This window comes from Oncorhynchus gorbuscha, linkage group LG26, assembly GCF_021184085.1.
Source record: "Oncorhynchus gorbuscha isolate QuinsamMale2020 ecotype Even-year linkage group LG26, OgorEven_v1.0, whole genome shotgun sequence".
In the NCBI taxonomy this organism is placed as follows: domain Eukaryota; kingdom Metazoa; phylum Chordata; class Actinopteri; order Salmoniformes; family Salmonidae; genus Oncorhynchus; species Oncorhynchus gorbuscha.
The window spans coordinates 18,228,458-18,358,056 of record NC_060198.1 but is presented as its reverse complement, the minus strand read 5'-3'; the positions used below and the strand labels follow the sequence as shown (position 1 = coordinate 18,358,056).

The 129,599-nt window shown below is 43.4% G+C and overlaps 3 protein-coding genes across 6 annotated transcripts; 1 reads left to right on the top strand and 2 right to left on the bottom strand.

The window, feature by feature from the left end:
* Nucleotides 1–55,469: 55,469 nt before the first annotated feature.
* LOC124015818 lies at nucleotides 55,470–59,037 on the bottom strand. 4 transcript variants are annotated; one of them, XM_046331306.1, is made up of 11 exons: nucleotides 58,660–59,037; nucleotides 57,717–57,787; nucleotides 57,453–57,629; nucleotides 57,301–57,362; nucleotides 57,129–57,218; nucleotides 57,000–57,041; nucleotides 56,758–56,931; nucleotides 56,643–56,678; nucleotides 55,991–56,544; nucleotides 55,598–55,709; nucleotides 55,470–55,503 (listed from the first exon to the last, which is right to left on the bottom strand). In XM_046331306.1, exons 1-8 carry the CDS (start codon nucleotides 58,815–58,817, stop codon nucleotides 56,643–56,645), a joined length of 810 nt encoding a protein of 269 aa, XP_046187262.1. In that variant the 5' UTR covers nucleotides 58,818–59,037; the 3' UTR covers nucleotides 55,470–55,503; nucleotides 55,598–55,709; nucleotides 55,991–56,544. The 4 variants fall into 4 exon arrangements, with proteins under 4 accessions (XP_046187262.1, XP_046187261.1, XP_046187260.1 ...); XM_046331305.1 differs by adding an exon at nucleotides 55,806–55,921 and having other exon boundaries at nucleotides 55,991–56,931; XM_046331304.1 differs by having other exon boundaries at nucleotides 56,643–56,931.
* A 3,605-nt stretch (nucleotides 59,038–62,642) lies between these two features.
* On the bottom strand, nucleotides 62,643–75,222 carry LOC124015778 (zinc finger protein 883-like). Its single transcript, XM_046331241.1, has 2 exons — nucleotides 74,652–75,222; nucleotides 62,643–64,747 (listed from the first exon to the last, which is right to left on the bottom strand). The coding sequence occupies exons 1-2, from the start codon at nucleotides 74,926–74,928 to the stop codon at nucleotides 63,366–63,368; spliced, it is 1,659 nt and encodes a 552-aa protein (XP_046187197.1). The 5' UTR covers nucleotides 74,929–75,222; the 3' UTR covers nucleotides 62,643–63,365.
* A 6,974-nt stretch (nucleotides 75,223–82,196) lies between these two features.
* Nucleotides 82,197–106,978, top strand: LOC124016473 (gastrula zinc finger protein XlCGF17.1-like). The gene is made up of 3 exons (XM_046332047.1): nucleotides 82,197–82,221; nucleotides 84,075–84,274; nucleotides 106,046–106,978. Exons 1-3 carry the CDS (start codon nucleotides 82,197–82,199, stop codon nucleotides 106,598–106,600), a joined length of 780 nt encoding a protein of 259 aa, XP_046188003.1. The 3' UTR covers nucleotides 106,601–106,978.
* The last annotated feature ends 22,621 nt before the right edge of the window (nucleotides 106,979–129,599 follow it).

Sequence of the window (129,599 nt, the reverse complement as noted above, 5' to 3'; positions counted from 1 at the left end):
ATGTTTTCTTGCTGGGGAATGTAACAACAAACAATGTAGTAAAAAACAAGCTGATATTTTGGGTTGGATGTTGCATCCAATTGTTCATATTTTAATCAATGGCATTTTCTTAGAATGTTCATTAGTCTTTCAGTTGTTAATCTTCTGTTTTTTATCCTCTTATGTTTGTTGTGGTAAATATTTGTTTATTTTCATTGTTTTTTCCTGTGAAGCCATTGTGTTGCATCCATGTCTGAAATGTGCTGTATAAATAAAGCTTGATTTGAACATATAGTAAAACAAATGAACCCAACGTCTGACCAATCAACAGACTCTTGTGAAACCAATGAACAAATATGTGCAAAAGCAAAACATATCTTGGTCCATCTTAGTATGAAAAACAGTATAAATTCAGTTTCTCTCCCACTATGTCAATTTAGTGCATGGTATGTAAGTTCAATATCACTTTTCAACCAACCCAGTTAATTTGTTGAAAATTAAAAATGTTGAAATCAACAATACGTCAAAGGATTCAACTACTGAAAACTGAAACACAAATGGATCAATCCCACTTTTCCAGCCTGCTGAAGGTGTGGTGGAGTGGTAAACACCAACCCCAGCTCTACCAGGAGCTTGAGGTGGTCTCCCACAGCTCTGATTATGTCATGTTCTGTGGCCTTGCTGTTCCATTTCTTGACTGGCCCTGCAACACAGAAAGAAACACATTTAGTCATACTATATACAACAATCAGGGCCGGTTTCCCAGCAAATCTTAAGCTTAGTCCCAGACTAAAATGCTTGTTTGAGCTGTCTTATCTCAAACGACTTGCACAGACTTCTCTTAAAATAGTGGTAGATTTAGCCTCTTCTGGACTCAACAAAGCCAATTGCAAGATGGAGGATTAGAGCTGCTGTAGGACTAAATTGAAGCTTAAATGAATCATTCAAAGAAGTAGGTTTAACTTCTGTATCGTGCAATTTGTGAGGGAGCCCGGACTATGTGGAATGTCTAAATGAAGATCAACATGCACTACAGAGGCCAGACCAGTACTTGTGGATAGGAGTCATCCATTACATTACTTTGAGACCGCTTTCCTATGTACAAAGATAATGCATTGGAGATAATATCCCTGCTTGAGCCTCGACTTTCCTCTCTGTCTCAAAGAGAAAAACATAGTAACATGGTCTACGAATAGCTACTGCATAGTAACATGGTCTACAAATAGCTACTACATAGTAACATGGTCTACTAATAGTTACTACATAGTAATATGGCCTACTAATAGTTACTACACAGTAATATGGTCTATTAATAGTTACTACATAGTAACATGGTCTACTAATAGTTACTACATAATAATATGGTCTATTAGTAGTTACTACATAGTAATATGGTCTACTAATAGTTACTACACAGTAATATGGTCTACTAATAGTTACTACATAGTAACATGGTCTACTAATAGTTACTACATAGTAACATGGTCTACTAATAGTTACTGCATAGTAACATGGTCTACAAATAGCTACTACATAGTAAGATGTTCTACTAATAGTTACTAAATAGTAACATGGTCTACTAATAGTTACTACATATTAACATGGTCTACTAATAGTTACTACATAGTAACATGGTCTACTAATAGTTACTACATAGTAACATGGCCTACTAATAGTTACTACATATTAACATGGTTTTCTAATAGTTACTACATAGTAAAATGGCCTACTAATAGTTACTACACAGTAATATGGTCTATTAATAGTTACTACATAGTAACATGGTCTACTAATAGTTACAAAATAGTAACATGGTTTACTAATAGTTACTACATAGTAACATGGTCTACTAATAGTTACTATATAGTAACATGGTCTACAAAATAGCTACTACATAGTAACATGGTCTACTAATAGTTACTACATAGTAATATGGCCTACTAATAGTTACTACACAGTAATATGGTCTATTAATAGTTACTACATAGTAACATGGTCTACTAATAGTTACAAAATAGTAACATGGTTTACTAATAGTTACTACATAGTAACATGGTCTACTAATAGTTACTATATAGTAACATGGTCTACTAAAAGGTACTACATAGTAACAGTGTCTACTGATAGTTAGTACATAGTAACAGTGTCTACTGATAGTTAGTACATAGTAACATGGTATACTAATAGTTACTACGTAGTAATATGGCCTATTAATAGTTACTACACAGTAATAATTGTAATCCTGATAATAATGCAGATTTTTTCACCTCTAGTTGTTGTTTCTTCTTGTAATCCTGATAATAATGCAGATATCTCACCTGAGGTTGTTGTACTCTTCTTGTGGTCACATGTCCATTGAATTCATAGCAAATTGCAGCCCAACCCACTTGTTCTACTGCTCAGTAGCAGCAGTGTGGTTTTACATTCAATAACTGGATGGTTTGACAACATTTGTTTTGGTAACGTTTTTTCATTCACACTAAAGTTTTTTTTAAACAAATTATTTTTGCCTCTGCCATTGTTTCGTCTCAAGATTCACACCAATGTGTTTTCGATTCCGGGTTTTTATGGGCACCATTAGACCAACAGCATGTGTTCATACTGAACCTAATCAGGATTAACATGATGTATTACAGTTTTCATGGGCACAGAAATCCTAAATAATTTCAGAGTTTGCTAAATCCAATGGTTCTAACCGAGAGTCACCTTAACTTTATTGACAACACCCAAATGGATACTGTCATTAATGTGGTTCTTCAATAATTACACATCATTCTTAATACTGTAGCTGTTTAGTTACAGTCACATGTTCAACTATCATCAGCTGATCCAGGAAATCATTTTCTGAATTCCAGTCAACTGACAAACAATCACGACATGCAACAACAACCAACGTGCTTCTTCATTCATTACTCTGGTAAAGACAGTTATGCCGTGCTCCACGTTGGATCCAACATCACTAACAAATGTTTATAATGTGTTATTGTCTGTTTGATTTACAGTAGGGTCCCGTTAGTCTGTTTGGACAAAGAGATAGCTCATAATGTGTAGAGAACTGTTCCTTGATGTATTGGCTATTGTACCACACACAGAGCTGTTTTCCTATATTTATTGTTTGGTAAAGTTATGGGTCCTACAGTAGGTCTATGTTGTTGTTAGGTGAAGTTATGGGTCCTACCGTAGGTCTATGTTGTTGTTAGGTGAAGTTATGGGTCCTACAGTAGGTCTATGTTGTTGTTAGGTGAAGTTATGGGTCCTACAGTAGGTCTATGTTGTTGTTAGGTGAAGTTATGGGTCCTACAGTAGGTCTATGTTGTTGTTAGGTGAAGTTATGGGTCCTACAGTGTTATTGTTATGGGTCCTAGAGTACACTATGTATGTCATGCAACAACAACCAAAGTGCCTCTTCGTTCATTACATAGGTATATTTGTTGTTAGGTGAAGTAATGGGCTGATTTGGCAAACAGTGTACAAAAACTCATTGCCAGGCTTGATAGTAAAACTAGCCAAAGAGCATTTTACTGGTTGAAGTGTTTTTTAAAATACAAAGCGGTGGATTTGCGATGATGACACAAACATTATATTAAGCAGGATGTTCAAACGAGCCTTACAATTATAATCCTAAATAGTGTGAAATGCACTCATAAGCAACCTGGACATGGAGGTTACTCCCCTGAGTTTTCCCCCAATCACATTAAGAATATATTGTGAAAAACTAAAACCTCTGCTCACCATTTCAGATATACTACATCCATAACTAGTAGTTTCCTCATTATTAGATATACTACATCCATAACTATCTGTTTCCTCATTAGCAGATATACTACATCCATAACTAGTGCTTTCCTCATTACCAGATATACTACATCCATAACTCGTGGTTACCTCATTACCAGATACACTACATCCATAACTAGTGGTTTCCTCATTACCAGATATACTACATCCATAACTAGTGGTTTCCTCATTACCAGATATACAACATCCATAACTAGTGGTTTCCTCATTAGCAGATATACTACATCCATAACTAGCGGTTTCCTCATTAGCAGGGAGGAGGTTCTGCAATCAAATTGTGTGCGCATCGCCCTTGTGCCACAATTTTATTAAACACAGAAAGGGGTCAATATTGGAGACCAAAAGTCGTCTGGCACAATGCTTAGAGTTTCAACAACATGAATAACTTATTTCTAGTATTTCTAGTCTACAATCTTGGATAATTTTAACATTCATTACAGGCGTCAATTGTTGTACAACATCATGGCTACGCTGTTGAAATCACCTTTTATGGTGGATTTCTGCTGTTGTGGGCCTTTAATCATCTGTTTGACTTTGTTGTTCACACAGGAGAGATACGGGACTATCGTGGGTCCTCTAGGGAGTCTCAACAACCTCATGATGTTGAAGATGCAGAGAAGAGTCTCTCCAGATCAGAACACCTCAATAAACACCTGTAGAGATCCACAGGGAAGATAATTCACTGCTGCTCTGACTGTGGGAAGAGACTCACCTCATCAGGCCTTAAAATTGATCAGAGAACACACACAGGAGAGAGACCCTATAGCTGTGGTCAATGTGGGAAGAGTTTTGGTGCATATAACACTCTAACTCTACACCAGAGAACACACACAGGAGATAAATATTTTAGCTGTGGTCAATGTGGGAAGAGTTTTGGTCGATTTTGCCATCTGACTCAACACCAGAGAACACACACATGAGAGAAACTTTACAGCTCTGATCAATGTGGGAAGAGTTTTACTCAGTCAACCAGCCTGATATCACACCAGAGAACACACACAGGAGATAAACCTTACAGCTGTGATCAATGTGGGAAGTGTTGTACTACATCTAACCATCTGACTCTTCACCAGAGAACACACCCAGGAGAGAAAACGTACAGCTGTGATCAATGTGGGAAGAGATGTACAACATCTAGCCATCTGACTCTTCACCAGAGAACACACACAGGAGAGAATTTTACAGCTCTGATCAATGTGGGAAGAGTTTTACTCAGTCAACCAGCCTGATATCACACCAGAGAACACACACAGGAGAAAATCCTTACAGCTGTGATCAATGTGGGAAGTGTTGTACTACATCTAACCATCTGACTCGTCACCAGAGAACACACTCAGGAGAGAAAACGTACAGCTGTGATCAATGTGGGAAGAGATGTACAACATCTAGCCATCTGACTCTTCACCAGATAACACACACAGGAGAGAAATCTTATAGCTGTGGTCAATGTGGGAAGAGTTTTGGTTGATTTTGCTATCTGACTCAACACCAGAGAACACACACAGGAGAGAAAACGCATAGCTGTGATCAATGTGACAAGATATACTCTGATAAAATATCTCTGATCAAACATCAGAAAATACATGGAGTTACTTCATGATATCAATTAATTAATGTCACAATGTAGAATGTTTTATTATTGTAGGAGTAATTTAATGATGTTATAATGTAGAAGCCTAAATGTTTGTCCTCTATTCTATTGATTTCAACATGAAATAAATCCAGGCTCTGAATAGAAAGAGTACTATTTATGTGATTTAACAAAAAGTTACTAACAAAAAAGGAGTTGTTACCCACTTGAATCAAAATGCAACACTTCAAAATGTAGCTAGCTGTTTTCTACAAATTGTCCTCTAACCAGTGACGTTTACATTATTCCCAGATTCCGTGTGGTTTTTGAGCTGTTTGTTTTAACAGGACCAGCAACCTCGCCTCCCCTCTCTCGCTCAATTGATGTCAACGTGATATTTATATGAGCGATGACAGGTGTTATTTTTCTTTGTTTAGTGACCCCTAAATTTAAATGCATCACTCAAAAATGTAGCTGACTGTCTTCTGCAGGTTGTCTAACCAGTGAGGTAAAATATATCTCCCATTTCCATGTGTTTTTTGTTTTGTGTTACTTTCAAGGGCAGGTTCAACCTGATTTCCTCCCAAATCGATATGCGTTGCCATTGATCTTAATTTATTTTGAGTTTTGTTTGCGCTCGTTCCAAGGGGACGAGAGTTCTAGAAGCTAGTGAGTTTTAGGATTCTATAGAAAGAAAAATGAGTCAAGATTTTTTCAAAATAATGTTGACAGCCAGTAGACACCATGTTTATATTGTAGAAGGTGAAGCATTGTAGTTGATTATAATGTGACATGGAAGTTGTTTTCTGTTGGTGGTGAGCAAACTTGTCCAACGAAAATATAGGATATATTTGTTGTCTTAAGGGGGAAGGTGTTACAGGCTTTGGTTTTTCCATTTATGTTTTGAGGTTGGACTTTGGCACGTATAGCTCGTTAGCACTTGTAGCTCGTTAGCATGTATAGCTCGTTAGCACGTTGGTGTCACCTCGTTAGTCAGTATGTGTTACACCTGTGCTGGCTTGTCCATCTCGTTAGTGGGAATGTGTCTGGAAGTGTCTGGCCCAGTGCTCCAGTTGTCTTGGTAGATGTGGAGTGAACACATTTAGTTGCTCCACTTTTTTGGTTTGCTTCCTGTTTGGTGTGGGCTTTTCTTTTGTTTTCCTCTTCTTGGGCAGATTTAGAGGGTACCATGGTAGGTGTCTTTTATGTTCCAGTTGTTGTTACTAGTCAACTTTCAGTGGACACCCCTGTAGTGTCTTTCAGAGCCCCTCCTAAAAAAACTAGCATGTATTTTACCATTTTAATCAATGGCATTTCCTTAGAATGCTCATTAGGCTTTAAGTTGATTTTTTTATCCTCTTATGTTTGTTGTGTACTAAATATTTCTGTTTATATTCATTGTTTTTTTGCTGTGAAGCTATTGTGTTGCATCCATGTCTGAAATGTGCTGTATAAATAAAGCTGGATTTGAACATATTGCAAGACAAATGAAACCAATGAATGACCAATCAACAGACTCTTGATCCTTCTTAGTAGATCTACTGTCTCTACTATATTATGACAGACAAGCTAGATCTGTCTCTATTATATTATTACAGACCAGCTAGATCTACTGTCTCTATTATATTATTACAGACCAGCTAGATTTACTGTCTCATCTATATTATGACATACCAGCTAGATCTACTGTACGTTATATAGTGTCACAGACCAGCTAGATCTACCGTCCCTATTATATTACGACAGACCAGCTAGGTCTACTGCCGCTACTATATTTTGACAAACCAGCTAGATATACTGTCTTTATATCTTGCGAGACCAGCTAGAGCTACCTTCTCTACTATTTTATTAAATACCAGCCAGATCTACCTTCTCTACTATATTATGAATGACCAGCTAGATCTACTATCTCTATTATATTATGACAGACCAGCTAGATCTACTGTCTCTATTATATCATGACAGACCAGCTAGATCTACTGTCTCTACTATATTATGACAGACAAGCTAGATCTACTGTCTCTACTATATTATGGCAGACAAGCTAGATCTACTGTCTCTATTATATTATGACAGACCAGCTAGATCTACTTTCTCTTCTATATTATGACAGACCAGCTAGATCTACTGTACATTCTATAGTATCACGGACCAGCTAGATCTACTGTCCCTATTATATTCTGACAGACCAGCTAGATCTACTGTCTTTATTATATTACAACAGACCAGTTAAATCTAATGTCGCTATTACATTATGACAGACCAGCTAAGTCTACTGTCGCTATTATATTATGACAGACCAGCTAGATCTACTGTCTTTATTATATTACGAAAGACCAGCTAGATCTATCGTCTCTATTATATGATGACATACCAGCTTGATAAACTGTCTCTATTATTTTATGGCAGACCAGCTAGATCTACTTTCTCTATTATATTATGACAGACCAGCTAAATCTACTTTATTATATTATGACAGACCAGCCAGATATTCTGTATCTATTATATTTTGACAGACCTGCTAGATCTGCCTTCTCTACTATATTATGACAGACCAGCTAGATCTACTGTCTCTATTATATTATGCCAGACCAGATAGATCTACTGTACGTTTTATATTCTGACAGACCAGCTAGATCTACTGTCTAATTCTGGTTGTTTTAGGGACTTCTGAAATAACCAGCAAACCAGGCTGTCATTTTGTGAAACAGTGGATGTATAGAATTTAGCTAGCTGAAGACTGTACTGCAATTTGAATGTACAATTTTGTAAACTTTCCTTGCTGATATTTGCCATGCAAATAGATGAAATAACGTAGCTAGCTATGTTCTTGCTTATTGTGCAGTGGATGATTAAAATCCCTGTATGCCCATGGATGTGTAGCTAGATATCTAGCCAATCTGTGTATGGACCCAAACGTTTGGTATACATATTAGTTCAGAACCTAGCTATGAACCTCAGCTATCATAGCCAGTTGTATCAACTTCAAAAGAGCCTGAATGACATTAATTGATTGAGTAGAATATGTTTTACCAAGGATGCAAGTTTTATGTACATGTTATTACCATGCTTGAGATCCCCACAATGTAGCCTGTACGTTTAATATATTCACTGATCATGTACTCTACCTTGGCAAATAAATGTGCAGTTTAGGTATGAATGTCTTTGAGATTATTTTTCAGTCATATCCAATACCAGGAGTATCAAATTCCAGTCTTTGAATGATGCTGTGTCTGCATGTATGTATTACAATTATACACTTCCACAGTGTTTACCAATCTTGGTCCTGGGACATCAATGGTTACACATTGTAACTAATAGACTAGAAACAGGTTTTAACTAGTTAATTCATATATACAGAAATATTTAAAAAACAATACACTACATTTCCTATGCATCATGTAAATACTCTAACACCGGTTCATCTCAGGGCGGCAGGGTAGCCTAGTCGTTAGAGCGTTGTCCTCGTAACCAAAAGGTTGCAAGTTCAAATCCCTGAGCTGACAAAGTACAAATCTGTCGTTCTGCCCCTGAACAAGCAGTTAACCCACTGTTCCTAGGCTGTCATTGAAAATAAGAATTTGTTCTTAACTGACTTGCCTAGTTAAATTAAGGTAATGACATTGATCTGATACACACAGGATAGGTGTAGTATTTAATCAAATTTGACTTCATTTCAACCAATTGAAAATGTGAAAAGCTCATTATCAAAGTGTTATAAATACAAGTTCAATCTGTACTTCAATGCACATTTGTTGTGCATTATAAAAATAGAGGAAGAAAGAGGAGGGGGAGAGAGATGGGAAAGAGGTAAACACATAGGAGCAGGGAAGGCAGCACATGATTAATGAATCACAGTGCTACCTACGTATTCTCTCAGTTCATCACAATTACATAGTGTCGACCCAAAGGTTATCATAAAAGCAGGTGAGGTGGTGATGATGGGACTGGTGGTTGGCATCCTCTCACATCAAAACATATCTGCAGACGAGAGACAGATGGAGAGAGAGAGCATGCCATGTGTTTTTATTTTTTATTCTAACATTGTTAGTCATCAATCAGGAGGTGAAATGCAAAACTGACCTGGGATCATTAACTACTGAATCTATCTGTATTTCAATGTAAAGCATCTCTTTAATAATACTTCCTGTATAATATAAACTGACCTGGGATCATTAACTCTGAGACTACTGCATCTACCTGTATTTCAATGTAAAGCATCTCTTTAATAATACTCCCATTTGACCTGACCATGTGACCTCTCACCTCTGATCATGCTGTGTCCTCTATGTAGCCAGTTCAGATGCAGGAGGGGTTCACCGACACAGCTGATATAACCTAGAGGATTTAGGGAGAAGGGGAGAGAGGAATGAAGTGAAGGAGAGAGACTGTTATTGAGACAGCTGATTTTCTCAATAACAGTCTCTCTCCTTCACTTCATTCCTCTCTCCCCTTCTCCCTAAATCCTCTAGGTTATATCAGCTGTGTCGGTGACAGTTAAAGCGACAGTGTTCAACAGGAATCTGTGTGTGTGGCCTCACCTGGTGTCCACACCACATTAAGTGTCTTACTATTCTCCATGGTTGGCCCTCTTGCCTATTCTTTGAAGGTGGAAGGAGCCACAGTTATACACCTTAACCTGCTTACTGCACAACACCATCAATCAATCAGATTGATACTTGAGTGTAGGTGTGGGTTATAGGGTGTCTAATTGTTCTACATTTTTTCAACATGGGTGATTTAAAATAGCCTGTTTTGTTGTTACCCAGACATCACACCCTTACCTAAACAGCACCCTCACATGAGAAGTAGAAATCAAAGGGAGAGAAACTGTGAATTAAATAACTGCTGTTGACATAGCGAAGTAAATGGAAGAATACTCTTACTGCAATGTGAATGGCTCTTAAAATAGCCTTTTGTTGTGCATAGTGTAGTCTATGGTGTTGCCAGGGAACAGCACTCTCTTTGAAGAAACAGGAGGTGAAGATCTCCTGCACACGGATTGCCTCTCTTGCTGCGTTGTTGAACCCCATCCGTGAAACATCCTGCAGAGCAGCAGACTCCACCTCTGGGACACGGTGGCAAGCTGCAGATCCCCTTCTGGTCCTCGTGTCCATCCTCATGAAGTTACGCAGGACACAGTGTCACGCCCTGGTCTTAGTATTTTGTGTTTTCTTTATTATTTTGGTCAGGCCAGGGTGTGACATGGGTTTATGGTGGTGTGTTTTGTCTTGGGGTTTTGTTAGGTATTGGGATTGTGGCTTAGTGGGGTTTTCTAGCATAGTCTATGGCTGTCTGGAGTGGTTCTCAATCAGAGGCAGTTGTTTATCGTTGTCTCTGATTGGGAACCATATTTAGGCAGCCATATTCTTTGAGTGTTTCGTGGGTGATTGTTCCTGTCTCTGTGTTTGTTTGCACCAGATAGGCTGTATAGGTTTTCACGGTACGTTTGTTGTTTTTGTATTGTTCATTTTTTAATTGTCATTAAACATGTATCAAGAATACCACACTGCATTTTGGTCCGACTCTCCTTCACCACAAGACAACCGTAACCCACAGGTAGCCTTCACACACCTGAATTCCTCTAGCAGGCAGTCCCAGATGACCCTGGTCACCCAACCTTGCAGTGCACTACACGGTAACTGTAGGCAATCGTTTTGAAGGAATCTCCAGTTTGCTTATTTACACTGCTCAAAAAAATAAAGGGAACACTTAAACAACGCAATGTAACTCCAAGTCTATCACACTTCTGTGAAATAAAACTATCCACTTAGGAAGCAACACTGATTGACAATAAATTGCACATGCTGTTGTGCAAATAGAATAGACAACAGTTGGAAATTATGGGCAATTAGCAAGACACCCCCAATAAAGGAGTGTTCTGCAGGTGATAACCACAGACCACTTCTCAGTTCCTATGCTTCCTGGCTGATGTTTTGGTCACTTTTGAATGCTAGCAGTGCTTTCACTCTAGTGGTAGCATGAGCCGGAGTCTACAAACCCACACAAGTGAGTCAGGTAGTGCAGCTCATCCATGATGGCACATCAATGCGAGCTGTGGCAAGATGGTTTGCTGTGTCTGTCAGCGTAGTGTCCAGAGCATGGAGGCGCTACCAGGAGACAGGCCAGTACATCAGGAGACGTAGAGGAGGCCGTAGGAGGGCAACAACCCAGCAGCAGGACCGCTACCTCTGCCTTTGTGCAAGGAGGAGCAGGAGGAGCACTGCCAGAGCCCTGCAAAATGACCTCCAGCAGGCCACAAATGTGCATGTGTCTGCTCAAACAGTGAGAAACAGACTCCATGAGGGTGGTATGAAGGCCCGACGTCCACAGGGAGGGGTTGGGCTTACAGCCCAACACCGTGCAGGACGTTTAGCATTTGCCAGAGAACACCAAGATTGGCAAATTCGCCACTGGCGCCCTGTGCTCTTCACAGATGAAAGCAGGTTCACACTGAGCATGTGACAGACGTGACAGTCTGGAGATGCCATGGAGAATGTTCTGTTGCCTGCAACATCCTCCAGCATGACCGGTTTGGCGGTGGGTCAGTCATGGTGTGGGGTGGCATTTCTTTGGGGAGCCGCACAGCCCTCCATGTGCTCGCCAGAGGTAGCCTGACTGCCATTAGATGGTACCGAGGTACCGAGATGAGATCCTCAGACCCCTTGTGAGACCATATGCTGGTGCGGTTAGCCCTGGGTTCCTCCTTATGCAAGACAATGCTATACCTCATGTGGCTGGAGTGTGTCAGCAGTTCCTGCAAGAGGAAGGCATTGATGCTATGAACTGGCCTGCCCGTTCCCCAGACCTGAATCCAATTGAGCACATCTGGGACATCATGTCTTGCTCCATCCATCAATGCCACGTTGCACCACAGACTGTCCAGTAGTTGGCGGATGCTTTAGTCCAGGTCTGGGAGGAGATCCCTCAGGAGAACATCCGCCACCTCATCAGGAGCATGCCCAGGCGTTGTACGGAGGTCATACGGGCACGTGGAGGCCACACACACTACTGAGCCTCATTTTGACTTGTTTTAAGGACATTACATCAAAGTTGGATCAGCCTGTAGTGTGGTTTTCCACTTGACACTTGACTCCAAAGAATATTTCATTCATTCAGATCTAGGATGTGTTATTTTAGTGTTCCCTTTATTTTTTTGAGCAGTGTATATTCAGTGGCCTGACTGTATCCAGACTGTCAAAGGTCCGTCCTGGTAGATCTGAACCTAATGCAGTTTGGAGTGATCAGATGACAGGAGTCATATTTAGGTGTCAGGTGTAACTGAGGCTGTAGATGCTCCATATCCACTACTTTGAGTGTTGTATATAAATCAAATAAAATATTATGTCACATACACATGGTTAGCAATGTTAATACGAGTGTAGCGAAATGCTTGTGCCTCTAGTTCCGACAATACAGTAATAACCAACGAGTAATCTAACCTAACAATTCCACAACTATTACCTTATACACACATGTGTAAAAGGATGAAGAATATGTACATAAAGATATGAATGAGTGTTGGTACAGAACGGCATAGGCAAGATGCAGTAGATGGTATCGAGTACAGTCTATACATATGAGATGAGTAATGTAGGGTATGTAAATGTAATGTATGTAAATGTAATGTAGGGTATGTAAACATATTAAGTGGCATTGTTAAAAGTGGCATTTTTTACATCAATTTCCATTATTAAAGTGGCTGGAGTTGTGTCTGTATGTTGGCAGCAGCCACTCAATATTAGTGGTGGCTGTTTAACAGTGATGGCCTTGAGATAGAAGCTGTTTTTCAGTCTCTTGGTCCCTGCTTTGATGCACCTGTACTGACCTCGCCTTCTGGATGATAGCGGGGTGAACAGGCAGTGGCTCGGGTGGTTGTTGTCCTTGATGATCTTTATGGCCTTCCTGTGACATCGGGTAGTGTAGGTGTCCTGGAGGGCAGGTAGTTCCAGGCGGTGATTGTGCATTTAATCTACGGAAATGCCATAGATTAAAATATTACTTGGATGCAATATCCAACCCAAAAATATAAGCATGTTTTTTAGGAGGGGTTCGACTGAAAATTGACTAGTAACAACTGGGACCTAAAAGAAACCCACCATGAGACCCACTAAATCTGTCCAAGAAGAGGCAAACAAAATAAAAACCCACACCAAACTTAAAGACAGGAAGCTAACCAAAAAGGTGTTGACTCTCCACATCTATCAAGACAACTGGAGCACTGGGCCAGACACTCTTAAATAGAACCTGGACCAGCTCAGGTGAAACACCTTCCCACTAACGAGATGGACAAGCCAGCACAGGTGTAACACATACTGACTAACAAGGTAACACCAATCTGTGCGCCCAGCGTGCTACACGTGCCAAAGTCCAACCTCAAAACATAAATGGAAAAACCAAAGCCTGTAACACCTTCCCCCTTAAGACAACAAATATATCCTAGATTTTTGTTGGACAAGTTTGCTCACCACCAACAGAAAACAACTTCCATTTCACATTATAATAAACTACAATGCTTCACCTTCTACAATATAAACATGGTGTCTACTGGCTGTCAACATTTAAAAACAAGAAAAAAACACATATGTTGTCCCCTTGGAACGAGCGCAAACAAAACTAATCTACAATAAGGAAAAATGTGCAGTCAAAATAAATTAAGATCCATGGCAACGCATATCAATTTGGGAGGAAATCAGGTTGAACCTGCTCTTGAAAGTAAAACAAAACAAAAAACACATGGAAATGGGAGATATATTTTATCTCACTGGTTTGACAACCTGCAGAAGACTGTCAGCTAACACGTATTTGTCATCACTCATAAATATCACGTTGACATCAATTGAGCGAGAGAGGAGAGATGAGGTTGCAGGTCCTGTTAAAACGAATAGCTCGGGGGGCGGAGCTAGCATGTTGGAGTGAACGGCTGTGCGTGAGAGGCTCCTGCAACTTTTTTTGCTAAATAATCTAATTTAACCTACTTTATGGCACTTTTTTACAACAAACGTTTCTTTCTAATACAAGATTGTAACTTTTTATATGAAAATGCCGAGTAATAAGCGACCAAAGGACAATAAATCCACAGCGGAGGCCTATTCCCCACTAAGCAACGAGACAGACATGGCGGGAGGCACATGCAACAACGTGACACTTACAGAACTTACCCGGGCTTTGGGGGAGCTACGTGTTGCTATAGCTGAGGATCTTAAGGCCACTATTGCTGAACTGGACACCAAAATCGAGAGCATCATTTGAACGGTCGCTTCGCATGGCCAGAGTATTGTGGACCTTGAGAAAGCTTCTGAATTCAACGCTGGTGGGATCGACGAGTTAGAGAAGCTATGCACGTCATTGCAGGATAGTGTGCAGAGGCTTTCTGTGAAAGTAGTGGACCTGGAGGACCGATACAGACGTAATAACTTTCGCGTTGTTGGTCTGGCAGAGGGGGTAGAGGCGGGTTCTCGCCCCACCGACTTCTTCGCCAAGCTATTGAAGGATGCAATGGGATCGGATGTTTCGGATTCGGATACCCAGCTGGACCGTGCACATCGCTCCCTTGTCCCAGTGCCTGGACCGGGCCAACGTCCTCGCCCAGTAATCATCTGTTGTCACAGTTTCAAGACCAAGGATCTTATCCTGCGTGAAGCTCGAATGAGGGCCAACCTGTCACATAAAGGGCACCCATTCCGTGTCTATGAGGATTATTCGCCCGATGTGGCAAAGCATCGCGCCGACTACAGAGATGTCATGACCAAACTCTACAAACTCCATCTTCGCCCAGCCTTGCTCTTCCCTGCAAGACTAAGAATTACCCCGCCTTCTGGTGAGAAGATTTGGCTCTCCTCGGTTCTGGACGCAGAGAAGTTTATCCGGGGACATACACCAATCCCCCGTACAGGTTAGAGTGCCTTGTCGTTGTGTGTTAGGGTCTGCTCATGGACTCGAATCCATACTATACCATAATGGGTGAAACCATATTAAACGAGCTCAACAAGGGCTACCGAACATGTAAGACGCGGAGCCGACCAATGGATGGCGGTCAGAGCTCTCATTTAACGTTAAATTCACTTTCATCCCGGCTATGCTCAGAGCGATGCATATTTTTACTTCCAGGTTTGATCACTGACACCTTCGGATGGATATACTTACATTCCCCCATTTTTGTTTTGTTTCGTTATTTATTTTACAATCCTTACATTATTCTTGCTACCATACCATTTATTTATTGCTTGCAGGGGAATGGGGGTGATGGTTGGGAAGGGGCAGACACCTGGTTAGCAAGTTGATGTTTTGTGCCGTTCTGTCTTTGTCTAACCGTGGGCTGCTCTCCCGACTTGAGTCCCACCAGCCCTCTGTAGTGCTTATGGCTGTGTAGGTGTGCGTACATATAATTACTATTTGTACTTTATTACTATTTTCTCTTAGCATTTTAGTATTATGCATGTGTATATTTTATATCAGTGTAGATTGTTATTCTGGGGTATGAATGTTTGTATGTGTATATGTGCATATGGATGTATATACATTTTTTAAATATTTTTTTTTTAATGATTTTTTTGTGTGGGTATGTATGTATATGTTTGTATGTATGTGTGTGTATTTATGTGTAGGCATATATATATATATATATATATAAAATTGTTTTTTTATTTTTTTTTTTTATTATTGGGGGGAACGTTTAATTTAGCAAATCCTTGTTCCGATCTCCTGACCCACAGTATGTAAAGGTACGGCTGACTAGGTTGGTTGCGGATGGTTTATTTTTTGACCGGCAGTGCTTAGCAATATAATCTTGAGGTTATATCTTGCTTATTTCTGGGATTGACCCAGGATGACGCTTAAATGCGCAATATGTTTAAGTTGCAACTTATTCTGTTTAGGGTTATTAGATGCTAACTGAACACTTTATTCGCGGGAGCCTCCTCAGTTCATATGTTAGTAGAAGTTCTAGGATAGTGAGAGGTGAACGTATAGTTGGGATTTTATTTTTGTTTTACCTCCTGTTCGAGGTCGCGCCGTGCTTTTTTGGCATCGGCCAGACAATGTGTTTATTATTTTTATTTTTCCTTTTTTTCTCTCTCCTGTTTGTGCATGTCTGTTAAATGTGGGTTGATGGGGGGAGGTAAGTGTTGGGGAAATTAGGGGTACAGGGTGGGAAGTAATGGTGCTTGCAGAGGGGAAGGGGTGGGTTGGATACTGCTCGGGTGTAGGTGCTACATATGCTGATTGTGGTGGTTTGGTGCGCTTTCTTACCTTTTTATCAAGTTACATGTTATGCAGGCCATCATAGGAACTACAAACGAGAGAAGTGCGGGGCTTACATTCACTTCCTGGAATGTCAAGGGTTTAAACGAACCAATTAAGAGAGGCAAGGTCCTAGCCCACTTGAAAGCACTCTTGTCTGATATTATATTTTTGCAAAAAACCCATCTGAAAAAAAACTCTCATAGCAGACTTAAGTGTAGGTGGGTGGGGCAAGTGTATCACTAACTTCTCTGCCAAAACGAGAGGCACAGCGATTCTGGTACGGAAAGGAATTCCCTTTCTACATAAAACCACTATTGCGGATAAAGAGGGTCGGTATGTGATCGTAATAGGAGAAATCCACTCTACCTCAGTAACTCTACTAAATATCTATGGGACAAAAATTGATAACCCCTCTTTTTTCAAAAGAGTCCTTGCCATGATTCCAGATATCTCCCATACTAACCTGGTCATTGGAGGGGACCTTAACTGTGTGCTAGACCAATATTTGGATAGATCCTCCACCCGGCGAACCCCTACCTCCTATTCATGTGAATTCTTGAATACCTACATAGAATTTTTTAACTTATTTGATATATGGAGGATCGCTAACCCTACGGGTAGGGAATACTCCTTTTACTCTCATGTTCACAATGTTTACACTCGAATTGACTACATTTTGTTGGATGCTAGACTACTCCCCTATACCTGTAATGTGAGGTATCATGATATTATAATCTCGGACCACAGTCCACTCACCTTCTCCCTGAGATTAGGTGACATTGTACCAAACAAGAGGGTCTGGAGGTTGAATCCTCAGCTCCTCACAGAACCAACATTCTGTGAATATCTTAAAGACCAAATAAAAAAAATATTTGATACCAACGACAACACAGACTTCCCCAGCATTATTGTGGGAAACACTGAAGGCTTATCTGAGAGGCTGTATCATCTCCTTTCAGGCTGCCAGGAGTAGGCAAAACAGAGGAAAACTGGAAGAACTGGAGGGACAAATTCACTTACTGAATAGGGAGAATGCTAGCCATCCATCTATGGTGAAACATAAAAAAATTACCTCTTTAAAATTGGAATATAATCAGATTTTCTCAGCTAAAATTGCTAAATCTTTTCTCTATGCCAAGCAAACATATTTTGAGTTTGGTGACAAACCACAGAAATTACTCGCCAGACAACTTCAAAAAAATGTGAGTGACCGAATGATTCACAAAGTTAATTCTGCATCTGGGGAATTACTCTCTTCCCCCAAAGACATCAATGACAGATTCCGGCAGTTTTATGAGACTCTATATACATCTAAAGCGGATCCTAACCCCTTAATTATGCAAACATTTTTGGAGGACTGTAATCTTCCTGCCCTGAACCAGGAATATTCTAACTTCCTGAATAAGGAAATATCTCTTGATGAAATTTAAGAAACAATTAAATCTCTAAAGAGTGGCAAGACCCCGGGCCCAGATGGATACCCTGGTGAATTCTATAAAACATTCAGCAACATGCTCTCTCCCTACCTGCACAAAATGTTGGTTCAGGCCAATGAGGATGGAGCTCTCCCTTCTACTTTGGACGAAGCGTTCATTACAGTTATACATAAGAAGGGTAAATATCCAGAAGAGGTAGGGTCATACAGACCAATATCTCTCCTTAATACAGACCAAAAGATTTTAGCAAAAACTCTGGCTAACAGGCTTAGCACTTTAATTGGCAAATTGGTCCATTCGGATCAGACCGGCTTTCTCCCTAACAGAAACTCATTCTTCAATCTCAGGCGCCTCTTCAATATTATGTATTCTCAGAGGTTACCCAATGTGGACCTTGCCGTCATATCTCTTGATGCCGAAAAGGCCTTTGACCAAGTTGAGTGGTCCTATCTATTCAAGGTCCTACAGAAATGTAATATTGGAGATGGATTCATAAATTGGATCCAGCTTTTATATAGGAACCCCTGTGCCAGAATACTCACTAACCAATCATTGTCGCCCCGATTTAACCTTTACAGGGGGACAAGGCGGGGTTGTTTGCTGTCGCCTATGCTCTTCGCCCTAATTAACGAACCGCTCTCTCAGACGATTAGATCTCATGCAGCAATACACGGCTATAATACTAAAGATACTCTAAATAAGATTTCCCTATACGCAGATGACATCCTCCTCTATGTAACCGAACCCCAGGCTAGTATCCCAGCTATTCTTGATGTGATCAATTTGTTTGGTACCTTCTCGGGATACAGAATAAATTGGAACAAGAGTGAATTAATGCCCAACCTCCTGGCTAGAACATCTCCCATTTAAGTTATCTTCAGAAAAAATGTACCTACCTAGGAATTGTAGTTACCAAACAATAACCCTTACTATTTAAAGAGAATTTCTCCTCTCTGATACAAAAACTCGTACTCTGCGGATGTTGTAGAGCATGAACCTACAGGAACGGGCCACCGCCTTGATGTTAGTTGAGAACGACAGGGTGTTGTCCAGGATCACGCCAAGGTTCTTAGCGCTCTGGGAGGAGGACACAATGGAGTTGTCAACCGTGATGGCGAGATCATGGAACGGGCAGTCCTTCCCCGGGAGGAAGAGCAGCTCCATCTTGCCAAAGTTCAGCTTGAGGTGGTGATCCGTCATCCACACTGATATGTCTGCCAGACATGCAGAGATGCGATTCGCCACCTGGTCATCAGAAGGGGGAAAGGAGAAGATTAATTGTGTGTCGTCTGCATAGCAATGATAGGAGAGACCATGTGAGGTTATGACAGAGCCAAGTGACTTGGTGTATAGCGAGAATAGGAGAGGGCCTAGAACAGAGCCCTGGGGGACACCAGTGGTGAGAGCGCGTGGTGAGGAGACAGATTCTCGCCACGCCACCTGGTAGGAGCGACCTGTCAGGTAGGACGCAATCCAAGCGTGGGCCGCGCCAGAGATGCCCAACTCGGAGAGGGTGGAGAGGAGGATCTGATGGTTCACAGTATTGAAGGCAGCCGATAGGTCTAGAAGGATGAGCGCAGAGGAGAGAGAGTTAGCTTTAGCGGTGCGGAGCGCCTCCGTGATACAGAGAAGAGCAGTCTCAGTTGAATGACTAGTCTTGAAACCTGACTGATTTGGATCAAGAAGGTCATTCTGAGAGAGATAGCGGGAGAGCTGACCAAGGACGGCACGTTCAAGAGTTTTGGAGAGAAAAGAAAGAAGGGATACTGGTCTGTAGTTGTTAACATCGGAGGGATCGAGTGTAGGTTTTTTCAGAAGGGGTGCAACTCTCGCTCTCTTGAAGACGGAAGGGACGTAGCCAGCGGTCAGGGATAAGTTGATGAGCGAGGTGAGGTAAGGGAGAAGATCTCCGGAAATGGTCTGGAGAAGAGAGGAGGGGATAGGGTCGAGCGGGCAGGTTGTTGGGCGGCCGGCCGTCACAAGACGCGAGATTTCATCTGGAGAGAGAGGGGAGAAAGAGGTCAGAGCACAGGGTAGGGCAGTGTGAGCAGAACCAGCAGTGTCGTTTGACTTAGCAAACGAGGATCGGATGTCGTCGACCTTCTTTTCAAAATGGTTGACGAAGTCATCTGCAGAGAGAGGAGGAGGGGGGATTCAGGAGGGAGGAGAAGGTGGCAAAGAGCTTCCTAGGGTTAGAGGCAGATGCTTGAAATTTAGAGTGGTAGAAAGTGGTTTTAGCAGCAGAGACAGAGGAGGAAAATGTAGAGAGGAGGGAGCGAAAGGATGCCAGGTCCGCAGGGAGGCGAGTTTTCCTCCATTTCCGCTCGGCTGCCCGGAGCCCTGTTCTGTGAGCTCGCAATGAGTCGTCAAGCCACGGAGCAGGAGGGGAGGACCGAGCCAGCCTGGAAGATAGGGGACATAGAGAGTCAAAGGATGCAGAAAGGGAGGAGAGGAGGGTTGAGGAGGCAGAATCAGGAGATAGGTTGGAGAAGGTTTGAGCAGAGGGAAGAGATGATAGGATGGAAGAGGAGAGAGTAGCGGGGGAGAGAGAGCGAAGGTTGGGACGTTTATCTCCTGTGTGTGTTCTCTGATGAATTTTAAGGCCTGATGAGGTGAATCTCTTCCCACAGGCAGAGCAGCAGTGAGTTCTCTTCCCTGTGGATCTCTGCAGGTGTTTATTGAGGTGTTCTGATCTGGAGAGACTCTTTGCCTCTTCAGCATCACGAGGTTGTTGAGGCTCCCCAGAGGATCCACGATAGCCCCGTATCTCTCCTGTGTGAACAACAAAGTCAGACAGATGATTAAAGGCCCATAACAGCGGTAATCCACGGTAAATGGTGATGCCAACTCCGTAGTCATGATGTTGTACAACAATTGATGTCTGTAATTAATGTTAAAATTATCTAAGATTGTAGACTAGTTGCTCATGTTGTTGAAACTCTAAGCAGTGTGCCAGAGGACTTTTGGTATCCAATATAGGCTCCTTTCTGTGTTTGCTAAAATTGCGGCACCAGGGCGATGCGCACACAATTTGTTTGTAGAAACTCCTCCCTGCTAATGAGGAAACCGATAGTTATGGATGTAGTATATCTGGTAATGAGGAAACCACTAGTTATGGATGTAGTATATATGGTAATGAGGAAACCACTAGTTATGGATGTAGTATATCTGGTAATGAGGAAACCACTAGTTATGGATGTAGTATATCTGGTAATGAGGAAACCACTAGTTATGGATGTAGTATATCTGGTAATGAGGAAACTGATAGTTATGGATGTAGTATATCTGGTAATGAAGAAACCACTAGTTATGGATGTAGTATATCTGGAAATGAGGAAACCACTAGTTATGGATGTAGTATTTCCGAAATGGTGAGCAGAGGTTTTAGTTTTTCACAATGTATTCTGAATGTGTTCCGGGGAAAACTTAGGGGAGTAACCTCCATGTCCAGGTTGCTTATGAGTGCATTTCACACTACTTAGGATTATAATTGTAAGGCTCGTTTGAACATCCTGCTTAATATAATGTTTCATCGCAAATCAACCGCTTTGTATTTAAAAAAACACTTCAACCAGTAACATGCTCTTTGGCTAGTTTTTCTATCAGCCTGGCAATGAGGGTTTGTACACTGTTTCCCAAATCGGCCCATAACTTCACCTAACAACAAATATGCCTATCTAATGAAGGAAGAAGCACTTTGGTTGTTGTTGCATGACATACATAGTGTACTCTAGGACCCATAACAACAACATAGACCTACTGTAGGACCCATAACTTCCCCTAACAACAACATAGACCTACTGTAGGACCCACAACTTCACCTAACAACAAATATAGGAAAATAGCTCTGTCTGTGGTACAATAGCCTATACATCAAGGAACAGTTCTCTACACATTATGAGCTTTGTCCAAACAGACTAACGGGACCCTACTGTAAATCAAGCAGACAATAACACATTATAAACATGCATTTGTTAGGGATGTTGGATCCAACGTGGAGCACAGCTTAACTGTCTTTACCAGAGTAAGGAAAGAAGAAGCACTTTGGTTGTTGTTGCATGTTGTGATGTTTGTCATTTGACTGGAATTCAGAAAATGATTTCCTGGATCAGCTGATGATAGTTGAACAAGTGACTGTAACTAAACAGCTACAGTATTAAGAATTATGTGTAATTATTGAAGAACCACATTATTGACAGTATCCATTTGGGTGTTGTCAATAAAGTTAAGGTGACTCTTGGTTAGAACCATTGGATTTAGCAAACTCTGAAATTATTTAGAATTTCTGTGCCCATGAAAACTGTTTTCCCATTGTAATATATGGAGACACTAAATGTTACGTAGGTAGAGTGCATTTCAGAGATCTGATTACAAAAAAACTGAACTAACAGGACAATAACCTAAACCACAAGGCCAAATCTACATTGGAGGGGCTTACCAAGATGACATTGAATGCTCCTGAGTGACCAAGTTACAGTTTGGACTTAAATCGTCTTGAAAGTCTATAGCAAGGCTTTAAAATGGCTTTCTAGCAATGATCAACAACCAACTTGACAGAACATGAAGGATTTTAAAAAGAATAATGAATATTCACATGAGGATCAGTCGCCTATTGGATGACGTAACGACTTCCCATCAAGCCAACTCATTGAAGGACTTACTGTGACATCACTCACTCATTCTAGTTTCCAGTTGTCTAAAAAAACACTATTTTGCTCAAAACATTTAGTTGTTTCCCTTTAGTGTGTTTATACTTTACTGTATTTATATATTACTTTTCAACAAGAAAAGTTTAAAAATCACTGGAGGACGTCATGAACAATTATAATATTTTAAAGCAGTTTAGGGAAACGTTTTTTCCTCTCCATTTGATAAGAATATTATATCAACACGTACAAAGAGCAAGAAGCGTTGTTTGATTAGTTCAGATTTTTGAATGAGAATTTTAAACAAACTCTATATCTACTCCACATCTGTAATTCTGATTCAGTCAAAATAACTAGATATCAAAACAAGCACCTAGTTATTGATACCCTTGATAAAGATGAGCAAAAATGTATGTATAAAATAAATAAACATTACTTTACCCACTACCAGGATATTTTAGCCCAAAACCTGGTTACCTCTCTGCTATGAGGCTGAAACTTGGCCATAAGTGGATCTTCCAGCAAGACACATCAACACCCACAAGAAAGTGTTAATTGGGCACAAAATCAACATTTCCAACGGCCATCTGAGTCGTCAGACTTGAACTCCATTGAAAACCTGTGGTTTGAATTGAACAGGGCAGTCCATAAGCGCAGACAAAATAAATCAAGGACATGGAGAGATTCTGTATGGAGGAATGGTCTAAGATCCCACCCAATGTGTTCTCTAATCTCATAAAACATGTAAGTGTCATTATCCTCCCAAGGGGAGGGTGCTAGTGTATTGAAAACAAGGGTAGCAATAATTCAGACCCCTACCTTTTGAGAATTACATGTTAAACTAAATCTCTTTTTCTGAGCAATTGTATCAGTATAAAACAATATAATTTCCCTTTATTTGTTGGTGTAACAATACATCATTTAGATGTATATAATGAACAGACGAGGTCTATACTGCTCCTACATGGTGTAACAATACATCATGTAGATGTATATAATGAACAGACTAGGTCTATACTGCTCCTACATGGTGTAACAATACATCATGTAGATGTACACTTACCGTCCAAAAGTGTGGGGTCACTGAGAAATGGCCTTGTTTTTGAAAGAAAATTACATTTTTTATTTATCATTTATAAAAACCTGTTTTGCTTTGTCATTATGGGGTATTGTGATGTCATTATGGGGTATTGTGATGTCATTGTGGGGTATTGTGTGAACATTGATGGGGGGGTGATGTAATCCATGTCAGAATAAGTCTGTAAAGTAACAAAATGTGGAAAAAGTGAAGGGGTCTGAATACTTTCTGAATGCACTGTATATATAGGGGCAGTACTCAGTCACATCACTTCATGAAACAGGAGGTACAAATATATAACATTGGGAACCTATGTCAACATTCAATGTATCAAAATATATGACCAAGCTGGAAGTGGAAATGCCAGCCCAGCCACAATCCCTAGAGGTTCACTGATGATCAACCTCCTCCTTCACATCAGACTCCTGATGATCAACCTCCTCCTTCACATCTGACTCGTGATGATCAACCTCCTCCTTCACATCTGACTCCTGATGATCAACCTCCTCCTTCACATCTGACTCCTGATGATCAACCTCCTCCTTCAAATCTGACTCCTGATGATCAACCTCCTCCTTCACATCTGACTCCTGATGATCAACCTCCTCCTTCACATCTGACTCCTGATGATCAACCTCCTCCTTCACATCTGACTCCTCATGATCAACCTCCTCCTTCACATCTGACTCCTCATGATCAACCTCCTCCACATCAGCATTAGCAACATGTCCTGTCTAATAACTTGTTTAATTTAATGGATTTACATTGACAGGTGCACAGGGAGAAAACCCATTAATAAAACTTAGTCAATCTCAAACTGCAGAAACACTGTTGGAAGTCCTTATCAAAGTCTGTGGCCTGTGATGTTGGGACAAATGATAGTCCCTTATTAAACAAGAGACCACATTCTACAGCACAACGACAGTAATGTCTTCAGTGTAAAATTAACAATGACTCAATAATCCTTCTGGGAATGTTATGATGTCATAAAGTTATGGGCGGAGTTAGAAAGTTGGCTGTCAGAAGTACAGTTATACAATGTAAAATTACTTTTAATCTGTCTGTCTGCATATTTCAAAACATGGCATTTGAGTATTTAGTGAGATACCCGATGGTTGGATGATACTATTCTCATCAATCATCTTAAATATTGTACTTAATTAAAACCTGGAAATCAACCAATCCTCTGTTGTTAAGTCAATAGAATGGTAAAATGCGTTATTATCTAAAAGTTGAAAGTGACGGAGAGAAATACAATAGTGCTGATGCAGGTGTGATGTAGTTAATGGAGATGGGGGTGTGTTCTAGTGGGTTTGGGCAGGTGTGATGTAGTGAGTGGAGATGGGGTGGTGTTATAGTGGGCCTGGGCAGGTGTGATGTAGTAATGGAGATGGGGGTGTGTTCTAGTGGGTTTGGGCAGGTGTGATGTAGTGAGTGGAGATGGAGTGGTGTTATAGTGGGCCTGGGCAGGTGTGATGTAGTTAATGGAGATGGAGGTGTGTTCTAGTGGGTCTGGGCAGGTGTGATGTAGTTAATGGAGATGGAGCTGGGTTCTACTGGGTCTGGGCAGGTGTGATGTATTTAAATGTATTTCACCTTTATTTAACCAGGTAAGCTAGTTGAGAACAAGTTGTCATTTGCAACTGCGACCTGGCCAAGATAAAGCATAGCAGTTCGACACATACAACAACACAGTGGAAGGAACAAAACATACAGTCAATAATACAGTAGAAAAAAAGAAAACAAAGTCTATAAACAGTTAGTGCAAATTAGGTCAAATAAGGGAGTTAAGGCAATAAATAGGCCATGGTGGCGAAGTAATTACAATATGGCAATTAAACACTGGAATGGTAGATGTGCAAAAAATGGATGTGCAAGTAGAGATACTGTGGTGCAAAAGGAGCAAAATAAATAAATACAGTATGGGGATGAGGTAGATACAGTGGGGCAAAAAAAAGTATTTAGTCAGCCATCAATTGTGCAAGTTCTCCCACTTAAAAAGATGAGAGAGGCCTGTAATTTTCATCATAGGTACACTTCAATTATAACAGACAAAATTAGGAAAAAAATCCAGAAAATCACATTGTAAGATTTTTAATGAATTTATTTGCAAATTATGGTGGAAAATAAGTATTTGGTCAATAACAAAAGTTAATCTCAATACTTTGTTATATACCCTTTGTTGGCAATTACAGAGGTCAAACGTTTTCTGTAAGTCTTCACAAGGTTTTCACACACTGTTGCTGGTATTTTGGCCCATTCCTGTCATGCAGGTGAAAGAGGACCCAAAAGCGACTTAACAGAAACAGAGTTTATTTAAGTCCAAACAGGGAATAACAGAAATCCTCTAGTCTGTAGAGGGGAATAACTGGAGAAGCGGCCACAGACTGCAGGTCGCTTCGGGTAGGCGCAGGCCGTGGTAGACAGAGACACCTGCTCACACGCAGCATCTGATGAAGGCAAAAAACACGACAGGACAGGGCGATACACAATCACAGCAAAAACACGACAGGACAGGGCGAAACGCAATCACAGCATGGTGAATACTAAACAAGGAACCGACGGGACAGGAACGGAACACAAAGGAATAAATAGGGACTCTAATCAGGGGAAAGGATCGGGAACAGGTGTGGGAAGACTAAATGATGATTAGGGGAATAGGAACAGCTGGGAGCAGGAACGGAACGATAGAGAGAAGAGAGAGCGAGAGAGTGAGAGGGGGGGGGAGAGAGAGGGATAGAAAGAGGGAAAGAACCCAATAAGACCAGCAGAGGGAAACGAACAGAATGGGGAGCACAGGGACAAGACATGATAATAAATGACAAACATGACAGTACCCCCCACTCACCGAGCGCCTCCTGGCGCACTCGAGGAGGAATCCTGGCGGCAACGGAGGAAATCATCGATGAGTGAACGGTCCAGCACGTCCCGAGACGGAACCCAACTCCTCTCCTCAGGACCGTAACCCTCCCAATCCACTAAGTATTGGTGACCCCGTCCCCGAGAACGCATGTCCATGATCTTATGTACCTTGTAAATAGGTGCGCTCTCGACAAGGACGGGAGGGGGAGGGAAGACGAACGGGGGTGCGAAGAAAGGGCTTAACACAGGAGACATGGAAGACAGGATGGACGCGACGAAGATGTCGCGGAAGAAGCAGTCGCACAGCGACAGGATTGACGACCTGGGAGACACGGAACGGACCAATGAACCGCGGAGTCAACTTACGAGAAGCTGTCGTAAGAGGAAGGTTGCGAGTGGAAAGCCACACTCTCTGGCCGCAACAATACCTTGGACTCTTAATCCTGCGTTTATTGGCGGCTCTCACCGTCTGTGCCCTGTAACGGCAAAGTGCAGACCTCACCCTCCTCCAGGTGCGCTCACAACGTTGGACAAACGCTTGAGCGGAGGGAACGCTGGACTCGGCAAGCTGGGATGAGAACAGAGGAGGCTGGTAACCCAGACTACTCTGAAACGGAGATAACCCGGTAGCAGACGAAGGAAGCGAATTGTGAGCGTATTCTGCCCAGGGAGCTGTTCTGCCCAAGACGCAGGGTTTCTGAAAGAAAGGCTGCGTAGTATGCGACCAATCGTCTGATTGGCCCTCTCTGCTTGACCGTTAGACTGGGGATGAAACCCGGAAGAGAGACTGACGGACGCACCAATCAAACGACAGAACTCCCTCCAAAACTGTGACGTGAATTGCGGGCCTCTGTCTGAAACGGCGTCTAACGGGAGGCCATGAATTCTGAATACATTCTCAATAATGATTTGTGCCGTCTCCTTAGCGGAAGGAAGTTTAGCGAGGGAATGAAATGTGCCGCCTTAGAGAACCTATCGACAACCGTCAGAATCACAGTCTTCCCCGCAGACAAAGGCAGACCGGTAATGAAGTCTAAGGCAATGTGAGACCATGGTCGAGAAGGAATGGGGAGCGGTCTGAGACGACCGGCAGGAGGAGAGTTACCCGACTTAGTCTGCGCGCAGTCCGAACAAGCAGCCACGAAACGGCGCGTGTCACGCTCCTGAGTCGGCCACCAAAAGCGCTGGCGAATAGACGCAAGAGTGCCTCGAACACCGGGATGACCAGCTAACTTGGCAGAGTGAGCCCACTGAAGAACAGCCAGACGAGTGGAAACAGGAACGAAAAGGAGGTTACTAGGACAAGCGCGCGGCGACGCAGTGTGCGTGAGTGCTTGCTTAACCTGTCTTTCAATTCCCCAGACTGTTAACCCGACAACACGCCCATAAGGAAGAATCCCCTCGGGATCAGTAGAAGCCACAGAAGAACTAAACAGACGGGATAAGGCATCAGGCTTGGTGTTCTTGCTACCCGGACGGTAAGAAATCACAAACTCGAAACGAGCGAAAAACAACGCCCAACGAGCTTGACGGGCATTAAGTCGTTTGGCAGAACGGATGTACTCAAGGTTCTTATGGTCTGTCCAAACGACAAAAGGAACGGTCGCCCCCTCCAACCACTGTCGCCATTCGCCTAGGGCTAAGCGGATGGCGAGCAGTTCACGGTTACCCACATCATAGTTGCGCTCAGATGGCGACAGGCGATGAGAAAAATAAGCGCAAGGATGAACCTTATCGTCAGACTGGAAGCGCTGGGATAGAATGGCTCCCACGCCTACCTCTGAAGCGTCAACCTCGACAATGAATTGTCTAGTGACGTCAGGAGTAACGAGGATAGGAGCGGACGTAAAACGTTCTTTTAGAAGATCAAAAGCTCCCTGGGCGGAACCGGACCACTTAAAACACGTCTTGACAGAAGTAAGAGCTGTGAGAGGGGCAGCAACTTGACCGAAATTACGAATGAAACGCCGATAGAAATTAGCGAAACCTAAAAAGCGCTGCAACTCGACACGTGACCTTGGAACGGGCCAATCACTGACAGCTTGGACCTTAGCGGAATCCATCTGAATGCCTTCAGCGGAAATAACGGAACCGAGAAAAGTAACGGAGGAGACATGAAAAGAGCACTTCTCAGCCTTTACGTAGAGACAATCCTCTAAAAGGCGCTGTAGAACACGTCGAACGTGCTGAACATGAATCTCGAGTGACGGAGAAAAAATCAGGATATCGTCAAGATAGACAAAAACAAAAATGTTCAGCATGTCTCTCAGAACATCATTAACTAATGCCTGAAAAACAGCTGGCGCATTGGCGAGACCGAACGGCAGAACCCGGTACTCAAAATGCCCTAACGGAGTGTTAAACGCCGTTTTCCACCTGTCCCCCTCTCTGATGCGCACGAGATGGTAAGCGTTACGAAGGTCCAACTTAGTAAAGCACCTGGCTCCCTGCAGAATCTCGAAGGCTGATGACATAAGGGGAAGCGGATAACGATTCTTAACCGTTATGTCATTCAGCCCTCGATAATCCACGCAGGGGCGCAGAGTACCGTCCTTCTTCTTAACAAAAAAGAACCCCGCCCCGGCCGGAGAAGAAGAAGGCACTATGGTACCGGCGTCAAGAGACACAGACAAATAATCCTCGAGAGCCTTACGTTCGGGAGCCGACAGAGAGTATAGTCTACCTCGAGGAGGAGTGGTCCCCGGAAGGAGATCAATACTACAATCATACGACCGGTGAGGAGGAAGGGAGTTGGCTCGGGACCGACTGAAGACCGTGCGCAGATCATGATATTCCTCCGGCACTCCTGTCAAATCGCCAGGTTCCTCCTGAGAAGTAGGGACAGAAGAAACGGGAGGGATGGCAGACATTAAACACTTCACATGACAAGAAACGTTCCAGGATAGGATAGAATTACTAGACCAATTAATAGAAGGATTATGACATACTAGCCAGGGATGACCCAAAACAACAGGTGTAAACGGTGAACGGAAAATCAAAAAAGAAATAGTCTCACTGTGGTTACCAGATACTGTGAGGGTTAAAGGTAGTGTCTCAAATCTGATACTGGGAAGATGACTACCATCTAAGGCGAACATGGGCGTAGGCTTCTCTAACTCTCTGAAAGGAATGTCATGTTTCCGAACCCATGCTTCGTCCATGAAACAACCCTCAGCCCCAGAGTCTATCAAGGCACTACATGTAGCACCCGAACCGGTCCAGCGTAGGTGGACCGACAAAGTAGTACAGGACTTTGATGGAGAGACTTGAGTAGTTGCGCTCACCTGTAGCCCTCCGCTTACAGATGAGCTCTGGCTTTTACTGGACATGAATTAACAAAATGTCCAGCAACTCCGCAATAGAGGCACAGGCGGTTGGTGATCCTCCGTTCCCTCTCCTTATTCGAGATGCGAATCCCTCCCAGCTGCATGGGCTCAGTCTCAAAGCCAGAGGAGGGAGATGGTTGCGATGCGGAGCAGGGAAACACCGTTGATGCGAGCTCTCTTCCACGAGCCCGGTGACGAAGATCTACCCGTCGTTCTATGCGGATGGCGAGAGCAATCAAAGAGTCCACATCTGAAGGAACCTCCCGGGAGAGAATCTCATCCTTAACCACTGCGTGGAGTCCCTCCAGAAAACGAGCGAGCAGCGCCGGCTCGTTCCACTCACTAGAGGCAGCAAGAGTGCGAAACTCAATAGAATAATCCGTTATGGACCGTTCACCTTGGCATAAGGAAGCCAGGGCCCTAGAAGCCTCCCCACCAAAAACTGAACGGTCAAAAACCCGAATCATCTCCTCTTTAAAGTTCTGGAATTTGTTAGAGCAATCAGCCCTTGCCTCCCAGATAGCTGTGCCCCATTCTCGAGCCCGGCCAGTAAGGAGTGAAATGACGTAAGCAACCCGAGCTCTCTCTCTAGAGTATGTGTTGGGTTGGAGAGAGAACACAATCTCACACTGCGTGAGAAAGGAGCGGCACTCAGTGGGCTGCCCGGAGTAGCAAGGTGGGTTATTAACCCTAGGTTCTGGAGGCTCGGCAGGCCAGGAAGTAACAGGTGGCACGAGACGTAGACTCTGGAACTGTCCAGAGAGGTCGGAAACCTGAGCGGCCAGGTTCTCCACGGCATGGCGAGCAGCAGACAATTCCTGCTCGTGTCTGCCGAGCATGGCTCCTTGGATCTCGACGGCAGTGTAACGAGCGTCTGAAGTCGCTGGGTCCATTCCTTGGTCGGTTCCTTCTGTCATGCAGGTGAAAGAGGACCCAAAAGCGACTTAACAGAAACAGAGTTTATTTAAGTCCAAACAGGGAATAACAGAAATCCTCTAGTCTGTAGAGGGGAATAACTGGAGAAGCGGCCACAGACTGCAGGTCGCCGGGTAGGCGCAGGCCGTGGTAGACAGAGACACCTGCTCACACGCAGCATCTGATGAAGGCAAAAAACACGACAGGACAGGGCGATACACAATCACAGCAAAAACACGACAGGACAGGGCGAAACGCAATCACAGCATGGTGAATACTAAACAAGGAACCGACGGGACAGGAACGGAACACAAAGGAATAAATAGGGACTCTAATCAGGGGAAAGGATCGGGAACAGGTGTGGGAAGACTAAATGATGATTAGGGGAATAGGAACAGCTGGGAGCAGGAACGGAACGATAGAGAGAAGAGAGAGCGAGAGAGTGAGAGGGGGAGGGGGAGAGAGAGGGATAGAAAGAGGGAAAGAACCCAATAAGACCAGCAGAGGGAAACGAACAGAATGGGGAGCACAGGGACAAGACATGATAATAAATGACAAACATGACAATTCCTCCATGCAGATCTCCTCTAGAGCAGTGATGTTTTGGGGCTGTTGCTGGGCAACACGGACTTTCAACTCCCTCCAAAGATTTTCTATGGGGTTGAGATCTAGAGACTGGCTAGGCCACTCCAGGACCTTGAAATGCTTCTTACGAAGCCACTCCTTCATTGCCCGGGCGGTGTGTTTGGGATCATTGTCATGCTGAAAGACCCAGCCACGTTTCATCTTCAATGCTCTTGCTGATGGAAGGAGGTTTTCACTCAAAATCTCACGATACATGGCCCCATTCATTCTTTCCTTTACACGGATCAGTCGTCCTGGTCCCTTTGCAGAAAAACAGCCCCAAAGCATGATGTTTCCACCCCCATGCTTCACAGTAGGTATGGTGTTCTTTGGATGCAACTCAGCATTCTTTGTCCTCCAAACACGACGAGTTGAGTTTTTACCAAAAAGTTCAATTTGATTACATTTTATGACCATATGACATTCTCCCCATCTTCTTCTGGATCATCCAAATGCTCTCCAGCAAACTTCAGATGGGCCTGGACATGTACTGGCTTAAGCAGGGGGACACGTCTGGCACTGCAGGATTTGAGTCTCTGGCGGCGTAGTGTGTTACTGATGGTAGGCTTTGTTACTTTGGTCCCAGCTCTCTGCAGGTCATTACGTAGAATGTATGCACACATGACTATAATTCGCTTTGGATAAAAGTGTCTGCTAAATGGCATATATTATTATTATTATATTATTAACTAGGTCCCCCCCCCCCCCCCGTGAGGTTCTGGGATTTATGCTCACCGTGATCATTTTGACCCCACGGTGTGAGATCTTGCTTGGAGCCCCAGATCGAGGGAGATTATCAGTGGTCTTGTATGTCTTCCATTTCCTAATAATTACTCCCACAGTTGATTTCTTCAAACCAAGCTGCTTACCTATTGCAGATTCAGTCTTCCCAGCCTGGTGCAGGTCTTCAATTTTGTTTCTGGTGTCCTTTGACAGCTCTTTGGTCTTGGCCATAGTGGAGTTTGGAGTGTGACTGTTTGAGGTTGTGGACAGGTGTCTTTTATACTGATAACAAGTTCAAGCCACCCCTGAAACGACGACGACGTTTCAGTGAAAGAAGAGGAGGGGGAGGTGACTGTCACATAGAAAAATGAAGAAGAGGAGGAAACTGGATATCTGGGCCCGGTTTCCCAAACGCATTTTAAGGCGTCCGATGGTTCTAATGATGAACGGGCCCTGGTTAACACTAGTAAGTACTGTCTTAAAAACAGAAGCACAAACTGTTATGCAGGTGAATGAGGACCCAAAAGCGACTTGGCGAAAACAGAGTCTTTAATCCAGTTAAAGGAAATAGCAATACTCCTAGACAAATCGGAGCGGTAAATAAAGCATAAAAAACAATTCCACTCGTAATCACGAGAACTGACTGGAGACTCGATAATAAACTGCAGGTTGCCTCGGGAAGGCACTTGACCGTAGCAGACTCAGACACCTGCTCACCACGCAGCATCTGAGGGAAACACGACACGACAGGGCGATACAAAGACACAGCACGGTGAACAATATACAAGGATCCGACAGGGCAGAAACGGAAAACAAGGGGAGAAATAGGGACTCTAATCAGGGGAAAAGATAGGGAACAGGTGTGGGAAGACTAAATGATTGATTAGGGGAATAGGAACAGCTGGGAGCAGGAACGGAACGATAGAGAGAAGAGAGAGAGGGAGGGAGAGAGAAAAAGGGGAACGAACCTAAAAAGACCAGCAGGGGGAAAACGAACAGAAGGAAAAGCAAAATGACAAGACAATATAAGACAAAACATGACAGTACCCCCCCCACTCACCGAGCGCCTCCTGGCGCACTCGAGGAGGAATCCTGGCGGCAACGGAGGAAATCATCAATCAGTGAACGGTCCAGCACGTCCCGGGACGGAACCCAACTCCTCTCCTCAGGACCGTAACCCTCCCAATCCACTAAGTATTGGTGACCCCGTCCCCGAGAACGCATGTCCATGATCCTACGTACCTTGTAAATAGGTGCGCTCTCGACAAGGACGGGAGGGGGGGAGGGAAGACGAACGGGGTGCGAAGAAAGGGCTTGACACAGGAGACATGGAAGACAGGATGGACGCGACGAAGATGTCGCGGAAGAAGCAGTCGCACAGCGACAGGATTGACGACCTGGGAGACACGGAACGGACCAATGAACCGCGGAGTCAACTTACGAGAAGCTGTCGTAAGAGGAAGGTTGCGAGTGGAAAGCCACACTCTCTGGCCGCAACAGTACCTTGGACTCTTAATCCTACGTTTATTGGCGGCTCTCACAGTCTGTGCCCTGTAACGGCAAAGTGCAGACCTCACCCTCCTCCAGGTGCGCTCACAACGTTGGACAAACGCTTGAGCGGAGGGAACGCTGGACTCGGCAAGCTGGGATGAGAACAGAGGAGGCTGGTAACCCAGACTACTCTGAAACGGAGATAACCCGGTAGCAGACGAAGGAAGTGAGTTGTGAGCGTATTCTGCCCAGGGGAGCTGTTCTGCCCAAGACGCAGGGTTTCTGAAAGAAAGGCTGCGTAGTATGCGACCAATCGTCTGATTGGCCCTCTCTGCTTGACCGTTAGACTGGGGATGAAACCCGGAAGAGAGACTGACGGACGCACAAATCAAACGACAGAACTCCCTCCAAAACTGTGACGTGAATTGCGGACCTCTGTCTGAAACGGCGTCTAACGGAAGGCCATGAATTCTGAACACATTCTCGATGATGATTTGTGCCGTCTCCTTAGCGGAAGGAAGTTTAGCGAGAGGAATGAAATGTGCCGCCTTAGAGAACCTATCGACAACCGTAAGAATCACAGTCTTCCCCGCAGACAAAGGCAGACCGGTAATGAAATCTAGGGCGATGTGAGACCATGGTCGAGAAGGAATGGGGAGCGGTCTGAGACGACCGGCAGGAGGAGAGTTACCTGACTTAGTCTGCGCGCAGTCCGAACAAGCAGCCACGAAACGGCGCGTGTCACGCTCCTGAGTCGGCCACCAAAAGCGCTGGCGAATAGAAGCAAGAGTGCCTCGAACACCGGGATGACCAGCTAACTTGGCAGAGTGAGCCCACTGAAGAACAGCCAGACGAGTGGAAACAGGAATGAAAAGAAGGTTACTAGGACAAGCGCGTGGCGACGCAGTGTGCGTGAGTGCTTGCTTAACCTGTCTTTCAATTCCCCAGACTGTCAACCCGACAACACGCCCATAAGGAAGAATCCCCTCGGGATCAGTAGAAGCCACAGAAGAACTAAAAAGACGGGATAAGGCATCAGGCTTGGTGTTCTTGCTACCCGGACGGTAAGAAATCACAAACTCGAAACGAGCGAAAAATAACGCCCAACGAGCTTGACGAGCATTAAGTCGTTTGGCAGAACGGATGTACTCAAGGTTCTTATGGTCTGTCCAAACGACAAAGGAACGGTCGCCCCCTCCAACCACTGTCGCCATTCGCCTAGGGCTAAGCGGATGGCGAGCAGTTATGCGGTTACCCACATCATAGTTGCGTTCAGATGGCGACAGGCGATGAGAAAAATAAGCGCAAGGATGAACCTTATCGTCAGACTGGAAGCGCTGGGATAGAATGGCTCCCACGCCTACCTCTGAAGCGTCAACCTCGACAATGAATTGTCTAGTGACGTCAGGAGTAACGAGGATAGGAGCGGACGTAAAACGTTCTTTTAGAAGATCAAAAGCTCCCTGGGCGGAACCGGACCACTTAAAACACGTCTTGACAGAAGTAAGAGCTGTGAGAGGGGCAGCAACTTGACCGAAATTACGAATGAAACGCCGATAGAAATTAGCGAAACCTAGAAAGCGCTGCAACTCGACACGTGACCTTGGAACGGGCCACTCACTGACAGCTTGGACCTTAGCAGAATCCATCTGAATGCCTTCAGCGGAAATAACGGAACCGAGAAAAGTAACGGAGGAGACATGAAAAGAGCACTTCTCAGCCTTCACGTAGAGACAATTCTCTAAAAGGCGCTGGAAAACACGTCGAACGTGCTGAACATGAATCTCGAGTGACGGTGAAAAAATCAGGATATCGTCAAGGTAGACAAAAACAAAGATGTTCAGCATGTCTCTCAGAACATCATTAACTAATGCCTGAAAAACAGCTGGCGCATTGGCGAGACCAAACGGCAGAACCCGGTACTCAAAATGCCCTAACGGAGTGTTAAACGCCGTTTTCCACTCGTCCCCCTCTCTGATGCGCACGAGATGGTAAGCGTTACGAAGGTCCAACTTAGTAAAGCACCTGGCTCCCTGCAGAATCTCGAAGGCTGATGACATAAGGGGAAGCGGATAACGATTCTTAACCGTTATGTCATTCAGCCCTCGATAATCCACGCAGGGCGCAGAGTACCGTCCTTTTTCTTAACAAAAAAAACCCCGCCCCGGCCGGAGAGGAAGAAGGCACTATGGTACCGGCGTCAAGAGACACAGACAAATAATCCTCGAGAGCCTTACGTTCGGGAGCCGACAGAGAGTATAGTCTACCCCGAGGAGGAGTGGTCCCCGGAAGGAGATCAATACTACAATCATACGACCGGTGAGGAGGAAGGGAGTTGGCTCGGGACCGACTGAAGACCGTGCGCAGATCATGATATTCCTCCGGCACTCCTGTCAAATCGCCAGGTTCCTCCTGAGAAGTGGGGACAGAAGAAATGGGAGGGATGGCAGACATTAAACACTTCACATGACAAGAAACGTTCCAGGATAGGATAGAATTACTAGACCAATTAATAGAAGGATTATGACATACTAGCCAGGGATGACCCAAAACAACAGGTGTAAAAGGTGAACGAAAAATCAAAAAAGAAATAGTCTCACTGTGGTTACCAGATACTGTGAGGGTTAAAGGTAGTGTCTCAAATCTGATACAGGGAAGATGACTACCATCTAAGGCGAACATGGGCGTAGGCTTGTCTAACTGTCTGAAAGGAATGTCATGTTTCCGAGCCCATGCTTCGTCCATGAAACAGCCCTCAGCCCCAGAGTCTATCAAGGCACTGCATGTAGCACCCGAACCGGTCCAGCGTAGATGGACCGACATAGTAGTACAGGATCTAGATGGAGAGACCTGAGTAGTAGCGCTCACCAGTAGCCCTCCGCTTACTGATGAGCTCTGGCTTTTACTGGACATGAATTGACAAAATGTCCATCAAATCCGCAATAGAGGCACAGGCGGTTGGTGATCCTCCGTTCCCTCTCCTTAGTCGAGATGCGAATACCTCTCAGCTGCATGGGCTCAGTCTCTGAGCCAGAGGAGGGAGATGGTTGCGATGCGGAGCAGGGAAACACCGTTGACGCGAGCTCTCTTCCACGAGCTTGGTGACGAAGATCTACCCGTCGTTCAATGCGGATGGCGAGAGCAATCAAAGAGTCCACACTGGAAGGAACCTCCCGGAAGAGAATCTCATCTTTAACCACTGCGTGGAGTCCCTCCAGAAAACGAGCGAGCAGCGCCGGATCGTTCCAGTCACTAGAGGCAGCAACAGTGCGAAACTCTATAGAGTAATCCGTTATGGATCGATCACCTTGGCATAGGGAAGCCAGGGCCCTAGAAGCCTCCCTACCAAAAACTGAACGGTCAAAAACCCGAATCATCTCCTCTTTAAAGTTCTGGTAATTGTTTGAACAATCAGCCCTTGCCTCCCAGATAGCTGTGCCCCACTCTCGAGCCCGGCCAGTAAGGAGTGAAATGACGTAAGCAACCCGAGCTCTCTCTCTAGAGTATGTGTTGGGTTGGAGAGAGAACACAATATCACACTGGGTGAGAAAGGAGCGGCACTCCTTGGGCTGCCCGGAGTAGCAAGGTGGGTTATTAACCCTAGGTTCCGGAGGCTCGGCAGACCAGGAAGTAACAGGTGGCACGAGACGAAGACTCTGGAACTGTCCAGAGAGGTCGGAAACCTGAGCGGCCAGGTTCTCCATGGCATGACGAGCAGCAGACAATTCCTGCTCGTGTCTGCCGAGCATGGCTCCTTGGATCTCGACGGCAGTGTTACGAGCGTCTGTAGTCGCTGGGTCCATTCTTTGGTCGGATCCTTCTGTTATGCAGGTGAATGAGGACCCAAAAGCGACTTGGCGAAAACAGAGTCTTTAATCCAGTTAAAGGAAATAGCAATACTCCTAGACAAATCGGAGCGGTAAATAAAGCAAAAAAAACAATTCCACTCGTAATCACGAGAACTGACTGGAGACTCGATAATAAACTGCAGGTTGCCTCGGGAAGGCACTTGACCGTAGCAGACTCAGACACCTGCTCACCACGCAGCATCTGAGGGAAACACGACACGACAGGGCGATACAAAGACACAGCACGGTGAACAATATACAAGGATCCGACAGGGCAGAAACGGAAAACAAGGGGAGAAATAGGGACTCTAATCAGGGGAAAAGATAGGGAACAGGTGTGGGAAGACTAAATGATTGATTAGGGGAATAGGAACAGCTGGGAGCAGGAACGGAACGATAGAGAGAAGAGAGAGAGGGAGGGAGAGAGAAAAAGGGGAACGAACCTAAAAGACCAGCAGGGGGAAAACGAACAGAAGGAAAAGCAAAATGACAAGACAATATAAGACAAAACATGACACAAACTCTGCGGTTGTTGAACTGATGTGTGGCGTTAAAGGGGAAATTTGCAATTGCTACATCTATATATTTTGACTTTTAAATGTATTTGTAGGCATTGATTCTTGAAGAATATAACATGCCTCATGAGCTTAGTTCAACTGTTTACCCCATCAGAACCCCAAATAAGCTTTTTTTTACTCCAATGTTTAGAATGTAAACCAACACTGTATAGCCTCAACATGGTTAAAACTATAATGTTGATATCATGGATGGTCATTCCTTGCATCCATAGGTCTGTCTATGAATTTGAGAGTAGTTACATTTCTCCAGCCCCATCCATCTTATTACCAAAATAGTGGTGTAATTACAGCTTTGTTATTGGTTGAACTGCAGATTGGTTGAGTGATTGTTGTGTGGCTTTTTTAAAGAGGCAACCTAGTTTTTAAACAAACAAAATGGCTGCCCAGTGACCTGAGCTGTGTTAGAATACTCATACTAATGTTAATTGAGTATATAGCTTGCTTATTATAGTATGATGTAGTTAGTATGCCAAAAGTTACCGCATGTCGTACTAAATTCGCCAAAATATGACATATACACGCAGTACTTTAGGGCCCATAATGCAATTCTTCACGAAATGGGTGTGGCTTCACATTATTTTCAGATTTGGTGGAAGATATTCAGCCAAAATCTAACGAGATCGGATACAAATGAACTGCTTTAAATAATTATGATACAGTTGAGCAATGTAATGACTTTTCAAATAAGTTACGTTACACGTTATGTTAGCTACACTATCCTTACAAAACACATAGCATATCTTTACAGCAGTATGTATCTGTATGTAAACTAGCTACTTAACGTTAGTTGGCCACTTATACATCAAACTTGCCAGTTTAGTAACTATATTCTAACTAACGACCCAATGTTTATTGGCTTGATTAGAGAGCACAATAACTGATGAATTTAAAAACGTCCAGATCGCAAGCTATCCAACGTTAGCCAGTTAGCTTGGGTGCTTTACTGTCATTGTGAGGTCAGAACTTTTGGATTGACCCTACTCCTCAGCCATATAGTATTAGTTTACAAACAGTGGCGTTATACGAGCTTATGTTTTAGTTTCTGATGGAGTAATACAGTTGAAACATTTGAGGCATTTATAAGTTATATTCTTCAAGAATCAATGGTTATATATCAAATGGTTCTTTCTATAACTGCCAGTGTAGATTTCCTGTGGGGGTCAAATTGTTACAGCTGTTAAGTCATTGTATAATATTCTGGCAATTATTTTCATGCCGTTACATTAAGGGAGAAAGATTGTATTTTCTTAGCAAGGTGTTGCTCAAATAATGTTAGCTGCTATTGCTAATGCTAATCGCTAGTTAGCGGGCTAGCCACCGTGCTAAATGTATTAAGAGTCAGAGCAAACGTAGCTAGCTAATACTGCCTGGTGCTGATGTAGGCCTAGATAAACATGTTTGTGCAGTGGTATCTTATCAGAGAGGAGTAAGCAAGGTATGAATATGTTGGCCAGCTAGCCGGCTACATGAAGAAAGAAAACAACTAATGTAACATCTAATTAGGATCAACTGGAAACACTGACCAACACTTAGGTTCCTACCATGTATTCTTCTGAGGTTTGTCAGACTACACTCACCATTGTAAAGAATTGCTATTCTCTTATGCAAGTGATCAGCCTACTGCTAAATACATGGCTACAACTCACAGTAAAGGATGTGGGGCCCCCTACAGGATAACTCACGCACACACACCCCCATCCAGCACACACACAGTCTCTTTTAGCTGAACGGATGTGACGGTGGGATTCTAGAGTGACGGACGGCCCAGCTGAGCCAATGGCGGAAGACTACAGACGGACGGCCCAGCTGAACCAATCCAAAGATCCGATCTCCCAGGATCAACCTACTTTCTGTTTTGTATAAATTGTATTGTAACGGTTCACTCTTTCTCTTTTCCTGCTGTTCTGTGCGAGCGAATGGAAGGGCCGTATTTACGTGTACCAGATATTCTCACTCTGAATAAACTGTCGCTTGTCTACAATTTTAACACCTTGTCTGAATCGATCCTTAACCGGCTCACCCTTCTACATAACCTTTTATCAACAGAACTTGGTAGCAGAGGATGGTTTAATAACGGTCCGTTCGAAGAGAGTTGATTGGGTGTGAGAAGGAGAGTGACGGAAGGACGGTTCCAAAAAAGACGGGTGAAAGAAATTTGGGGGAGGACAATAATTCTGCTCAACTCGGGAAACTGATCTAAAAGGTGCACTATAAACAAGGTAAGCAAAACCTGTTAAATCAAACTTTGCATATTGTCGTATAGTCTGTCTAAATTTTGATCAGTATTTCCGAGTAAGTATGAATTCTTGTGTAAATTTATAATTTGCTGACAAGTTGAAAGTACAGTGAAGTGAACATATGTGGTACAAACCGGCGACGGCCGGGTGATTAAATCATTGATGAGATATCAGTAAGGGGATAGCTAATTACTATTCATTAAATCTGGCGCCGAGGGGATAAATTGTAATTTTGTCCTGTGACCCGGTCAGCACAGTCTTGATAGCTTTCAATGATGAGGGATCACTTTTGAGGCCTGGAGTAGTTCCGATAGGGGTCAGGAATAGAGATCAGTAGGGGATAGCTAATTACTATTCATTAAACCTGGCGCCGAGGGGGACAAATTGTAATTTTGTCCTGTGGCCCGGTCAAGTCCAGACTGATAAGAGATTCACTGATAGGGGTCGGACATGTATGTGGATTAATTATGGTAAGGATCAGCACGGTAGAGATTAGGGATAAATATCAGTAAGGGGATAGTTAATTACTATTCATTAAACCTGGCGCCGAGAGGGGAAAAAATGGCAATTTTGTCCCGCGACTCGGTCGAAGACCAGTCTGATAAGAAGTCCAATAATAAAGATAAGCTGATAAGGGTCAGAGAGAGAATGTGTATTTGTAACTGTTCATATTAAAATGTAATGTGGTTGTAATCGTCTCCATCAAGATTGTTGATGGTTTGAGAGACAGAGAGAGAGAGAGAACTCAAGAAGGGTTATTGGATAAATCCGAAACTTATATGTTATATGTAAACTTCCATGTTGTATGTATCTATAACTTCTGTGTAAAATGTATAATCAGGAACAAAATGACTGATGTATAATTGAAATAAGATCTGAGTATAATATTTAATATTGCGACTATATAGTCGAATAGATCCCTTGGTTGCGCGCTACATGAAAGCTATACCAACCCAATCGTTTTTCTCGAACTGAATATACAAGGAAAAGCTCTGAGATAAGGCAGAGTGTGAGCAATAGTGTCTCCTCGAATACATCGTTGTTATTAACTAACGACGGGCTAAGTATATTCTAATTATATTCAAGTAGTCTGGTAAAATTCCGATTAAGTTACGATTAATTTCCGATTGAATTAAAATTGAATTACGATTTAAAATTCACAATGGCGACCCCCAATACTCCAAAGCTGAAGTTTAATGAGTTCCTAGAAAAAAAATAGAATATAGATCAGGGGGAAAGGGACAGTGGAAGGATATAAAGAAAGTCTGGGAGGGAGTAAAGTTAAGATGGACGCAAGCAGGTTACCTAGGAGGGGGACTGCCAACCGGGGTCCAGTTGAAAACAATGGAATGTGGGTTAAGGGAGACGTTGCAGGAAGCTAGAGACAAGGAAATAGGAAGAAACAAGGCCCATTTATTCAGGAACCAAGGGACCAAACAGAGAGAGAGAGCAGAAGAGGAACTAAAGATAGGAACTTGGGCCATAGAAGAAGCGCAGAAAGCACAACTGAATAAAAATCCTGAAATGATATGGGGGTGGCCACTCCCCCACAAGGGGCAGATGAACAGACGAGCTACCACCAGGAGATGGTGCCAAATCCCTCTCTACATATATAATTACTAAAACATACAATACATGACAAATGGTGACCCCGACGTGGTCTGGTAAAAAGACATCGCTGGACATTGGTGTGCCAGCCGATTGGCCAGGACTGTCGTCGGACGGTGTGTCTCACAAATCCTGACCGGTCAACTAAAAAGGGTAAGCAGACACCTGTTGTGGAAAACTAAAGTTCTGCACATTGGAGTTATACAAATTTAGTTTTGTGAGACACCTGTTTGATGTAAGTTACTAAATTTAAACTATTATGATGTGTGAGATTGGAAAATAGTTGAGAAAGTAATATCTCCATTGGCAACTGCAATTTTATTATTGATCAACCATACTTAATGGTGCATTGTGTATGGGATGTACTAGTATGCCTGGTTGGTAGGTGGTAACAGAGATCACTTACCACGTGTATGAATGATGGGTAACGGGTGGCCACCAAAGCTTGAATGGATAGTCTGGGACTACATGTATGAGTGGTGAGCAACGAGTGATCGCCAAAGTGCGAATAGAAAGTCGTATGATGCGAACGTGATGTATTAGGCAGGGCCAAGTGTGAATGACGGATATTTAACTTGATTACTCGGACTTGAGACCGATTTAGCCGTAGGGAAAGGGTATCACTTGGGTTTCAGTAAAGACATGGGTTGTTGGCAGTATTGTAGTGTACATGGAATATCGTTGGAAATGGAAAAGGTGTTGAGAACGCTGAAGTCCACTCTAGATTTAAATAAAGGCAGAGAGGGCAAAGAGTGGAGGAGACTGGGTGAGAAGCTGTACAGAGAATGGACAGAAGGTGGGGCTATTGCATCTCCTACTGGTCTGCTTGCTGGGGAGAATGAAGATTTGTGTGTGTCTGGTGTAAATTGAAGTTTACTGGCGTAAATGAAGATTTGTGAGACTCAAATCGTGTGCATGAAATACGTTTGATATTCAGTCGGGGACTAATATCGGTATGAATGAGGTCGGGGACCAAGCGAGTGTGGTACATTAGGCATTTCAGTTGGAGCTGGTAATGGTGAGAATGTTGAAAAAGTCACAGGCTTGCTGATGAGAGTAATATCATAGAATATTGAGGGGGTGTGCATGACTGTTGGAAAAGGTGTTAAACTCTATTAACGTAAAATTCTGTGTGTAGAGTTATATTATGAGGTTTGGACTATACTAATATTGTAGAATTACATAATCAACATCTGAACATACTTGCGATAAACATTAATTGAGCCACTGAGTAATAGATAAGATATACACTAGGTACGGGGCGACGGGTGTGGTCGATGTAAGACGGGAGTGGTGTTTTAACCAAGTGATGAGAAATAAGGTAGATTTATTTTGTTCTTTTAATTAGTTTACACAAGTACTCCCCGGTTATTGATTTTGGTTTGATTGTTCAGATAACACAAATGAAATTAAACAGGAGGTTAAGGTAGACTAACATTAGAATCTGTTTTCATTATGGGGTACAATGAAAGGCCCGCAGAGGGGATTGCAGGCTGAGGTTTTTTATGTTAAAGGGACAGTGCACAATCATCACAGTTGTGTGTGTGTCTAATGGCTGGGGATTTAAGAAGTATTTTTGGGGAGACAATTTGGAGAAACACGAATAAAACATGAAACACAGAGACAAATTATTTGAATATGAGGGGATTATCATAATTATTAGGTTTTGTTTTTGTAGTAAACGTTTGGGTTAAGGGGATTTTCACGCACTGCAAAGATCTTGAAAGTTGGAGAGAAGTGAGGACAGTTTTGGAAGGGGGGCCCAGAACAGGCAAAGATAGCAGTTGCTGAGTGGAGACAGGGGGGAGAGTTGGACATGTGGAAAATGTAGGGGGCGCTCCTACAGGATAATGTCAGAACATAAGGATACTATACTAATCTTACCTAAGTCATTATTTAGAGTAGGTAAGGTTGATTCCTGGGCAAAGCCAGATATCAAAAGGGGGATGGATAAATTGTGGTCTAGGATAGGATGGGGACTATTGGATAAGAAACTAATAAAAAAAAAAAATGTAAGCTAACAATTGGGCATAGAAGTTAAAGATATAATCAGATAAAACATATGAGAAATTGTTTGTTAACCAAGCCTGTATGTCCAGGATTTTATGCATTACAGGTGAACTACAGGTGAAGTCACTCAATCCAGTCCCAGAGGCTTGGGGACCATAGAAGACCCCTGGTGACAGCTAGCTGAAAGAGCTACCCAGATTCATATCGCACGGCGGAAGGGTAAGACACTTTTTCACTGTCGGACAATAAACAGAGTTCGGGAGAAGAACTGGAATTAACAGAATTCCGGGGGCTAACTCCCGAATGAAGAAACCCTACCTGTCCTATCACCCCTGTTTTTGTCTATAGGAGTGAGGATGTGTCTGGCTCTGGCTAAGTGATGTGTATTTTGTTCCAAAATGAACATAAGAGATCCCAAGATCTGGGTAGACAGGAAGTTAGAGTAGAGACTACATGATGGATTGGAGAAGAGGGTATCCTTATAGCATAGAGGGTCCCACAAGGGTGGATAGGTTTTCCATGATATGGGGAAACCTGGGAGCAATGTTGAACTTTGTAAAGGTGATGAAATCCTACTAACCATAAAAAATATTAAGCTCTCTGATACAGGCACTCACACCCTCGGACTACAAAGGACGAGGACAGACATGATGGGTGTGTTTTTTATTAAGGTACTGCCAAGACCAGAGGTAATCGGACACACTCCTCTACCACCACTGTGTTAAAAATACCATTCAGATAATTAATGTTAGAGACTATTCGGCTATTGATCAATTAGGAACTGGGACTGATTTTGATGGTAGGGACAATTTGTGGCTGTCTTATATGAGGTACACAGCTAAATCCCTGAGAAGAAAGGACTGCATTATTTGTAGTCATGCTAGACCTGTTCTGGCTACACACCCATTTGGTGTTGGGGCATATGGGGGCAATTACAGTTGCATCACGGGTACAGGTAATGGCATTGATTATGGGAGATTGCCTGAAGCTGATTGCAGTAGTAACATAACCATTAATTCCACTTGTGGATGATGTGTGGAGCCAAAAGAGTGCTGAAATCCATTCTTAGAGGAGAATGGCAAGGTACGTGTGGTCTGACCAGTTTGATAATTCCACTGACCATTGTTGATGTTACTGCTGAACAGCTGTTGGGTTCTGTATCCAGGGGACCTGAGAACATTCCATCCAATGGGAGACATAGACATAGTGCTCCATGGACAGAGGATGTAGTTGACATACACTAACCTGTTGGGAGTGCCAGTGGGGGTTCCTCATGAGTTTCAGGCCTTGGGTAGGAATGATGGACTCTGGCACTTACTACCTATTATGGGTCCAGCCATAGTGGATGCTAGACAGACTGCATGGATTAATTATATCTACTATAATCAACAGCGTTTGGTGAATTACTCCCGTGATGCACTCACTGGTATGTCTGAACAGCTTGAGGCCACATTTGGGGTTTCCAGACAGAATAGACTTGCCTTGGAGATGCTTCTTGCCAGTCAGGGGGACGTCTGCAAGATGTTCGGTAAACAATGTTGCACGTATATTCCTAATAATACCAGTCCAGATGGTGGTATATCTAAGGCGGGCTTGATACACTATCTGCTAAGATGAGGTCCACGGGGGGGGGTGGAGGAGTCTGTTCTCTTGGCCTGGTTTGGTAAGTACACTGGTATGATGGTTATTTCTTACATTAGTACCCCAGGTCATCTTAGGTTTCATTACATACAGTCGAGAAGAACTACTGAATATAAGATCAGCGTCAACTCACCATCAGTACGACCAAGAATATGTTTTCCGCGACGCGGATCCTGTGTTCTGCCGTACAAACAGGACAACGGAATGGATCGCATGCAGCGACCCAAGGAAACGACTCCGAAAAAGAGGGAAACGCGGCGGTGTTCTGGTCAGACTCCGAAAAAGGGCACATCGCGCACCACTTCCCAGTATTCTTCTTGCCAATGTCCAGTCTCTCGACAACAAGGTTGATGAAATCCGAGCAAGGGTGGCATTCCAGAGGGACATCAGAGACTGCAACGTTCTTTGCTTTACGGAGACATGGCTTACTGGGAAAACGCTATCCAGGGCGGTGCAGCCAACGGGTTTCTCCACGCATCGCGCCGACAGAAACAAACATCTCTCTGGTAAGAAGAGTGGCGGGGGCGTATGCCTCATGACTAACGGGACATGGTGTGATGAAGGAAACATACAGGAACTCAAATCCTTCTGTTCACCTGATTTAGAATTCCTCACAATCAAATGTAGACCGCATTATCTTCCAAGAGAATTCTCTTTGATTATAATCACAGCCGTATATATCCCCCCAAGCAGACACATCGATGGCTCTGAACGAACTTTATTTAACTCTTTGCAAACTGGAAAACATTTATCCGGAGGCTGCATTCATTGTAGCTGGGGATTTTAACAAAGCCAATCTGAAAACAAGACTCCCTAAATTTTATCAGCATATCGATTGCGCAACCAGGGGTGGTAAAACCTTGGATCATTGTTACTCTAACTTCCGCGACGCATATAAGGCCCAGCCCCGCCCCCCTTTCGGAAAAGCTGACCACGACTCCATTTTGCTGATCCCTGCCTACAGGCAGAAATTAAAACAAGAGGCTCCCACGCTGAGGTCTGTCCAACGCTGGTCAGACCAAGCTGACTCTACACTCCAAGACTGCTTCCATCACGTGGACTGGGACATGTTTCGTATTGGGTCAGATGGGAATATTGACGAATACGCTGATTCGGTGTGCGAGTTCATAAGAACGTGCGTCGAAGATGTCGTTCCCATAGCAACGATAAAAACATTTCCTAACCAGAAACCGTGGATTGATGGCAGCATTCGCGTGAAACTGAAAGCGCGAACCACTGCTTTTAATCAGGGCAAGGTGTCTGGCAACATGACTGAATACAAACAGTGCAGCTATTCCCTCCGTAAGGCTATTAAACAAGCTAAGCGTCAGTACAGAGACAAAGTGGAATCTCAATTCAACAGCTCAGACACAAGAGGCATGTGGCAGGGTCTACAGTCAATCACGGACTACAAGATGAAATCCAGCCCAGTCACGGACCAGGATGTCTTGCTCCCAGGCAGACTAAATAACTTTTTTGCCCGCTTTGAGGACAATACAGTGCCACTGACCCCGGCCTACAACGGAAACATGCGGTCTCTCCTTCACTGCAGCCGAGGTGAGTAAGACATTTAAACGTGTTAACCCTCGCAAGGCTGCAGGCCCAGACGGCATCCCCAGCCGCGCCCTCAGAGCATGCGCAGACCAGCTGGCCGGTGTGTTTACGGACATATTCAATCAATCCCTATACCAGTCTGCTGTTCCCACATGCTTCAAGAGGGCCACCATTGTTCCTGTTCCCAAGAAAGCTAAGGTAACTGAGCTAAACGACTACCGCCCCGTAGCACTCACTTCCGTCATCATGAAGTGCTTTGAGAGACTAGTCAAGGACCATATCACCTCCACCCTACCTGACACCCTAGACCCACTCCAATTTGCTCACCGCCCAAATAGGTCCACAGACGATGCAATCTCAACCACACTGCACACTGCCCTAACCCACCTGGACAAGAGGAATACCTATGTGAGAATGCTGTTCATCGACTACAGCTCTGCATTCAACACCATAGTACCCTCCAAGCTCGTCATCAAGCTCGAGACCCTGGGTCTCGACCCCGCCCTGTGCAACTGGGTACTTGACTTCCTGACGGGCCGCCCCCAGGTGGTGAGGGTAGGCAACAACATCTCCTCCCCGCTGATCCTCAACACGGGGGCCCCACAAGGGTGCGTTCTGAGCCCTCTCCTGTACTCCCTGTTCACCCACGACTGCGTGGCCACGCACGCCTCCAACTCAATCATCAAGTTTGCGGACGACACAACAGTGGTAGGCTTGATTACCAACAACGACGAGACGGCCTACAGGGAGGAGGTGAAGGCCCTCGGAGTGTGGTGTCAGGAAAATAACCTCACACTCAACGTCAACAAAACTAAGGAGATGATTGTGGACTTCAGGAAACAGCAGAGGGAACACCCCCCTATCCACATCGATGGAACAGTAGTGGAGAGGGTAGCTAGTTTTAAGTTCCTCGGCATACACATCACAGACAAACTGAATTGGTCCACTCACACTGACAGCGTCGTGAAGAAGGCGCAGCAGCGCCTATTCAACCTCAGGAGGCTGAAGAAATTTGGCTTGTCACCAAAAGCACTCACAAACTTCTACAGATGCACAATCGAGAGAATCCTGGCGGGCTGTATCACCGCCTGGTACGGCAACTGCTCCGCCCTCAACCGTAAGGCTCTCCAGAGGGTAGTGAGGACTGCACAACGCATCACCGGGGGCAAACTACCTACCCTCCAGGACACCTACACCACCCGTTGTTACAGGAAGGCCATAAAGATCATCAAGGACATCAACCACCCAAACCACTGCCTGTTCACCCCGCTATCATCCAGAAGGCGAGGTCAGTACAGGTGCATCAAAGCTGGGACCGAGAGACTGAAAAACAGCTTCTATCTCAAGGCCATCAGACTGTTAAACAGCCACCACTAACACTGAGTGGCTGCTGCCAACACACTGTCATTGACACTGACCCAACTCCAGCCATTTTAATAATCGGAATTGATGGGAAATGATGTAAATATATCACTAGCCACTTTAAACAATGCTACCTTATATAATGTTACTTACCCTACATTATTCATCTCATATGCATATGTATATACTGTACTCTACATCATCGACTGCATCCTTATGTAACACATGTATCACTAGCCACTTTAACTATGCCACTTTGTTTACTTTGTCTACACACTCATCTCATATGTATATACTGTACTCGATACCATCTACTGTATGCTGCTCTGTACCATCACTCATTCATATATCCTTATGTACATGTTCCTTATCCCCTTACACTGTGTATAAGACAGTAGTTTTGGAATTGTTAGTTAGATTACTTGTTGGTTATCACTGCATTGTCGGAACTAGAAGCACAAGCATTTCGCTACACTCACATTAACATCTGCTAACCATGTGTATGTGACAAATAAAATTTGATTTGATTTGATGATTTGGATTTCTGACCCTAATTATTGTATTATTTGTTATTGATGTGCTGCTTGCATCATACTGTGTTTTAAGAAGTCTGTTACAGATGTGATGAAGGATTCAGGGAGGATGGGACTGACTGAGGATGACACATGATATGCTGTTGTGAAGGTTTGGAGTCCCTGGGTGGCAAGGAGCCCACCTGGTACAGGATAGGAGTAGCTGAGAGGACCAGATGGTTTCTAATAATTCTTTACTCTGTTTTCCATGACCAAAGTTTTATCCTACATCTTACATGTCAATAACAATAAAGTTTTATCCTGTTTTTGATAAGTGACACCCTTGCGGGTGACAAAAGTTGGAAACAAAAGCATTACAACAAAGGCATATATCACTTGTTATTAATAATACACTTTTTATTATTTTCATGAAATGCTATGACTACTGAAATAAAGGATAGTGAGTGACACCCTAGCGGGTGTCAAAAGGGGGACTTAGATTTCACACTATTTTCTTTTGTTCAGTTTTTGAATGAATTTGTGTTCACACCCTTGGGGTTATTTGACATTATAGCCATTACCATATATAAGATTGAATATTATCTGCTGTTGCCTTGTGTGGAGGTATGTATGTGTTATGCTACCTAGCTGATTTGAAACATTGTTAAAAGTATCAGGGCCATGGAACTTTCTCATGCTGGAAAAATACAGAAGGGAGGGCACATTCAGAGCGTGGGTTGCGAGAACAAGCGGTCTTTTTGTTAGATAACAGGAGCCAGGTGCGAGATAACGGTATGGAGCATGAGACCCATCTTTCAGTTTTTGCAGCCATTTTAAGAGGGGGAAATTATTTTTCTTTGTGGGCCATTTCCGTATAGACTTACCTAGTATAGGCTATTTTTCCTTTTTGGATTATGTTTTCGTTTTTGCTTGGAGTAATGTATCTGGACTATATCATATCTCTTAGGAGATGTGAAGAGAGGGAATCACAGCGTTTTCCCGCTGGAAAAAAGTGGCATATGCGGACAATCATTTTACTTTTATTTTGAGCTGTTCTCCGCTCTGTTAAATGAGGGTTGTAAAAGTTCCTAGGTGGCTGGTAGCCAATTTAGTACATAGTGGGATTGAATGGAGAACATGATGGTAATATACATGTCTATTTCTGTTTAATACCGTGCCTTATTTCATAGTCCCTTTGGGAGAAGTTTCTCTTTGTGTCTGGATCTAGTTAGGTTGTGTCACGTCTCTGGTGAGACGTGAAGAGAGGGTTTTGTAAAGAATTGCTGTTCTCTTATGCAAGTGATCAGCCTACTGCTAAATACATGGCTACAACTCACAGTAAAGGATGTGGGGCCCCCTACAGGATAACTCACGCACACACACTCCCATCCAGCACACACACAGTCTCCTTTAGCTGAACGGATGTGACGGCGGGATTCTAGAGTGACGGACGGCCCAGCTGAGCCAATGGCGGAAGACTACAGACGGACGGCCCAGCTGAACCAATCCAAAGATCCGATCTCCCAGGATCAACCTACTTTCTGTTTTGTATAAATTGTATTGTAACGGTTCACTCTTTCTCTTTTCCTGCTGTTCTGTGCGAGCGAATGGAAGGGCCGTATTTACGTGTACCAGATATTCTCACTCTGAATAAACTGTCGCTTGTCTACAATTTTAACACCTTGTCTGAATCGATCCTTAACCGGCTCACCCTTCTACATAACCTTTTATCAACACCATCAGGTGTATTGCTGCCACCTACTGTATGGGGTTGTAAAAAATATCCAAAACGCAAAAAAATTGGGATTAACAAAGCATACTAATTACGTAAAATAAACATGAACCAAATTCACTCCACTACCCCGAATTTCAAACAAAAAGGTTACTATTCAGATCCATACACAGGTTCAGGAACCTGAGAGGGGGGGAACGTCTTCATTCAGTACTCCCTGTAACATTTTGTCTGAAGTCCTGATGATCCAGAAATCTATTTGCCGCCTTCACAATGAGCTTCTTAGATGTTTTATTAGTTTATTATTAATGCAATTTATCACTGCGGCAGTGAGGGCAATGCTAACACAATTTTGTTGTAGAAACTCCTCCAAGCTAATGCGGAAACTCCTAGTTTTGGACGAAGGTTACTAATAATTTATGAATGCAATTTATCACTTGCTCTATAAATACAACAAAGTCCACCTTATTCACTAGTATGTTGGGATCCTTCTCCTGCATGGCTTCACTGCAGACTGTGGGACATGAACTACCTTCCCCTTTCTACTCCTTAAGCTATTTTCACTGCCTCCACATAGGACACCTGCTGGATGGGCCTGATCATCCTAGCTACTATGATATCCTTCATCCGTACAGGGCACAGCGGCTTCTGTATATCTCACTTACCCAGGTTTTACATAAGATGGCAGAACCACTTCACCAAACCACAGTAAAACCTTCTGTCTATCATTCACTTTAATCAACGTCCGTCTACCTGAAATGTTTAACCTAAACCAAACACAGCTTTCTCCTTTTGCACCGCGGTCACTCGAACCGATTCCACTTTACCCAATTCTTCCTACACCATCTTTAAGACCGTTAACAGGTCACCCACAAAAACATCCTTGCTGATGATTCCCACTCCGACCCTAAACTGCTGTTCATTACCAACTTTAGCCCTTCTCACTCCACTGTTCTTCACCATTGTCCACTCAGTCTCACCAACTGTACTCACGCCAAGAGAATCCCACAATGCTTCCTCCATTGCTCCTCCAGTCATCCCCTGGACTCCCTCGCTCTGTGCTGTGAAATGTGAGTGTGTTCTCAAAGTAGCATCTATATTGTTCTCATTCCATCTATATTGTTCTCGTTCCATCTGTATTGTTCTCATTCCAGCACATCTGTTCCTTCACCAACTTGTTGTCCCTTTCGTCTGCACTACTTGCTGTCATTTCCCTTCCTGATTGCCCTCTCTTGGATGTCTCCACCATGCTCCTACTCTGTCAGTAATTCCTCCCTGGTTTATTAATTGGTAGTCAAACAACAATATATTCAAGGTGCTGCACATTCTATTCCAAATCTAGAATTAGAGTCGTCATTAGGTTTCCATGATTTCAATAGTTCACCAGTTAACTAAGCCTATAATGTGGACACCAAGGATGTGGAGACCAAGGAACTTGAAGCTTTCAACTGCTCAACTACAACCCCTTCGATGTGAATGGGGGCGTGCTCAGTGTTTAGTACCAGGGTCCTTAGCTTAGTACTCTCAAAGCACATCACTATGGTGTTGAACGCTGAGCTGTAGTCGATGCATATCAGTGTGGAGTGCAATAGAGATTGCATCATCTGTTGGGGTGGTATGCAAATTGGAGTGGGTCTAGGGTTTCTGGAATAATGGTGTTGATGTGAGCCACGACCAGCCTGTGGGAAAGGTTGCACATATTCATCAGAACTTAAAATGCACCAGAGAACACACAGGAGAGGAACCTTAAAGCTGTGATCAATGTGGGAAGAGTTTTACTACACCAATCCATCTGATTTGACACCAGAGAACACACACAGGAGAGGAGCCTTTTAGCTGTGATCAATGTGTGTAGAATGTTTTAACATTGTAGTAGGAGTATTTTAATGATGACCTTATCGTTTGCCCTATTCAATTGATTACAGCATGATATGGATATTAGCCTCAGGGGAAAATCCAGGCTCTGAATTGAAAGAGTATTATTTAACAAAAGGTGACTAACAAAAAAAGAGCTGTGTTACACTTCCCGTGTTGGTGACCCACTTGAATCAAAATGCAGCACTTCAAAATGTAGCCAGCTGTTTTCTACAAGTTGAAAAAGTATGTGTTACACCTGTGCTGGCTTGTCCATCTCGTTAGTGGGAAGGTGTTTCACCTGAGCTGGTCCAGGTTCTATTTAAGAGTCTGGCCCAGTACTCCAGTTGTCTTGTGTGGAGAGTGAACACCTTTAGTCGATCCACCTTTTTGGTTTACTTCCTGTCTTTAAGGTTGATGTGGGTTTTTCTTTTGTTTCCCTCTTCTTGGGCAGATGTAGTGGGTCTCATGGTGGGTGTCTTTTAGGTCCCAGTTGTTGTTACCAGTCAACTTTCAGTGAGAGCAAAATTGCAAGATTGTTATTATACTTTTATTGTATCAAATGGTTGTTTTATGCAACAGAAAAGAGGGTTCTTAGAACTATTTTGTCTGTGTGTTCTACTGAGGATGGGCGTCTTTGAGAAAACAGGGGGACAGGAGATTTACATGGTCTTTTGGGTGATAAAACCTAAAGAGACCACATTCCAGAGCATGAGTTAATGTTTCTGTATGTTACCAGGGAGAGATGACCTCAGGTCTCTACACAAAGAGTACTGTTTTTAAAGCAGATACTTATAACTCTCAGCAGACAGTATCATTCTATACATCTATAGTTGGTCATGTAGGTTGAAGGGGTGTATCTTGGCTGTAAAAGACCTTTGTACTTTTGTATCGGGGCTCTCAACGAATCATCTGGGGGTGATTCGTCGACCAGCCATCATTATCATAGAGACTCAATTGATTCACTTTATGTGTGTGTGTGTGTGTTGTATTGACCTGCTCCCTTATGAGTGAATAAATATTTAGTTTAAGAATAAATCTGACTTGTGTGGTAAGTTTGTTTCCTCATTTGATATTAAAGAAATGAACCACATTTGGCGATGGGGATGTTAATCTTCACTTGGTGACCGCTCCTGACGACCTGGTTAAATCGTGCATGAGGGATCCCTCAAACATGGGATCTCAGGGAGACCACACTTTGGGAACGGAGCAGATGGTCCAACCTTTGATCTGAGAGGCAGCGAGCTGAGTGGATACCACATCTCAAACGTAGTTAAAAAAAAGCAAAACACGTGAAGTGGAGTTTTTAGAGAAGCCTTGTAGGCTCTGAGTGTGTATTGCTGTGTGGAGGTGTAAACAGGACCCAGTCAGCTATCTGTGTGAACTGGGGCCTGTTGCACAAAACTAGGATAAGGGATTAAGCCAGGATATCTTGGTGATCCTGGCTCAATTGATCCGTAATCCGGTTGCACTAAAGATGGATAGGGGGCAGGAGGATATGTTATGGTATAAATTACCATGGAGATTTATTCTGTGGAGCTAGCCTGCTCCAGACCAGGCTAAATTCCAGGATCTATTTAATCTCATCCCTAATGTCAGTCAGCAGTCACCACAAATGGAAACCAATAGTTATTTCACTGCTCACTATACATTGTTATCACATATAACTAGACCCACTGTAATTATTTAAACGTTTGTGATCATTAATTTCAATGATTTTGGAAAAAAAATGATTTTTAGATGTTGCTATCATTAGATAATTTACAGTTTCCCATAGACTATATATAAAATGATAGAATATTAGGGCCACAGAGGGGAAAAAAAGACAAGTCATAATATTGTAACCAGTTGTTTTAAAGGAGGACAGTTGTTAAAATGACAGATGCGGGGCATTTCATGAAATTGTACTTCAGTATGGTTTCATAAACAAAGACATGCTGATGTGCCAGAATATTAAGTATCACATTGTCATAAGTATCAAAACTGTAAAAACAATATGTAGCTTTTCTGCAGAAAGAACCAGCCTCATAAATTTATGACTTTATCCTTTTTCTTCAGTGTGGCCCTAGTACTCTGTCATATAAACAAATACACATTCCATATGAATATAAAAACACAATGTGTAACATTATGTTCCTTTATTGAATAAGGACAAAACAAAGCAGGTAAACCATCAGCTCCTTTCGAAACTGAAGTCACAGTGACTCTACAAGATGGAAAGCACAGAATCCAAGCATATTATACAAAATGATACATACACATTCAAAGGTCTGTATATAACACACCCTGCATGTCTGCACACTAAAATAAATGCAGGACAAATCCATACACATCAACTGAACAGACAAATGAATGGATGCAGTAGCCTCCCTGCAGCCTTGTATTACACACAGTATACCGCACAAACATCATAAGAGGCCAAATTCGTAAAAAAACGAACCCAAAAAAAAACCAAATTCCTCTGCCACCGCAGGACATATTTAACCAAAATTGAAAGCACACATACTAACTAAAATAATTCAACACATATTGGTCCCTCAGCAGCCGACCACTGTCGTCATCAGGGAAGATTGCCGGATTGTCCCAGTCCATGGCTGGTGGCACTCTGGGGGCCCTCTCCTTCCTCAGGCAGGCCACATTGTGGAGGACAGCACAAGCCACAGTAATATCACATGCCCTAACAGGGCTGACCCTTAATTTGTGAAGGCAGTGAAAGCGTGCCTTCAGGAGGCCAAAGGTCATTTCAACTCTGGCCCTGGTCCTGGCATGGGCATGGTTGTAGGCCTGCTGTGCTTCCTGGGGGTCTGTGAAAGGTGTCAGGAGAAAAGGCTGGCAGCCATACCCCTGTCTCCCAGCAACACACCAGAGAATTCACCTGTCAACACAAAATCTCATCATTACTACCTCATAAACACAGTGATATTCTTGACACAGCCATGATGGTTATAAATAGGGGTTGTGTGGCTTACCTTGTGATAGGCACTGATAGATTTCAGAGGCCCGAAAGATTCTGGAGTCATGGACTGAGCCAGGCCATTTTGCCACAACATTGCTGATCACACAGTCAGCATTGCAGACCATCTGAAATCATAAGATGAGGAATATTACACCAATTAATGCACATCACTGGCAATGCAGAGTGTTCGTCAATGGACAATATCAAAAAGTTATGTTCACCTGAACATTAATGCTGTGAAAGGATTTCCTATTCACAAAATCGGCCTCATGGGCACCTGAGGGGGCTTTTATCCTTATGTGTGTACAGTCCACTGCACCAATGACATTGGGGAAACCTGTCACACAAAGTAATGAGTATCCTACTATGTGTTAACAGTTGTCCTGTAATTTGTAGATCCTCTTACCTGCAATCCTATAGAACTCCTCTTTGATGTCACAGAGTCTTCTGTGGCCAGGGAAGGAGATGAAGACATCTGCTAATGCTTTGATAGCCAGACACACACTCCTTATTGTGCGGCAAATTGTGGCCTTGTTCAGCTGTTCTGCATCCCCCACTGAGTACAGGAAGGCTCCACTAGCAAAAAAGCGCAAGGCCACACAAACCATTTGCTCCACACTCAGTGCATGGCTCCGTGCAGTGCGGTGCTTAATCCTGGGACCCAGTAGTCTGCATAGATACCTGATGCCATCTGCAGAAAACCTGTATCGTCATATAGATGGTCGTCAGGGAAGGCCAGTGGGTCCAACCGGTCCCTGAAGACCCTTTCTCGCCTGAAGGCTCTCCTCAGCACAAGTGCTTCTTCATCCACCACATCTCGCACGAATGGGCATGCCATTGTCAGAGCAGAAAGGAACACACAATTTTGGGCCTTCATATAGGCTAGTGGCCACACCTGGTGCTGGGGGGGTGGGCAAAAGAGGGCGATGCCTTATAACGATGACTTGGTTGTACTGATTGCTGGGAAAATAAAAAAAACCTTAGAAAGATGCCACCGTCCTGTGTGCTCACAATAAGAGCTCATATGTCATGGCTCACTTGACTTTACGAGAATATACCTAATTTTTATTTTGAGCTGTGTCATCTTCTTGGAGCTGGGGGAGGAAATACAAATAATGATTAATACATTTGTGTTACAGTTAGCATACAGTGTACATTGAAGGCATATCTCACCTCCCTCTCAAGTTTTTTTATTTCAAGGTCCAGTTTCCTAATTGTCCTCTTTTTTATTTCGGACTCCAGTGCAAGATTTTCCATCTTTTTCTTCTTGCACTGAATGTCTATGTCTGCCAGTTCTATTTGGCGCCGGAGGTGGTTGCCATACAACTTTCTGATAGCTTGTGAGCTCTGTGAACACAATACAATTAGCGCAGCTGGAATTTGGCAGGATGTGGTGTCCTTTTATTAATACGCACTATGTTGCCAGGCTGGTTTTCCCACTGTATAGCATCTGGGTCCTGTAAAAGAAATTAGATTTTTTGATTTTGATGAGGACTCCTCACCATTGTAGAGTAAATAGTACTTTCACAGTCTTACCATGATACCTCATGCCTTCTGGAATCCAGAGAGATGGTCTCCTCCTCATCATCATCGTCTCCATCATGTGCTGTTGCTGCTGCACTGGGGCCTTCACCCTATCACATTTAATCGGATTCATATTGAAGCTAGTAGACAAGACATGCCAGGCCTACGGTATGCCTTTGATGGAGTACTCACTGGATCAGCATCGTCTGGTGCTTGTGCTGGTGGCTCTAACAGGAACACAGTGCTGCCAGACACTGCAAGGCAATAGGTAAACCAAAGTCAGACAGTCCAAATTGATTCAATATGAATGTGGTTGTATCCCATGTAGAGATGGAAGGACATACCTTGAATGAAGCGGGTGGCATCTTGGGAGGAACCTATGCTCGTCTCTTTCCCCCCAGGGATCCCCTCTAAGACGGGCCTGCCTTTATTTAGCTCCAAGGCCATGTCCTCTGCTGGGGTAAGGTCAGCCTTTGGTGACCCACCACCCGTGCCTTGTCTGTGGGTATTCTTTTTCACTGCTAAAACAGTACAGACAATGTGTGAGCAGGCACCTTCTGGGTACAATATATGCTTGTGCTTTGTTAAATATTAGTCAGGGACCATACCATTCTGCAGAATGTTCTTGTATTTGATTTTGACCTGCTGCCATGTCCGTTTTGGCCCGTTCATGTTTAATCTACACACACACACACATTTAATGGAGTCACACTGCAAAAAATTACTTGGTATTTTTGTCTTGTTTTCAGTAAAAATATAAAAAAAAAATAAACTTAAATAAAGATGTATTTTCTTGATTTGCTAAATGACCTAGGAAAATAAGTATAGTTTAGACAAAAAATATAAACTTTAAGTAAATGTGTGCTTAAAACAAGCAAATAAAAAATCTGTCAATATAATAAAAATTCTCTTGAAATAAGTTTACTTTTTCCATAAACACTTAATTTTAGAAAAGTTATCGTTTCACTGGCAGATTTTTTTGCTTATTTTCCTAGGTAATTTTGCTCAAGAAAATATTCAAGATGTTTTTTAGATATTTTTTTTTAACTGAAAACAAGACAAAAATACTAAGTAAGAAAGACATTTTTGCAGTGCAGTGAGCAACCGACCTTGGGTCCTTTGAAAGGCGCTATATAAATTAAAGTGATTATTATTATAGCTCATCTATTTATTCAATTAAATTTTATTTATATAGCACTTTTCACAATTGTTTCATTCTGTCAAAGCAGCTTTACATTAATGAAAGCAGGAGAAACACAAAAAAACGGTGGACAACATAAGAAGCAGAGTACAACGGCTAAGATTAAACCGTACTGAGCGTAGTAACGTTAAATAATAATGTAAGGCTTTAATAATAATTTATCATAGCTTTATACAGTGTGATGGACTTACTTTACACAATTTCACTCATATCTGCAGTGCATTTCAATTAAAAATTTAACCGTTTCATAATTACAGTACAACTGCGTTTTTGGAGATGTGAATTAAATATTTGAATTGTAATTGTGATGTTTCAGCGGAGCGGTGAGTGTGTAATTGTGCACTACTTACGCATTCAGGCGGTCTGCAATACTTTGCCACGCTTTTTCTCTTTGCTTTATCACTGTGGCGGTGTTGCCTTTCTTCTTAATTATATCTTTTACCTCCTCGTATGCCTCCATGAGGATTTGTGCTTCCGACGGGGAAAAGTACGCGGCTCTAGTTGCCATGGTAAATCAGTTAATCTGTGATCTGTGGCGGGGTCTATTTGAGTGAGCCGTGAGCGCACACCTATCCAAGGATTGGTTTCACCTGGCTTAATGAATCCGTGTCTGCTCATCCTGGCTTGGTCTTTGTGCAACCAATTAAGCCTGGACGCACATGTTTTGGCTTCATTGAGCTCAGCTGAGTCATTTATCCCGGATGTCTTAATTCTACTTTTGTGCAACAGGCCCCTGGATGAAAACGAGAATCTGTGTTTACTAGTTTAGACCATTTATGATATAGTAGAAGATAGTAAGGTGTACCTGTAATAGTTTTAAACCTTGAAATGTTTTAAACCTGGACCCCATTTTAGAAGTATTGAAAGATGTGAATGTATGAGTTACATTATCCTAGGAACTAACCATGACATAGAAATGTGAAAATATTCCTGCAGATTAAAATATTGTTGAAAAACAACTAATTGACTAGGTATACATTAAACCCCTACAACTCATCCAGAACGCCGCAGCCCGTCTAGTGTTCAACCTTCCCAAGTTCTCTCACGTCACCCCGCTCCTCCGCTCTCTCCACTGGCTTCCAGTTGAAGCTCGCATCCGCTACAAGACCATGGTGCTTGCCTACGGAGCTGTGAGGGGAACGGCACCTCAGTACCTCCAGGCTCTGATCAGGCCCTACACCCAAATAAGGGCACTGCGTTCATCCACCTCTGGCCTGCTCGCCTCCCTACCACTGAGGAAGTACAGTTCCCGCTCAGCCCAGTCAAAACTGTTCGCTGCTATGGCTCCCCAATGGTGGAACAAACTCCCTCACGACGCCAGGACAGCGGAGTCAATCACCACCTTCCAGAGACACCTGAAACCCCACCTCTTTAAGGAATACCTAGGATAGGATAAAGTAATCCTTCTCACCCCCACCACCTTCCGGAGACACCTGAAACCCCACCTCTTTAAGGAATACCTAGGATAGGATAAAGTAATCCTTCTCACCCCCCCCCCCTTAAAATATTTAGATGCACTATTGTAAAGTGGCTGTTCCACTGGATGTCATAAGGTGAATGCACCAATTTGTAAGTCGCTCTGGATAAGAGCGTCTGCTAAATGACTTAAATGTAAATGTAAATATGTTTGGAAATAGCATTGTGTGACTGTGATATGAGTTGTGTGAATGTGGAAAGGAGTCTTAATCTGACGTTTGGAGAGTAACATTTAGAAATATGCTTAATCAGATGATTGAAATTTGGATAATAAGCGGGATGATATTTTAGAAAGCAGCGGAAGATCTATAGTTCCTGGGAGGCTTGATTTTGCCGTGGTCTCTGGGAAGTTAGTGAACCATTGGTCATTGTCCAGGAAACAAAAGTTTATTTTTTGTTCTGCTGGGAGTATGTTTGGAGAGCTGCTTTGTAGCTGTGGAGAGTCCTTGAAAAAGCAAATGGTATGGTTGTCGTGAGTAGCTGAGAATGTCTTACACTTTATATGGATTCTATGAAAATATGATGAATTGTATGTGTGTATAATGATTACTAGTGTCATGACGTTGGCCTGGGGGTTAGGTTTATGGCAGTCATAAATACCTCTTCCCCCCTTTTTCCTCTCTCTAACCTACTGAGGTTACATTTTTTTTTAAACTTGGTTAACATAGACATTCTGGGAACATCAGAATGTTGGGGGAAATGAACTATATTCTGTTAATCCGAACAATTGAACAATTGCAATGGTATTTAATGAATATGAGGTCAGTTCGGTTGTCATCTGAGACATTCTCATCAATGATAAGATGACATAAACTCTACAGTGGAAAGTCTACACATCAGAGTTATTGGATTCAGATGGAATTGTTGTTCAATTTAAATGTTTGAATATGAAATTATTTGTGACGGGATGAAATGTGAGATGTGGGTTTTCATAAGTTAGGGCTGCTCACTCAGTGGCCCGCCTCTGTGAAGGGAAATGGGCTATAAAACATTTCAAACACGTCCCCTTATCCCTTCCTATATAAAGCCTTGACAACAACAGAACTTCCTATTCCGGGTACATTAGGATAACGATCCGATGTTAAAATGGTTCAGATAACTACAGAATGAAGCCAAACTCAGCGTGGGCTTTGGTTGCGAATGGTATGAACTTTTAGCTCTTATTCACTACAGAAGTGATACCTGCTAGCCGTTGAGTTAGCAACAGCAGCTAAAAACGTGGGCTAGGAAAGGACAGACAGAGTATCCCGTCTACCACCCAATGACGACACTACAACGTTTCCCGTTCACCACCAGAGACACTCTTCAAAGGACTCTGTTGGGCAACACGGCCATCCATCTACAACCAACCCATCAAAGCGCAGCTCAGAGTAAATATTTATTGCATTCTCCTTTTCCAAATGGGTGGTAATTTAGAATGCATAAGATACTGTATTTACAATAGAGTAGCTGCCTACGGCCCGATAGAGACATCGCTTCTCCCTTTGTTCCTCAGTCTTCCCGCTCTTTCACTCAAACCCAATCCCCTTTTCTTTGTGTAACCAGCTGTCATACATGTTCCGTCCGCTAGGGACGTTTTCCTTTATGACATAATTTGTAATCAAGTTATGATTAATTGTGTGTATGTGAATTCTGTGTGATTAGTTAGGTATTTAGTAAATAAATAAACACAATTTTGCATTGCTGATTCAACTTGTTAGCCAGGGTTCTTGCAGATAACCAAGAATTTACAACTTTCAGATTATGAGACTGAATTGAGGTGACAATTGATATGGACTGCTATGGATGTAATATATTACTAGGTCTTTAAGAGTTTATTCGGAAGATAACAGCTCTATAAATATTATTTTGTGGTGTCCGACTCTAGTTAATTACATTTACATGATTAGCTCAATCAGGTAATAGTAATTACGGAGAAATTATTTTATAGAATAGCAGTTAATATCACTTAATCCGGTATAGCCAAAGACAAGAAACTATAGATTTGATAAAGTAATACTGGGAATATAATTAGATACAATTTAAACAACCCATATATAGACAAACATAGGTTTTGAGTTGGTACCTTTAATGGATCATTTGATAAAGATGAGTTTTTAGCATTATTAAACAGTCTACAAAGTCTGGGCAATTGTCTCAGAAACTGATGGGAGTGTGTCCACTTTAGGGCAAGTTACCCTAACAATGTAACTATAATACGCTTCTTGGATTTTCTCTGTCTGGGTACTACATTTGAAATGCAACTGCCCTTAAGGCCTGAGGGGGGGGGGTGTCTTCCTTGTATGAGAGCCGTTACTAGATTTATTGAATAAACATTTTTCCATAAAGTTAGAGTGAAGCAAGGTGGCTGACTAGCTGTTGATGTTGAAGAAGCGTTTTGTCCACTAGATTATACGTCTCGGTGGCAGATTCACCCGAAAGACGCACATCGCCATCTGCTGACTGGAGTTGGTATCACAGCTGAGAAAATACTTTCAGACAAACAGCTAACAAAGCCACTGCCCCTAAAAACCAATGACTCCCTTTTGAAAACGCGGGATGTGGCATCAGAAACATTTATTAACGTGTTAAAATGTCAGCCTGTGACGTCGAAATATGGGCGATATCAGGTCTGTCTGTTGTGGCTGCCATTTCGCCCCAATATAGTCATCACAAATTGGGCTGTGTATAACTATGTAAATGTCTCTTGGACAAGGTGACCTTAAAAAGAAAAGGTTCATGGTGTATCCTTTAAGGGTTCTTCACGTTGAAACTGTGCAGGAACCCATTAAAATGGTTCCTCAAAGAACCTTTCGGGGTTATTTTTTTTACTCCCTGTCCACCCTCCCTCCATTATAACAATATTGACTTAAATAATAGTTTATTTAGTGGCACCACAAATGTGAATTGATATTTACAAAGCAATTGACCAAACAAAACATGACAAAAATGCAACATTTCTGCAGACATGTCAGACCATAACAAATAATACATTTACTTTGTATAGTGCTTTTAATGACATTTAAACATTTTTTAAATAATAGTAAAAACAACAAATTAAAACTGTATCATAGGTAAACTAACAATATTGTAGACTGCTAAATGCAGATTTTTCAGCTTTAGTGTGTATATCATATTCACTTAGTCATGTTAGGAAGTTTGCCATCTTTATGACCGGCCCTGGTAACTTCACCCCAAAACACAGTAATTTAAGAGCATAAGTGTTTTTCTGACATTTTTGAGAAATTTAAGGGAAAATAAAAAACAGCCCTAGCAGAGCCCCAAGTCCCATGGGGACGCCCTGGAGGGCATGGCTGTTCTCCTCATCAAAGGCCAGCTGGATTTCACTCTCCTGGTGAAATAGCGTTTTGGGTTCTACATTGTGACATTAAAATACTCATACTGCAATGTTAAAACATTCTACATTGTGACATGAATTCATTGATATCATGAAACAACTCCATGTAAGTATTTTCTGATATTTGATCAGAGATCTTTTATCAGATTATCTCTGGTCACAGCTAAGAGTTTTCTCTACTGTGTGTGCTCTCTTAGACTGACCAAAACTCTTCCCACATTGATCACAGCTATAAGATTTCTCTCATGTGTGTGTTCTCTGGTGTTGAGTCAGCTTGGTAGATGAAACAAAACGCTTCCCACATTGACCACAGCTATAAGGTTTCTCTCCTGTGTGTGTTCTCTTGTGTAGAGTCAGACTGCCAGATTGACCAAAACTCTTCCCACATTGATCACAGCTATAAGGTTTCTCTCCTGTGTGTGTTCTCTGGTGTTGAGTCAGCTTGCTAGATGAAACAAAACTCTTCCCACATTGACCACAGCTATAAGGTTTCTCTCCTGTGTGTATTCTCTTGTGTAGAGTCAGAGAGCCAGATGTAGTACATCTCTTCCCACATTGATCACAGCAATAAGGTTTCTCTCCTGTGTGTATTCTCTGGTGCACTGTCAGATCACCAGAATTACTAAAGCTCTTTCCACATTGACCACAGCTATAAGGTTTCTCTCCTGTGTGTGTTCTCTGGTGTAATGTCAGACAGCTAGATGTAACAAAACTCTTCCCACATTGATCACAGATATAGGGTTTCTCTCCTGTGTGTATTCTCTGATGTAGAGTCAGATAGCCAGATGTAGTAAAATTCTTCCCACATTGATCACAGCTATAAGATTTCTCTCCTGTGTGTGTTCTCTGGTGTAATGTCAGAGAGCTAGATGTAACAAAACTTTTCCCACATTGATCACAGCGACAAGATTTCTCTCCTGTGTGTGTTCTCTGGTGTAATGTCAGAGAGCTAGATGTAACAAAACTCTTCCCACATTGACCACAGCTGTAAGGTTTCTCTCCTGTGTGTGTTCTCTGGTGTAATGTCAGCTGGTCAGATCGAACAAAACTCTTCCCACATTGATCACATATATACGGTTTCTCTCCTGTGTGTATTCTCTGATGTAGAGTCAGATAGCCAGATGTTGTAAAACTCTTCCCACATTGATCACAGCTATAAGGTTTCTCTCCTGTGTGTGTTCTCTGGTGTTGAGTTAACTTGCTAGATTTAACAAAACTCTTCCCACATTGACCACAGCTATAAGGTCTCTCTCCTGTGTGTGTTCTCTTGTGTAGAGTCAGAGAGCCAGATGTAGTAAAACTCTTCCCACATTGATCACAACTATAAGGTTTCTCTCCTGTGTGTATTCTCTGGTGCACTGTCAGACTTCCAGATTGTCTAAAACTCTTCCCACATTGACCACAGCTATAAGATTTCTCTCCTGTGTGTGTTCTCTGATGAATTTTAATGCCTGATGAGGAGGTGAAGCTCTTCCCACAGTCAGAGCAGCAATGAATTCTCCTCCCTGTGGGTCTCTGCAGGTGTTTCTTGAGGTGTTCTGATCTAGAGAGACTCTTCTCCACCTTATCGGCATCATGAGGTTGTTGAGGCTCCCCAGAGGGTCCACGATAGTCCTGTCTCTCTCCTGTGTGAATAACAAAGTCAGAGGTGATGCCAACAGCGTAGTCAGGATGTTGTACAACAATTGACGTCTGCAATGAATGTTAAAATTATTATCTTAAAGACAACAATTGTCTTAAAATGAGCAAGAAGTCACATTTTGTCTTGTTTTCCCATTAGTAGTAACATTGATGATTGTAGACTAGAAATAAGTTATTCATGTTGTTGAAATCCTAAGCAGTATGCCAGACAACTTTTGGTCTCCAATATAGGCACCTTTCTGTGGTTAATAAAATTGCAGGACGAGGGCGATGAGCACACAAGGTGATTGCAGAAACACCTCCCTGGTAATAAGGAAACCGATAGTTATGATGTAGTATATCTGCCAGGAGCAAAAATGGTGAGCAAAGATGATAGTTTTTCACAATGTATTCTGAATGTGAATGGGGGAAAACGCAGGGGAGTAACCTCCATTTCCAGGTTGCTTATGAGTACATTTCACACTACTTTGGATTATAATTGTGAGGCTCGTTTGAATGTCCTGCTTAATATAATTCTTAATACTGTAGCAAAGATTGTGTAATTATTGAAGAACCGCGTGAATGACAGTATACATTTGGGTGTTGGATGGGCTATTTACAGATGGGCTGTGTACAGCTGCAGCGATCGGTAAGCTGCTCAGATAGCTGATGCTTAAAGTTAGTGAGGGAGAGTCTCCAGCTTCAGTGATTTTTGCAATTCGTTCCAGTCATTGGCAGCAGAAAACTGGAAGGAAAGTCGGCCAAAGTAGGTGTTGGCTTTGGGGGTGACCAGTGAGATATACTTCCTGGAGCACGTGCTATGGGTGGGTGTTGCTATGGTGACCAGTGAGCTGAGTTAAGGCGGCCTAGCAAAGACTTTTTGATGACCTGGAGCGAGTGGGTTTGGAGACTAATATGTAGCGAGGGCCAGCCGACGAGAGCAGTGGTATATGAAGCTTTGGTGACAAAACGGATGGCACTGTGATTAGACTGCATCCAGTTTGCTGTGTAGAGTTGTGGAGGCTATTTTGAAAATGACATCACTGAAGTCAAGGATCGGTAGGATAGTCAGTCTTGCGAGGGTATGTTCGGTAGATCAGTTTGCTGTGTAGAGTTGTGGAGGCTATTTTGAAAATGACATCACTGAAGTCAAGGATCGGTAGGATAGTCAGTCTTGCGAGGGTATGTTCGGTAGATTTCCCACTTCCTGGTTGGATTTGTCTCAGGTTTTTGCCTGCCATATGAGTTCTGTTATACTTACAGACATCATTCTAACAGTTTTAGAAATTTCTGAGTGTTTTCTATCCAATACTAATAATAATATCCATATATTAGCATCTGGGACAGAGTAGCAGGCAGTTTACTCTGGGCACCTTATTCATCCAAGCTACTCAATACTGCCCCGTCACCAAGAAGTTAACAGTGTCCAAAGAAGGGCCAGATGTATACAGAATGGTGTCGTCTGCGTAAAGGTGGATCAAGGAATCACCCGCAGCAAGAGCAACATTGTTGGTATATACAGAGAAAAGAGTCGGCCCGAGAATTGAACCCTGTGGTACCCCAATAGAGACTGCCAGAGGTCCGTACAACAAGCCCTCCGATTTGACACACTGAACTCTGTCTGAGAAGTAGTTGGTGAACCAGATGAGTCAGTCATTTGAGAAACCAAGGCTGTTGAGTCTGCCGGTAAGAATACGGTGATTGACAGAGTAGGCGGCGACACAGTATTGTCTCTTATCGATGGCGGTTATAATATCATTTATGACCTTGAGCGTGGCTGAGGTGTACCCGTGACCAGCTCGGAAACAGGATTGCACAGCGGAGAAGGTACGGTGGGATTCAAAATGGTCAGTGATCTGTTTGTTGACTTGGCTTTTGAAGACTTTAGAAAGGCAGGGCAGGATGGATATAGGTCTGTAACCGTTTGGGTCTAGAGTGTCACCCCCTTTGAAGAGGGTCATGACCGCTGAAGTGTTCCAATCTTTAGGAATCTCGGACGATAAAAAGAGAGATTGAACAGACTAGTAATAGGGGTTGCCACAATGGCGGCAGATAATTTTAGAAAGAGAGGGTCCAGATTGTCTAGCCCAGCTGATTTGTACGGGTCCAGGTTTTGCAACTCTTTCAGAACATAAGCTATCTAGATTTGGGTGAAGGAGAAGCTGGAGAGGTTTGGGCAAGTAGCTGCAGGGGGTGTGGAGCTGTTGCCCGGGGTTGGGGTAGCCAGGAGGAAAGCATGGCCAGCCGTATAGAAATGCTTATTGAAATTCTCCATTATATAATATATGATAATAATAATATAATAATAATATAATAATAATAATATAATATAATAATATATGTCATTTAGCAGACGCTTTTATCCAAAGCGACTTACAGTCATGTGTGCATACATTCTACGTATGGGTGGTCCCGGGGATCGAACCCACTACCCTGGCGTTACAAGCGCCATGCTCTACCAACTGAGCTATTGTTGGAGTTATCGGTGGTGAGTGTTTCCTAGCCTCGGTGCAGTGGGCAGCTGCTTCTGATGTTAACATGCATGAAACCAAGGCTTTTACGGTTACAGAAGTCAACAAAAGGAGAGAGCCTGGGGACACACAGGGCCTGGGTTAACCTCTACATCACCAGAGGAACAGAGGAGTAGGATGAGGGTACGGCTAAAGGCTATCAGAACTTGTTGTCTAGTGCGTTGGGAACAGAGAATAAAAGGAGCAGATTTCTGGGCGTGGTAGGATAGATTCAAGGCCTAATGTACAGACAGGGGTATGGTAGGGTGCGGGTACAGTGGAGGTAAACCTAGGCATTGAGTGACGATAAGAGAGGCTGCATCTCTGGAGGCACTAGTTATGCTAGGTGAGGTCACCGCATGTGTGGGAAGCGGTACAAAAGAGTTCTCTGAGGCATGATGTGTGGAACTAGGGGCTCCGCAGTAAAATAAAACAATGATAACTACCCTAAACAACAGTATACAAGGCATATTGACATTAGAGAGGCATAAAGCAATCACAGGTGTTGATTGGGAGAGCTAGCTAAGACAACAACAGGTAAAATGGCAATGCATGGGCAGAGAGGGTCAGTTAACTACACACAGGGCCTGAGTTTGAGGCTGGGGCCGACAGATAAACAAAATAAACTAAATGGAGTACCGTGATGAATGAACAGTCCAGCAGGCATCAGCTATGTAACCAAGTGATCATAGGGTCATATCGCGCTGTGCAGACTGGCAGGTATTATCCTGGCTAAAAGAGGCTGGTGTCTGAGCTAAACATGTAAAGGCCGCTAGCAGTGGCTAACAATGACTACATAGCTAGTAGCTAATTAGCTGGTTAGCTTCTGATGGCTAGCTTCTGTTGGAGATTCTAGCTATGAGGTCGGAAAATTGCAGATCCGTATCACATTGGGTGAGGCGAGTTGCCGGAAGGTATATTTAATTTAAACATGGAAAAAGAGATTGAAATATTTTGCAATATATACAAGAAATTACCAAAAAAAAACCATTTACAACAACAAACAAGTCTTACTGCTACGCCATCTTGGATTGACTCTGTTAAAAAACATTGGATTTAGCAAACACTGAAATGATTTAGTATTTATGTGCCCACAAACTGTTTTCCCAGCGTAGCCACTAAATGATACATAGTTTAAGTGCATTTCAGAATACAAAAAAACTGTCCAACGGCAAGATCCGTATTTAAGTTGAAGTTCATCATATGACAAGCATGACTTTATGTCTATAACTACTGTTCACTGAAGGAGGGAAACTAGGTACAACATACGATTAAATTCACGCCTCGCTCGGGTTTATTCCTTTAATGTAATACGGCTCTACACCGACCCAGGAAGGGGCGGGGCCAAACAGGTGTCGCACCTCGTTTCCCTCCTTCAGGGAAGAGTAATTATAGTGTTACAGGATACTAAACCCCTAGGGGATCTGACCTGACCTCAAACCCTCCTTCGCCTAATCCACAGATGTCCATCCTCTTCCCCTAAACCAATCCTGTGATCTCCTCCAGTCTACCCAGCACATTCCACAGCCACTCTGTCTTTCTACAGATCTCACTCCTTTATATTCTCTGCGTCTGACCTATCATGTCTTTAATATCTCAATGTTCAAAGTTTATCCCAAATCCAGTCAAAGTTACACTCCCTTTCAGTCGGTCAACTTCGGTAAAACATACTATGGGAAAATAAAATCATTCCCCATGCCGACCCAAACGGATACTAAATGAAACGGCCCCTGGCAGACCACCCAGACCTGACCCCGCAAAATGCGTCAATTTATTAATTGTGTTTTGTTTGAAACACTCCTGTCAATGTTGAATAAGGACGCACACCTAATTACGCATATAGTAGTAGGACTAGTCTACCTGGCTTGCATGCAAATGTAGGCCTATAAATGTGCCCATTTGGGGATGTCTGATAGTATTTCTGATTGTCTTACGCACCACCACTAATGAGTTCTGGAGCTTCTCAAAGTAATGTTTTATTCACCTGAAACAGCAAGTAAACAAAGTCTAATCAAAATCAATTGCAAATGAGAATAGTTCCTCAAAGTATTTGAAAATTATTTCCAGCTCTCGCACTTTCGATAACCACTCGGCACGAAAGGGAAAAACGGAATACGCTGATCCAGTGGAAATGTCAAAATACCTGATTACTTCTTATCCCTTTCACAAATAGCCTACAGCTGTAGGTGTCGGCTGTCAGGTTGCTGACTGCTGGTGTAGTCTATTACCAGAAACTATAGGAGCATAACGACGGCTGGTGTAGCCTATTACCAGAAACTAAGGAGCATAACGACTGCTGGTCTTTCCTATTACCAGAAACTATGGGAGCATAACGACTGCTGGTGTAGACTATTACCAGAAACTATGGGAGCATAACGACTGCTGGTGTAGCCTATTACCAGAAACTATAGGAGCATAACGACTACTTGTGTAGCCTATTACCAGAAAATATAGGAGCATAACGACTGCTGGTGTAGTTTATTACCAGAAACTTTAGAGGCATAACATCAGAATCTACGAAGGCAAGCAGCAGTGGGAGGAGTAGGCTAAGTAAGAGGTTTTTTTCTGATGGCTATCTTGTTTCAGAGGGGTGTCATCAATAGACCATAATGACAAAGTGAAAATAGGTTAAAAAAACAACAGAAATACCTTATTTACATAAGTATTCAGACCCTTTGCTATGAGACTCAAAATTGCTGTCAGGTGCATCTGGTTTCATTAATCATCCTTGAGATGTATCTACAACTTGTTTGGAGTCCACCTGTGGTAAATTCAATTGATTGGACATGATTTGGAAAGGCACACACGTGTCTATATAAGGTCCCACAGGTGTCAGAGCAAAAACCAAGCAATGAGGTCGAAGGAATTGTCCTTAGAGCTCAGACAAGATTGTGTCGAGGCACAGATCTGGGGAAGGGTTACGAAAAAACAAAAACAAATCTGCAGCATTGAAGGTCCCTAAGAACACAGTGGCCTCCATCATTCTTAAATGGAAGATGTTTGGAGCCACCAAAACTCTTCCAAGAGCTGGCCGTCTAGCAGAACTGAGCAATCGGTGGAAAAGAGCCTTCATCGGGGAAGGGAACAAGAACCCGATGGTCACTCTGACAGAGCTACAGATTTCCTCTGTGGAGATGGGAGAACCTTCCGGAAGGACAACCATCTCTGCAGCACTCCACCGATCACGTCTTTATGGAAGAGTGGGCAGACGGAATCCACTCCACAGTAAAAGGCACATGATAGCCAGCTTGGAGGTTGCCAAAAGGCATTCAAGCCAAAGAGTTCAATCTTGGTTTCAGAGAGAATCTTGTTTCTCATGGTCAGAGTCCTTTAGGTGCCTTTTTAGCAAACTCCAAGCGGGCTGGTCAGGTGCCTTTTACTGAGTTATAGAAGTATGGACAAATCTTTTTTGTTGATAATTCCATGGGTCTTACAGTTCAAAAATCAAATAGCAAAATGATCCTTGGTGGAACCTTCTTAAAACAGTACAATACAGGGGAAGCCCTTCATGTTGTTTAAACCTTCTTTAAACAATTCCATATAGCTTAGAAGAACCTCCCCCTCAGACAGGGCTTAGACTGTAATGTAGACTGTACAGTTCTGGGCGACTTTAACCTCCCCACGTCTACCTTTGACTCATTCCTCTCTGCCTCCTTCTTTCCACTCCTCTCCTCTTTTGACCTCACCCTCTCACCTTCCCCCCCTACTCACAAGGCAGGCAATACGCTCGACCTCATCTTTACTAGATGCTGTTCTTCCACTAACCTCATTGCAACTCCCCTCCAAGTCTCCGACCACTACCTTGTATCCTTTTCCCTCTCGCTCTCATCCAACACTTCCCACACTGCCCCTACTCGGATGGTACCCGTCCCAACCTTCGCTCTCTCTCCCCCGCTACTCTCTCCTCTTCCATCCTATCATCTCTTCCCTCTGCTCAAACCTTCTCCAACCTATCTCCTGATTCTGCCTCCTCAACGCTCCTCTCCTCCCTTTCTGCATCCTTTGACTCTCTATGTCCCCTATCTTCCAGGCCGGCTCGGTCCTCCCCTCCCGCTCCATGGCTTGACGACTCATTGCGAGCTCACAGAACAGGGCTCCGGGCAGCCGAGCGGAAATGGAGGAAAACTCGCCTCCCTGCGGACCTGGCATCCTTTCGCTCCCTCCTCTCTACATTTTCCTCCTCTGTCTCTGCTGCTAAAACCACTTTCTACCACTCTAAATTTCAAGCATCTGCCTCTAACCCTAGGAAGCTCTTTGCCACCTTCTCCTCCCTCCTGAATCCTCCTCCCCCTCCCCCTCCTCCTCCCTCTCTGCAGATGACTTCGTCAACCATTTTGAAAAGAAGGTCGACGACATCCGATCCTCGTTTGCTAAGTCAAACGACACTGCTGGTTCTGCTCACACTGCCCTACCCTGTGCTCTGACCTCTTTCTCCCTCTCTCTCCAGATGAAATCTCGCGTCTTGTGACGGCCGGCCGCCCAACAACCTGCCCGCTCGACCCTATCCCCTCCTCTCTTCTCCAGACCATTTCCGGAGACCTTCTCCCTTACCTCACCTCGCTCATCAACTTATCCCTGACCGCTGGCTACGTCCCTTCCGTCTTCAAGAGAGCGAGAGTTGCACCCCTTCTGAAAAAACCTACACTCGATCCCTCCGATGTTAACAACTACAGACCAGTATCCCTTCTTTCTTTTCTCTCCAAAACTCTTGAACGTGCCGTCCTTGGTCAGCTCTCCCGCTATCTCTCTCAGAATGACCTGCTTGATCCAAATCAGTCAGGTTTCAAGACTAGTCATTCAACTGAGACTGCTCTTCTCTGTATCACGGAGGCGCTCCACCGCTAAAGCTAACTCTCTCTCCTCTGCTCTCATCCTTCTAGACCTATCGGCTGCCTTCGATACTGTGAACCATCAGATCCTCCTCTCCACCCTCTCCGAGTTGGGCATCTCTGGCGCGGCCCACGCTTGGATTGCGTCCTACCTGACAGGTCGCTCCTACCAGGTGGCGTGGCGAGAATCTGTCTCCTCACCACGCGCTCTCACCACTGGTGTCCCCAGGGCTCTGTTCTAGGCCCTCTCCTATTCTCGCTATACACCAAGTCACTTGGCTCTGTCATAACCTCACATGGTCTCTCCTATCATTGCTATGCAGACGACACACAATTAATCTTCTCCTTTCCCCCTTCTGATGACCAGGTGGCGAATCGCATCTCTGCATGTCTGGCAGACATATCAGTGTGGATGACGGATCACCACCTCAAGCTGAACTTCGGCAAGACGGAGCTGCTCTTCCTCCCGGGGAAGGACTGCCCGTTCCATGATCTCGCCATCACGGTTGACAACTCCATTGTGTCCTCCTCCCAGAGCGCTAAGAACCTTGGTGTGATCCTGGACAACACCCTGTCGTTCTCAACTAACATCAAGACGGTGGCACGTTCCTGTAGGTTCATGCTCTACAACATCCGCAGAGTACGACCCTGCCTCACACAGGAAGCGGCGCAGGTCCTAATCCAGGCACTTGTCATCTCCCGTCTGGATTACTGCAACTCGCTGTTGGCTGGGCTCCCTGCCTGTGCCATTAAACCCCTACAACTCATCCAGAACGCCGCAGCCCGTCTAGTGTTCAACCTTCCCAAGTTCTCTCACGTCACCCCGCTCCTCCGCTCTCTCCACTGGCTTCCAGTTGAAGCTCGCATCCGCTACAAGACCATGGTGCTTGCCTACGGAGCTGTGAGGGGAACGGCACCTCAGTACCTCCAGGCTCTGATCAGGCCCTACACCCAAATAAGGGCACTGCGTTCATCCACCTCTGGCCTGCTCGTCTCCCTACCACTGAGGAAGTACAGTTCCCGCTCAGCCCAGTCAAAACTGTTCGCTGCTCTGGCTCCCCAATGGTGGAACAAACTCCCTCACGACGCCAGGACAGCGGAGTCAATCACCACCTTCCGGAGACACCTGAAACCCCACCTCTTTAAGGAATACTTAGGATAGGATAAAGTAATCCTTCTCACCCCCCTCCCCCCTTAAAATATTTAGATGCACTATTGTAAAGTGGCTGTTCCACTGGATGTCATAAGGTGAATGCACCAATTTGTAAGTCGCTCTGGATAAGAGCGTCTGCTAAATGACTTAAATGTAAATGTAATGGGTTAAAACTATCTGAGACTTACATTACTCTGAGACTAGTTATCCTGGGATCGTACATCTTACATTAAGACTAGTTATCATGGGGAATCGTTTTAATACATTTGCAAAAAATCTAAAACCTGTTTTTGCTTTGGCATTATGGGGTATTGTGATGACATTATGGGGTATTGTGTGTAGATTGATGAGGGAAAAAAGTATAATATAATCAATTTTAGAATAATGGGATGCACCGATATTACATTTTTGGCCAATATTATCCATGACCAAAAAACGAAACCGATATAAAATGTTTTGCTGCCTTTGAAGCATTCTTGTACTGTTAAATAGTTAACGCACACACACGGACACAGCGGTCTAAGCCACTGCATCTCAGTGCAAGAGGTGTCACTACAGTCCCTGGTTCGAATCCAGGCAGTATCACAGTAGTAGTCTGTTATTGGTGTGGAGAGGACAACAAAGGAGAGGGATCCCACATGTGGATAGGAAGACACAAATTACCATTATTATGGAAAATACTCATTTAAAATCCAGGAACTTAACAACTGTAGCTTTCTAGGACATGCCAGTAGGTTGTATCGAAGTGCAAACAATTATCAACCCAACGTGGAAAATGTTGAATTTGATCAACAACCAAATTAATGGCTTATTTGCTACGTGAGGTTTACTTGATCTAACAGAAGTTTCGTAATGATTAAGTTGTTACGTGGACACGTGACATACCGTCAACTTTGATAAAAACACTACAGGAGTTGTCTCCAGATCGCTATGCATATTCATGCTAGTAGCTTAGCATCTCTCTCCATTGAATACAGTCGGTGGACGTCAACAACCCTCATAGAATATAAACAATAGTTTACAATAATAAGATGTATCCACCAATCCAAATAAAGGATAAGCGGGAGCTAGACAACCCGCAGTGCCGTTTGTGGACAACGACTCTGCTTGTTAGGGAGGAGGGACATCTTGTCAGTATATCCATAATCGTTGGTGTAGTCAACCCAACTCTCACATGGCACTATTGGGGGGCTCGGTGTGTAGTAAAACATCACTACACGAAAATCACTACTTGCCGTGCCCCCCAGTCTGCTGTCAGCAGATAGACCCTTCTCAAATATATGTTAGGGGTAGCTTGCTCTCTACATCGTCTGATTCTAGACATATATGTAATCATCCCAGGGCCCTCCGTTGAAGAGGTATTGACGAGCCAACTCCGAATATCCAACGTTAAAAAACAATTTAAGGCGGTACTTACTGGGGTGAATCAGATCTCCTATCTCGACCTCTTCATCTTTCAATGTAACAGTAATCTCCCCATCCTTCTTCACTCCAAAAACAGCATCTTCCTCTTCTTTCACTGAAACGTATTTCTCTTCTTCTTCTACTGTAACAGCCTCACCCTCCACTTGTTTTACGGTGACACCCTCCTCTTCCTCCTCCTCTTTCACGACAATGTTCAGCCAAAGACCCTCTTTCTCCGACCAGCATTTCCCCTCTTCCTTAACAGGGGGGGAGTAGTTTAGGGAGCTCATGGTCGGGGATGTTAGCTAGCTATCAATAGCGACTAGGCTAGTGCTAACTAAACCAGCCAGCTACTATAGCCGACTAATAAAATATAACGTAATATTAAATTAAATAGGTTAACAAGTAGATACGACAGAAGTGTGCCTAAAAAACAGTAGCTAATATACACCGAAAGCGTATAAATAGCTTGAATATTTCGGCGATGTTGGCTAGCAAGCTACCGAGGTGGTTGACGAGCTGTTTATAAAGAACCGTCCACTAGATTATACGTCACGCTGGCAGCGTCGCCCGAAAGACGCACATTCCCGTCTGCTGACTGGAGGGGAAACGCAGTCGAGGATCATATTTTATTTATAGACAAAGATCATTTTTTAAATGGGTTTAATTAAATAATACTATTATATTGAGACATACAAAAGACTTGAATGTGTTGATTGATTAGTGCGAATAAAACAATATTGACTACAGCACATTTAAGGCAGTTTCATTAAGTCAAACTAAATCTAAATAAGTAGCTAGCTACTGTAGGTCTATACTGCTCCTACATGGTGTAACAATACATCATGTAGATCTATATAATGAACAGACTAGGTCTATACTGCTCCTACATGCTGTAACAATACATCATGTAGATGTAAATAATGAACGCACGAGGTCTATACTGCTCCTACATGGTGTAACAATACATCATGTTTATGTACACTACCATTCAAAAGTTTGGGGTCACTTAGAAATGTCCTTGTTTTTTTCCCCCATTTATTTATTATACTGTCTTCACTCTCCCTACCTCCTTACATACAACACATACAACACAAACTACTGTCTTCACTCTCCCTACCTCCTTACATACAACACAAACTACTGTCTTCACTCTCCCTACCTCCTTACACACAACACAAACTACTGTCTTTACTCTCCCTACCTCCTTACATACAACACAAACTACTGTCTTTACTCTCCCTACCTCCTTACATACAACACAAACTACTGTCTGCACTCTCCCTACCTCCATACATACAACACAAACTACTGTCTTTACTCTCCCTACCTCCTTACATACAACACAAACTACTGTTTTCACTCTCCCTACCTCCATACATACAACACAAACTACTGAATTTACTCTCCCTACCTGCTTACATACAACACACACAACACAAACTACTGTCTTCACTCTCCCTACCTCTTTACATACAACACACGCAACACAAACTACTGTCTTCACTCTCCCTACCTCCTTACATACAACACAAACTACTGTCTGCACTCTTCCTACCTCCTTACATACAACACAAACTACTGTCTTCACTCTCTCTACCTCCTTACATACAACACAAACTACTGTCTGCACTCTTCTTACCTCCTTATATACAACACAAACTACTGTCTTTACTCTCCCTACCTCCTTAGATACAACACAAACTACTGTCTTCTCTCTCCCTACCTCCTTACATACAACACATACAACACAAACTACTGTCTGCACTCTCCCTACCTCCTTACATAAAACACAAACTACTGTCTTCACTCTCCCTACCTCCTTACATAAAACACTAACTACTGTCTTCACTCTCCCTACCTCCTTACATACAACACAAACTACTGTTTTCACTCTCCCTACCTCCTTACATACAACACAAACTACTGTCTTCACTCTCCCTACCTGCTTACATACAACACACACAACACAAACTACTGTCTTCACTCTCCCTACCTCCTTACACACAACACAAACTACTGTCTTCACTCTCCCTACCTCCTTACATACAACACAAACTACTGTCTTCACTCTCCCTACCTCCTTACACACAACACAAACTAATGTCTTTACTCTCCCTACCTCCTTACATACAACACAAACTACTGTCTTTACTCTCCCTACCTCCTTAGATACAACACAAACTACTGTCTTCTCTCTCCCTACCTCCTTATATACAACACAAACTACTGTCTGTACTCTCCCTACCTCCTTATATACAACACAACCTACTGTCTTCTCTCTCCCTACCTCCTTATATACAACACAAACTACTGTCTTCTCTCTCCCTACCTCCTTATATACAACACAAACTACTGTCTTCTCTCTCCCTACCTCCTTATATACAACACAAACTACTGTCTTCACTCTCCCTACCTCCATACATACAACACAAACTACTGTTTTCACTCTCCCTACCTCCTTACATACAACACAAACTACTGTCTTCACTCTCCCTACCTGCTTACATACAACACACACAACACAAACTACTGTCTTCACTCTCCCTACCTCCTTACACACAACACAAACTACTGTCTTCACTCTCCCTACCTCCTTACATACAACACAAACTACTGTCTTCACTCTCCCTACCTCCTTACACACAACACAAACTAATGTCTTTACTCTCCCTACCTCCTTACATACAACACAAACTACTGTCTTTACTCTCCCTACCTCCTTAGATACAACACAAACTACTGTCTTCTCTCTCCCTACCTCCTTATATACAACACAAACTACTGTCTGTACTCTCCCTACCTCCTTATATACAACACAACCTACTGTCTTCTCTCTCCCTACCTCCTTATATACAACACAAACTACTGTCTTCTCTCTCCCTACCTCCTTATATACAACACAAACTACTGTCTTCTCTCTCCCTACCTCCTTATATACAACACAAACTACTGTCTTCACTCTCCCTACCTCCATACATACAACACAAACTACTGTATTTACTCTCCCGACCTCCTTACATACAACACAAACTACTGTCTTCACTCTCCCTACCTCCTTACATACAACACAGAGGGAGAGGGCCTAGAACAGAGCCCTGTGCCATTAAACCCCTTCAACTCATCCAGAACGCCGCAGCCCGTCTGGTGTTCAACCTTCCCAAGTTCTCTCACGTTACCCAGCTCCTCCGTTCTCTCCACTGGCTTCCAGTTGAAGCTCGCATCCGCTACAAGACCATGGTGCTTGCCTACGGAGCTGTGAGGGGAACGGCACCTCAGTACCTCCAGGCTCTGATCAGGCCCTACACCCAAACAAGGGCACTGTGTTCATCCACCTCTGGCCTGCTCGCCTCCCTACCACTCAGGAAGTACAGCTCCCGCTCAGCCCAGTCAAAACTGTTCGCTGCTCTGGCCCCCCAATGGTGGAACAAACTCCCTCACGACGCCAGGACAGCGGAGTCAATCACCACCTTCCGGAGACACCTGAAACCCCACCTCTTTAAGGAATACCTAGGATAGGATAAGTAATCCCTCTCACCCCCCCCCCTTAAGATTTAGATGCACTATTGTAAAGTGACTGTTCCACTGGATGTCATAAGGTGAATGCACCAATTTGTAAGTCGCTCTGGATAAGAGCGTCTGCTAAATGACTTAAATGTAAATGTAAAATGTAATTTATGGGGCAATGTGATGTCTTATGGGGTATTGTGATGTCATTATTGGGTTTTGTGTAGATTGATGAGGGAAAAAATTATTTAATAAATTTTAGAATAAGGCTGTAACGTAACAAAATGTGGAAAAAGTTAAGGGGTCTGAATACGTTCCCGAATGCATTGTATATATAGGGGCAGTACTCAGTGACATCACTTCATGAAACAGGAGGTAAAAATATAATAATATAGTTTCACAATATCAACATTCAATGTATCAAAATATATGACCAAGCTCGAACCGATTCCACGTTACCCAATTTGTCCTTCAACATCTTTGAGACCGTTAACAGGTCACCCACAAAAACATCCTTGCTGATGATTCCCACTCCGACACTAAACTGCTGTTCATTACCGACTTTAGCCCTTTTCACTCCACGGTTCTTCACCATTGTCCACTCAGTCTCAACAACTGTACTCGCGCCAAGAGAATCCCACAATGCTTCCTCCATTGCTCCTCCAGTCATCCCCTGGACTCCCTCGCTCTGTGCTGTAAAAGATGTGAGAGTTTGTGTTCTGAAAGTAGCATCTACATTGTTCTCATTCCATCTATATTGTTCTCATTCCAGCACATCTGTTGCTTCACCAACTTGTTATCCCTTTCGTCTGCAGTACTTGCTGTCGTTTCCCTTCCTGATTTCCCTCTCTTGGATGTCTCCACCACACTCCTACTCTGTCAGTAATTCCTCCCTGGTTTATTAATTGGTAGTAAAGACAACAATATATTCAAGGTGCTGCACATTCTCTTCCAAATCTAGAATTAGAGTCGTCATTGTTTCCATGATTTCAATAGTTCACCAGTTAACTAAGCCTATAATGTGGACACCAAGGATGTGGAGACCAAGGAACTTGAAGCTTTCAACTGCTCAACTACAACCCCTTTGATGAGAATGGGGGCGTGTTCAGTGTTTAGTCCCAGGATCCTTAGCTTAGTGATGAGCTTTGAGGGTACTATGGTGTTGAATGCTGAGCTGTAGTCGATGAATAGTATTCTCACATGGGTGTTCCTTTTGTCCAGGTGGGAAAGGGCAGTGTGGAGTGCAATAGATTGCATCATCTGTGGATCTGTTGGGGCGGTATGCAAATTGGAGTGGGTCTAGGGTTTCTGGAATAATGGTGTTGATGTGAGCCACGACCAGCCTTTCAAGGCACTCCATGGATACAGACATGAGTGCTATGGGTCGGTAGTAATTTATGCAGGTTACCTTAGTGTTCTTGGGCACAGGGACTATAGTGGTCTGCTTGAAACACCTTGGTATTACAGACTCAGACAGGGGATGAAAATGTCAGTGAAGAGCCTTGCCAGTTGGTCAGCGCATGCTTGGAGTACACGTCCTGGTAATCCGTTTGACCCTGTGGCCTTGTGAATGTTAACCTGTTTAAGGGTCTTACTCACATCGGCTGCGGAGAGCATGATCACAAAGTCGTCCGGAACAGCTGATGCTGTTTTAGTTTAGTTTATTTTATTTTATTTTTACAGGGACAGTGCACATTAATCAACGTTTCAGTTTTCAACCGCAGTCCCTGGGCAGGTTATTAAAAACATTTACAATATAGACAATAGCACCATAGACATAGCAACATAGAACAAAAAGCAGCAAGACAAAATTCATAAAAGCAACAAAGTGTTTCCATACCTCACAAGCTACAGACAACATGGAAAGCGGCAGCACACAGCTAGGGACCATGTTCACAAATCTGATTGACCTTTAGCCATGTCTTCAAGCATTTTGTGAAAGTGTGATATGTGGTGCAGTTATGTGTGTCTGATGGCAGTGTATTCCAGACATGGGAAGCTCTCACAGAGAATGCAGATTTACTAAAGGTGCTTTTCCTTAGGGGAACTATACAGTCACCTCTCATGGCAGACCTTGTGGATCTGTTGCCATATGTCTGGGTTTTCTGTTTAACAAAAATATTGAGTGGAGGGGGAGCCAGGCCATTAAGGATCTTGAATACAAGACATGCGTCGGTGTATTGCACAAGATTTTCCCAACTCAAGAGCTCATGTTTTCTAAGGATGTGACAATGATGATGGCTATTGGGCTTCCTATCAAGCACTTTGAGAGCCTGTTTGTAGACAGACTGAATAGGTTTTAATGTTGTACAGCAAGCTTGGGCCCAACTAGTCAAGCAGTATGTTAAGTGGGGGAGTATCATAGATTTGAAGTACAGTTTTGCTACCTCTGTAGTCAAACAATTTCGTATAAATCGGAAATTAGCTAGATTGAATTTAGTTATTTGAATTACCTTTTTCACATGCTTTTTAAAAGAGAGGTTGGAATCAAGTATGATGCCAAGGTACTTAAAATCGGATACCACCTGGAGCTTCTCCCCTGACACATAGACATCTGGCTCAGTAGCATCTGTTGCCCTCTTTGTGAAGAACAACCCTAACCCTAACCCTAACCCTAACCCTAACCCTAACCCCTAAGAACAAACACGAGTCACTGAGCCACTTTGTAACCTGGACCATTACAGTAGTGAGTTCTTGTGCAGCTTGTTGTTTGCTCTTTGCATGCACATATATCACTGTATCATCTGCATACATTTGAACTTCAGACCCAGTACAGACAGAAGGCAGATCATTAATGTACAGGCTGAACAGGAGGGGCCCCAGTATTGACCCTTGGGGCACGCCCACATCATAGCTACGAGTGGGCGACAGCTCATTGCTCACTCTGACACACTGAGTTCTGCCTTCAAGGTATGATTTCATCCATTTCAAGGCATCAGGGGAAAAGTTGAACTTGGACAATTTTGTGATGAGAATCTCATGGTTAACAGTATCAAAAGCCTTCCTTAGGTCCAGAAACACAGCCCCAACAGCACCCCCTTTGTCCATCTTGGACTTCACATTTTCCAGAAGAAAGCAGTTGGCCGTTTCTGTGGAGTGTTTCGCTCTGAAGCCAAACTGCATGGAGTGTAATGTGAAGGGGCTGTTGTTGAGGTGGGCAATCAGTTGTTCTGTCATGCATGTTTCAGTGTTACTTTCCTCGAAGCGAGCATAGAAGTAATTTAGCTGGTCTGGTAGGCTCGTGTCACTGGGCAGCTATCGGCTGTGCTTCCCTTTGTTGTCTGTAATAGTTTGCAAGCCCTGCCACATCCGACAAATGTTGGAGCCGATGTTCAAGGGGTATATCAAACTCACCAGGTTAACAGTACTACGTTGAGAGGTTTGTCCACAAAGGGATACCCCTCCCATATGTGGCTCATTATTGGGATTCATTGCTGATTCTTACCAGTAGCTCACTATGAAGTGTCTAGTGATACAGATTAAGGGCCCTGTTGGAGATTGGTGGTTGGTAGTGGAGTCGAGGGAACAAGCAGGGTCGGACACGGCCATGTTATTATCCCACACAGTCTCTGTGGCTCATGTGAACCCCGTTCATGGGAATTAGATTTGGTTACAAATTGTCCCAGTCTGTTACCACAGAAGGGGTCCGTTTGTCCCATTTCCAGCAAGGTTATAAGGCGCTTTGTCATTTCCAGAGTCAGTTTATTTTGGTACTGTCCATATGTAGCTTGTTTTTGGTCACAGAATGGCTGAATAAGTGCAACATTTTACCTGGAGCTAACTGTGCAGAGCGTAGCGCATGTCGAATGACTTTAGCTTCCCTCCAGGCCTGAGCTCACACGCTCTCTAGTAGGCTTAAATTAAAGATACGGAAAATAGGAGTGCCAATATTGTCCTCTATTATCCTCATTAATTTTCCATCAAGATTGTCAGACCCCGGTGCCTTGTCATTGTTGATAGACAACAATCATTTTTTCACCTCTTCCACATTGACTTTACGGATGTCTAAATTACATTGCTTGTCTTTCATAATTTGGTCAGATATACTTGGATGTGTTTGTCAGCGTGTGTTGCTGGTATGTCATGCCTACATTTGCTAATCTTGCTAATGAAAAAAAAAAATTGTGATTAATGAGCCATCTGATTCAGTTATTTTTTTCCCCAAAATTGTATGTAAGGTTCTCCAAAGCTTTTTACTATCATTCTTTATGTCCTTTATCTGTGTTTCATTGTGTTGTTTTTTTCTTTTTTATTCAGTTTAGTCACATGATTTCCAATCTGTTGTACAGCCAGACTTATTTGCCATTCCTTTTCCCTCATCCTTCTCAACCATACCATTTTTAAATTCCTCATCAATCCACTGGGATTGAACAGTTTTACAGTCATTTTCTTAATGGGTGCATGCTTATTAGTAACTGGAATAAGCAATTTCACAAATGCGTGCAGTGTCTGGTTGCTCCTCATTACACACCACAGAGCAGCAAATATTCTTTACATCATCAACATAGGAATCACCCGTTTTATTAAATAATTGAGACACACAAATGACTCAAGGGAGCCAGAGATCAAGTTCACTTAACCATAAGAAAAAAACTCTTCCTCCTCCCGCTGCTGCTGGCCTTCGTAAATTCTGACATTTTGCTCCTGAAGTTTCCAGTAATAGGCTACAACAGCAGTCGGCAACCTTTTCCATTTGTTGCTAATTTATCTGACCATTTCTACTGATCTGGTGCCAGTTATGATTTTCAAATTCACATTTTACTGGAACAGTTTCATTGAATTTATAATATTAATAATTATAATAGTCTTCATCTCAATCATTATCTATGATTAATCAATATAAATTGAAATTAAAATGATACAAATCTAAAAAACTTTTATTGCCATTGCCAACTATGTAAAAATAGCCTACATAAAGCCAACAAATAAAAACCGGTAGAAAATATCCAGATAAAAATAAATCACATTGGCTGCTTTTGGCCTGTCTTCATAGTTGATACAATGAAACAATGTTTCAAGTTCTATCACCTGTCGGTCCGAAACTAAAATAGTCTGGGATTGAGTTTCCCTTGCCAGTGAGTTTGGGACAGACACAGCTGTAGGCTATTTGTGTAAGGGATAAGAAGTAATCAAATTTATGACATTTCCACTGGATCAGAGTATTACATTTTTCCCTTTCATGTCGAGTGGTTAGCGTGCTGGAGGTGAATAAACCAACAAAGACTCGGTGGGGAAAGGAGGGAGCGGTGAGGACAGCAAACACGACTACAGTGACGATCACTAGACCACATGGACCATGATTCTGCCGTTCCAGCACGAGAGCTGGAAATATTTTACAAATACTTTGAGGAACTATTGTCATTCGTCAATTGATTTTAGTAAGACGTTGAGAAGCTCCACAAATCATTAGTGGTGGTGCGTAAATACAATCAGACATCCCAAAATAAGTGCATCGCTCTCTGCCCTCTGTGTTTGCTAAAACGCAATTTGGTTGCAGAAACTCCTCCATGCTAATGCGGAAATCCCTAGTTATACCAATACCATAGACCTACTGTAGGACCCATAACTTCACCTATCAACAACATAGACCTACTGTAGGACCCATAACTTCACCTAACAACAACATAGGCCTACAAAAAGGTGCCTATATTGGAGACCAAAATTTGTCTGGCACACTGCTTAGTATTTCAACAACTTTAAAAGCGTATTTCTAGCATACAATCGTTGATGTTACTACTAATGGGAAAATATGACAAAATATGACTTGTTGTTCACTTGACTTTCTTAAGACAAATGTCAAATAATTAACATTCATTACAGACGTCATTTGTTGTACAACATCATGGATACGCTGTGGACATCACCTTTTTACAGTGGATTTTTGCTGCTGTGGGCCTTAAACCATCTGTCTGACTTTTTGTTCACACAGGAGAGAGACGTGACTATCGTGGATCCTCTGGGGGGCCTCAACAAACTCATGATGCTGACGAGGCAGAGAAGAGTCTCTCCACATCAAAACACCTCAAGAAACACCAGCAGAGACCCACAGGGAAGAAATCTCATTGCTGCTCTGACTGTGGGAAAGGTTGCAAATCTTCATCAGAACTTAAAATACACCAGAGAACACACATAGGAGAGAAACAATACTGCTGCTCTGACTGCGGGAAGAATTTCAAAAGATCAGATTCACTAAAAATACACATGAGAATTCATACTGGAGAGAAACCTTATATCTGTGATCAATGTGGGAAGAGTCTTACGACATCTAGCCATCTGATTCGACACCAGAGAACACACACAGGAGAGAAACGTTATAGTTGTAATCAATGTGGGAAGAGTTTTACTACATCTTGCCAGCTGACTTCACACCAGAGAACACACACAGGAGAGAAACCTCATAGCTGTGATCAATGTGACAAGAGATACTCTGATAAAATATCTTTGATCAAACATCATAAAATACATACATGAAGAAGTTGTTTCATGATATCAATGAAATAATATCACAGTGTAGAATGTTTTAACATTGAAGCATGACTATTTTAATGATGTCACAATGTAGAATGTTTTAACATTGTAGTATGACTATTTTAATAATGTCACAATGTAGAATGTTTTAACATTGTAGTATGAGTATTTTAGTGATGTTCTACCTTATCGTTTGCCCTGTTCAATTGATTTCAGCATGATATGGATATTAGCCTCAGGGGAAAATCCAGGCTCTGAATTGAAAGAGTATTATTTAACAAAAAGTGACTAACAAAAAAAGAGCTGTTTTACACTTATTGTGTTGGTGACACACTAATCAAAATGCAGGACTTCAAAATGTAGCTAGCTGTTTTCTACAAGTTGAAAAAGCTGCTTGTTTAAAAAAAATAATGTAATTGATCATTTTTGCAGATGTTTGTGTATATACACACATGAAAGCAGTATAATAAATTGGTCTTATCAATTTTATTAATCTGACATCACTCCAGTATTTCTTGATAACATTCAAATGCTAATTGCCTTTATTCCACTACTGAAGAAGCATGACTCAAATCACCTACTCATATTTCAAACATTCAGCCTGACAAAATATACATGTTTTATTATTCCATCCCTCACCATTAAGTGTTGCCGGTTCTATTTAAGAGTGTTTGGCCCAGTGCTCCAGTTGTCTTGATAGATGTGGAGAGTCAACACCTGTCACGACTTCCGCCAAAGTTGGCTCTCCTGCCTGTTCGGGCGGTGCTCGGCGGTCGTCGTCACCGTCCTACTAGCCACTACCGATCCCTTTTTCGTTTGTCTGTTAGTTTTGTCTTATTAGTTTCACATGTGTGTATTTTAGTTTAATTAACGCCCTTATATGTAGTAGGTTGTCCCGCCCTTGTTTTGTGCGGGATTGTTTTTTGTATTCATGTCATTTGGTGTAGTACTTGTGTTTTATTCTCCGGCCTATTTTGATCCGTTGTTGGATTATTCACCCTTTTTGTTGGGTTGACCGTGTGTTTTTGTGCACCGGAGAATAAACTATCTAATCACTGAAACCTGCTCTCTGCGCCTGATTCCACCCACCTTGATAAAACTTGACAGAATCCCGCACCACCATGGAATCAGCAGGAGCAGCCGCGTCTCCTCTCCCATCGATGGAAGAGAGGGTCCTCCATCACACCAGCGTGCTTCACCGGATTGGTTCTGCCATGGACCAAATGATGTAGAGGATGGATCGATGGGAGAGGAGTGGCCTTCCCACCTCATCTCTAGCACCCCCTTCTCCAGCACCTCCTGTTCCTGCGACCACATCTGGCTCCGGGGCTCTTCGGCTGACACTCCCACGGGAGTATGACGGAACGGCGGCTGGGTGCCAGGGTTTCCTCCTTCAACTGGAACTATACCTGGCTACCGTGCGTCCTGCTTCCTCCGGAGAGGAGAGCGTGATCGCCCTCATCTCCTGCTTGACTGGGCGAGCCCTCGAGTGGGCCAACGCAGTGTGGAATGGTCCGGACTCGGCGAGGGATAATTACCCAGAGTTCACCCGCCGATTCCGAGCTGTTTTTGACCATCCACCAGAGGGTCTGGCGGCGGGTGAACGGCTGTTCCACCTGCGTCAGGAGACGAGGAGCGTACAGGACTTTGCTCTGGAGTTCAGGACCTTGGCCGCAGGAGCAGGATGGAACGACAGGGCCTTGATCGATCATTTCAGATGCAGTCTCAGGGAGGAAGTCCGCAGGGAGCTGGCATGTCGGGACACCACATTCACACTGGATGAACTCATTGACTTGGCTATCCATCTCGACAACCTGCTGGCTGCCCGCGGGCGTTCGGATCAGGCCCTGTCGTTTCCACTTCCCAGCCCTCCTGCCCCTATCCCTATGGAATTAGGAGGGGCGGCTTTGAGGGGGACCGGAGGAGGAGTGTCATCCTGCACCAGTTGTGGTCGACGAGGGCACACGTCCGACCGGTGCTGGAGGAACTCGTCTGGGAGTCGGGAGGGCAGGCGGAGCACTGCTCGATCACCCCAGGTGAGTAAGCACCAGACTCACTCAGCGCTTCCTGTCGGTCATGTGTATGAGTTGACTTCTTTCCCTGGGTTTTTTCCCTCTCTACAGCATAAGGCGCTAGTTGATTCAGGCGCAGTTGGGAATTTCATGGGTCGTGGGCTTGCGTTAAGGCTAGGGATTCCCCTGGTGTCGTTAGACCTACCTTTCCCTGTGCACTCCTTAGATAGCCGACCATTAGGGTCAGGAGTAATTAGGGAGGCTACGGTGCCGCTGGACATGGTAACGCAGGGGGATCATAAGGAGCAGATTAGTCTGTTCCTTATAGATTCACCTGCGTTTCCAGTGGTGTTGGGGGTTCCCTGGTTAGCTCAACACAACCCGGTGATTTCCTGGCGACAGGGGGCTCTTAAGGGGTGGTCAGAGGAGTGTTCAGGTAGGTGTATAGGTGTTGCCGTTGGTGCGACTACGGTGGAGAGTCCAGATCAAGTTTCCACCGGGCGCATTCCCTCTGAATATGCCGATTTGGCTATCGCCTTCAGTAAAAAGAGGACGACCCAATTACCACCTCATCGTCGAGAGGACTGCGCGATAAACCTTCTGGAGAACGCTGCACTTCCTAGGAGTCACGTGTATCCATTGTCCCAGGAGGAGACGGTAGCGATGGAAACATTTGTTGCTGAATCGCTGGGACAGGGGTACATTCAGCCCTCTGCATCACCCGTCTCCTCAAGCTTCTTTTTTTGTGAAGAAGGATGGAGGTCTGCGTCCGTGCATTGATTATATAGGTCTAAATTCCATCACAGTGGGGTTTAGTTACCCACTACCTCTCATCGCTACGGCGGTGGAATCATTTCACGGGGCGCGCTTCTTCACAAAACTGGACCTGAGGAGCACTTATAATCTGGTGCGTATCCGGGGAGGAGATGAGTGGAAAACCGCATTTAGTACTACATCTGGTCATTATGAGTACCGCGTCATGCCATACGGGTTGAAGAATGCTCCAGCCGTCTTCCAATCCTTCGTAGATGAGATTCTCCGAGCCATAGTCGGGCAGGGAGTGGTAGTGTACATCGATGACATCTTGATCTATTCTGCCACATGCGTGGCGCATGTGTCTCTGGTGCGTAAGGTACTTGGGCGACTGCTGGAGCATGACCTGTATTGCAAGGCGGAGAAAAGTGAGTTTTTCGAACAGTCCGTTTCCTTCCTGGGATATTGTATTTCCACCTCGGGTGGTGATTGAGGATGAACGCGTTACAGCCGTGCGTAATTGGCCGACTCCGACCACGGTGAAAGAAGTGCAGCGGTTTTTAGGGTTTGCCAAATACTACCGGAGGTTTATCCGGGGTTTTGGTCAGGTGGCTGCTCCCATCACCTCACTGCTGAAGGGAGGACCGGTGCGCTTGCGTTGGTCAGCAGAGGCGGGCAGAGCTTTCAGTCGTTTGAAGGAGCTGTTCACCAATCCCTGTTGGCGCATCCGGACCCCTCTTTAGCGTTCATAGTGGAGGTGGATGCGTCCGAGGCTGGGGTCGGAGCCGTGCTGTCCCAACGCTCGGGCGTGCCACCCAAGCTCCGCCCGTGTGCTTTCTTTTCGAGCAAGCTCAGCCCAGCGGAGCGAAACTATGATGTGGGGGACCGGGAGTTGTTAGCTGTAGTCAAGGCTCTGAAGGTGTGGAGACATTGGCTTGAGGGGGCTAAACACCCTTTTCTCATCTGGACTGGCCATCGTAATCTCGAGTATATCCGGGCAGCGAAGAGACTAAATCCACGTCAGGCTAGATGGGCCATGTTTTTTACCAGGTTCCGGTTTACCCTCTCATACCGGCCAGGCTCCCAAAACACCAAAGCCGACGCGCTGTCCCGCCTCTATGATACCGAGGAGCGGTCCATTGAGCCAACTCCCATTATTTCACCGTCATGTCTCGTGGCACCGGTGGTAAGGGAGGTGGACGCGGAGATAGAGGAGGCCTCACGGTCAGAGCCGGCACCCCCTAACTGTCCAGTGGGGACTCAGTACGTGCCGAGGGGGGTCCGGGACAAGCTGATCCGGTGGGCTCATACTCTCCCCTCGGGTCATCCTGGCATCGAGAGGACAGTGCGGAGTCTGAGAGGGAGATACTGGTGGCCCACGCTGGCTAAAGACGTGAGATTTTATGTCTCCTCCTGCTCAGTGTGTCCTCAGAGCAAGGCTCCTCGGCACCTGCCTAGAGGGAAATTACAACCCCTCCCCGTTCCACAATGGCCGTGGACACACTTATCGGTGGACTTTCTTACCGACCTTCCCCCGTCCCAGGGAAGTACTACGATCCTGGTCGTTGTGGATCGGTTTTCTAAGTCCCGTCGTCTCATCCCGTTGCCCGGTCTCCCTACGGCCCTGCAGACTGCGGAGGCCTTGTTTACCCATGTCTTCTGGCACTATGGGGTGCCTGAGGACATCATTTCTGATCGGGGTCCCCAATTCACGTCCAGAGTGTGGAGGGCGTTTATGGAGAGACTGGGGGTCTCGGTTAGCTTAACCTCAGGTTTTCACCCTGAGAGTAATGGGCAGGTGGAGCGCGTAAACCAGGATGTGGGCAGGTTTCTGCGGTCCTATTGCCGGGACCGGCCTGGTGAGTGGGCAAGGTATTCCCTGGGCTGAACTAGCTCAGAACTCCCTACGCCACTCCTCAACTAACTTGTCCCCTTTTGAGTGTGTGTTAGGTTACCAGCCGGTCCTGGCCCCATGGCATCAGAGCCAGACCGAGGCTCCTGCGGTGGAGGAATGGGTACAGCGCTCCAAGGACACCTGGAAAGCCGTTCAGGACTCACTACGGTTAGCGGGAGAACGGCAGAAGAGGAGCGCTGACCAGCACCGCAGCGAGGCCCTCGTGTTTGCACCGGGGGACAGGGTCTGGCTCTCGACCCTCCACCTGCCCCTCCACCTGCCCTGTCGGAAGCTGGGGCCGCAGTGTGTGGGGCCGTTCAAAGTCCTGAGGAGAATAAACGAGGTGTGTTACAGGTTACAACTTCCTAGGTATTACCGTATTAACCCCTCGTTTCATGTGTCTCCCCTCAGGCCGGTGGTGGCTGGTCCCCTGCAAGAAGGTGAGGTGCCTGAGGTCCCTCCGCCCCCTCTGGACATCGAGGGGTCCCCGGCGCACACAGTTCGGGGCATTCTGGATTCGAGACGCCGGGTGTGGGGCCTACAGTACCTTGTGGACTGGGAGGGGTACGGTCCGGAGGAGAGGTGCTGGGTTCCGGTGGGGGACATTTTGAACCCTTCTCTCCTGAGAGATTTCCACCGCCTCCACCCGGATCGCCCAGCACCTCATCTTCCGGGTCGTCCTCGAGGACGATGGTGGCGCGCTGCGGGGCCGCGCGTCAGAGGGGGAGTACTGTCACGACTTCCGCGGAAGTTGGCTCTCCTGCCTGTTCGGCTCTCCTGCCTGTTCGGTCAGTGCTTGGCGGTCGTCGTCACCGTCCTACTAGCACTACCGATCCCTTTTTCGTTTGTCTGTTAGTTTTCTGTTAGTGTATTTTAGTTTAATTAACGCCCTTATATGTAGTAGGTTGTCCCGCCCTTGTTTTGTGCGGGATTGTTTTTTGTATTCATGTCATTTGGTGTAGTACTTGTGTTTTATTCTCCGGTCTATTTTGATCCATTGTTGGATTATTCACCCTGTGTGTTGGGTTGACCGTGTGTTTTTGTGAGCCGGAGAATAAACTATCGAATCACTGAAACCTGCTCTCTGCGCCTGATTCCACCCACCTTGATAAAACGTGACAACACCTTTAGTCGAGCCACCTTTTTGGGTTGCTTCCTGTCTTTAAGGTTGGTGTGGGTTTTTCTTTTGTTTGCCTCTTCTTGGGCAGATTTAGTGGGTCTCATGGTGGGTGTCTTTTAGGTCTCAGTTGTTGTTACTAGTCAACTTTCTGTGGACACTGAGGGCAAAAATGCAACATTATGTTATAATACTTTTATTGCATCAAATGGTGATTTTTATGCAACAGAATAGAGGGTTCATGATCATTGTCCGGGAAACAAAAGTTTATTTTGGTTCTGCTGGGAGTATGTTTGGAGAGCTGTTTCGTAGCTATGGAGAGTCCTTGAAAAAGCAAATGGAATGGTTGTTGTGAGTACCTGAGAATTTCTTACGTTTATATAGATTCTGTGAATATATCAAAATATGAATTGTATATGTGTATAATCGATTACTAGATATTTGATGAAGTAATACTGGGAATATAATTATATACAATTTAAACAACCCATATGAAGACAAATGTAGGTTTTGAGTTGGTATCTTTAATGGATAATTTGATAAAGATGAGGTTTAAGCATTATTAAACAGTCTACAAAGTCTGGGCAGTTGTCTCAGAAACTGATGGGAGTGTGTCCACTTTAAGGCAAGTTACCCTAAGGATGAAACTATAAAACGCTTACTGGCTGTTCTACATTTGAAATAAAACTGCCCTTAAGGCATGGGGGGGGGTCTTCCCAGTATGAGAGGAGTTGCTATTGTAACCGTATAGCTTCCGTTCCTCTCCTCGAACCAGGGACCCTCTGTACACGTCGACAAGAGCCACCCTCAAAGCATCGTTACCCATCGCTCCACAAAAGCCGCGGCCCTTGCAGAGCAACTACTTCAAGGTCTCAGAGCGAGTAACGTCACCGATTGAAACGCTATTAGCGCGCACCCCGCTGACTAGCTAGCCATTTCACATCGGTTACACTATATTTATTGTATAAACCTTTCTCCATAAAGTTAGAGTGAACCAAGGTGGCTGACTAGCTGTTAATGTTGAAGAAGCGTCCCGTCCACTAGATACGTCACAGTGGCAGAATCACCTGAAAGACTCACATCGCCATCTGCTGACTGGAGTTGGCATCGCAGTTGAGAAAATGCTTTCAGACAAAAAGCTAAAAAGCAACTGCCCCTAAAAACCAACAACTCCCTTTGAAAACGGGCGATGTGGCATCAGAAACATTTATTATAGTGTAAAAATTGACTACAAAGTGTAGCTAAATAGAATAGCATATGACGTCGAATTATGGGCGATATCAGGTCTGTTTGTTGTGGCCGCTACTTAATCCCAAAATAGTCATCCCTAATTATGATGTGTATAACTATGTAAATGTCTCTCGGACAAGGTGACATTTATCAATATACACTCTAAAAAGTAAAGGTTCCTGGAGTATCCTTTAGGGGTTCTTCAAATTGAAACTGTGGGGAACCCCTATAAGTTCTTTGAAGAACCCCTTATCATGGTTCCTCAACCTTTTGGGTTTCATTTTTTAAAACTTGCTGTTCACCCTCCCTCCATTATAATTATTATTTTTTTAATAACAATATTGATTTAAATAATTCATTTATTTACTGGCACCACAAATGTAAACAATTTACCAAATAAAACACATTACCAAATTGCAACACTTCTGCAGACACGTCAGACCATAAATAATACTTTTACTTTGTATAGTGCTTTTCATGACATTTAAAGAAAAGTGTATACACTGTTAAAAAAATAAAGGGAACACTAAAATAACACATCCTAGATCTGAATGAAGGAAATATTCTTATTGAAAACTTTTTCTTTACATAGTTGAATATGCTGACAACAAAATCACGCAACAATTATCAATGGAAATCAAATTTAACAACCCATGGAGGTCTGGGTTTTTAGTCACACTCAAAATTAAAGTGGAAAACCACACTACAGGCTGATCCAACTTTGATGTAATGTCCTTCAAACAAGTCAAAATGAGGCTCAGTATTGTGTGTGGCCTCCACGTGCCTGTATGACCTCCCTACAACGCCTGGGCATGCTCTTGATGAGGTGGCGGATGGTCTCCTGAGGGATCTCCTCCCAGACCTGGACTAAAGCATCCGCCAACTCCTGGGCAGTCTGTGGTGCAACTAGCTCCACTACTTGGTCCACTACTAGTACCACTACTAGCTCCACTACTATACTATGATGGTCTCCACCTTGTTATTGTACTAGTTTCACTACTATATTATGATGGTCTATACACCTTGTTATTGTACTAGGTCCACTACTAGCTCCACTACTAGTATCACTACTAGCTCCACTACTAGTATCACTACTAGCTCCACTACTAGTACCACTACTAGCTCCACTACTATACTATGATGGTCTCCACACCTTGTTATTGTACTAGCTCCACTGCTATACTATGATGGTCTCCACCCCTTTATTGTACTAGGTCCACTAGTAGTACCACTACTATACTATGATGGTCTCCACACCTTGTTATTGTACTAGTACCACTACTATACTATGATGGTCTCCACACCTTGTTATTGTACTAGTACCATTACTATACTATGATTGTCTCCACACCTTATTGTACTAGTTCCACTAGTAGTACCACTACTATACTATGACGGTCTCCACACCTTGTTATTTTACTAGTTCCACTACTATACTATAATTGTCTCCACACCTTGTTATTGTACTAACTCAACTACTATACTATGATGGTCTCCACACCTTGTTATTGTACTAGCTCCACTACTAGTACCACTACTATACTATGATGGTCTCCACACCTTGTTATTGTACTAGTACCATTACTATACTATGATTGTCTCCACACCTTATTGTACTAGTTCCACTAGTAGTACCACTACTATACTATGACGGTCTCCACACCTTGTTATTTTACTAGTTCCACTACTATACTATAATTGTCTCCACACCTTGTTATTGTACTAACTCAACTACTATACTATGATGGTCTCCACACCTTGTTATTGTACTAGCTCCACTACTAGTACCACCACTATACTATGATGGTCTCCACACCTTGTTATTGTACTAGTACCATTACTATACTATGATTGTCTCCACACCTTATTGTACTAGTTCCACTAGTAGTACCACTACTATACTATGACGGTCTCCACACCTTGTTATTTTACTAGTTCCACTACTATACTATAATGGTCTCCACACCTTGTTATTGTACTAGTACCACTACTGGCAGATCTAGAAGATCATGGCTGACTGGCGGATCTAGCTGCTCTATGCAGACTGACAGCTCCTTGCAGACTGACAGCTCTGGCTGCTCCATGCAGGCTGACAGCTCCCTGCAGACTGACAGCTCCTTGCAGACTGGCAGCTCTTTGCAGACTGACAGCTCTGGCTGCTTCATGCAGACTGACAGCTCTGGCTGCTTCATGCAGACTGACATCTCTGGCTGCTTCATGCAGACTGACAGCTCTGGCTGCTTCATGCAGACTGACATCTCTGGCTGCTTCATGCAGACTGACATCTCTGGCTGCTTCATGCAGACTGACAGCTCTGACTGCTCCATGCAGGCTGACAGCTCTGGCTGCTTCATACAGATTGACATCTCTGGCTGCTTTATGCAGACTGACAGCTCTGGCTGCTTCATACAGACTGACAGCTCTGACAGCACCCTGCAGACTGGCAGCTCCTTGCAGACTGGCAGCTCCTTGCAGACTGACAGCTCCTTGCAGACTGACAGCTCCTTGCAGACTGGCAGGTCCTTGCAGACTGGCAGCTCTTTGCAGACTGACAGCTCAGGCTGCTTCATGCAGACTGACAGTTCTGGCTGCTTCATGCCGACTGACAGCTCAGGCTGCTCCGAACAGGCAGGAGGCTCCGGCAGCGCTGTAGAGGAGGAAGGCTCTGATAGCGCTGAACAGGCGGGAGACTCCGACAGCACAGGAGAGGCGAGGCGCACTGTAGGCCTGATGCGTGGTGCTGGCACTGGTGATACTGGATCGATGACACACACAGGGAGCCTGGTGCGGGGAGCTGCTACCGGAGGACTGGTGTGTGGAGGTGGCTCTGGATAGACCGGACCGTGCAGGCGCACTGGAGCTCTTGAGCACCGAGCCTGCCCAACCTTACCTGGCACGATGCCCACTCTAGCCCGGCCAATACGAAGGGCTGGTATGAACCGCACCGGGCTATGCACCCGCACTGGAAACACCGTGCGCTCCATAGTATAACACGGTGTCTGCCCGGTCTCTCTAGCCCCCCGGTAAGCACAGGGAGTTTGTGCAGGTCTCCTACCTGGCATAGCCATACTCCCTGTAAGGCCCCCCCCCCCCAATATTTTTTTGGGGCTGACTCTCAGGCTTCCATCCGCGTCGCCGTGCTGCCTCCTCATACCAGCGCCTCTTCGCTTTTCCGCCTCCAGTTCTTCCTTGGGACGGCGATATTCTCCAGGCTGAGCCCAGGGTCCTTTTCCGTCTATCTCCTCCCAAGTCCAGAAGTCCTTAGATCGCTGCTCCTCACGATTAACAGGGAGAGTTGGCTCAGGTCTGACTCCTGACTCTGCCACTCTCTCCCTGAGCCCTCCCCCAATACATTTTTTGGGGTGACTTTCAGGTTTCCTTCTGCGCCGACGTGTCTTTCTCTTCGACTCCATTCTCCTATAGCCCTCTTCGCACTGCTCCAGCGAATCCCAGACGGGCTCCGGCACTCTCTCTGGGTCGACCGCCCACCTGTCTATTTCTTCCCACGTAGTATACTCCATACTTCTGCTATCCATAACGTCTTCCCATGTCCATTCTCCGAATAATTAATCCTCCTTTTGCTGCTCCTGCTGTCGCTGCCTGTTACCACGCCACGTGTGGTGGGTGATTCTGTAACGGCGTTCTTCGTTTGTTGAAAGAGAGTCGGACCGAAATGCAGCGTGGTGGTTACTCATGTCTTTAATTAATGAAATGACGATACATGAAATAACTAATAAATACAAAAACAACAAACTGAACGTGAAACCTAAATACAGCCTATCTGGTGAACACTACACAGAGACAGGAACAATCACCCACGAAATACACAGTGAAACCCTGGCTACCTAAATACGGTTCCCAATCAGAGACAACGAGAATCACCTGACTCTGATTATAATAATAATAATAATATATGCCATTTAGCAGACGCTTTTATCCAAAGCGACTTACAGTCATGTGTGCATACATTCTACGTATGGGTGGTCCCGGGGATCGAACCCACTCCCCTGGCGTTACAAGCGCCATGCTCAACCAACTGAGCTACAGAAGGACCATACAGCTACAGAAGGATTGAGAACCGCCTCAGGCAGCCAACCTATGCTACACCCCTACTCGGCCGCAATCCTAATACCTACAAAACCCCCAATACGAAACACAACATTTAAACCCATGTCACACCCTGGCCTGACCAAATATATAACGAAAACACAAAACACTATGACCAAGGCGTGACAGTACTAGTACCACTACTATACTATGATGGTCTCCACACCTTGTTATTGTACTAGCTCCACTAGTAGTACCACTACTATACTATGAGTCTCCACACCTTGTTATTTTACTAGTTCCACTACTATACTATAATGGTCTCCACACCTTGTTAGTACAATAACAAGGTGTGGAGACCATTATAGTATAGTAGTGGTACAAGTACAATAACCAGGTGTGGAGACCATCATAGAATAGTAGTGGTACTAGTAGTGGAGTTAGTACAATAACTCCACTACTAGTACCACTACTATTCTATGATTGTCTCCACACCTGGTTATTGTACTTGTACCACTACTATACTATGATGGTCTACACACCTTGTTATTGTACTAGTACCACTACTATACTATGATGGTCTACACACCTTGTTATTGTACTAGTACCACTACTATACTATGATGATCTACACACCTTGTTATTGTACTAGTACCACTACTATACTATGATGGTCTCCACTCCTTGTTATTGTTCTAGCTCCACTAGTAGTACCACTACTATACTTTGATGGTCTCCACACCGTGTTATAGTACTTGTACCACTACTAGTGTTATGCAGGTGAATGAGGACCCAAAAGCGACTTGGCGAAAACAGAGTCTTTATTCCAGTAAAGGAAATAGGCAATACTCCTAGACAAATCAGAGCAGAAAACAAAACATAAAAAACTAATTCCACTCGTAGTGACGAGGACAGACTGGAGACTCGACCATAAACTGTAGGTTGCCTCGGGAAGGCACCGACCGTAGCAGACTCAGACACCTGCTCACACGCAGCATCTGAGGGAAACAAGACACAGCACGGCGAACAATATACAAGGATCCGACAGGACAGAAACGGAAGACAAGGGGAGAAATAGGGACTCTAATCAGAGGGCAAGATAGGGAACAGGTGTGGAAAGACTAAATGAGTGAGTAGGAGAATGAGGAACAGCTGGGAGCAGGAACGGAACGATAGAGAGAGGAGAGAGAGGGAGGGAGAGAGAGAGGGATAGAAAAAGGGAACGAACCTAATAAGACCAGCAGGGGGAAACGAACAGAAGGGAAAGCATAATGACAAGACAATATAAGACAAAACATGACAACTAGCTCCACTACTATACTATGATGGTCTCCACACCTTTTTTATAGTACTAGCTACACTACTATGATGGTCTCCACACCTTGTTATTGTACTAGCTCCACTACTATACCATGATGGTCTCCACACCTTGCAATCAAATGTATCTTTATAAAGCCCTTTTTACATCAACCAATGTCACAAAGTGATATACAGAAACTCAGCCTAAAACCCCAAACAGCAATGCAGATGTAGAAGCTCAGTGGCTCCCCAATTAAGGTTCCACCAGCCGCCTATAGTTAAGAGGTAGTTCTCTAGTTGTATACAGCCAGACTGGAAGGATTCATGTAGATTGTTGGTCGAGAGATAGTTCTGTAGTATCTAGCCAGACTAGAAGGGTTAATGTAGATTGTTGGTAGAGAGGTAGAGGTAGTTGTATACAGTCAGACTGGAAGGGTTCATGTAGATTGTTGGTAGAGAGGTAGTTGTGTTTAGCCAGACTAGAAGGGTCCATGCAGATTTTCTCAAGGTTGGTTTGATGGAGGCAGTTTTAAGGCAACAGTGCCTGAATTAAGAAAGTGTTTTTTGAATTATGATTGTATGAGTCCTGTGGGAACAGGGTCCAAGGGGCAGTAAGTTGACCTCATATTATGGACCATTTCAGAGACAGATGTTGGGGTTGTCAATGATAATGTGGTGAAACTGCAGCTGGGAGGCTCAGTGTGAAGCAGAGAGACTGATCTGAATAAAGGGGTAGAATGTACAGTGAAACTGCAGCTGAGAGGCTCAGTGTGAAGCAGAGGGACAGGTCTGAATAAAGGGGTAGATTGTACAGTGAAGTAAATGCTCTTTATTTAAGATTTGGGGATTTGAAAAATGCATGAAAATTTTTACTTTATTCAATGGAGTGGGTAAAGGAGGAGTTAGCGAGTGGTTGAACTAATTTCTTTAAGTTTAAATTGTCATTCATTACAAATCTTCACTAATCAATCAGCAAATGCTTTCCTTTGGACGTATCAATATAATATTATTATTTAATTAAATACATTTTTAAAAATACCCCTTTTTGTCAGGAAATAAAATAAACATTTCATTATACTGCGTTGCCAACTCCAGTCAGCAGATGGCGATGTGCGTCTTCTAGGTTCAGGCGACGCTGCCAGTGTGACGAATAATCTAGTGGACGGGACGCTCCAACAACAACAGCTAGTCAGATACCTCGGTAGTTTTCTAGCAAACATAGCTACAACATTCAAGCTCTTTACACTGTTTTGGTGTATATTAGTCGCTGTGTATTCAACACACTTCTGTCGTATGTACTTGTTGGCCCATTTAATTATATATTTACGTTGTTTGTCAGCTAGCTGGTTTGCTAAATTAGTTTAGGACTAGGCTAGTCGCTAATGCTAACTAGCTAACATCTCCGAACATGAGTTCACTAAACTACTCTTCTGATAAAGAAGAGGTCTGCTGGGCGGAGAAAGAAGGTCTTGTGAAAGAGGAGGACGAAGAGAAGGATGTCACAATACAAAAACAAGCTGTTACTGTGAAAGAAGAAGAGAAAGACGTTTCAGTGAAAGAAGAGGAAGACTCGTTCAGAGTGAAAGAGGAGGAGGATGTTACAGTAAAAGAAGAGGAGGAGGAGATGACTGTCACATTGGAGGAAGGAGAGGAGGTTGGAGATCTAGTTAACACCAGTAAGTACCGTCTCTGCAGTCGTTGAACCAATATGCAGTAAAGGGGTTCTACACTTTAATGTTGTTCTGTAGGAATGGCTGAAGCTACACTGTAACGTGTAGAACATCAATAGTGGACCATCAACAAAACGTTAACAATTGATGAAATGCATCCGATGACAATGCCTGAAATACTGTAGTCCTCAATATATCCTATTAGTTTAGCCCAATATGTAGTCTTAAAGGGGCAATCAGCAGTTGTTACATCCATTTTGGGACATATACATTAATGATATGTACATTTACATTTACATTTAAGTCATTTAGCAGACGCTCTTATCCAGAGCGACTTACAAATTGGTGCATTCACCTTATGACATCCAGTGGAACAGCCACTTTACAATAGTGCATCTAAAGATGTACCCATCTGTTTCTTGAATAATTCACTTATAAATGCCTCATGAGCTTAGTTCAGCTGTACCCCATCAGAACCTCCGTCAGCTAGCGTGCTGGTTAAGTTAGAACTAGCCTAGCTAGCTAACATCTCTGACCATGAGGTCACTAAGCTACTCTCTTCTTGCTAAAGAAGCGGTCTGCTGGACGGAGAAAGAAGGTATTGAGGAAAAGGAGGCTGTTACAGTGAAAGAAGAGAAAGTTGTTTCATTGAAAGAAGAGGAAGACGTATTCAGAGTGAAAGAGTAGGAGGATGTTACAGTAAAAGAAGAGGCAGAGAAAGAGGATGCTGTTTTTGGAGTGAAAGGGGGGGGGATGACTGTCACATCAAAAAAGGAGGAGGAAACTGGATATCTGGGCCCAGTTTCCCAAAGGCATCTTAAGGCATCCAATTGTTCTAACAGTGAACTTAGCCGTAAGATGGTTTTGGGAAACCGGGCCCTGATTAACACTAGTAAGTACTGTCTTAAAACAGAGGCAGTTGTGGGACTGACGTGTGGTGTTAAATGGGAAATAGCAATTGCTACATTTAATTATTTATTTATAGGCATTGATTATTGAAGAATATAACACATGCCTCATGAGCTTAGTTCAACTGTTGTACCCTATCAGAACCCAAAATAAGCTTTTTTTACTCCAATGTTTAGAAACAATGTAAATCAGCACTGTATAGCCTCAACATGGTTAAAACTATGTTGATATCATGGATGGTCAGTCCTTGTATCTATGAATTTGAGAGTAGTTACATTTCTCCAGCCCCATCATCATCTTATTACCAAAACAGTGGTGGAATTACAGCTTTGTTATTGTTTGAACTGCAGATTGGTTGGTTGATTGTTGTGTGGCTTTTTTAAAGGGGCAACCTAGTTTTTAACAGAAACAAAATGGCAGCCCAGAGACCTGAGCTGTGTTTGAATACTCCTACTAACCGTACTATTTGTGACTTGAGTATGTATGCTTAATTAAGGCGGCAGGTAGCCTAGTGGTTAGAGCTTTGGTCATAGTATGATGTAGTTAGTATGCCAAACGTTTCTGGATGTTGTACTACAGTCACCAAAATACAAAGTATACATGTGGAGGACACTTTCTGTGTTTTTAGGGCCCAAAATGCAATTCTTCAGGAAATGGGGGTTGCTTCAAACATTTTCAGATTTGAAGAAAATGGTGGAAAATATGCCGCTGAAGTCCGACGAGAGAGCGGATACAAATGATCTGCTTTAAATAATTATGACAAATGTTAAGAAAATTTTATTTAATGATTTCTTCAAATAAGTTACGTGACACGTTATGTTAACTACACTATCCTTACAAAACGCATAGCATATCTTTACAGCCGTATGTACCGGTATGTCAGCTAGCTACCTAGCTACTTATACATCAAACTTGCCAGTATTCTAACTACATTCTATCTAACTAACTGCCCAACGTTTATTGACCTGATTATTCACGTCATTCTTAGCCAAGGGGTCCGGTGCATTCTCAATGGACATTGTTCATTCGAGGGCGTTTGTAAATTCGCTCTGGCTCTCTAGTCCGATTTCTTGTCTGAGTGTACCAGAGCACAGAATAATGAATTTACTAGCGCTCAACACCCATTGAATATGTCCAGGTGTCAGTAAACGTAGGCAGAAAAAGCTCAAGTTAAATTGTTGCCAGCAGCCCAGTTAGTCATCAATACTCTGGATAACATGAAACAGCCTAACCAGCTCTGCTAGGGAAAGTAAAATGGTCAGAGTGAGGTTCTCTCATTTGTGTCTAGCAAACTATCCAACGTTAGCCAGTTAGCTTGGGTGCTTTACTGTCATTGTGAGGTCAGAACTCTTGGATTGACCCTACTCCTCAGCCATATAGTATTAGTTTACAAACCGTGGCGTTATACGAGTTTATGTTTTGGTTTCTGGTGGGGTAATACGGTTGAAGCATTTGAGGCATTTACAAGTTATATTCTTCAAGAATCAATGGTTATATAGTAAATGGGTCTTTCTATAACTGCCAGTGTAGATTTCCTGTGAGGGTCAAATTGTTAGAGCTGTTGATAAGTCATTGTATAATATTCTGGCAATTTTGTATTTTCTTAGCAAGGTGTTGCTAAAATACTGTTAGCTGCTAATCGCTAGTTAGCGGGCTAAGTGTATTAAGTGTCAGTGCTCACAACAGCCTGGTACCAGTGTAGGCTAGATAAGCATGCTCGTTTCGTTGATGGTCCACCTGTTTGCTAAATCCAATGGTTCTAACCGAGAGTCACCTTAAATTTCTTGACAACACCCAAATGGATACTGTCATTAACACAGTTCTTCAATAATTACACACTTCTTTATACTGTAGCTATTTAGTTATAGTCACATAATCAACTATCATCAGCTGATCCAGGAAATCATTTTCTGAATTCCAGTCACATGATGTTGACTCACTGGCAAGTACTGTCCACTCATTTCCTCAACACACTTGATATCCTCCTCCAAAAGGTTTACAGTTGTTACAGTTCCTCTCTTTTATTTCTTCTTGCTTCTTTGAGGAATACCAAGCCATGGCTCACTTTCCAATCTTGCTTTTTTTTTGTGGGATTTGTTTAGGGCAAATCCCACACAAAAAAAAAGCAAGATTGGAAAGTTACATTGGAATGCAAGTGGATTTCATTATTTCTCTTTCACCCTTCGATCAACATGTACTTCTATGATGGAGTTCTTGTAAAACATTTTATTTGTATTTTTTTGCCTTTTTAATGGAATTGAGATTGTCGTTTTTACAGCATGAGTTCTTTGTTCACAGTAATAGTGAACACCATTGTCTGATTTTCTGTATATTGCAACAACAACCAAAGTGCTTCTTCATTCATTGCTCCGGTAAAGACTGGTATGCCGTGCTCCATGTTGGATCCAACATCCCTAACAAATTGATGTTTATCATGTGTTATTGTCTGCTTGATTTACAGTAGCGTCTCATTAGTCTGTTTGGACACAGAGATTCTTACCTCATAATGTGTAGAGAACTGTTCCTTGATGGATAGGCTATTGTACAACACACAGCTATTTTCCTTTATTCAGGACATTTAGAATGACAACACATTCATCAAATCAAAGCTCATTTGTCACGTGTGCCAAATACAACAACTGTAACCCTTATTGAAATGCTTACTTACAGGCTCTAACCAATGGTGCCAAAAAAGGTGTGTGTGTGTGTGTTAAAGATAAGTAAAGAAATTAAACAACAGTAGAAAGACATTTGAAAAAAGAGTAGCAAGGCTATATACAGACACCTGTTAGTCAGGCTTATTGAGGTAGTATGTACATGTAGGTATCGTTAAGTTGACTATGCATATAAGATAAACAGAGAGTAGCAGCAGCGTAAAAGAGGGGTTGGGGGGGGGGTGGCACACTGCAAATAGTCAGTGTAACCATTTGGTTACCTGTTCAGGAGTCTTATGGCTTGTGGGTAAAAACTGTTTAGAAGCCTTTTTGTCCTGGACTTGGCACTCCGGTACCGCTTGCTTTGCGGTAGTAGAGAGAACAGTCTATGACTGGGGTCTTTGACAATTTTTCGGTCCTTCCTCTGACACCGCCTGGTGTAGAGGTCCTGGATGGCAGGCAGCTTTGCCCCAGTGATGTACTGGGCCGTACGCACTACCCTCTGAAGTGCCTTGCGGTCGGAGGCCGAGCAATTGCCGTACCAGGCAGTGATGCAACCAGTCAGGATGCTCTCAATGTTGCAGCTGTATAACCTTTTGAGGATCTCAGGACCCATGACAAATCTTTTCAGTCTCCTGATGGGGAATAGGCTTTGTCGTGCCCTCTTCACAACTGTCTTGGTGTGTTTGGACCAATCTAGTTTGTTGTTGATGTGGACAACAAGGAAGCTCTCAACCTGCTCCGCTACAGCCCCATCGATGAGAATGGGGCCGTGCTCGGTGTTCCTTTTCCTGTAGTCCACAATCATCTCCTCCGAGTAGTCTAGTGGGATTATTGACTAAATTATCTGGTGATCAGGTTATGAAATGTCATGACAAAGACATTTTAGTTTCCATGTTTCACCTGAAATATTAACTGATATACAGTGGAGAGAACAAGTATTTGATACACTGACGATTTTGCAGGTTTTCCTACTTACAAAGCATGAAGAGGTCTCTAATTTTATCATAGGTGAGAGATGGAATCTAAAACAAACAAAAATCCAGAAAATCACATTTGTACGATTTTTAAGTAATTCATTAGCATTCTATTGCATGACATAAGTATTTGATACATCAGAAAAGCAGAACTTAATATTTGGTACAGAAACCTTTGTTTGCAATTACAGAGATCATATGTTTCCTGTAGTTCTTGACCGGGTTTGCACAGACTGCAGCAGGGATTTTGGCCCACTCCTCCATACAGACCTCCTCCAGAACCTTCAGGTTTCGGGGCTGTCGCTGGGCAATACGGACTTTCAGCTCCCTCCAAAGATTTTCTATTGGGTTCAGGTCTGGAGACTGGCTAGGCCACTCCAGGACCATGAGATGCTTCTTACGGAGCCACTCCTTAGTTGCCCTGGCTGTGTGTTTCGGGGTCGTTGTCATGCTGGAAGATCCAGCCACGACCCATCTTCAATGCTCTTACTGAGGAAAGGTTGTTGGCCAAGATCTCGCGATACATGGCCCCATCCATCCTCCCCTCAATACGGTGCAGTCGTCCTGTCCCCTTTGCAGAAAAGCATCCCCAAAGATGTTTCCACCTCCATGCACAGTTGGGATGGTGTTCTTGGGGTTGTACTCATCCTTCTTCTTCCTCCAAACACGGCGAGTGGACTTTAGACCAAAAAGTTATATTTTTGTCTCATCAGACCACATAACCTTCTCCCATTCCTCCTCTGGATCATCCATATGGTCATTGGCAAACTTCAGACGGGCCTGTACATGCACTGGCTTGAGCAGGGGGACCTTGCGTGCGCTGCAGGATTTTAATCCATGACGGCGTAGTGTGTTACTAATGGTTTTCTTTGAGACTGTGTTCCCAGCTCTCTTCAGGTCATTGACCAGGTCCTGCTGTGTAGTTCTGGGCTGATCCCTCACCTTCCTCATGTCCATTGATGCCCCATGAGGTGAGATCTTGCATGGAGCCCCAGACCGAGGGTGATTGACCATCATCTTGAACTTCATCTTGAACTTCTTACATTTTCTAATAATTGCGCCATCAGCTGTTGCCTTCTCACCAAGCTGCTTGCATATTGTCCTGTAGCCCATCCCAGCCTTGTGCAGGTCTACAATTTTATCCCTGATGTCCTTACACCCTCTCTGGTCTTGGCCATTGTGGAAAAGTTGGAGTCTGTTTGATTGAGTGTGTGAACAGGTGTCTTTTATACAGGTAACGAGTTCAAACAGGTACAGTTAATACAGGTAATGAGTGGAGAACAGGAGGGGTTCTTAAAGAAAAACTAATAGGTCTGTGAGAGCTGGAATTCTTATTGGTTGTTAGGTGATCAAATACGTATGTCATGCAATAAAATGTCAATTAATTACTTAAAAATTATACAATGGGATTTTCTGGATTTTTGTTTTAGATTCCGTCTCTCACAGTTGAAGTGTACCTATGATAAAAATTACTGACCTCTACATGCTTTGTAAGTAGGAAAACCTGCAAAATCGGCAGTGATCAAATACTTGTTCTCCCCACTGTATAGTCCGAGGTCTATATTGTTGTTAGGTGAAGTAATGGTCCTACAGTAGGTCTGTTGTTGTTAGGAAAAGTTGTTAAACACTTAGTGTACAAACCCTCATTGTCACTGATGGCAAACCTAGCCAAAGATAATTTTTAAGTGTTTAAAAAAAAAAGTATAAAGCAGTTGATTTGCAACAATAACACAAAGATTATATTAAGCAGTACATTCAAGTGAGCCGTACACTTATAATCCAAAGTAATGTGAAATGCACTCAGAAGCAACCTGTAAATGGAGGCTATTTTTGCTGTCAGCCTATGAGAACTCCCCTGAGTTTTCCCGCACGGTGGTGAATTAGTGAATAGACACAGAACTTAATGTGAGTTTCCTTGAGTAGCACTCCTGATCTTGTGCTGTAATATTCAGAATACATTGTGGGAAACTAAAATCTTCGATCGCCATTTTTACTCCTGGCAGATATACTACATCCATAACTAGTGGTTTCCTCATTACCAGATATACTACATCCATAACTAGTGGTTTCCTCATTACCAGATATACTACATCCATAACTAGTGGTTTCCTCATTACCAGATATACTACATCCATAACTAGCGGTTTCCTCATTAGCAGGGAGGAGTTTCTGCAACCAAATTGTGTGTGAATCACCCTCGTGGTGCACAGAAAGGGGCCTATTTTGGAGACCAAAAGTTGTCTGGCACGCTGCTTAGGATTTCAACAACTTGAGTAACTTATTTCTAGTTACCACTAATGTGAAAACAAGATCAAATATGACTTGTTGCTAACTTGACTGTCTTAATTGTGAAATAATTTAACAGATGTCAATTGTTGTACAACTTCATGGTTATTATTTATTTCTAGTCTACAATCATTGATGTTACAACTGTGGAAACAAGGGAAAACAATACAATTGACCAGACGTCAGTTGTTGTACAACTTCATGGGTATGCTCTGTGCATCACCTTTTACCTCAAATAAACAGTGGATTTCTGCTGTTGTGGGCATTTTAACCATCTGTCTGTCTTTGTTGTTCACACAGGAGAGAGACAAGACTATCGTGGATCCTCTGTGGAGCCTCAACAACACCATGATTCTGATGAGGCAGAGAAAAGTCTCTCCAGATCAGAACTCCTCACGAAACACCAGCGAGTACACACAGAAGAGAAATCTTACTGCTGCTCTGACTGTGGGAAAAGATTCAACTCTTCAGTAAAACTTAAAATACATCAAAGAATCCATACTGAAGAAAAACCTTTTGGCTGTACTCAATGTGGGAAGAGTTTTGTTAGTTCTAGTAAACTGAAGAGACACCAGAGAACACACACAGGAGAGAAACCTTATAGCTGTGATCAATGTGGGAAGAAATTTACTACATTTAGCTATCTAACTATACACCAGAGAACACACACAGGAGAGAAATCTTATACCTGTAATCAATGTGTAAGTAGTTTTACTCAGCTAAACAGCCTAATAGTACACCAGCGGACACACACAGGAGAGAAACGTTATAGCTGTGATCAGTGTGGGAAAAGTTTTACTAAATCTAGCTATCTACCGATACACCAGAGAACACACACCGGAGAGAAACCTTATATCTGTGCTCAATGTGGGAAAAGATTTGCCAGATCTAGCTATCTAACTATACACCAGAGAACACACACAGTAGAGAAATATTTTGGCTGTGATCAATGTGAGAAGAGATTTACCAGATTTAGCTATCTAACTATACACCAGAGAACACACACAGGAGATAAACCATTTAGCTGTGATCAATGTGGGAAGAGTTTCGGTACATCTGGCTGTCTGACAGAACACCAGAGAACACACACAGGACAGAGTCTTTATAGCTGTAATCAATGTGGGAAGAAAAATCTGTGACCAGAGATAATCTGGTAAAAGATCTCTGATTAAACATCAGAAAATACATGTTGTTTCATAATATAAATTAAATAATGTTAATATTGTGGAAGTATTTTAGTAACGTCAAAATGTAGAATGTTTTAACATTAGAGTAGCAGTATTCTAATGATGTCACAATGTAGAATGTTTTAACATTGTAGTTGCAGTATTTTAATGATGTCACAATGTAGAACCCTAAACGTTTGCTCTGAATTGAAAGTACTATTTATGAGATTTAACAAAATGTGACTAACAAAAATAGAGTTGTGTTACACTTACCACGTTGATGACCCACTTGAATCAAAATGCAACACTTCAAAATGTTTAGGTTTTCAATATATCCCAAACTGTTTCTACATATTGGTTATTGATTTGGACACGTTAACTGTGTTTTGACACTGCGCTATTCCCACTTAGCAAAATGTAATTCAAAAGACGTTGAAAAGACTATGCCCGACGTCCAATATATGTTTGGTTATAGTTGAAAGTGAAAGTTAAAAAGATGTATTTTCGGGTCGTTTTAAAAAAAATACTTGAAAACAACAACGTACTTGCAGCCTATACACATGGACGCAGTGTAATGAATTGGTCTATAATCAATTTTATTAACAATTACTTACATCCCTCCAGTATTTATTGACAACATTCAAGTGCTAATTATCTTTATTCCACAACTGAAGAAACATGATACAAATCACCTCATATTTCAAACATCCAGCCTGACAAAAGATACATGTTTTATTATTCCATGCCTCACCATTAAGTTCATTATTGCCCACACATATTAACAAAGGGGTGTACATTTGCTTTTGATATTTCATGTCTACAATTCATGTTACATTTAGTAATCATAATTATTTATGCAACCGACTGACAATTTTTGGGTACTATTATATTTGAAATTGTTATCCTGCTTTTAGAATACCAGGGATCATTCTCATTTGTACCAACCCACATGTTCCAGAGCATGACATTGGGGACTGGGCCCCAATCCAACAACATGCCTATCGGGATATTGCAGGAGTTTGCTCTTGAAATCAGACACGACTAATACAATTTGATTTGAGTTTCATTTGGGCTCGTTCCAAGGGGATGAGAGTTCTAGAAGCTAGTGGGTTTTAGGAGGACGAGAGTTCTAGAAGCTAGTGAGTTTTAGCAGGACGAGAGTTCTAGAAGCTAGTGAGTTCTAGGATTCTATAAAAGTAAAAGGAGAAAAAAATGATATGATTGTACATATATTTTTCATTTATGTTTTGTGGTTGGACTTCAGCACGTCAAGCTCGTTAGCACGTAGGATGCACTGATTGGTGTCACCTCGTTAGTCAGTATGTGTTACACCTGTACTGGCTTGTCCATCTGGTTAGTGGGAAGGTGTTTCACCTGAGCTTGTCCAGGTTCTATTTAAGAGTGTCTGGCCCAGTGCTCCAGTTGTCTTGATAGATGTGGAGAGTCAACACCTTTTTGGTTTGCTTCCTGTCTTTAAGTTTGGTGTGGGTTTTTCTTTTGTTTGCCTCTTGGGCAGATTTACTGGGTCTCATGGTGGGTGTCTTTTAGGTCCCAGTTCTTACTGGTCAACTTTCAGTGGACACCCCTATAGTGTCTTTCAGAACCCCTCCTAAAAAAACAAGCTTATATTTTGGGTTGGATATTGCATCCAATTAATATTTTAATCAATGTAATTTCCTTATGCTCATTAGTCTTTCAGTTGTTAGTTCTGTTTTTTATCTTATATTTGTTGTTGTTAATATTTCAGTTTATTTTAATTGGGTTTTTTCCTGTGAAATCATTGTGTTGCATCCAAGTCTGAAATGTGCTGTATAAATAAAGCTTAATTTGATTTGAACATATTGTAAAACAAATTAACCCAATGACTGACCAATCAAGACTCTTGCCAAACAAATATGTGTAAATGTAACACATTTCTTGGTCCACCTTAGTCTGAAAAAACACTTTTCCAGCCTGCTGAAGGCGTGGTGAAGTGGTAAACAACACCCCCGGCTCTACCAGGAGCTTGAGGTGGTCTCCCACAGCTCTGCTTATGTCATGTTGTGGCCTTGCTGTTCCATTTCTTGACTGCAACACGGAAAGAAACACATTTAGTAATATTATATAAAACACTCAGGGCCGGTTTCACAGATAAGGCTTAAGCTTAGTCCAAGAACAAAATGCTTTTTTGAAAGCGACTTGCACAGACTTCTCTTAAAATAGTGGTAGATTCAGCCTGTTCTGGACTCAAAAAAGCCGATTGCAAGAGGGCAGATTAGAGCTACTTTAGGACTAAATGGAAGCTTAAATGAATCTTTCAAAGAGGCAGGTTTAACTTCTGCTTAGTGCTGTTTGTGAGGGAGCCTGGACTATTTGTAATATTTAAGTGAAGACCAACATGCATTACAGAGGCCAGCTAGACCAGTACTTGTGGATAGGAGGCCTTTACCCAATAGAAACACGGTCTACTAATAGTTACTACATAGTAACACGGTCTACTAATAGTTACTACATAGTAACACGGTCTGCTAACAGTTAGTAACACGGTCTGCTAACAGTTAGTATATAGTAACACGGTCTGCTAACAGTTAGTATATAGTAACACGGTCTGCTAACAGTTAGTACGTAGTAACACGGTCTGCTAACAGTTAGTACATAGTAACACGGTCTGCTAACAGTTAGTACGTAGTAACACGGTCTGCTAACAGTTAGTACGTAGTAACACGGTCTGCTAACAGTTAGTACGTAGTAACACGGTCTGCTAACAGTTAGTACGTAGTAACACGGTCTGCTAACAGTTAGTACGTAGTAACACGGTCTGCTAACAGTTAGTACGTAGTAACACGGTCTGCTAACAGTTAGTACGTAGTAACACGGTCTGCTAACAGTTAGTACGTAGTAACACGGTCTGCTAACAGTAGTAACACGGTCTGCTAACAGTAGTAACACGGTCTGCTAACAGTACTAGTAACACGTAGTAACACGGTCTGCTAACAGTTAGTACATAGTAACACGGTCTGCTAACAGTTAGTACGTAGTAACACGGTCTGCTAACAGTGCTAACAGTACGTAGTAACACGGTCTGCTAACAGTTACTACGTAGTAACACGGTCTGCTAACAGTTAGTACGTAGTAACACGGTCTGCTAACAGTTAGTACGTAACAGTAACACGGTCTGCTAACAGTTACTACGTAGTAACACGGTCTGCTAACAGTTGCTAACAGTTACGTAGTAACACGGTCTGCTAACAGTTAGTACGTAGTAACACGGTCTGCTAACAGTTAGTACGTAGTAACACGGTCTGCTAACAGTTAGTACGTAGTAACACGGTCTGCTAACAGTTAGTACGTAGTAACACGGTCTGCTAACAGTTAGTACGTAGTAACACGGTCTGCTAACAGTTACTACGTAGTAACACGGTCTGCTAACAGTTAGTACGTAGTAACACGGTCTGCTAACAGTTAGTACGTAGTAACACGGTCTGCTAACAGTTAGTACGTAGTAACACGGTCTAACTAACAGTAACACGGTCTGCTAACAGTTACTACGTAGTAACACGGTCTGCTAACAGTTAGTACGTAGTAACACGGTCTGCTAACAGTTAGTACGTAGTAACACGGTCTGCTAACAGTTAGTACGTAGTAACACGGTCTGCTAACAGTTAGTACGTAGTAACAGTAACACGGTCTGCTAACAGTTACTACGTAGTAACACGGTCTGCTAACAGTTACTACGTAGTAACACGGTCTGCTAACAGTTACTACGTAGTAACACGGTCTGCTAACAGTTACTACGTAGTAACACGGTCTGCTAACAGTTACTACGTAGTAACACGGTCTGCTAACAGTTACTACGTAGTAACACGGTCTGCTAACAGTTACTACGTAGTAACACGGTCTGCTAACAGTTACTACGTAGTAACACGGTCTGCTAACAGTTAGTACGTAGTAACACGGTCTGCTAACAGTTACTACGTAGTAACACGGTCTGCTAACAGTTACTACGTAGTAACACGGTCTGCTAACAGTTAGTACGTAGTAACACGGTCTGCTAACAGTTAGTACGTAGTAACACGGTCTGCTAACAGTTAGTACGTAGTAACACGGTCTGCTAACAGTTAGTACGTAGTAACACGGTCTGCTAACAGTTAGTACGTAGTAACACGGTCTGCTAACAGTTAGTACGTAGTAACACGGTCTGCTAACAGTTAGTACGGTCTGCTAACAGTTAGTACGTAGTAACACGGTCTGCTAACAGTTAGTACGTAGTAACACGGTCTGCTAACAGTTAGTACGTAGTAACACGGTCTGCTAACAGTTAGTACGTAGTAACACGGTCTGCTAACAGTTAGTACGTAGTAACACGGTCTGCTAACAGTTAGTACGTAGTAACACGGTCTGCTAACAGTTAGTACGTAGTAACACGGTCTGCTAACAGTTAGTACGTAGTAACACGGTCTGCTAACAGTTACTACGTAGTAACACGGTCTGCTAACAGTTACTACGTAGTAACACGGTCTGCTAACAGTTACTACGTAGTAACACGGTCTGCTAACAGTTACTACGTAGTAACACGGTCTGCTAACAGTTACTACGTAGTAACACGGTCTGCTAACAGTTAGTACGTAGTAACACGGTCTGCTAACAGTTACTACGTAGTAACACGGTCTGCTAACAGTTAGTACGTAGTAACACGGTCTGCTAACAGTTAGTACGTAGTAACACGGTCTGCTAACAGTTAGTACGTAGTAACACGGTCTGCTAACAGTTAGTACGTAGTAACACGGTCTGCTAACAGTTAGTACGTAGTACGTAGTAACACGGTCTGCTAACAGTTAGTACGTAGTAACACGGTCTGCTAACAGTTAGTACGTAGTAACACGGTCTGCTAACAGTTACTACGTAGTAACACGGTCTGCTAACAGTTAGTACGTAGTAACACGGTCTGCTAACAGTTAGTACGTAGTAACACGGTCTGCTAACAGTTAGTACGTAGTAACACGGTCTGCTAACAGTTACTACGTAGTAACACGGTCTGCTAACAGTTAGTACGTAGTAACACGGTCTGCTAACAGTTAGTACGTAGTAACACGGTCTGCTAACAGTTGTACGTAGTAACACGGTCTGCTAACAGTTACTACGTAGTAACACGGTCTGCTAACAGTTAGTACGTAGTAACACGGTCTGCTAACAGTTAGTACGTAGTAACACGGTCTGCTAACAGTTACTACGTAGTAACACGGTCTGCTAACAGTTACTAACACGTAGTAACACGGTCTGCTAACAGTTACGTAGTAACACGGTCTGTAACAGTTACGGTCTGCTAACAGTTACTACGTAGTAACACGGTCTGCTAACAGTTAGTACGTAGTAACACGGTCTGCTAACAGTTACTACGTAGTAACACGGTCTGCTAACAGTTACTACGTAGTAACACGGTCTGCTAACAGTTAGTACGTAGTAACACGGTCTGCTAACAGTTACTACGTAGTAACACGGTCTGCTAACAGTTAGTACGTAGTAACACGGTCTGCTAACAGTTACTACGTAGTAACACGGTCTGCTAACAGTTAGTACGTAGTAACACGGTCTGCTAACAGTTAGTACGTAGTAACACGGTCTGCTAACAGTTAGTACGTAGTAACACGGTCTGCTAACAGTTAGTACGTAGTAACACGGTCTGCTAACAGTTACTACGTAGTAACACGGTCTGCTAACAGTTACTACGTAGTAACACGGTCTGCTAACAGTTAGTACGTAGTAACACGGTCTGCTAACAGTTAGTACGTAGTAACACGGTCTGCTAACAGTTAGTACGTAGTAACACGGTCTGCTAACAGTTACTACGTAGTAACACGGTCTGCTAACAGTTAGTACGTAGTAACACGGTCTGCTAACAGTTAGTACGTAGTAACACGGTCTGCTAACAGTTAGTACGTAGTAACACGGTCTGCTAACAGTTACTACGTAGTAACACGGTCTGCTAACAGTTAGTACGTAGTAACACGGTCTGCTAACAGTTAGTACGTAGTAACACGGTCTGCTAACAGTTACTACGTAGTAACACGGTCTGCTAACAGTTACTACGTAGTAACACGGTCTGCTAACAGTTACTACGTAGTAACACGGTCTGCTAACAGTTACTACGTAGTAACACGGTCTGCTAACAGTTACTACGTAGTAACACGGTCTGCTAACAGTTAGTACGTAGTAACACGGTCTGCTAACAGTTAGTACGTAGTAACACGGTCTGCTAACAGTTAGTACGTAGTAACACGGTCTGCTAACAGTTAGTACGTAGTAACACGGTCTGCTAACAGTTAGTACGTAGTAACACGGTCTGCTAACAGTTAGTACGTAGTAACACGGTCTGCTAACAGTTAGTACGTAGTAACACGGTCTGCTAACAGTTAGTACGTAGTAACACGGTCTGCTAACAGTTAGTACGTAGTAACACGGTCTGCTAACAGTTAGTACGTAGTAACACGGTCTGCTAACAGTTAGTACGTAGTAACACGGTCTGCTAACAGTTAGTACGTAGTAACACGGTCTGCTAACAGTTAGTACGTCTGCTAAGTAACAGTTAGTACGTAGTAACACGGTCTGCTAACGGTCTGCTAACAGTTAGTACGTAGTAACACGGTCTGCTAACAGTTACGTAGTAACACGGTCTGTACGTAGTAACACGGTCTGCTAACAGTTAGTACGTAGTAACACGGTCTGCTAACAGTTAGTACGTAGTAACACGGTCTGCTAACAGTTAGTACGTAGTAACACGGTCTGCTAACAGTTACTACGTAGTAACACGGTCTGCTAACAGTTACTACGTAGTAACACGGTCTGCTAACAGTTACTACGTAGTAACACGGTCTGCTAACAGTTACTACGTAGTAACACGGTCTGCTAACAGTTACTACGTAGTAACACGGTCTGCTAACAGTTACTACGTAGTAACACGGTCTGCTAACAGTTAGTACGTAGTAACACGGTCTGCTAACAGTTAGTACGTAGTAACACGGTCTGCTAACAGTTAGTACGTAGTAACACGGTCTGCTAACAGTTAGTACGTAGTAACACGGTCTGCTAACAGTTACTACGTAGTAACACGGTCTGCTAACAGTTAGTACGTAGTAACACGGTCTGCTAACAGTTAGTACGTAGTAACACGGTCTGCTAACAGTTAGTACGTACGTAGTAACACGGTCTGCTAACAGTTAGTACGTAGTAACACGGTCTGCTAACAGTTAGTACGTAACAGTAACACGGTCTGCTAACAGTTAGTACGTAGTAACACGGTCTGCTAACAGTTAGTACGTAGTAACACGGTCTGCTAACAGTTAGTACGTAGTAACACGGTCTGCTAACAGTTACTACGTAGTAACACGGTCTGCTAACACGGTCTGCTAACAGTTAGTACGTAGTAACACGGTCTGCTAACAGTTACTACGTAGTAACACGGTCTGCTAACAGTTACTACGTAGTAACACGGTCTGCTAACAGTTACTACGTAGTAACACGGTCTGCTAACAGTTACTACGTAGTAACACGGTCTGCTAACAGTTAGTACGTAGTAACACGGTCTGCTAACGTACGTAGTAACACGGTCTGTAACACGCAGTAACACGGTCTGCTAACAGTTACTACGTAGTAACACGGTCTGCTAACAGTTACTACGTAGTAACACGGTCTGCTAACAGTTAGTACGTAGTAACACGGTCTGCTAACAGTTAGTACGTAGTAACACGGTCTGCTAACAGTTAGTACGTAGTAACACGGTCTGCTAACAGTTAACAGTTACGGTCTGCTAACAGTTAGTACGTAGTAACACGGTCTGCTAACAGTTAGTACGCAGTAACACGGTCTGCTAACAGTTAACAGTACGTTAGTAACACGGTCTGCTAACAGTTAGTACGTAGTAACACGGTCTGCTAACAGTTAGTACGTAGTAACACGGTCTGCTAACAGTTAGTACGTAGTAACACGGTCTGCTAACAGTTAGTACGTAGTAACACGGTCTGCTAACAGTTAGTACGTAGTAACACGGTCTGCTAACAGTTAGTACGCGTAGTAACACGGTCTGCTAACAGTTAGTGTAGTAACACGGTCTGCTAACAGTTACTACGTAGTAACACGGTCTGCTAACAGTTAGTACGTAGTAACACGGTCTGCTAACAGTTAGTTAACACGGTCTGCTAACGTAGTAACACGGTCTGCTAACAGTTAGTACGTAGTAACACGGTCTGCTAACAGTTAGTACGTAGTAACACGGTCTGCTAACAGTCTGCTAACAGTTAGTACGTAGTAACACGGTCTGCTAACAGTTAGTACGTAGTAACACGGTCTGCTAACAGTTAGTCTGCGTAGTAACACGGTCTGCTAACAGTTAGTACGTAGTAACACGGTCTGCTAACAGTTAGTACGTAGTAACACGGTCTGCTAACAGTTAGTAACAGTTAGTAACACGGTCTGCTAACAGTTAGTACGTAGTAACACGGTCTGCTAACAGTTAGTACGTAGTAACACGGTCTGCTAACAGTTAGTACGTAGTAACACGGTCTGCTAACAGTTAGTACGTAGTAACACGGTCTGCTAACAGTTACTACGTTAACACGGTCTGCTAACAGTTACTACGTAGTAACACGGTCTGCTAACAGTTAACAGTTACTACGTAGTAACACGGTCTGCTAACAGTTGCTAACGTTAGTAACACGGTCTGCTAACAGTTACTACGTAGTAACACGGTCTGCTAACAGTTAGTACGTAGTAACACGGTCTGCTAACAGTTACTACGTAGTAACACGGTCTGCTAACAGTTACTACGTAGTAACACGGTCTGCTAACAGTTACTACGTAGTAACACGGTCTGCTAACAGTTAGTACGTAGTAACACGGTCTGCTAACAGTTAGTACGTAGTAACACGGTCTGCTAACAGTTAGTACGTAGTAACACGGTCTGCTAACAGTTAGTACGTAGTAACACGGTCTGCTAACAGTTAGTAACACGGTCTGCGTAGTAACACGGTCTGCTAACAGTTAGTACGTAGTAACACGGTCTGCTAACAGTTAGTAACGCAGTAACACGGTCTGCTAACAGTTAGTACGTAGTAACACGGTCTGCTAACAGTTAGTACGTAGTAACACGGTCTGCTAACAGTTAGTACGTAGTAACACGGTCTGCTAACAGTTAGTACGTAGTAACACGGTCTGCTAACAGTACGCAGTAACACGGTCTGCTAACAGTTAGTAACACGGTCTGCTAACAGTTACTACGTAGTAACACGGTCTGCTAACAGTTAGTACGCAGTAACACGGTAGTAACACGGTCTGCTAACAGTTAGCTAACAGTTAGTAACACGGTCTGCTAACAGTTACACGGTCTGCTAACGTTAGTAACACGGTCTGCTAACAGTTACTACGTAGTAACACGGTCTGCTAACAGTTACTACGTAGTAACACGGTCTGCTAACAGTTACTACGTAGTAACACGGTCTGCTAACAGTTACTACGTAGTAACACGGTCTGCTAACAGTTACTACGTAGTAACACGGTCTGCTAACAGTTACGTAGTAACACGGTCTGCTAACAGTTACTACGTAGTAACACGGTCTGCTAACAGTTACTACGTAGTAACACGGTCTGCTAACAGTTAGTACGTAGTAACACGGTCTGCTAACAGTTACTACGTTAGTAACACGGTCTGCTAACAGTTACTACGTAGTAACACGGTCTGCTAACAGTTAGTACGTGGTAACACGGTCTGCTAACAGTTAGTACGTAGTAACACGGTCTGCTAACAGTTAGTACGGTCGCTAAGTAGTACGTAGTAACGGTCTGCTAACAGTTAGTACGTAGTAACACGGTCTGCTAACAGTTAGTACGTAGTAACACGGTCTGCTAACAGTTAGTACGTAGTAACACGGTCTGCTAACAGTTAGTACGTAGTAACGGTCTGTAACACGGTCTGCTAACAGTTAGTACGTAGTAACACGGTCTGTAACAGTTAGTACGTAGTAACACGGTCTGCTAACAGTTAGTACGTAGTAACACGGTCTGCTAACAGTTAGTACGTAGTAACACGGTCTGCTAACAGTTACTACGTAGTAACACGGTCTGCTAACAGTTACTACGTAGTAACACGGTCTGCTAACAGTTACTACGTAGTAACACGGTCTGCTAACAGTTACTACGTAGTAACACGGTCTGCTAACAGTTACTACGTAGTAACACGGTCTGCTAACAGTTACTACGTAGTAACACGGTCTGCTAACAGTTACTACGTTAGTAACACGGTCTGCTAACAGTTACTACGTAGTAACACGGTCTGCTAACAGTTACTACGTAGTAACACGGTCTGCTAACAGTTACTACGTAGTAACACGGTCTGCTAACAGTTAGTACGTAGTAACACGGTCTGCTAACAGTTACTACGCGTAACACGGTCTGCTAACAGTTAGTAGTAACGGTCTGCTAACAGTTACGGTCTGCTAACAGTTAGTACGTAGTAACACGGTCTGCTAACAGTTGTGCAGTAACGCGTAGTAACACGGTCTGCTAACAGTTAGTACGTAGTAACACGGTCTGCTAACAGTTAGTACGTAGTAACACGGTCTGCTAACAGTTAGTACGTAGTAACACGGTCTGCTAACAGTTACACGGTCTGCTACGTAGTAACACGGTCTGCTAACAGTTAGTACGTAGTACGTAGTAACACGGTCTGCTAACAGTTACTACGTAGTAACACGGTCTGCTAACAGTTAGTACGTAGTAACACGGTCTGCTAACAGTTAGTTAACACGGTCTGCTACGTAGTAACACGGTCTGCTAACAGTTACTACGTAGTAACACGGTCTGCTAACAGTTACTACGTAGTAACACGGTCTGCTAACAGTTACTACGTAGTAACACGGTCTGCTAACAGTTACTACGTAGTAACACGGTCTGCTAACAGTTACTACGTAGTAACACGGTCTGCTAACAGTTACTACGTAGTAACACGGTCTGCTAACAGTTAGTACGTAGTAACACGGTCTGCTAACAGTTAGTAACACGCAGTAACACGGTCTGCTAACAGTTAGTACGGTCTGCTAACAGTTAGTAACACGGTCTGCTAACAGTTAGTACGCAGTAACACGGTCTGCTAACAGTTAGTACGTAGTAACACGGTCTGCTAACAGTTAGTACGTAGTAACACGGTCTGCTAACAGTTAGTACGTAGTAACACGGTCTGCTAACAGTTAACACGGTCTGCTACGTTAGTAACACGGTCTGCTAACAGTTAGTACGCAGTAACACGGTCTGCTAACAGTTAGTACGCAGTACGTTAGTAACACGGTCTGCTAACAGTTAGTACGCAGTAACACGGTCTGCTGTTACTACAGTAGTAACACGGTCTGCTAACAGTTACTACGTAGTAACACGGTCTGCTAACAGTTAGTACGTAGTAACACGGTCTGCTAACAGTTACTACGCAGTAACACGGTCTGCTAACAGTTACTACGTAGTAACACGGTCTGCTAACAGTTAGTACGTAACAGTAACACGGTCTGCTAACAGTTTAGTAACAGTTACGTAAGTAGTACGTAGTAACACGGTCTGCTAACGGTCTGCTAACTAACAGTTAGTACGTAGTAACACGGTCTGCTAACAGTTACTACGTAGTAACACGGTCTGCTAACAGTTACTACGTAGTAACACGGTCTGCTAACAGTTAGTACGTAGTAACACGGTCTGCTAACAGTTAGTACGTAGTAACACGGTCTGCTAACAGTTGAGTACGTAGTAACACGGTCTGCTAACAGTACGTAGTACGGTCTGCTAACGTAGTAACACGGTCTGCTAACAGTTAGTACGTAGTAACACGGTCTGCTAACAGTTACTACGTAGTAACACGGTCTGCTAACAGTTACTACGTAGTAACACGGTCTGCTAACAGTTAGTACGTAGTAACACGGTCTGCTAACAGTTAGTACGTAGTAACACGGTCTGCTAACAGTTAGTACGTAGTAACACGGTCTGCTAACAGTTAGTACGCAGTAACACGGTCTGCTAACAGTTTACGCAGTAACACGGTCTGCTAACAGTTAGTACGTAGTAACACGGTCTGCTAACAGTTAGTACGCAGTAACACGGTCTGCTAACAGTTAGTACGTAGTAACACGGTCTGCTAACAGTTAGTACGTAGTAACACGGTCTGCTAACAGTTAGTACGTAGTAACAGTTACTACGTGTAACACGGTCTGCTAACAGTTAGTACGTAGTAACACGGTCTGCTAACAGTTAGTAACACGTAGTAACTGCGGTCTGCTAACAGTTAGTACGTAGTAACACGGTCTGCTAACAGTTAGTACGTTACTACGTAGTAACACGGTCTGCTAACAGTTACGGTCTGCTAACAGTTACTACGCAGTAACGGTCTGCTAACGTAGTAACACGGTCTGCTAACAGTTAGTAACACGTAGTAACACGGTCTGCTAACAGTTAGTACGTAGTAACACGGTCTGCTAACAGTTAGTGCGTAGTAACACGGTCTGCTAACAGTTACTACGTAGTAACACGGTCTGCTAACAGTTACTACGTAGTAACACGGTCTGCTAACAGTTACTACGTAGTAACACGGTCTGCTAACAGTTAGTACGCAGTAACACGGTCTGCTAACAGTAGTACGTAGTAACACGGTCTGCTAACAGTTAGTACGTAGTAACACGGTCTGCTAACAGTTGGTACGTAGTAACACGGTCTGCTAACAGTTACTACGTAGTAACACGGTCTGCTAACAGTTACTACGTAGTAACACGGTCTGCTAACAGTTAGTACCTGTAGTAACACGGTCTGCTAACAGTTACTACGTAGTAACACGGTCTGCTAACAGTTACTACGTAGTAACACGGTCTGCTAACAGTTAGTACGTAGTAACACGGTCTGCTAACAGTTAGTACGTAGTAACACGGTCTGCTAACAGTTAGTACGCAGTAACACGGTCTGCAGTAACACGGTTGCTAACAGTTAGTAACACGGTCTGCTAACAGTTACGTAGTAACACGGTCTGCTAACAGTTAACACGGTCTGCTAACAGTTAGTACGTAGTAACACGGTCTGCTAACAGTTACTACGTAGTAACACGGTCTGCTAACAGTTACTACGTAGTAACACGGTCTGCTAACAGTTAGTACGTAGTAACACGGTCTGCTAACAGTTACTACGCAGTAACACGGTCTGCTAACAGTTAGTACGCAGTAACACGGTCTGCTAACAGTTAGTACGCAGTAACACGGTCTGCTAACAGTTAGTACGTACAGTAACACGGTCTGCTAACAGTTAGTACGTAGTAACACGGTCTGCTAACAGTTACAGTTACTACGTCTGCTAGTTAACACGGTCTGCTAACAGTTGGTACGCAGTAACACGGTCTGCTAACAGTTAGTACGTAGTAACACGGTCTGCTAACAGTTACTACGTAGTAACACGGTCTGCTAACAGTTAGTACGTAGTAACACGGTCTGCTAACAGTTACTACGTAGTAACACGGTCTGCTAACAGTTAGTACGTAGTAACACGGTCTGCTAACAGTTACTACGTAGTAACACGGTCTGCTAACGTAGTAACACGGTCTGCTAACAGTTACTAACGTAGTAACACGGTCTGCTAACAGTTAGTACGTAGTAACACGGTCTGCTAACAGTTAGTACGTAGTAACACGGTCTGCTAACAGTTAGTACGTAGTAACACGGTCTGCTAACAGTTACTACGTAGTAACACGGTCTGCTAACAGTTACTACGTAGTAACACGGTCTCTAACAGTTGTACGTAGTAACACGGTCTGCTAACAGTTACTACGTAGTAACACGGTCTGCTAACAGTTACTACGTAGTAACACGGTCTGCTAACAGTTACTACGTAGTAACACGGTCTGCTAACAGTTAGTACGTAGTAACACGGTCTGCTAACGTAGTAACACGGTCTGCTAACGTAGTAAGTTAGTACTTAGTAACGGTCTGCTAACAGTTAGTACGTAGTAACACGGTCTGCTAACAGTTACGTAGTAACACGGTACGTAGTAACACGGTCTGCTAACAGTTAGTACGTAGTAACACGGTCTGCTAACAGTTAGTACGCAGTAACACGGTCTGCTAACAGTTAGTACGCAGTAACACGGTCTGCTAACAGTTAGTACGCAGTAACACGGTCTGCTAACAGTTACTACGTAGTAACACGGTCTGCTAACAGTTAGTACGTAGTAACACGGTCTGCTAACAGTTAGTACGTAGTAACACGGTCTGCTAACAGTTAGTACGCAGTACACGGTCTGCTAGTAACACGGTCTGCTAACAGTTAGTACGTAGTAACACGGTCTGCTAACAGTTACTACGTAGTAACACGGTCTGCTAACAGTTACTACGTAGTAACACGGTCTGCTAACAGTTAGTACGCTAAAGTAAGTAACACGGTCTGCTAACAGTTAGTACGTAGTAACACGGTCTGCTAACAGTTACTACGTAGTAACACGGTCTGCTAACAGTTAGTACGTAGTAACACGGTCTGCTAACAGTTAGTACGTAGTAACACGGTCTGCTAACAGTTACTACGTAGTAACACGGTCTGCTAACAGTTAGTAACACGGTCTGCTAACAGTTAGTACGTAGTAACACGGTCTGCTAACAGTTAGTAACACGTAGTAACACGGTCTGCTAACAGTTACTACGTAGTAACACGGTCTGCTAACAGTTACTACGCAGTAACACGGTCTGCTAACAGTTGGTACGCAGTAACACGGTCTGCTAACAGTTAGTACGTAGTAACACGGTCTGCTAACAGTTAGTACGTAGTAACACGGTCTGCTAACAGTTAGTACGTAGTAACACGGTCTGCTAACAGTTAGTACGTAGTAACACGGTCTGCTAACAGTTAGTACGCAGTAACACGGTCTGTTACTACGCAGTAACACGGTCTGCTAACAGTTAGTAACACGGTCTACTAACAGTTACTACGTAGTAACACGGTCTGCTAACAGTTAGTACGCAGTAACACGGTCTGCTAACAGTTAGTACGCAGTAACACGGTCTGCTAACAGTTAGTACGCAGTAACACGGTCTGCTAACAGTTACTACGTAGTAACACGGTCTGCTAACAGTTACTACGTAGTAACACGGTCTGCTAACAGTTACGTACGTAGTAACACGGTCTGCTAACAGTTACTACGTAAGTAACACGGTCTGCTAACAGTTAGTACGTAGTAACACGGTCTGCTAACAGTTAGTACGTAGTAACACGGTCTGCTAACAGTTAGTACGTAGTAACACGGTCTGCTAACAGTTACTACGTAGTAACACGGTCTGCTAACAGTTAACAGTTAACAGTTACTACGTAGTAACACGGTCTGCTAACAGTTAGTAACACGGTCTGCTAACAGTAACGTAGTAACACGGTCTGCTAACAGTTACTACGTAGTAACACGGTCTGCTAACAGTTACTACGTAGTAACACGGTCTGCTAACAGTTACTACGTAGTAACACGGTCTGCTAACAGTTAGTACGTAGTAACACGGTCTGCTAACAGTTAGTACGTAGTAACACGGTCTGCTAACAGTTACTACGTAGTAACACGGTCTGCTAACAGTTAGTACGCAGTAACACGGTCTGCTAACAGTTAGTACGTCTGCTAAGTAACACGGTCTGCTAACAGTTAGTACGTAGTAACACGGTCTGCTAACAGTTAGTACGTAGTAACACGGTCTGCTAACAGTTAGTACGTAGTAACACGGTCTGCTAACAGTTAGTACGTTAACACGGTCTGCTAACAGTTAGTAACACGGTCTGCTAACAGTTAGTACGCAGTAACACGGTCTGCTAACAGTTGGTGTAACAGTAACACGGTCTGCTAACAGTTAGTACGTAGTAACACGGTCTGCTAACAGTTAGTACGTAGTAACACGGTCTGCTAACAGTTAGTACGCAGTAACACGGTCTGCTAACAGTTAGTACGTAGTAACACGGTCTGCTAACAGTTACTACGTAGTAACACGGTCTGCTAACAGTTAGTACGTAGTAACACGGTCTGCTAACAGTTAGTACGTAGTAACACGGTCTGCTAACAGTTACTACGTAGTAACACGGTCTGCTAACAGTTACTACGTAGTAACACGGTCTGCTAACAGTTACTACGTAGTAACACGGTCTGCTAACAGTTACTACGTAGTAACACGGTCTGCTAACAGTTACTACGTAGTAACACGGTCTGCTAACAGTTAGTACGTAGTAACACGGTCTGCTAACAGTTACTACGTAGTAACACGGTCTGCTAACAGTTACAGTTAGTACGTAGTAACACGGTCTGCTAACAGTTAGTACGTAGTAACACGGTCTGCTAACAGTTACTACGTAGTAACACGGTCTGCTAACAGTTAGTACGTAGTAACACGGTCTGCTAACAGTTACTACGTAGTAACACGGTCTGCTAACAGTTAACACGGTCTGCTAACGTAGTAACACGGTCGGTCTAACACGGCTAACAGTTAGTACGTAGTAACACGGTCTGCTAACAGTTAGTACGTAGTAACACGGTCTGCTAACAGTTAGTACGTAGTAACACGGTCTGCTAACAGTTAGTACGTAGTAACACGGTCTGCTAACAGTTAGTACGTAGTAACACGGTCTGCTAACAGTTAGTACGTAGTAACACGGTCTGCTAACAGTTAGTACGTAGTAACACGGTCTGCTAACAGTTAGTACGTAGTAACACGGTCTGCTAACAGTTAGTACGTAGTAACACGGTCTGCTAACAGTTAGTACGTAGTAACACGGTCTGCTAACAGTTAGTACGTAGTAACACGGTCTGCTAACAGTTAGTAACGTAGTAACGGTCTGCTAACAGTTACTACGTAGTAACACGGTCTGCTAACAGTTACTACGTTAGTAACACGGTCTGCTAAGTAAGTAACGGTCTGCTAACACGGTCTGTTACTACGTAGTAACACGGTCTGCTAACAGTTACTACGTAGTAACACGGTCTGCTAACAGTTACTACGTAGTAACACGGTCTGCTAACAGTTACTACGTAGTAACACGGTCTGCTAACAGTTACTACGTAGTAACACGGTCTGCTAACAGTTACTACGTAGTAACACGGTCTGCTAACAGTTACGGTCTGTAACGTAGTAACACGGTCTGCTAACAGTTAGTACGTAGTAACACGGTCTGCTAACAGTTACTACGTAGTAACACGGTCTGCTAACAGTTACTACGCAGTAACACGGTCTGCTAACAGTTAGTACGTAGTAACACGGTCTGCTAACAGTTAGTACGGTCTGCTAACAGTTACTACGTAGTAACACGGTCTGCTAACAGTTACTACGTAGTAACACGGTCTGCTAACAGTTACTACGTAGTAACACGGTCTGCTAACAGTTACTACGTAGTAACACGGTCTGCTAACAGTTACTACGTAGTAACACGGTCTGCTAACAGTTAGTACGTAGTAACACGGTCTGCTAACAGTTACTACGTAGTAACACGGTCTGCTAACAGTTACTACGTAGTAACACGGTCTGCTAACAGTTACTACGTAGTAACACGGTCTGCTAACAGTTAGTACGTAGTAACACGGTCTGCTAACAGTTACTACGCAGTAACACGGTCTGCTAACAGTTACTACGTAGTAACACGGTCTGCTAACAGTTACGCAGTACGTCTGCTAACACGGTCTGCTAACAGTTAGTACGTAGTAACACGGTCTGCTAACAGTTAGTACGTAGTAACACGGTCTGCTAACAGTTAGTACGTAGTAACACGGTCTCTGCTAACAGTTGCTAACGTAGTAACACGGTCTGCTAAGTTAGTTAGTAACGGTCTGTTAACAGTTAGTACGTAGTAACACGGTCTGCTAACAGTACGCAGTAACACGGTCTGTTAGTACGCAGTAACACGGTCTGTTACTACGCAGTAACACGGTCTGCTAACAGTTAGTACGCAGTAACACGGTCTGCTAACAGTTGGTACGCAGTAACACGGTCTGCTAACAGTTAGTACGTAGTAACACGGTCTGCTAACAGTTAGTACGTAGTAACACGGTCTGCTAACAGTTACTACAGTACGCGTGGTAACACGGTCTGCTAACAGTTAGTACGTAACAGTAACACGGTCTGCTAACAGTTAGTACGTAGTAACACGGTCTGCTAACAGTTAGTACGTAGTAACACGGTCTGCTAACAGTTAGTACGTAGTAACACGGTCTGCTAACAGTTAGTACGTAGTAACACGGTCTGCTAACAGTTAGTACGTAGTAACACGGTCTGCTAACAGTTAGTACGTAGTAACACGGTCTGCTAACAGTTACTACGTAGTAACACGGTCTGCTAACAGTTACTACGTAGTAACACGGTCTGCTAACAGTTACTACGTAGTAACACGGTCTGCTAACAGTTACTACGTAGTAACACGGTCTGCTAACAGTTGCGTAGTAACACGGTCTGCTAACAGTTACTACGTAGTAACACGGTCTGCTAACAGTTACTACGTAGTAACACGGTCTGCTAACAGTTAGTACGTAGTAACACGGTCTGCTAACAGTTAGTACGTAGTAACACGGTCTGCTAACAGTTACTACGTAGTAACACGGTCTGCTAACAGTTAGTACGTAGTAACACGGTCTGCTAACAGTTAGTACGTAGTAACACGGTCTGCTAACAGTTACTACGTAGTAACACGGTCTGCTAACAGTTAGTACGTAGTAACACGGTCTGCTAACAGTTAGTACGTAGTAACACGGTCTGCTAACAGTTAGTACGTAGTAACACGGTCTGCTAACAGTTACTACGCAGTAACACGGTCTGCTAACAGTTACTACGTAGTAACGGTCTGCTAACAGTTAGTACGTAGTAACACGGTCTGCTAACAGTTAGTACGTAGTAACACGGTCTGCTAACAGTTACTACGTAGTAACACGGTCTGCTAACAGTTAGTACGTAGTAACACGGTCTGCTAAGTAACACGGTCTGCTAACAGTTACTACGTAGTAACACGGTCTGCTAACAGTTAGTACGTAGTAACACGGTCTGCTAACAGTTAGTACGTAGTAACACGGTCTGCTAACAGTTAGTACGTAGTAACACGGTCTGCTAACAGTTAGTACGTAGTAACACGGTCTGCTAACAGTTAGTACGTAGTAACACGGTCTGCTAACAGTTACTACGTAGTAACACGGTCTGCTAACAGTTACTACGTAGTAACACGGTCTGCTAACAGTTACTACGTAGTAACACGGTCTGCTAACAGTTAGTACGTAGTAACACGGTCTGCTAACAGTTAGTACGTAGTAACACGGTCTGCTAACAGTTACTACGTAGTAACACGGTCTGCTAACAGTTACTACGTAGTAACTACGTAGTAACGGTCTGCTAACAGTTAGTACGTAGTAACACGGTCTGCTAACAGTTAGTACGTAGTAACACGGTCTGCTAACAGTTACTACGCAGTAACACGGTCTGCTAACAGTTAGTACGTAGTAACACGGTCTGCTAACAGTTACTAACAGTTAGTACGTAGTAACACGGTCTGCTAACAGTTAGTACGTAGTAACACGGTCACGGTCTGCTAACAGTTAGTACGTAGTAACACGGTCTGCTAACAGTTAGTACGTAGTAACACGGTCTGCTAACAGTTACTACGTAGTAACACGGTCTGCTAACAGTTACTACGTAACACGGTCTGCTAACAGTAACACGGTCTGCTAACAGTTAGTACGTAGTAACACGGTCTGCTAACAGTTAGTACGTAGTAACACGGTCTGCTAACAGTTACACGGTCTGCTAACGTTAGTAACACGGTCTGCTAACAGTACGTAGTAACACGGTCTGCTAACAGTTAACGCAGTAACACGGTCTGCTAACAGTTAGTACGCAGTAACACGGTCTGCTAACAGTTAGTACGTAGTAACACGGTCTGCTAACAGTTAGTACGTAGTAACACGGTCTGCTAACAGTTAGTACGCAGTAACACGGTCTGCTAACAGTTAACGGTCTGCTAACAGTTACTACGTAGTAACACGGTCTGCTAACAGTTACTACGTAGTAACACGGTCTGCTAACAGTTAGTACGTAGTAACACGGTCTGCTAACAGTTAGTACGTAGTAACACGGTCTGCTAACAGTTACTACGTAGTAACACGGTCTGCTAACAGTTACGTAGTACGTAGTAACACGGTCTGCTAACAGTTAGTACGTAGTAACACGGTCTGCTAACAGTTACTACGTAGTAACACGGTCTGCTAACAGTTACTACGTAGTAACACGGTCTGCTAACAGTTAGTACGTAGTAACACGGTCTGCTAACAGTTAGTACGTAGTAACACGGTCTGCTAACAGTTACTACGTAGTAACACGGTCTGCTAACAGTTACTACGTTAGTAACACGGTCTGCTAACAGTTTACAGTAACACGGTCGTACGCAGTAACACGGTCTGCTAACAGTTAGTACGCAGTAACACGGTCTGCTAACAGTTAGTACGCAGTAACACGGTCTGCTAACAGTAGTAAGCTAACGCAGTAACACGGTCTGCTAACAGTTAGTACGTAGTAACACGGTCTGCTAACAGTTAGTACGTAGTAACACGGTCTGCTAACAGTTAGTACGTAGTAACACGGTCTGCTAACAGTTAGTACGTAGTAACACGGTCTGCTAACAGTTAGTACGTAGTAACACGGTCTGCTAACAGTTAGTAACACGGTCTGCTAACAGTTAGTACATAGTAACACGGTCTGCTAACAGTTAGTACGTAGTAACACGGTCTGCTAACAGTTAGTACGTAGTAACACGGTCTGCTAACAGTTACTACGTAGTAACACGGTCTGCTAACAGTTACTACGTAGTAACACGGTCTGCTAACAGTTACTACGTAGTAACACGGTCTGCTAACAGTTAGTACGTAGTAACACGGTCTGCTAACAGTTAGTACGTAGTAACACGGTCTGCTAACAGTTAGTACGCAGTAACACGGTCTGCTAACAGTTACTACGTAGTAACACGGTCTGCTAACAGTTACTACGTAGTAACACGGTCTGCTAACAGTTAGTACGTAGTAACACGGTCTGCTAACAGTTACTACGTAGTAACACGGTCTGCTAACAGTTAGTACGCAGTAACACGGTCTGCTAACAGTTAGTACGCAGTAACACGGTCTGCTAACAGTTGGTACGCAGTAACACGGTCTGCTAACAGTTAGTACGTAGTAACACGGTCTGCTAACAGTTAACAGTAACACGGTTGCTAACACGTACGTAGTAACACGGTCTGCTAACAGTTAGTACGTAGTAACACGGTCTGCTAACAGTTACTACAGTTAGTACGTAGTAACACGGTCTGCTAACAGTTACTACGTAGTAACACGGTCTGCTAACAGTTACTACGTAGTAACACGGTCTGCTAACAGTTACTACGTAGTAACACGGTCTGCTAACAGTTACTACGTAGTAACACGGTCTGCTAACAGTTACTACGTTAGTAACACGGTCTGCTAACAGTTTACGTAGTAACACAGTAACACGGTCTGCTAACAGTTACTACGTAGTAACACGGTCTGCTAACAGTTACTACGTAGTAACACGGTCTGCTAACAGTTACTACGTAGTAACACGGTCTGCTAACAGTTACTACGTAGTAACACGGTCTGCTAACAGTTAGTACGTAGTAACACGGTCGTAGTGCTAACAGTTAGTACGTAGTAACACGGTCTGCTAACAGTTAGTACGTAGTAACACGGTCTGCTAACAGTTAGTACGTAGTAACACGGTCTGCTAACAGTTAGTACGTAGTAACACGGTCTGCTAACAGTTAGTACGCAGTAACACGGTCTGCTAACAGTCTTAGTTACGCAGTAACACGGTCTGCTAACAGTTAGTACGCAGTAACACGGTCTGCTAACAGTTAGTACGCAGTAACACGGTCTGCTAACAGTTACTACAGTTAGTAACACGGTCTGCTAACAGTTAGTACGTAGTAACACGGTCTGCTAACAGTTAGTACGCAGTAACACGGTCTGCTAACAGTTAGTACGTAGTAACACGGTCTGCTAACAGTTAGTACGCAGTAAACACGTAACACGGTCTGCTAACAGTTAGTACGTAGTAACACGGTCTGCTAACAGTTACTACGTAGTAACACGGTCTGCTAACAGTTAGTACGTAGTAACACGGTCTGCTACGTAGTAACACGGTCTGCTAACAGTTAGTACGTAGTAACACGGTCTGCTAACAGTTAGTACGTAGTAACACGGTCTGCTAACAGTTACTACGTAGTAACACGGTCTGCTAACAGTTACTACGTAGTAACACGGTCTGCTAACAGTTACTACGCTAGTAACACGGTCTGCTAACAGTTCTACGTAGTAACACGGTTGCTAACAGTTACTACGGTCTGCTAACACGGTCTGCTAACAGTTAGTACGTAGTAACACGGTCTGCTAACAGTTACTACGTAGTAACACGGTCTGCTAACAGTTACTACGTAGTAACACGGTCTGCTAACAGTTACTACGTAGTAACACGGTCTGCTAACAGTTACTACGTAGTAACACGGTCTGCTAACAGTTACTACGTAGTAACACGGTCTGCTAACAGTTACTACGTAGTAACACGGTCTGCTAACAGTTACTACGTAGTAACACGGTCTGCTAACAGTTACTACGTAGTAACACGGTCTGCTAACAGTTACTACGTAGTAACACGGTCTGCTAACAGTTAGTACGTAGTAACACGGTCTGCTAACAGTTAGTTAACACGGTCTGCTACAGTTACTACGTAACACGGTCTGCTAACAGTTAGTACGTAGTAACACGGTCTGCTAACAGTTAGTACGTAGTAACACGGTCTGCTAACAGTTAGTACGTAGTAACACGGTCTGCTAACAGTTAGTACGTAGTAACACGGTCTGCTAACAGTTAGTACGTAGTAACACGGTCTGCTAACAGTTACTACGTAGTAACACGGTCTGCTAACAGTTACTACGT

What these genes read in the sequence shown, in the direction of transcription:
- LOC124015818 (XM_046331305.1), bottom strand. Translation starts at nt 58,817, where the DNA reads ATGGCAACTAGAGCCGCGTACTTTTCCCCGTCGGAAGCACAAATCCTC. An exon ending in CAAGAACATTCTGCAGAATG is followed by an intron (nt 57,630 to 57,716) that starts GTATGGTCCCTG and finishes GTACTGTTTTAG; the next exon opens with CAGTGAAAAAGAATACCCAC. An exon ending in TGCCACCCGCTTCATTCAAG is followed by an intron (nt 57,363 to 57,452) that starts GTATGTCCTTCC and finishes ATTGCCTTGCAG; the next exon opens with TGTCTGGCAGCACTGTGTTC.
- LOC124015778 (XM_046331241.1), bottom strand. Translation starts at nt 74,928, where the DNA reads ATGAGCTCCCTAAACTACTCCCCCCCTGTTAAGGAAGAGGGGAAATGC. An exon ending in AGGAGATCTGATTCACCCCA is followed by an intron (nt 64,748 to 74,651) that starts GTAAGTACCGCC and finishes TTATTCACACAG; the next exon opens with GAGAGAGACAGGACTATCGT.
- LOC124016473 (XM_046332047.1), top strand. Translation starts at nt 82,197, where the DNA reads ATGTGTTTGTCAGCGTGTGTTGCTG. An exon ending in TTTGTCAGCGTGTGTTGCTG is followed by an intron (nt 82,222 to 84,074) that starts GTATGTCATGCC and finishes TTGTTCACACAG; the next exon opens with GAGAGAGACGTGACTATCGT. An exon ending in AAATACACCAGAGAACACAC is followed by an intron (nt 84,275 to 106,045) that starts ATAGGAGAGAAA and finishes CAGAGAACACAC; the next exon opens with ACAGGAGAGAAACCTTATAG.